A 113555-nucleotide genomic window follows, 5' to 3' on the forward strand; every position below is an offset into this window, starting at 1 on the left:
TTGCACAGGGAAATACAGCTGCAAAGTTTATTGAAAGTGGATTGAAAGTGGATTATTCTGCATGTGCGGAAGTGCCCTTTGTGTAGCAAACAAGTAGGGCTTTCCCCCTGGGGGCTGATTTTCTGTATGGAGGGAGGAGCATTCAGACTATGACAACCCTTGACTGTAGGTGGAAGTAGTTCAGAATAGATACAGGTTTATCACATCAATGAAAAACAGGCTGCAGACCCAAGATTTCAGTCACTCAGATTTCAGTCAGTTGTTTTTAAAAGAAGCAATTGGGGGGGGGAAGGGGGGAAGAAAGCTTTCGAAATAAATCTTTGGAGATCAGTTTACTGCGGAGAAAGAAGATTTACACTACCTTTAACAGTAAGAAAATGCAATACATTCCTAAGTTATATAAATATTAATGTCTATCAGTTTTTTTAAAAATAGAAGACAGGAATCTTAAACAAAGAATATGAAATAAATTAAAAACCTATCAGATAAGGAAAATAAAAATAAAAAGAAGCGAGGTAAGCAACAAAAAGAAATAAATGATAACAAATTGTTCCCAGTCCAAATCCTGTTAACTAGTTTGGGGAAACAAAGCCCTGAATGTTCATTTCCCCCAACACATCTCCTTGGGGGTATCTGGGTTTTCGGTTTGTTCCTTTTTACAGCAAAGAAACCTCATTTCTATTTGCTAAAATGTCACTCTTTGTCATCTACACAGAAGATCAAATTTGGAAAACACAATGTTTGCCATGGAGTTTGCAACATTAGATCCACATAGGGACCGAGTAGGAAAAGACAGGTTTATTATTATTATTATTTTTACAAAAGACTAACAGTAAAAAAAAAATGTGCTCACTTTTTCCACCCCCTTTTCTCCCAGTTGCACAAAATACAGTGAGCTGAATGGTACATCCTACAATCGAAATACCAACCAAATGACAACCGTCTGATAAGCAAAGACTGTTTCATGGATTTCTTTGTTCTTACACTTCTCTTTAAAAAGGGGGAACGACAAAGAATTCCGTAGCAACCCCAAAAGGGGAAAAAATTGAAGGGAATCCTTTTTGCCACTGACAATGAGACATGGAATGAATTATGGAGTGGAAGAGGGGGTGTTTCCTTTTACTTTAAAACATCTGCTTATCAGGAAAAAAAATTAAAATAAAAGCGTTATTTCAAGTTGCCGGAACCAAGTAAAGTCATAATACTCAGCCACTGATTTCTGTTCCGAAAGGCAAAAGTTTTGTTCAGGAAAGAAGCGCCTCAAATGTCCTCGTAAGAAAAACAATGGTTTGTAAAATATACCCTTGTGCAGTTGTTCTGTTTTTATTTTATTTTTTTAAAAAACCCAACTATCAAAAACGTTTTGCAAAAAAATAAATTAGGGTAATTTTTTTCACTTAAAAACGCAACAGGTAGTTCTTTTTCTCATTTTTTTCCTCCAGCATAGCTGGATCATTACGCTGTCCTCAGGGAACCGTTGGAATTGCTACTTTTCCCAAAGCCCAGCTCGTTTTTCTGCAACCACAGCTCCGCCAACTGTTGCGTGGACCCATACGTTGATGCTTTGGACCCCAAACACATTTTGTACTGTTTTGGATCAAGGTTAGGGTCACAAAAGACAGGGTGATGCACATGAACTACGCCAACTTCTTGGCTCCGGAAAGTTTTTAGGCCCGCCTGGATAACTTTGTTGAATAAGTCCACGTCCTCGAGGCCCCAACCTTGGATGGAAACGTCAAAGCCTCCCACTTGAAGGAGATCACCCTTGTAAATGCAGGCAATTCCAAAGCCATAATTCCTCCAGAATCCTGTTTTCTGGGTGAAGGCAAAATGATTATCACTTGGGACTTTCCCACTGTAAACAATCTTTGGATCATACTGGCTAAAGATGATAGGGAAATAAATCTGTTGACCCAAAACCGTGTTGGCTCTACACCTTTGGAGAAACTCGGCCGTAAACACCAAGTCAACATCGCAGAAGAACAGCAGGGAGTCATTGTTAAACTGGGAGGATCCAACTTCTAGCGCCAGAGCTCGGGAGAATTCCCCAGACACGGGCAAGATCTGCATGTCTGCCTTAGGGTACTTCATGCGGTAATCTCTCATCAATTCAATCTGCCTTGCCTTGTCAGGATTCGAGTCTGAGTTGAAAAGAAGGACAACCAACTTGACATTCTGATTTGGAATGAGGCAGGTCTTCTCAAAATTCAACATAAATCGCGTAAACATGTCGAAGCGCCCGGAAAGGGGAATCAAGATGTTGATTTTCTTGTCTTTGGGTTCCTTCTTCTCTGCTTTTGACTTACTCAACTGGAATGGAACAAACATCTTCAGAGAATTGGAGAGAAACGATAAGGATCCAGAGTCCTGGTTAATTTTGCTAGCCAACTCTTTGGCATCGATCTCTTCATCCTCCACAAAGTGGACTTTGCTGAATGTCTGTTGCAAGTACGCATGCCTTCGGACCGGAACGGTCATTTTCTTTCCCTTGTGCTTCTTGTACAACAGCAGTAAGTCGAGAACGTACTCTGCCCCGTACATTGGGTTGACTCTACGATAGCCATACTGGATCTCTTTGAAGTCAATGATCCGCCCTCTGGTCTTGGCGTTGGCGTTGATCATCTCCATCACTTGCATGACAATATCGTCCAGTGCCTCACGCTGGGAGGAATCCATCCCTCGACGAGGCGGTTGTCCATCCATGGCGGAATAAAGATACTTCCCAGTGAGGAACTCCCATTCCAAAACGTCTTCGCGCTGGTGAGGCTGGAAGCGCATGAAAGAGGGCGCCATCCCCAACTGAAGGTCGTCTTTGTGCACTTCTGTATTGCTGTACTTACTCATCAGGACAATTTCCCGGTGCAGCTGGATGGTCCGGTAACGCAGCTCTGCTATTTTGCGACTCAGCATGTAACTGTGGAGTCTGTACTGGTAGGGTGGGCTCTTGTTGGGGTGTAAGGTGATTGCCCGGTGAATCTTGCTGTTGCGGAGGTCTTTGATGTAACCTTTTTTGTTCTGCTCGTAGTTTTCATAAAAGAGTTGCTGCATCTAAGACAAAAAAAATAAAGAAGGCGGAGTGGTTATTATGGGATTGTGGCTCCCAGCCCAACAGAATACACAACACATGTCTGAATAATAAAAGTCCAACTGTGAACAAAATTTATGTGAATCGAGAGCCAGTGTGATGTAGTGGTTAAGAGAAGAAGAAGAGTTTGGATTTATACCCTCCTTTCTCTCCTGTAAGGAGACAAAGGGGCTTATAATCTCCTTTCCCTTTCCCTCCCCACAACAGACACCCTGTGAGGTGGGTGGAGCAGAGAGAGCTCCAAAGAACTGTGACTAGCCTAAGGTAACCAGCTGGTGTGTGTTGGAGTGCACAAGGTAATCTGGTTCACCAGATAAGTCTCCACAGCTCAAGTGGCAGAGTAGAGAATCAAACCCAATTTTTCAGATTAGAGTGCATCTGCTCTTAACCACTACACCGCGTTGGCTCTAATTTGGAGAACCGGGTTTGATTCCCCACTCCTCCACCTGAGTAGCAGAGGCTTATCTGGTGAACCAGATGTGTTTCCGAACTCCTGCATTCCCGCTGGGTGACCTTGGGCTAGTGACAGTTCTCCGGAACTCTCTCAGCCCCACTTACCTCACAAGGTGTCTGTTGTGGGGAGAGGAAGGGAAAGGAGTTTGTAAGCCCCTTTGAGTCTCCTTACAGGAGAAAAAGGTGGGCTATAAATCCAAATTCTTCTTCTTCTTCTTCTTTGGTAAAGTGCATACGAGTGCAGAAAAGTTGGCACACAACACAATCCTCTCAACTAAACAAAAAGAAAGTCTCTATATAGGGAAGGAACAGTAGTCTGAAGTGTGTTGTTATGAAATAATCCACTGCCCCCGCACCAGCTGAAGCACACCAATTACCCACTTCCAAAATGGTCTTCTGGAAATGGCTAGGAGGAACACTAGAGGGCCATGTGCTTTCCACGGTCTCAAATACCTAAAGGGACACAGCCGTGCTTTACACTCCATTCAAAGACCTATCAAATGCCCTCTGCCAGTATCAGGAAGCCGGAGTGGGAAGCACAGGTATTTCAAACCCATCCAATATTGATGGGAAGAGATAAAAATCAAGGCTCAAGTTAAGACCAGTAAGCATAAATATTTATGACCGAACGAATTTAAACACCTGCTAAGCCACAGCCGGCTGGGCTCGGCTAGACAGAGAGACGTGATGCAAATCGCATTCAATAAAATATCAGATGTCTGCTGGGCAAGAGAGGGCTTTGGCATGTGATTTTTAACCATGCGTGGTCAACAAGCGGAGCCAGGATACGTCTTGACTTCCTGAAGTCTGTAGGGCCCGATCGGAAACAAGAAGCTGCTATATAGCTCAGGAAATCTACCCAGATACCCCTGTGTCGTATTTCTTTTCTCTAATGAAAAAGATACTACTTTTCCAGATAATCAGCTTCATTTTCCTTCCTTCTTAGAAAGATACTGTGCCGGCAGTACTAAGTATAGTTACACCCTTCAGCTGAAGTCAGTGGGTTTAGAGGAGTGAAACTATACTTTGCATTGAACTAAAGCCCCGCCCACACATGCAGAATAACGCACTTTCAATCCACTTTCAATGCACTTTGTAGCTGTGCGGAAGAGCAACATCCATTTGCAAACAATTGTGAAAGTGGACCGGAAGTGCATTATTCTGCATGTGTGGAAGGGGCCCAAGAGCTTCTACTCCCAATGAAACCAATCATCATACTTAAAGTATTTGCTGTAGTGCCCTACAAAACCAGTTGGCCACGGGGGACAAAACAAAAAGGAGTTTGGTTTTTTTGTTTTTCTTTCATGAAGGACGCAAGGAGGGCAAACGATTCTTACAGAATAACGAACCAAGGATCCTTTTATTAAATGATGCCTTATGTTGTTTCCTGATGCTTAAAAAGGAAGCCTTCCCCATACATTCAGGAAAACCCATTCCACAATGGTGAGACCCGTCAAGAAAGCTGGACATTGAGGTATGGCCGATTTAATCAGACAGCAAGCCTGGACCGTCTAGCCTAGGCATTACTGTAGCTTGGATAGGCATGGGCAGGCGATTAATCATCATGCCAAGGTTTAAAAAGTATTTTGCAATGCAGTTTTATGGTTTTTATTAAGAGAGAGGGAGAGGGAGAATCAAATTCATCCAGCCAGCTCCCAAGCTTGGTTTCTAATAAGCAGCTGACAGAATTTGCAAACAGCCCCGACAGGAAATTAGGAAAAGACGACACACTTGTCGATTGCACAACGCCATTCTTACAATCCACTGACAGTTGGTCGGGACTAGACGTTATGAAACTTCAGGGGACGACTTTATATGCAGGGCCTTTGCAAATGAGCCCCCTGGTTTTTTTTTACCATGGCAGCTGTCAACGGCTATACGAGACCCAGACAGGAGGTCGGGGTCTGCAACCTGCAGAAGGGGACTCTCTGCTGGCAGAAGAACCCCACAAGAGAACACGGAAAGCAATTTGGACAGGGGCGAAGGAAAGAGGCAGAATGGCACCTCCGTCTCAAGTGACTGTGTGTGGGGAAAGGGATGGGAACAGAACCAACTTATTTTGGAGTAACGCAATGGTATAACATGGCGTCAATAGTCCCTCTAAGGGTATCCAACTCTGCCCCTCCAGATGTTCAAGGACTACAATTCCCATCAGCCACTGCCAGCATGGCCAATGGCTGATGGGGATTGTAGTCCATGAGCATCTGGAGGGCCAGAATTGGACATCCCTGCTCTAAAGCTTCTTTACTGCGACATGGAAGCCTGCTCTTGATGAGCGGAACTGGGCCATCAGTGAAAGCTCTCCCTGCTGGGTAGCCACCCAACCTACATGGCACCAATACAGTGCCTGTGTGGCCATGCAGCTTACAGGGAATGTTACATGGGGTAGTGGTTTAGGGAACTGGACTAGGACCTAAAAAACCAGGTTCAAATCCCCACTTTGCCACAGAAGCTTGTGTCTAGTGACTGAGAAGCATTCTCAACCCAATATAATTGCTACACGACATATGTAACTACCTCACATCAAGATACGTAGCCAGTCTGCTATATGTTATCACTGTTATCCTGGGACATTCTTTCCTTGACCTTTGCTTTATGGCTTCACATACCGTGTAGATAACTAGGCTTTCCCCTGACACTTTAGTCTCATGGGAACAGGGTTATTTCCGTTGTCCCATGGGGGTAGGATGCCAGGTGGCTTTATCTCTATTTATCACTGACCTTGGGGTGCCTTGGCTTCAAACTATCTCTTTCTCACATTCCTTGGGAAACAGGGAGGGGGAATTAGCTTCAGGGGTTTGTTGCTTCAGGGTTCGAGACCTAACAGATTGCTGGTTGAATTTGGGCCTATCACACCTCTCAGACCAACTGTAATTGTTGTTTTAACGTTGAAACGGGGGAAAGAAGAACAATGTAAACTGCTCTGAGTCTCCATTGGGGAGGAATGTGGGATATATTTGATGGTTTTACTTGAGAGCTGCCGCAAGCGGGACTGGAGAGGCAGCAGGCAGATGTCCTACATTGAGTAAAATAACTCATAAACTACATGATCTATCATGCATACATTAAAACTGATGTCACGAGCCAGTGAGCATCTAGACTTGGCTGGAAGCTATGAAGCTCTGTTCACTTCTCAGTAATAGGACAAGAGGGAACCAGGCACGGAAATAAGGCAAGAAGAGCAGAAATGTCGCCTTTCATGGTGCTAATATTCCAGTAATGGAAAGTGACAGGGAGAATCTGTCAGCTTTGAGTCCAGATGTAAGCAGGCCTGTAATAAGCACAGATGTTTTGATTCATCATGTGCAAATTCACGGTCCTCTGTTTATTTTTTTGAAAGCCCACCCAAGGATGATAGAAAAGAGGACAGAGGTGGTCAACATGCTGGGCAATAAACCAATTAGGGTCAAAATGACTATCAACATATTATAAGGTCATAAGAAAGAGCCTGCTGGATCAGACCAGAGTCCATCTAGTCCAGCACTCTGCTACTTGCAAAGCTCACCAGATGCCTTTGGGAGCTCATATGCAGGAGGTGAAAGCAATGGCCTGCTGCTGCTGCTGCTGCTCCTGAGCACCTGGTCGGCTAAATTATTTGCAATCTCAGATAAAGGAGGATCAAGATTGGTAGCCATAGATCAACTTCTCCTCCATGAATCTGTCCAAGCCCCTTTTAAAGCTATCCAGGTTAGTGGCCATCACCACCTCTTGTGGCAGCATATTCCAAACACCAATCACACGCAGTGTGTGAAGAAGTGTTTTCCTTTTATTAGTTCTAATTCTTCCCCCCAGCATTTTCAATGCATGCCCCCTGGCTTTAGTATTGTGAGAGAAAAAATTTCTCTGTCAACATTTTCTACCCCATGCATAATTTTATAGACTTCAAGTCTTTATCCCCTTCAAGGCGTCCTCCTCTCCAAACTAAAGAGTCCCAAATGCTGCAGCCTCTCCTCATAAGGAAGGTGGCCCAATCCATCAAGATTATGGTTCAATATTGCCACAAAACCAAGAATGCTGCCACGTAGGTGGCAGATTTCCTTTTTAATTATTTTTTCCAGGTGTCATTTGTTAGTAAGGCGGGAATGAGAATAAGTCACCATGTGATTAGTAAACATCAAACCCATTTTTAACACACAGCCGTCATCTTGCTTGCTCAGGTTAGACACAACAGAGAAAATGGAATGTCTGAACTTCACATGGGGAAGTAAAATGTTTCAGGCAGGCTGTGGATTTTTCTCTCACCGTCTAGTTTTTCTGGGACTTTCTGGAATCTCACACAACCAGTGGTGGGATCCAAAAATTTTAGTAACAGGTTCCCATGGTGGTGGGATTCAAACTGTGGCGTAGCACCAATGGGGCGTGGCCGGGCAATACGGGGGCAGGGCATTCCTGGGCAGGGTTGTGGCAAGGACGCAGCCACTGCACCGGTCCTTGGGCGGGAAACGAATGCACGCAGGCGCAGGCTGCCACGCACGCCGGTGCACCTCCTGCTAGACTGCTTCAAGTTTTGCGTGCTACTGCTGAGGAGCAGAGGAGGGGCGTAATTTTAATGAAGAAAGTGCCGTTGAGTCGCAACTGACTCACGGAGGGGACCCTGGCCGCCCCAGGCAAGAGACATTCAGAGGTGGTCTGCCATTGCCCACCTCTGGTCTCCCATCCAAAGACGAAGCAGGGGTGACCCTGTTTAGCTTCTGAGATCTGACAAGTTCAGCACTGTATATCAACATTTTAAATCTTTTAATATTATAAATATACACTTAATACAAATATTAACTTCTTTTTAAAAGTTAAAATAAAGGGGCAGAAATCGGACTTCTTCTGTGGGACGAAGGGAGGGCCAAATTTTTTTACGTGGATTTCCAGATTGCCGGGGCGTCACGCGCCTAACCCCAGCAACGAGGAAGGGAGAATTGTATATGTTACAAGAAAGGCAATATAGCAGCAAGTTCTCTCTCTCTCTGTCTCTCTCTCTGCAATTAGAGGAGTAACCAACTAAATAAATGCAAACTCAGTGTTTGGAAGGAGAAAGCTGCACTTGGCAAGAGAAACTGCTTTTAACTGTGTGCTGTAAAACTCTGCCGCTGGCTTTCTTCTTGGCATCCAGTCAAAATGGGTCCCAGAAAGGTCCGGCTTCCAGAGCCATCCGCACCGCTGAACCCAAAGGCCCCCGGAGAGCTTTGAGTGAAGTGCCAGCTCCCTTAAGAGAAAAGTTACAGTAAGTCAAAGCCAAGGTCACGCAATTCCCAAGGCACTTCATGTCCAGCTGTGAATCGGAGGAGCTGAACACACTCCAGCTTAATCTTGCGTTTACATTACGCATGACCTCATTATCGGACAGCCTGTTTTTGTCCAATGAACAAGGGGGGGGGGGTGACATTTGCATTTCCTCCGGGGAAAAAATTAGTCTCTAGCAATTGCAAAAAGTTTGAATTTTTTTGCATCTGTAGGTTTTGAACAAAAATAATAATACAGTTTTATCCCCCCTAGCAGATGTCAGACTCTTTCTTAAGAGCGGTATCTTCCTGGATGAGTATTCTGCCCCTGCAACACAAAATAATTAGCTCAAAGAAAATGTCTTTTGGACGCTGGATCAGAAAGCAGAAAAGCATGCCAAAGTTCCTGCCAGCTTATGCATGTTCACACGGAGACACACAACATTTGAAGCTAAAGTACAATTCTCTAATTGTCAACTTAGTTCAAGATATTGATGTGGCTGCTGTCCTTTGATATGGGGGTTGTATCCCAAGCTCCCTCCTGGGGCCATGCTTTCTCTCTGAACTGGAAGATGAGGAAGAGGACTGCTAACAAAAACAAGAACATGGTGTGGGCTGAAAGTCTGCAAAACAAAAAAGTTTGCCTTGTTCTTATGAAAACCTTAACTGGACCAAGCGAGCCTCACTGTATCCACTATCTACTGCGGGACCAACAAAGAAGCAAACTCTACCTGCTGGAATAGGCTGGTATTCTTTTAAAAAGAGATCGTTAGCTATTTGCTGATGTGGCTTGACAGAGAGTTCTGCATAACCTGGAAGCTTGCACAGTTAGCTCCAAAAGGGATTGATCTGAGCTACCCCATCTTGCCTCCACAGATGGGCTTGTTGAACCAATGAAAAGTCTGTTTTTTGTTTCTTGTTTTTTAAAGTAAATTTCTGTCCTTTCAAGTTCTCAAGTTTGCTCCCTTCCTCTTTTTTCCACCCTAATTAGGGCACAAGTTTGTTGCTCAATCGTCCACACTGAGAGGACAGACCCTTCATGTCCCTCCCAAGACCAACTTGGCTGCCTTCTGGAGTCTGCCTTGCACAGAGGTGTAGGTGCATTTTGCCAAAAGCACTCTGTGATAGCCGTAACAGAGAAACCCTGCCAACACTCTTATTATGTGGGAAGCAAAGAAATAATTTTCTCCTCCGTCCACTCCTCCACTGCATGTGGCTAGATTCTTTTAAAATCTTCAGGGCCTAGAATCTAACCGCATGATATTGCAAAACAGCGAACAGACAAAATCATTTTTTTCCTTCACTTCCACTGGACTAAAATTGCAAAAACAACAACAACCATAAAATTGCAAAAAAATAATAATAATATACCCAAACAGACTGGACTCGGGGGGGGGGGGGGGCTGAAGATAAAAGAGCACAAATTTCAGTTGCATTGTTGGAGGATTAGTGTAGGGTAGTTAAAGAAAGTAAGGGAACAGTGGCATGAACTGCATGCTGTGAAGAATATGGACGCTGAGGGAGAAAACGGTCATCTGGGGATTGAGAGAAGACGAGATGTTGAAGTTACTCTGAACCTGAGTATGAAAAAATGATGTGTTTTGACCCAGTGCCAAAATAAAGTAAAGAAGGAACCAGGAAAGCTGCCAGGAGAAGATGTTCCAGAGGTGAGATGCTGCCTCAGAAAATGCTGTACTGAGGTATAGTCAGGCACTGAGGTATACTATGTCTGAACATCGAGGTTCCATTGAATTATCCTAAAGCACTGCTTGAAGTCAAGCTGGTGTGGACTGGATCCAAAAGCTGGGATGCGAAACTGTCAAGATTCCTGTTGGGGAAAAGGGGGTGAGATATAAGATATAAAAGAAAACTCTAAAATCTCCTCCCAAGGTATGTGGAATACCCTGTGTCAGTCTCTACCCCCGACCCTTGTTTTTAATACAGCTGTTTTAGCGAGTTCCTGGACACGGCCTTGATTTTTTTGGAAGCGCCTCCTAGAAAGAATACCTCGAAAATAAACGAAGAATGTGCGATGCCTCTTGCAAAAAGCTTTTAGGGAGTTCACAAAAGTTGTGAGGCCTGAGCCTGGCAGAAGGTCAAACTGTTCCACGCTGAGCATTGTGTAATGCTTATTAATTTCTCCCCACTCAGTAACTGAACATGATACACTAGGAGCAACAATTTCTACATCTGCTTAGGGGAACTGTAAAGCGGGCCAGAGGTAAAATAAAATCCAGCTGAGCCCAAAACATATGCTCACAACCGGCTTCCCGCCCCTCGGATGTGCCACCTGAAGTCGGAGGTTATTGTTGTCCGGAAGGGTGGAAGAAGGCACGAAGTCCAAGTTGCCCAAGGGCATCTCGTCACACACAAATATGGCCGTGTGGGATCCAGATTCCAGCTAATCACGCAAGGAGGAAAAGGCGAGGGAGAATCGTCCCTTCCATCCTCATATGTTTTTGCTAACTGACGGCATTGATCCGTAATGTTATAGCCCTAAGAGAAAAGAAGCCTGCAAGAGAAAGCATGCCTGTCTTTTCTCCTTGAACGGGATTCCTGTTCTGATCAGCAAATCAAGCGGAGTGCAGAAAGAGCAAGCCCATGTCCCCTCTCCAAAGAGTCCTGAATCAAATAAGTTTGACACATATCTAATGTTGAAGGGTGGTCTCACCATGTGGGTCACACAGGCTGTGGTGGGCACCCAGGACTAGGGACCAGATTATATCATGCCAATATTTATTTTCACTTTGGCCCCTTCCACACAAGCAGAATAATGCACTTTCAAACCACTTTCACAATTGGTTGCAAGTGGATTTTGCTATTCCACACAGTAAAATCCAGCTGCAAAGTGCATTGAATGTGGATTGAAAGTGTATCATTCTGCATGTGCGGAAGGGGCCTCACACAATCCTTGTTCTTCTTGCACCTGCTTTTAGTCTAGTTGTGTTCCATTATCCTCAGCATCTTAATTTTGGCCATCCAAGTGGGAACCTCACTCCCATCTTCCCTTTTTCACCAATGAAAATGCTGACTGGATGCCAAATCTATGGCAGTCTGCAAACCTAGGGTAACGGCACGTTTCCATAAAGGATATGAAAGCAAAACCATGTTTTAAGTTTCTAAACCCCACTGACACCACCAAAAGAAAAACATGACATCTATGCAGAGGTGGGATCCAGCAGGTTCTCACAGGTTCCCGAGAGTAGGTTACTAATTATTTGTGTGTGCCCAGAGGGGGTTACTAATTGGTGATTTTGCCACGTGATTTTTGCCTTAGTTACGGCTCTCCTCTCAGCAGTAGCGCGCAAAACTTGAAGCAGTCTAGCAGGAGGTGTGCCTGCGTGCGTGGCAGCTTGCGCCTGCGTGCATTCATTTCCCACCCAAGGACCGGCGCAGCGGCTGCGTCCTTGGCCACAGCCCCGCCCAGGAATGCCTCGCCCCCAGAATGCCCAGCCACGCCCCCATCGTGCCCAGCCCAGCCCCATTGGCACTATGCCACAGTTTGAATCCCACCACCATGGGAACCTGTTACTAAAATTTTTGGATCCCACCACTGCATCTATGCATGTGCAGTCATGGGGGAGGCAGGGGAGAGCCTGACATTTGCAGGACATTTGGAGTTACCTTTCCAGCAGATTATAGTCCATTGCACATGTGGAGGAGTGGGGAATCAAACCCAGTTCTCCAGATTAGAGTCCACCGCTCTAACCACTACTCCATGCTGACTTAGCACTTTGATGGGAGACTGCTAAGGAACTCCAGGTTGCTATGCAACAGCAGCAGGCGATGGCAAACCACCTCTCTTGGTCTCTTGCCTTCAAAACCCGTGTCCCCATAAATCATCTGTGACTTCGACACAGTTTTCACCACCATTTCCTTCCAAGTCAAAAAATGCACCTATTAATTCTAGCAAGAAAAGGCAAAAAGATTGTGCCCATGTAACAATGGCTCAGTTGAATCTCTGGCCCACCAATTACTGCACTGTCTCAGATTCAAGGAAATCAGATCCAAGTATGTGAATCTTACTCCTTTACCCCATCTCCCCGATTTAATTAGATTACACTACTTGTTGGACAATCCTGATCCTTCTCTCTGTATGATAGTGGCAGACTTTCTTCTGGAAATTACTAAATGCCAGTAGATTTCCTTCGACCTAACATTTATTTCCTGTATTGTATATGCTTTTAATCCGTTTTTTATTACTGTTGTACTGTTGTCTATGCCAATAAAGGCTTGCTAACATATTAATTCTGTACAAAACCATCTGCGGTTTTTCGGCTCTATTGCTGGGCACCACCTTTCCAGCCCGACTGTTCCTTCTTTCTAAATGCTACTGTAAATCCAATGGTTCTGTTGTCTCTCCCCCCGCCCCACAATTTATCCAGAGCAGTCCAAGTGGCAATATAGAAGATTATATGCTTCGCTGGTTGGGATGGGGGTGTACTTCATTGCTATTTTTGACTTTAATTCACCCTTTTCAACTCGCAGCGGGCCTGCGGGCGAGTCCTCAAATCTAAACTAGCAGTTTGCTGTGTCTGCGAGCCTTCCGAAATTACCACTCTGTCCGCTGGTGATTCATGGACCAGAATAAGACCGAGAAAGTGAAACAGATGCCAGAATAATCTATTTGCACAAGGAAACAGCGGGCAGATTTGTAAAAATCTCCCCCCCCCAAAAAAATACTAGAAATTGATTAAGTAAAATGCAAATATATAGTGACCCAGGCTCTCTGGGCTGCGCAGTCCAAACCGGAGTCCAAACAGCCTTTTTAGCTCCTTAAGGAGAGGTCAGTTGGAATGTCAGAATTACCCCTTGGAGAGAATGCTGGCAAGAAACACATTGTACTTCTGCAGAAAGATATAGTTCTACAGAAAAGGGAGTGAAAAAAAATCCCAACATAGTTTCCTGGTGGTCTGTGACAACCAGAAATCTCTTGCTGATGACCACCAGTGTCTGGTTGTTCAACGGAGACCCTTTTGTATTGTTGAAAGCTGTCATGGACAGAATCAACTGGCAGTTGTGGGTTTTCCAGGCTGTGTGGTTGTGATCTGGTAGACTGAGTTCCTAACATTTTGCCTGTTAGGTGTAGAATAGAATAGAATAGAATAGAATCTTTATTGGCCAAGTGTGATTGGACACACAAGGAATTTGTCTCCGGTGCATATGCTCTCAGTGTACATAAAAGAAAATACATTTGTCAAGAATCATAAGGTACAGCACTTAATGATTGTCATATAGGTCTAGTAAGCAATCAGGAAACAATCAATAGTAATAAAAACATAAAATGTAAAATCATAAAATAAAATGAAATGTCCAGCACAGGCTATAGTCATACAGTCATAGTTGGGAGGAGATGGGTAATAGAAGATGATGAAAAAAGTAGTTACGGTAATTATATAATAAATATATATAATAAATGGTTTGACATTATCGAGGGAATTATTTGTTTTAACAGAGTGATGGCATTGAGGAAAAAACTGTTCTTATGTCTGGATTGTCTTGGTGTACGGTGCTCTGTGGCGGCGTTTAGAGGGTAAGAGTTTGAAACAGTTTATGTGTCAGGATCTGAGGGGTCGGTAAATATTTTCACAGCCCTTTTTTTGACCCGTGCAGTATACAGGTCACAATGGAGAGCAGGTTAGCAACAATTGTTTTTTCTGCAGTTCTGATTATTCTCTGAAGTCTATTAATACGATCTTGTTGGGTTGCAGAACCAAACCACACAGTTATAGAGGTGCAGATGACAGACTCAATGATTCCTCTGTGGGAACTGTATCAGCAGCTCCTTGGGCAGTTTGAGCTTCCTGAGTTGGTAGAAAGAACATTCTTTGTTGTGCTTTTTTTAGCCAATGACATTTTTTGATATTAGGTGTCCATTTTAGGTCATGAGATATGATGGAGCCTAGAAATTTAAAGGTCTCTACTGTTGATACTGTGTTGTCTAGTATTGTGAGAGGAGGTAGGATGGGAGGGTTTCTCCTGAAATCTACCACCATTTCTACGGTTTTTTAAGTGTGTTCAGTTCTAGATTGTTCCAGTGGCACCACGAGGCTAGTTGTTCAACCTCCCGTCTGTATGCGGTTTCATCATTGTCTCGAATGAGACCAATCACTGTTATTATCATCTACAAATTTCAGTATTTTAACAGATGGATCATTTGAGATGCAGTCATTGGTATACAGAGAGAAGAGAAGTGGTGAAAAGTACGGCAGGGGGGCCCCTGTGCTCATTTTGGGTGTCACGATGTAATTTTTCCTAGCTTCACCTGCTGTTTCCTATCTGTTAGGAAGCTTGTGATCCACTTACAAAATATGCTCAGGTACTGCTAGCTGATTTAGTTTGGTTAGAAGAATGTCCGGTCTGATAGTATTGAATGCTGAACTAAAGTCAACAAAGAGGACCCTTGCATAGGTCTTTGGCGATTCAAGATGCTGTAGGATATAGTGCAAAGCCATATTAACAGCATCATCTAATCGATCTATTTGCTCGGTATGCAAATTGCAAGGGGTCCAACAGTGGATCCGTGATGGTTTTCAAATGGTACATCACTAGCCTTTCAAAAGTTTTCATAACTACAGATGTTAGAGCAACTGGTCTGTAGTCGTTAAGTTCCTTGATGGAAGGCTTCTTCGGCACTGGGACGATAGTGGAGCGTTTGAAGCAGGAAGGAACATAGCACATCTCTAGTGATTTGTTGAAGATTTGGGTGAAGATGGGGGCCAATTGGACAGCACAGACTTTTAGGCAAGAAGGTGTTATCTTGTCTGGGCCTGGTGCTTTTCCAGGCTTCTGTCTGTCTGTGTCGAGGAGATAGTCATTAGGACGAATGAACGAAGGCCGGCTGACACTTGTAGACCTTTGTGAAACCATCATGAACAGCTTGTGTTATACTGAAGACTCTTCCAAACCTTGCTCTGAGATACCATCTAAAATTCCTGTCGAGCAGCCTCTTTCCTTGTAGCCAAGGGAAGATCTCAAACATTATATCTAATATCATCCCTTTAATAAAGGCATATGAAAAAGGTGGTTGAGTCATAGTCAAATTTTACCTGTGCATAGCCAAAAGCCATTACAAAACAAATGCAGTAAGAAGGTTGGGTCATATTAGCATCTACTTTGCAGGCACAGATGTGAATGAGTTTTTGCTGGGAGATGTTATATGTGTGTGAAGTGTCATCAAGTCACACCAGAGGCAAAGATACAAGGGGGCCAGGGGGTGCGTTTTGCGCCAGGCATGTGCCTTGGGGGGGTGGGGGGAATTTTTAGTGTTTTCCAGTTTTTGGCTTGCAGGGGCGCAGTTTTTAGGCTAGCAGCATCAAAATGACAGAGTATTTTAGGAGACTCTCCTGATGAAATCACCCAAGGTTGGTGAGGTTTGGTTCAGGGGGTCCAAAGTTATAGACTCCCAAATGGGGTGCCCCATGTTTCCAATGGGAGCTAATAGGAGATGGGGGCTACATCTTTGAGGGTCCATAACTTTGGACCCCCTGAACCAAACTTTACCAAACCTGGGTGGCACCATCAGGAGAGTCTCCTAAAGATACCCTGAATTTTTGGTGACGCTAGCCTAAAAACCGCGCCACCTGCAGGCCAAAAACTGAAACAACACTAAAAAATACAAAACATTGGGGAGGGGGAGAGGTGCAAAACTCAGATTTTGCACCAGGCTCCATTTTCCCTAGGTATGCCTCTGCACCAGATGCATGGTGACTCCAGCAAGGAGCTTTCAAGAAGCAGATGTGGTTTGCCATTGCCTTCCTCTGCAGAGTCTTCATTGGGGGTCTCTCTTCCTAATACTGACCCTGCTTAGCTAGAAGCTGTTTAGCTTATTTCTGAGTTCTGACAAGATCAGGCTAGAAAACACTGCCATCCCTCCCCTGAAGAAATATACACAATCCACAATTGTGGAGTTTGCTTTTCTTTTTTTCCTAAGAATAGTCTCATTCTTTCCTTCCACAATTTGCAAAGAGCATCTGTTGACCCTGAACTCCGGAAGGATAACCGTGTCTGTTTAAAAGACCACATCTCGACCGGATACTTTGTGTTTTTGGTTTACCCGTGCAACTGACCACTGAACGCTCTCTCTTTTTCTCTTTCTAATTCTCTCCTTTCTGCTTACCTCCTTCCTGCACTGGAATACAAAATAGAAAATTTTTCCTCTTTTATTTCATCATCTGGAAACGGGGCATTTTGGCTGCCAGCTGAGTTTTTAAAAAGTTACGCCCATGTCAAGCTTTCACTTAGGAAGGATTAAAATTAGCGACTGCTTTGTGGCGGCTGCCAACTCACAATAGGAGTGAAGGCATTCACCTCTCCCATTGAAACGTTTCCAGATCCTCGTAGCAAGAGGGAAATCCTTGTGTCTAGACTTCACTTCGCCAAGGTTTAGGGCCAGGGACAGAGGAAAATTTGCAGCCTGGTTCTCTGCCAACCAGAACAATACGTATGATCAGCAGCTAAAGCTCAATTCCTGAAGACAAGCTGGTAGCACTGACCAGAGAGAGGGTTTTTTTCAGTGATGGCCCCTTAGTGGGGAAACAACTTCTCCAAAGAAATGTGACTAGTACCTTGTCTTTTCATTGTAGATGGCTAGGAGAAATGCTGCTCTTTCCCCCAGGATTTCATTTAATATTATTATATTTAGACAGTCCAAGATGGTTTGTTGAATTTTGTAAACCAATTTGCCAGCCTTTCTTTTTAAAATTGTTTTTTTCTTACTTATTTAAAACATTTCGATCCTGCCTTATGTCCTCAGACTCAAGGCGGCGTGTAATTTAACAAACAAGTTGCAAAGGACATAAAAAGTGACAAGGCTAATGAACTATACAACCGGTCAGTTTAAAAGCATTCCGGCGTGTGTATTTCTCAGAAACAGCCATACGGCAAAAGCACACAGCAGATGCTTGGAATTATTACAGATTTGAAACAAGTAAGAAGTTCCAAGCCTACACAATTTTATTCATTTACTTCATTTATACTCCTTTTTTCCCGATTATTAAAGCTAAAACAAATCTGCCTTCGGCTTATGTAGTGAAGTATTTACTTAGTGATGCATCTTCTGAGACAACCTTTAGGGTCGCTACATATCTAGCAGAAGAAATATCCCAAAGACGGTACTAAAATGTGTCCCTCAATGTATCAAATCATCTAAATTACATTGATTTGATGTCTGAGGCTCAGGTCATTGTGGTGAACATGGGAAGTCATTCAAATCAGTTTTGATTAACATATGGATGTCGCGGTGTGTCTCCGGAGAGTTTGTGTATGATTTGTCCTAACTTGGTGTACTGGATTCCTCGTTGTATTGCTGTTTATCATACAAACATACTGTATGCAGAATTATTTATGCCTAATAAAGGTTTACTGTACTGTACTGTACTTCTTTTTCTCCCCAATGGAGCATTCCCCTCTCCTCCATTTTACCCTCACAGCAACCCTGTGAGGAAGGTCAGGCTGAGTGTGTGTGACTGGCCCAAGATTATCCAGAAGCTTCCATAGTAGAATGGAGATTCGAGTCGAAGGTCCCATGATCTTGTTGGTGAAACATGTAGGGAATTTTTAATTGAGTAATAATGAGTACCCAGCTTGCTGGGGGTAAAGGCCCCTTCCGCGCATGCAGAATAATGCATTTTCAATCCACTTTGCAGCTGGATTTTACTGTGCAGAATAGCAAAATCCACTTGCAAACGGTTGTGAAAGTGGATTGAAAGTGTAGACAACTGGGGAAGGCAATCACAAACCACCCCATAAACAAAACCTGTTTAGTAAACGCTGAGATGTGACATCTCCACCTGGCACCATTGGTTTTGTCCTTATTTTTAAAAACTGCTTGGTTTGGCTTTTGTATGTTCTCCTTAGCCCATCCCTGCTCCAGAATGGCTTTTTGCAAGCCACTAAAAATAGAATCTTCCACCAGGAAAATTCCGGATAGTGAGCTTATACCTGTGATTGAGGACTGGATGGAAAAATGGTCCTCCCACCTCCCACCTCCCACCTCCACACACATACAATTGGGTCAGCTAAAATCAAAGATCAAAGCTGGTAAAAAGATGGGGTAGGAAGGAGATGTTTGTACCAACACAGGTATTCAGCAAAAGAAGCACACACAGCCCCACGGAAATGAAAACAACACAATTTTTAAACTTCGAAAACCGCAGAGAAATGTTCATCCATTCTTGGAACATTTTTTTAAAAACCCAGCATGCATTAATATCATGAGCAAGTAGACTTATGAGAATTTCATTTAATCCCTTTGGCAGACAATGTCTGAAGGAAGCAAATTAAATCCACTGTGCGCAAAGCCCTCTAATTTTAAGAGGAGAAACCAGTCCACCCGCCAAGCAAGCTCCTTTACCTTCCAGTTCCAGGCAGATTGAAAGCCTTGCAAATAAGTTCTCAAAAGGTAGGAGGCCGCACAATTGTCGTGGCCCATGTGTCAAGGCATCTGTGGCATCTCAACAGTACGGGAGGGATTTTCATTTTATTCATTTACATCCCATCTTTCCCGCCAACAGAAGCCCCAAGTGACTTATATCATTTTGTAAGAATAAAATAGAGAAAAGGAACATGATGTAAATCACTGCCCTGTGAGGTAGGCTAGGCTGACAGAGTGGAGATTTGAATCTGGGTCCCAAGGACCTCAGACTGACACTCTAATGACTAAACTTTGTCAGTGGGACTGGGAAAGAAGACTCACCTATTCATTTCCAGTTACTAACTCTTTCCTATCTGCTCACTTTTCAAAGATTTTTGTTTACCATAGGTTAGTAGCTGTAGGCAAACCTGTGCGGTTAAGAACGTATCTGATATTGTATGCATGGATGTAACAGGCTTAGAGCCATTCGGGAAGTTTTAGTGTCTACTTAACCCACGTATACAACTTTCCACACAATTGCCTTCATCTCACACATCCCGAAATAGCATCAAGTTCTCTCCCTGGTGTTCTGGAGGGGGGGTGGGGTTGATTTATGTTCTTTTAAGAGAACCGCTCATGGGTTTCTTGCAAAACTGTCCAAGGAGTCAGTACGTGCTTTTTCTCAAGCTGCCTGCTGTGACTCAGATAAGACCACGGAAAGAACAACAGAGGTCTTTGTAACAGTAGCATGCAAACAGTATCTCTGAAGAGCTCTGGAGTCCTTCAGAACCTTATCAGAGATTGCTGAAGATCATTGGCAAAAGGGGGCAATCTTCCTAAAGGGCTGAATCACTTAAGATGTCCTTCTAGCGTCGCACAAAAGAGCTCAGAGATTACAGCAGCGGTGGATGGATGGATGCTTGGAGAGCCAACATGGTGAAGTGGTCAAGAGCGGCAGATTCTAATCTGGAGAATCTGGTTTGATTCCCCGCTCCTTCACATGAAGCCTGCTGGGTGACTCTGGGCCAGTCACAGTTCTCTCAGAACTCTCTTAGCTCACGCAAAGGCAGGCAATGGCAAACCACCTCTGAACATCTCTTGCCTTGAAAACCCTACAGGATCGCCATATGTCAGCTGTGACTTGATGGCACTTTACACACACACACAGACACACAACGAACGGGGCTAAATGTGATTTAGATAGACGCCTCTCTCCATCACATTCCGATGGAATCCAGTTCTTATCTTGCCACCCAATGATATATCAGGAGTTTGACCTATGCCCTTTGCAATGCTACACAGGATTTACCCACATGCAACGTGCCATTTGCACACCCCAGTTTCGAGCCTTGAGTTTCAGCAAACTTTATCCTCACAACCGTCACATGAGAGAATCCCGGCTTCGTGTGGAGGAGGTGGGGGGAAAGATTGGCAGATTTGAGTCCACCGTCCTTAATCACTACACCACAAGATTTTATTTAATCGAGAATCAACTTAAATTTTGCATTAATTTGTCAGAAAACTTGAGACAATTCTCCGTGTTTGGCTGTTTTGGTTGCAACTGTAAGAATTGCAATAAATAAATAACATACCTGGGGTTCCTCCACAGAAGTATTCTTTTATGCAGTGGCGTATCTGCCACAGGAACATGGGGAGGGGGTCAACTGACCACGGGCATCACCCATTAGATCACTTGGGGGCACAAAATCACCCTCCCACCTCCCGCGGAGAAGTGCCCTTGCCCGGGCTGGGACTCTGCCGTGGGCCTGCTGGGCGCCCATTGGCCTGGCCCTGCCAGGCTGCCCAGGGCCGCTTCTGCACTCTTCCGCTGAGGAAGCAGCCTGACAGGGCAGAGCTGAGGGGAGCCTGGCGGATCGAGGCAGAGTCCCGACCTGCCAGCCCCAGCCCCACCAGGCTGACCAGGACCGCCACCACCCTCCTCTGCCGGATGACGTAAGTGGGGCACAGGGGCAGGCACTTGAACAGGTGTCGCCCCAGGCTCCATTTCCCCCAGGTACGCCTCTGCTTCTATACACCACCACCCACTGATATTATTGTTTTTGGAGACACATTACAGGATTTCCTCTTTCCATAAATTATAGAATACATGCACTTTCGTCATCGCAATGAGAAAAAGAGCCCAGAGGTAACCCTTTTGCAAATAGTGCTTTCATGTGGGCTCAAGAGGAACCTCGGCAGAATTTTGTAATGGCAGACAGAGATGTCTGCATTCGACGCCAATACCTTTTCCTCCAGCGCTATTCGCGGGCAAATTGTGAGATGGAAAAATGGCTCGTCTCGCTGACTCAAATGGAGAATGCGTCATAATCTGTCTCAGAATTATCTGGCTTTTTGGACTGTTCAGCGGCTTCGTTAACGCCAACCAACAGTGGAAACCTTCATGCATTGCCTCGTGAGCACAGAATCGTCCTAGTTTTGGATTTCACCACATGTGATGAGAATGCTTAAATTTTCAATATATTCTATAGCATTACTGTGTATTTTGGTGGGTTCCCTTCCCCTTTTTTCAACCAACCAAGACTATGGGTCTGAGAGTCAATGAGGTGTAGTGGTTAAGAGTGTTGGATTCTAATCTGGAGAAGCCAGTTTGATTCCCCATTCCTCCACATGAGCGGCGGACTCTTATCTGGTGAACTGGATTTGTTTCACCACTCCTACATTCCAGCTGGGTGTCCTTGGACTAGTCACAGTTCTCTCAGAACTCCCTCAGCCCCCCCCCCCCCACTAGCTCACAAAGTGTCTGTTGTGTGGAGAGGAAGGGAATGGAGTCTGAAAGCCGCTTTGAGCCTCCTTGCAGGAGAAAAAATGAAGTATAAATCCAAATTCCTCCTCTTCATCTTCTCTTTTGACTGGTAGGACCTTCCCAATCCTGCCACATATACAAGACTCTTTTAAAATATACCTGGGATTCAACCACAGTCATTCTGGAGGCAAAGACATGCGTTCCAGCACTGAGTTATGCCTCTCCCCTTTGCAGCTGGGTGCTGCTCAGATTGGCAGAAAGCAAACAGACTGTGAGTAGCCAGCTGCAGGGCACAGCTGTGCAGATAAGAAATAAAACAGCCCTCTGGATTTTGGTAGTCCAGATAGCTTAAAATCCCACTCCACCAAGTTTCATCAAAGGACACATATTTTACATGACATCTGTGTTGTTTAACAGAAGCTCCACAACAGAGCAGTCAGAGTCATTTTCAGATTTGTGTAGGGCCAGCCTAATGCCCACATATCTCGGACAGTCAAGAATAATGTGAGCAAGAGTCTCCACTTGATTTTTACAGTGTGGACAAACCCGATCCTGGAGAGGGATGGATAAGTAACGACCCTTTGTAATGGCCGATGGGAAGGTATTGGATCTGGCCCTTGTGATAATCCATCTCTGTTGGGGTTCAGTTAATAATTCAAGATATTTGGCTATGTGCCCCTGTTCTGGTATTATTCCGACAGAGAGGGGTGAGCATATGGTACAGAGTGTGGTAATCCGAGTATTTTATAGAGGAAACCAGATTGTATTCTTTCAACGGACTTGTTCCATGCAGTTATCCATAAGGGAACTCCATATAGAAGTTGCTGAACTACCTTGGAGTTGAAAACCTTTAGAGCTGCTGGGACATATCCCCTTCCCCTGGTGTGAAAAACCTTTACCACTGCTGAAGAAGTGTGATAACTTCCTTTTACAGCAATATCTCTATGTCTGGCCCATGTGGCTTTATGATGGAAGGTTAGGCCTAGATATTTAAAGGACTTGGAGTGTTTGACCTTAACCCCATTAATAAGCCATCTAGAAGGCTTAAATACATTAGAAAAGATGACAATTTTTGATTTTTCTGGGTTTAAGGACAGGAAGTTAGATGTGCAGTATTCCACAGTTTTTCTAAGGAGCCTTTTAAGGGACACTTGAGATCTAGAGATCAGTATCACGTCATCAGCATAAAGTAGGAGTGGTACGGGTTTGTTTGAAAGAACTGGGCTGTGTGCATTAACATCTGACAACACTTGTACCAAATCATTAATGAATAAGTTAAACAAGACTGGGGCCAATACACAGCCTTGCTTAACACCTGTCACGACGGGAATCTTAGGAGGCTGAAAAGTTGATTTGTTCACCTTCACTGAAAGTTGGAGCAGCTTAGAGCCAAAGGAAACGGGCCATACCCTTCTCTTATATAATTCCAACCTACTCCGCATCCCATTTGGACAGCTTCCAGTTTGCCAGCAGAAGATGAACAAGCTCTCAGTGGCAAAAACTTTTCTTATAATCTCTGGATTTCTAGTACTCTGGGTAAGCAATGTCTGTATCACACAAGGCAGCGGCAACTAAACTCAAGCAAAAATTTGTCCATAATTGGATCGCCAGAGCAACAGACAGTATAACTGGAATGTGATTATGTTGTTAAACCAATGGCATGTTTAATTCTTATGGTCTAAGAGTCTACTGATGCGAAGACCAATTTAATATATTGTTAGCTGTCATTATGCAACCGTTAGCTGGATGGATTTTATATAGCCTGCATCAATCAGTATTTTGCAAGATGTATTTCTCACTGACGCACTTTGAACAAAAATCCGTGCTGCCTCACCATGATGCAACCCAAGCAATACAATTTTTCAATCGCTGCTTGTCAATGGGAAAGGGAGAACGTTTTGACCTGGCACAGAGCCGAGGCGGAAAGCAAAGGAAAAGAAGCAATGCAAATTAAAAACAGCTTGCAAGGAAACTTTCCTAGCAATCCTTTCCTCCCAAGAAAAGTTGAGTGAGAATATTAATGTTGTGCACAGTCCACAGAGTGGTGCGTCTCCACAAACCGCACATAAATTGCCACATTAAACCGCACAAAAGGACCGCCTGCCAGCCCGTGCCCGTCAGATGCACACCGGAGGGGAGGGGTGCCATAGGTTCTGGGCATGGCTGAGTCAGGATGCAATTATTATTATTATTATCCCACCCACAATCTGCAATGTATGAAGTTGTAATGCTGGCCGCTGGTGCTAGAGTCCACTGCTGGCTCTCCAAGCTATCAAGCAGGATTGTATTGTCCTCCCCAAGAGGATCATGCCTTGAGATGCCGTGAAGTCTCCTTTGCATTGAGCATACATTCCCTTTGGGTTTGATTCTCAGTTATGCACGTGTTTCCCCCTCTTCAGAACTCACCGTGTTCTCAGATCAGAGAATCCCCACGGTTTCCAAAACCTGTTAAGGTGCGAATTTTAATCTCCCCTTGCAGGGAAAGCGAAGGAGATCACTGTGCATTAAATTTCCTTTGGGTTTTCTTGCTCCTTCCTTCCTTCCTGCCTGCCCCACCCCCACCCCCCGCCGCACAACAGCTTTTTTTTCAGGGCCACTATTTCAGAGTTTCTTTCTGAGCCTTCTGATCATGGCAGCTATAGACTCTGTGAAACTGACATGAAATTGACAAGGTCTAGCAAGAAAAAGAACTGCACTCAAACACATGCCAGCTGGGTGACCTTGGGCTAGTTACAGTTCTTCAGAGCTCTCTCAGCCCAACCCACCTCACAGTGTGTTTGTTGTGGGGGGTTGCGGAAGGGCAAGGAGATTGTAAGCCCCTTTGAGTCTCCTTACAGGAGGGAAAGGGGGGATATAAATCCAAACTACTCCTCCTCCTCCTCTTTTTCTAAATATACGAGATGACTGCCTTGAGGCTGTCTTAAATTTGTAAAAAAAAACACCCCATGGTTGTTTTGTATTGTTTTTAGAATTATGTTTCTTTATCTGGTGTTGTTAATGTGCCTTAGGTCCCAATTAGAAAGGGTTATTTAGTTTTAAATTAGAGGACAGGTTGGAGAATACAGTCGGGAAAGCGAGACATTGGTTGAGAAGGACGACATCAGAAGCATGCAATCATCAAAGGAAGAAAAAAGCAACTCCACTTCTACTGCATAAGAATAACTGTGCCAGGAAAAGCTTAGTGCAAAGATGCAGAAATAGAAGAACTACAGAAAAAACAACAACTTAAATAACCAAAATTTGAGACTAATTTTACCTCCTGCAAGAGATTTTCTGAGCTGATGTTATTCACAAAGAGTCATTCTAACCTATTGCTCATTTTGTGGTCTTCTTCTTTCTCAAGGACTTCAGCCGCAAGGCGGTATTTACCCCTTCATTCATCCATACTGTTCCCATTCCAGTGCCATAATGTTCCCTGAATAGCGTCTATGGCATGATTGTCTGGTAGAGTAGAAAACCGATACAGCGCGATGCAGAATGCAAAATCTGGCTTTTTATTTATACTTTTCAGAAAAGGGCATTTACTGATTTCAAGCGTTTGGATCCTGCCTCCCTGCATTGATAGGGGCTCTTCACAATAAATCCACAAACATGTCAAAGCCCAGGTTTTTCTAAGAGCTACGCTAGTTCCTACTTGCGGCGTCAACTGCTTTTGCCGTATATTGCAAGAAGACGGGGACCAACTTCCCTGGGACACTTAACAAATCAAAACAAAATCCCCCCCAAAACTAGTTCACTCGCCCAGAAGGACTTTGGGACTTTTTATCTAAGCTCCAGCTCCATGACAAAGTCCAATCCACTTCGCTAAGGTGTGTCAGGACTGCAACTCCCAACATGCACTGGTTCCCATCTTTTCCCAAAAAGCGCGGGAAAACAAACTGAGAAGCTACATTCCACCAGAGCTTCAGAGCCAATGGTAGACCAGGAGCTGGGAGGAGAGGAAGAGTTGATTGGTTGCTGCCTGTCTTTGTAAATAGTTTAAATACTGGAACTGAGGACAAGAATCCTCAGTTCCAGCACCCTGTAGTTAGGGCGACATAAATCACTAAAGTTCCTTTTCTACAGTTAGCTTTGTCTGAGTGTGTTCAGCCTTATAAGGTGGCAGGATGCGGCACTATTGTGATACTGGGCTGCCACCTCCCAAGCACTTCTCTGCAAGGTGGGAAGAAACCCAAAATAATAATCCAAGAAGAGGAAGAAGCTAACATAATTGGACTACATAAACTGATGAGTTAAGGGTTGGAAAAATATAAAGATTGAGAAATATATGGAGTTAGAAAGAAAAGTGATATTAAAATGGTATAGAACACCAAAACAACTAGCATATATGATAAAAGGACTTAGTTCCAAATGCTGGCACTGTGGAGACCAAGAGGCATATTATAGCCATATGTGGATAGAATGTGCAGAAGTGAAATTTTTTTGGACAATTGTATTGTTATATATCGAGAAACTGGTGAAGATAAATATTGATTTAAATAATGACTTAATGTTCTTGGAAGTAATGGAAGACAGAAAGGTGGACAAACAATATAGTTACATGTATAAAATAATGATCAAAGCAGCCCATGCAACAATAATAGCCTTTGGGCTGGAAAGAAAAGAAAAAATGGACACTTTCAGAGATGGTTAGAATATATCTGGGGAACAAGTGACACTTTCGATATTTTCGATATACTGACCAAAAATAAGACGTGGCAAGATAAACAGAATGAAATTTTGAAGATATGGATAATATACGTGGACTGGATGAAAGAAGCTCGAGTCAACGAAGAAATATGGGAGAAGAGGCTACAGAGAATGAACTTACTGCTGTTTGTGTGACAAAACTATGAAGAAGAAGTAATGGGGGGAGGGAGAAAAGGGGCGGAAAGTATTGTTTGAAAATGTATAAAGAAGAAAATTACTATAAACTGTAAAATTCAAATGATACAATTAAAAAATTATTTAAAAAAGAGAGTTAAGGGTGAACACCCCCCAACCTCTACATTCTTAATGGTTTCTTGTATGTTTGTATATTTAATTGTATGTTATGAGTAGGAGTTGTATGTTTGGTGATGAGTATTTGTTATGTGTCAGAATTCGGCACAAGTAAATAGTGGTAGCCTGTTAGGTATAGTGATAAGTGGATGTTTAGAAATCATACCAGCACAATAAATGCATGGTGTACTTTACATTGAGGCTTGTGCATTAGCGGGATAAATCGTTGTGTTTTGGAACTTATCCGCCATACACTATTGGATACTGGTTGATATGGCAACTTGGGAGCCCAAAACATGAGCAGAGAATACCAGCTGGCTACAATCCCTCATAGGGGATAATGGACATGCGCCACAAAAAAGTGGCTGGCTCTGTCCGTGTGCAGGGGCTGGAGGGGCAGGGCAAGCTGACTATGGTTGGCTCCCCCAGAGCAAGTCCTGGAACACCCCTAGCCACCCTGTGTAGCTTTCTGCTGGAGAACAGCAGTAGCTTCTGGGTCAGATGGTGCAGAGCTTCACAGCATATCTCACCCCTCTGCCAGCGCAATTGTCCCTTGTAGCAGCAGGGTGGGCACCCGTGTTCACACAGGGCTGCGCTGCCTCCTATGGCAAGTCTGTACCCCCACATCTGGATTGGGCTGCCCTCCATTTTTGATGGGAGTTTCCACAGCAAGTTGATGTTCAGGAACAAAGTTCTCTTGGCCAGCGTGGCACAGTGGTGAAGAGCAGGTGGATTCTAATCTGGAGAACCACGTTTGATTCCCCACTCCTCCACCTGAGTTGCAGAGGCTTATCTGGTGAACTAGATGTGTTCTTGCACTCCTACATTCCTGCTGGGTGGTCTTGGACTAGTCACAGTTCTCTCAGCGCCCCCCCCCCCCCACCTCACAAGGTGTCTGTTGTAGGGAGAGGAAGGGAAAGGAGCTTTTAAGCCACCTTGAGTCTCCTTACAGGAGAGAAAGGTGGGGTATAAATCCAAACTCTTCTTCTTCTTCTTGGCGCATATAGGAGTCCTCAGGTGCCTTTGAATTTACTCACTGGTGAAGACGCTAATTTTTGCTTTTAAACAAACCCAGATGCTAGGCATTACATGTGATAGATTCCATGTGCTGTTATCCAAACCACATCTGCGCAGCCATCCGAAGCAGAGTTATACCCTTCTAAGCCCATTTGATCCCAGTGGACTTAGAAGGGTACCAGTCTGTTGAGGATTGCGCCGTAAATTACGTAATGCTAATCATGAATGCTTTCAAAGGGATCGCTAGATGAAAAACCAGACGCTGCCTTGTGCAAAGGTTCCAGGGCCGCGGGCCAGGCAAAACAGCCCAACGGCCGCCTCGCTGAAAAGGCAATTCAGGTTCTGAAAGTGGCAGGTCAGCAAGGAGACCTTCAGAAGAGCTGGACATCAGCCCTGGATTTTGTTGTGCAATTTATCTAATCAAATTTACTAATACAGCCACTGACCAGAGAACTCCTGTGGAGATGCAATAATTAAAAAAAGATTACAGAAAAAGTTTGCACAACAAATAGATAAGTGAAACATTTTGCAGAACATGTAACATGTAGGGCCAACTAGCAGTTAAAACCTTTCTCCAGGAGCAGTCTATCTGAGCAGTGTGGATTGTCGCAGCACTACTGTTAAAAGATGCTTTAGGACGGTCATACGTGGACAACATCTACAAGTTCCTGCATCAGGCTACTGGGTTCTTTTAAAGAAAAAAGAGGAATCTTTCACATCTCATCAAACTTGGCATTGACTCAAGAGCTGGTTTCTAGGTCCACATGGATAGAATTGCCAGGGTACACTGAAGTTCAGAGCCAGAGGAGGGATCGAACCATCGGCCAGCTGGGATTTTTATGTCATTTATTTCCTGCCATTGGTCCCTTCCCCGCCCCCATTCCACAAACAGAAGTGAAGGGAAGAACAGACTGCCCCAATTCTGGATCTGTAACAAGAGATCAAAGACAGAATTAATCCCAGAGGACTGGAAATCAGCAAATATAATGCCAGTAACACTTTGGCCTCCCCGCTTGGAATAATTTTTATCGGATACCCGAAGCGGAAATCAGAACTCTGTCTTTTCCTCTTTGCCCTGCAAGCGCGTCTTTTAAGAACGTTTTTTGTTTTTGTTTTTAAAGGCAATGACTTTATCAGCAGAGCACGAAAGGCCAAAAGGATACCCGGGGACAACCTGTGATTTTGCAAAGGCAGAGTGGCAAGAACACGCAACCAAGCTCAGAGATTAACCGAGGCACGGCAAACCTCACCGCTCCCCCGAAAAACATCCCACATAAATAGAGGAGGGTTTTTTTTTCAAACCTCAGGGCAGCAATCTTAAGAACAACCCTGCACAGCAGCGCAGTCTGAGCCCAGCTTTATGTTCTCAAAGCCACTTAAGGAATTATGTCATATTTTAGCAAGCAGAAACAGCAGGCAGGCCTCCCCACAAAAACCATTAATTGCTTCACGGCGTTTCTAAAACAAAGGCAGTTAAACCTCTGCCGGTTGCCAGACCCTTCGGGGATGTTTGCAGCATGTAGCAAGAGCGTTTTACTCCAGTTGGCAGTTTGTTTTTTAATTAGCTCCAGGGTACTTTCCAAGGGGACATGTGAGCTCCCAAAGGCACCTGGTGGGCCACTGCGAGTAGCAGAGAGCTGGACTAGATGGACTTTGGTCTGATCCAGCTGGCTTGTTCTTATGTTCTTATGTTCTTATGTTCTTATCTTGCCATGATCCAAAGACGAGCACTGAAGATCCACAGAAAAGTCTGAAAAGTACAGCGGCTAAGAGGGTAGGTCTGCGGAGCCAGAAGCTTTTCCTTAGCTTCTGACTTTTGTGCTGAAGAGCAAGATTCAAATCCAGAAGCACCTTAAAAGCCAACGAGATCTGGAGTCAAAGCAAGCAGGCTGAAGGGAGCTTTGACTCTCAAAAAGCTTTTGCCCTGGGAATTTCACGGGTCCTTAAAAGAGCTACCAGACTCAAATCTTGCTCTTCTGCAATGTGTGGAAGGGGCCTTTGTTTCACATAGGTAACCTATGTGAAACAAAGGCCCCTTCCACACATGCAGAATAATGCACTTTCAATCCACTTTCACAATTGTTTGCAAGTGGATTTTGCTATTCTGCACAGTAAAATCCAGCTGCAAAGTGGATTGAAAGTGGATTGAAAGGGCTTTATTCTGCATGTGCGAAAGGAGCCTGACTTTTGAACATCTTCATGAGCTTTTGGGAACAGCCAGAAAAGCCTCTGCAAGCACAAAGCCGCTCCCCTTCTCACCCAGAAAAAAAGGTTGGTGACTTAAAATGAGAAAAACACAAAATAAAGATGGGATTTGGCTCAAAGGAAACAAAAAAGGTAATTCCCCCTGGGGCCCCAGGCGGCAGTTTAATAATCCAGAAGCAGCACAATGGAGCCATAAATGAAAGGAAGGGATGTTAATATTGTTTTAAAAGGTAAGGTCCCCTATACAAGCACCAGATCATTACTGACCCAAGGGGGGAGGTTGCATTCCGTTTACTAGGCAGACTTTGTTTACGGCAGCGGTTCTCAACCTGAGGGTCGTGACCCCTTTGGGGGTCGAACGATCCTTTCACAGGGGTCGCCTAAGATGGTCTTAGGAACCAAGACACAAATAATTTTATGGTTGGGGGTCACCACAACATGAGGAACTGTATTAAAGGGTCGCAGAATTAGGAAGGTTGAGAACCACTGGTTTACGGGGTGGTTTGACATTGCTTTCCCACCAGCGAGCTGGGTACTCGTTTCATGACCGTGGAAGGACGGAAGGCTAAATCAGCCTCAACTGACCCTACTAACATCTTTATGTGGAGCAGAGTATAGCTTGATAGTCAGGTGGGGTTTCTTTCCCTCTTTTTTGTATGTTTTGATACCCGACTTAGACCCACTGAATTCGAAGCTCCTGGAAGCCAATGGGCGTAGCAGGGAGTTACTCTAAATCACAGGTCCCTGAAAATATTTATTTATTTATTTATTTATTTATACTTTGAGCTTTTATACCGCCCCATCCCCAGAGGGCTCCGGGCAGTGTACAGCATATAATAAATACAATAATAAAACCATCATAATTTAGCTAAAACTTATATTGCAGAATATACTTGACTAATTATACTTAGATGTCTGTGAATCATCAACCAATGCAGCTCGTATGCTGTACGTTTGAGGAGGGGCTATGGCTCAACTGAAGAGTCTCTAACTTTACATGCAGAAGGTCCCAGGTTCAATCCCCGACATCTCCAGTTAACGGATCAGACAGTGGGTGATATTAAAATCCTCTAATACCCTGGTGTCAAATAATCAAACAATGTAAACATAGTGAGGCACTTATCATACAAAGAAGAGCAAAGGAAACACAAACCACTATACTATGGCTAATAAAGAAACATGTACTACTGATGAATACTCATATATTAAGAAATCTGCAATCTTTATTACATATGAGTGCAAAAACAATACAAGACAAAATATGAACAACTAAATGCAGTAAGACAAGTAATAGGTTTATAAGAAGCAGTAGAACTTCTGGACTTATTGACTGCTTCTTGTAAACCTATGACTTGTCTTATAGCATTTAGTTGTCCATATATTGTCCTGTATTGTTCCTGTACTTTTATGTGATAGAGATTGCACATTACTTAATATGTGACTATCTAACACCACTGTCAGATGGAGCAGACAATACTGAGGGACGGTTTCATGGACAGTTTCATGTTCATGAACACAGAATTTCTAGTAGCCTACTTTTGGAGAAATAATCTATTTAAAAATAACCCTTTCTTGGGGAGGGGGGAGTGCAATTTGTAAGACCAGAATCCCCCAAGAGACAGCAGGCAGCGGCTAAGAGTGGGACAACCCACACGAGCACCACATAGGATGAGGCCACAATGAGCAAAGCTGGAGTCGGGCTCTGTTAATGTGCTAAAATGTCATTCACAAGCTAGCTAGGAAGTCTTCTTGGCAAACGTACCAAGTACGCATAACAAGTTGCTGCAGATAACTTTCAATATGGTTTCAGACATTCTTGGGCAGGAAACTGTGCTTCTCTGTTAAACTGCGTGGGAAAGACTGTAAACTTTAAACAAAATAACAAAGAAAAACCATGCGGGGAAAGGCACTGTCAGAGTTTACAAACCGTAAGTGGCTCAGGGGGGAGAGCAAAGGGAGGGGTGAAGCAAGCAGTGCAGACCATGACTTGGACGTTAACCTTCCGCATCTGACTTAAATATGGAGGAGGTTTCAGCAGGGAGCCCAGCCTTCACTTCTCTGCCCCCCTCTTCCCTCCTGCATGAGATCAGCCGGCTGGCTAAGCTGCAAACACAGCAGCGTGTAGGGAAATGCCTGCCCAGGAGCCACAGGGCGTGTTCAAAAGGAAAACACAAATGCCTCCAGTGATTCTTTGGGGTTTGCTTTGCCTGATAACCTCATTTGGGGGTGGGGGATTTTTGTAACGCCTAAACCAGTGATGGTAAAACTGAAAATGCCTAATTTGACTCTGCTGCCGTATCACACGCACCCGAACAAAGGAGAAACCATTCTTTACACATTCGTTTAGTTTTTAAAAGGACAGTCCAATGTGTGGTGCTATGTATCATATAAAGAAATGTCATATAATCACAAAAATGACTCAGACTCAAACAGAGAAAATAGCTGTGGTTGGGCTCGGTAAATGGTGGCGTGTCACCAAAAATATCATGGAGTGTCACCATGAGAGCCAGCGTGGTGTGGTGGTTAAGAGCAGGTGGATTCCACTCTGGAGAACCGGGTTTGATTCCCCACTCCTCTTGAAACCGTCAAGCCAGGTAAAGCCAGGTAAAGTCAGCCCTTCCATGTTCTGTCCGGGCCTGCCCCCCCCCCCCCCTTTTACCAGCAGAATGGAAAAGCTCTCAAAAGGTCTAAGCGGCCCCAGGGCAGAAGAGAACCCATAAAGCATAAGAAGCCAAACTCCGACTGACTGGAGATAATCAGCTCAGCTAATTCATTTTCTATGCTGTAATCATTTACAAGCACAAACACGTCCACCACGGGACAAAAATTGGTGGGGGCTTGCTAGAAACGTTTGTATTTAAGCATATCTGAAGGTCGTTTCAGAGCTTAGCCATCTTGGGCTGAAGTTCAACCCTTAAGATTTGAGTTTTGCTCGTCACTATGGAGTTACAGGGCTCAAACCCAGCATATTTGAAATTGCTGTTATTACAACTAAGGCCCCTTCTGCACACGCAGAACAATGCACTTTCAATCCATTTTGAATGCACTTTGCAGCTGGATTTTACTGTGCGGGTGGCAGACCTCGGATCTGGAAACAACGGAAACTGTAGATTTGTTCTAAAGCCTTTAATTCAGAGCATAGGTAACATCTTGGAAAGAGGAATCTGGTGATTCCTGCACAAACCCACTACCTATATTCCATTACCCCCTCCCACAGATTCAGACTACCCCTACTCCCCTCTACAAACTACAAAGCATTTACTACAAAGCATTGGAGCCTGGGAACAGTTCACACCTTCCTTGATAAGATCTGTGTCCGGGATACAACACTGGGCTTAACCTGCCATTTGGCACTGACAGGCTCAGTCCTGACAGCGGGATAGCAAAATCCACTTGCAAACAATTGTGAAAGTGGATTGAAAGTGCATTATTCTGCATGTGCGGAAGGGGCCTAAGTCTGAATTTGCAGTTGAATATAAACCTTTATAATAGCTCTTTTTTGGTTTTGGGGGGTGAACACCAGGCAATTTCCTTGTAAAGTTTCCTTTTGTGAACCCATGTTGGGTAGAACTTTTACTTCTCTTCTTCTGCAAGTTATGTACATGCTACATTAAAAAAACAATTAAAATATTGTTGTTATTTTTTTAAAAGACAGAATTCATCCGTCTGATCAAAAGGAGGACAGGATCAAAAACTCTTTAAGGGAAGCAAAATGGAAATGAACCCAAATAGCAGGAGGGTTGAAACAAGGCAGCAACTCTAAGAAACAGCTTTGTGGGGTGAGATGCAAACAAAAACAGGCAAATTTTAAAACACACAAACACACCTGTGTGGGGTAGACACAATTTCTGAAGATATATCCAGGTATTTGAAACATACCAGATCATAGCCCAGGAATATTGAACGCGCAGGTCTGAACTTATTAGAATACTACAACAACAACAACAACAACAACAACAACAACAACTACTACTACTACTACTACTACTACTACTACTACTACTACTACTACAACATAAATTAGCATAAAACTGCCCACTAGGGATAGCAGATAGGGGAAGTAGAAAATATGCAAACTAGTTTTAATTGATTGTCCATATGATTAGACAAGGAGTGACTTGGAGATTTCAGATCTTCATTGCCCTTATTAGGAATGTGGCTACACCTGTAGTAATCTGAGGGTTTTTGTCATGGAGTAAGTATTTGAGTTTTCCTTTGTCAGAGGTCAGTAGAGCTTCATTCAGGTGGGGTTTGATGAACATGTCTCTTGGGGATGTATAGAAATTACAGGATAGGAATACATGCACGGTGGTCTCTATGTGCCCATGGGCAAAACCGCTCGCTATACGGGATATTTGCAAATCTTCCCTTATAGGTAGCCAGTGGAGGAATGTTAAGTCCAGCTTGCACAAAACCATGCCAAAAGCATGGAGAGGTGAGATTTGAAAAATATACTGGAAGGAGCCCAGGTTCTGAGGGAAGATTGTATATCAATGGGGAACAAGGTCTCATTGCGTGAGCAAGTATTACTTATTTCTCCATGTCAACAAGTCTTTGCTTTATTGTTGTAAGTAAATATTGTTCATCTGAGTTGCCTAAAAAGTCCAAAGAGATTTCAAGTGTTCTTATCTTTGTTGTTATTTGCTTATACCAGTGGTTCTCAACCTTCCTAATGCCGTGACCCTTTAATACAGTTCCTCATGTTGTGGTGACCCACAGGTTGAGAACCACTGGCTTACACCATGATGACTGGAAAGAATCTAACAGCATGTAATGTATGAGGCTCTTGGGTTTAGTCCTGCAGTGGAGACGTAACCAGAATCTAAAGGCAAGCAACCATACTTTTGTCTTGATCAGCGTTAGACCAAGTTCGTAACAGAGAACAAAGTAAGCAACACATTTTGGGATGCCGAGAAGGCGACAAACAAAATGGGATTGAATAATTTCAATTTTAGCTCTAAAACCACAAATCCAAAGAACTCTGCATTTGCAAGACTAATTCTGAAATAGCAAGATTGCACAAAGTACAGATAGCTCGGCTTCGGGATTTCAGAGTCTGCAAATTGACACCTTGCAATGATTTCTGCAGGAGATGGAGACCTTCACTCCTTGGGGGGGGGGGAGTGTTTCCCTTTCTGAAGCTTCCTGGCTCTCAATACAGGGTGTGATTCTTTCCAAGTGGCGGCAAGCTGGAGGGCTGCCCGGAACCACAAATGTCCCCCGTTCCCAAGGGTCAGGGCTGGCGACAAGCAATTCGACCGCTGCCTTTTCTACTGGGACCATATTTTTGACTCCACAAAGGAAGAGTCTGAAGCCTGGAGCTGAAACCGGCTGGTCTTATGGCAAAGAACGGAGGCGCCTGCGTGCCGATTTCAGTCTTCCTTGCAGAGACAGGGAGAGAGGCTGGCAAGGGGCATGAGCAGAACAGCCGGCCCATGTGGCAGTGCCAAGGGGCTTCCTCCCACCTTGGCTGGAGTTGCAAATCAGTTGCAGTTTTTTCCACTGACTCTTTCCAGGTATGCTGGTGCGCAAACCTCCACCCCAAATAGGACAGCAAAAGCAGACACAAAGTGAGGCGTTATCTACTCCACACTGTTCCTCTCTAGACTCTCTCTGTGCCAAACAACACCACCACCCTCACGAAAACACACCCTCTTTGATACAGACGCACAGAGTTGGGAGGGGTCACACAAACCATCTTGCCCGACCCCCTGTTCAATGCAGCAGCATCTTACAATAAATCTTAAGCAATGTGATTGTTGTATAGAGAGACCTGTTTACACTATGCCCAATGGCTTAAAACAGAAACATGTATACAGAGAAGAAGGGTGCAAGTTATTGTTAATGTGCAATAAAGTGCCTAAAACATACAAATATCTTAATTCCTATATAGAGAACTAGCAGGGCACCCGTGCTTCACTACGCATACTTCATCACAGGCTCTCTATGAATTTCGGGGTGACATTCAACATACTTCTTTACAGCCTGTTTGTGAACTTTGGGGTGACATGCAGCATATTTCCTCACAGCCTGTCTATGGACTAATGGGGTTTTTTTCGCATATTTTGCAGCAGCTTCCTTTAATTATCTTTTTCTAATGCAATGTGTTATTGCTCTCTTTCACCTGATGGGCTCCAAAAGACATCATGTGGAAGCAGCCGTTGTATTTTCGGGATGCAGAAAGGAAATGTTCTGTCATTGGACGCTGATGAGTGAGAAGGCTGTGAAGAGGTTCAGGGTAGGGTTGAAGGGCAGGGAGCTGGACTGTACTGCCACTGCAGCACATTCCTGGGGACTCATTCCGCCACTTCAGAGCACAACACCAAGCACAGGGTGATCGGAGGCTGAGAGCAGTAAACTTGTCTGCACAGTAATAAATCTGATGTCCATATGCAAAACCCCACAAATGTTTAGTAGTCCAAGGTGATAGTGTGGTTTGTAATGTATGTTGTTAGTATTTCGCTGTAGCTGTGTTGTTAACATGAGGGTGGGTAGAGGGGTACTTTTTCACAGCCTGTCTGTTAACGTTGGGGTGACATTCAGCATACTTCTTTGCAGTCTGTTTGTGAACTTTGGGGTGACATGTAGCATATTTCCTCACAGCCTGTCTGTGGACTGATGGGTTTGTTTTTGCATATTTTGCAGCAGCTTCCTGTAGTTGTCTTTTTATAATGCAGTGTGTAAAGCGCTTTCTGCATTTAATTCCTCTTCTCCCTGTAGCGGTTTCAGCTGAAGGAATAGGTTTGCATGCGTTGTGGAGGGCGTTTGTGAACTTTGGGGTGACATGCAGCATATTTCCTCACAGCATGTCTGTGGACTGCTGGGTTTGTTTTCGCATATTTTGCAGCAGCTTCCTGTAGTTGTCTTTTTATAATGCAGCGTGTAAATCACTTTCTGTGTTTAATTCCTCTTCTCCCTGTAGCGGTTTCAGCTGAAGGGATAGGTTCACATGTGTTGTGGAGGGCAGTGTTAGAGTGCATTTGGCGCACCTTGGTGAAAGACATGAAGCTGGTAGTGTTTAACTGTCACCCTTAAAATGTTCGTGCAGCATGTCTGTGGACTGAGCGGTTGGTTTGCTCTTAGAATGTTGGTGCAGATGGCCAGAGATGAGCAGTGAAAACAGTAAATGTGTAATAACTCGAGTAAAACTGAATATTTTGAAAAATCCTTTCTTAGTGAGCACCTGGAGTAAGTAAGGAACAGGTGTGTCAAATTTAATGTGTGGTTTTTGAGTTCTTTTGATGAGTGAGTGAGTGAGTGAGTGAGTGAGTGAGTGAGTGAGTGAGTGAGTGAGTGGTATTTCATGTAAGATAGATAGATAGATAGATAGATAGATAGATAGATAGATAGATAGATAGATAGATAGATAGATAGATAGATAGATAGAGAGAGAGAGAGAGAGAGAGAGAGAGAGAGAGAGAGATATTCCTTCCTTCTTCAGTACCACGGAAGAACTGAAAACCCTGCACAACTGTTACGAACTTGGTCTAACGCTGATCAAGACACAACCTTCGGGGAGGGCGGTATACAAATATAATAAATAAATAAATAAATAAATAAATAAATAATGTTCTAGTCTGGAACATGTTAATTTGGGTCTGAAACATGTAGAGAAGTTACGGACATTCAAGATATATGGTCAAAACCCATATTCTTTTTAGGGACTTTGGTGATTTAAAAGGACTTAAATGTTCTTTAAAAAGACTCTTTTTTTGGAAATGAAATGTGTACCTGTATTGGGAAATAAGTATGGCACTATAGGAATTAGCATATATGTACTTGTACAGAGCCAGTGTGGTGTAGTGGTTAAGAGCAGGTGCACTGTAATCTGAAGAACCGGGTTTGATTCCCCGCTCTGCCGCTTGAGCTGTGGAACTAGATCTGGGGAACTAGATTAGCTTGTGCCCTCTAACACATGCCAGCTGGGTGACCTTGGGCTAATCACAGTTCTTCTGAGCTCTCTCAGCCCCATCTACCTCACAAAGTGTTTGTTGTGGGGGCGGGGAAAGGAAAGGAGTTTGTAAGCCCCTTTGAGACTCCTAACAGGAGAGAAGGGGGGATATAAATCCAACTATTCTTCTACCTGTATTAGGAAATAAGTAGGTCAGTATATGAATTGCTATATTATGTATATGTTTGTATGTTTTAGACACTTCATTGTACATTAACAGAGAACTTGCATCTTTCTTCTCTATGAATATGTTTCTGTTTTAAGCCGTTGGGCATAATGTAAACAGTAGGTCTCTCTATACAACACAGGAGCATTCCAGAGCATCTCTGACCTGTTTTTGTCCAGCTGATCTCAGGATGCAAGGTTGGCAGGATATTCCTGCCTACCCCTCCACTATTAGAACCCCTTCTCCCCGCATTGCCCCACCAGGTCCCTCCACTCATTGGATGGGAAACCTACTGCAGATCCCTGGCCCAAAGGAGGTCTGGCTGGCATTCACAAGGGGCAGGGACTTTTCAGCCCTGGCCCCTACCTGATGGAACAAACTCCCTAATGAGATCCAGGACCTGAATGAGTTCCGCAGGGCCTGTAAGATGGAGCTTTTCCACCAGGCCTTTCCATATAGTCAGATGGCCTGACCATTATCATGACCAGCCTCCCATGGGTGTGGTTGTGGGGTGGGTTCTTCAGTGCTGTCTATCAGTAATTTCAATTGTTTTAATGTTTGTTGGTGTTTTATAGCTGTTTTAATCAGTAATTTTATCGTTGTTTGCCATCCTGAGCCCAGCTGGGAAGGGCGGGGTATAAATGTGAATGTAAAACAAAAATAAAATAAAGCAAGCAAGCAAGCAAGGGAAAAGAACAATCGTTGAACGGCTCAGTTAGCGGCTGGCCTCGGATTTTAAGGGGAAAGCCCTTTCGGATCCTCCCATGGACTGTACTCGAGATAGCCTTTTGTGCTTTGCACATATAAAGGGAGCTTTCTACACAAGAAAGGGATGCGTAACCAATACGAGCCGATCTGCTTATAAAAAGAGGCTCTCTGTGTGAGGTTGTTTGGACAGAAGCCTGCCTATTTTGTGACGAAGAGCAGGATAAATGGAGCGACTGGCTTGAAAGAGAGTCCATTACGCGACGTGAAAAGAAGAGCTGAAAATATTTCAGCTGCGACTTCAGAAGGGAAGCGCCGTGATTAATGGGTTTGAGACAAGGCATTAAGCCAGGAAAAGTTCTGAAAGAGACCTCCACCCGTGGAATATTTTCTTTCCGGACAACGGAATGAGCTGCTTTCACAAGATGGTTGGGTTAACAGGGCCGTTCAGTGGCTAAGGTGCTAGATTGAGGAAACCCGTCTTCAAACTCTAGCTCAGCCATGAAGAAGACAAGTGCAGCGCAGTAGTTACAGATCTTGGGGACCCAGGTTCGAATCTTTACTCTATTTTGGAAGCTGGCAGGAGTGAATTTGTACCCGTCACTCTCTTCAAGCTTAAACTACCTCCCTGGATTGTTGTGAGGATGAAATGGCAGGAGAACCATGTACACCTCTGTGAACTCCTTGAAGGAAGAACAGGAAACAAATGTAGTGACTAAAGACATAATGACTATGGGACAGAAACAATGCAATCCTAAGGACACTTCCGCACATCCAGAATAATGCACTTTCAATCCACTCCCAATGCACTTTACAGCTGGATTTTACGGTGCGGAATAGCAAAATCCACTTGCAAACAATTGTGAAGGTGGATTGAACGTGAATTATTCTGCATGTGCGGAAGGGCCCAAAGTAATTTCTTCTTCTTTACAAAGTGTAGTGGTTTTTTCTCAAGAGTACGGTGGGGGCCGGGCAGGTAAGGATCTTGCTAAACTACAATCTTTTTTTTAGTGGTGTGTCATCACTAGGCAACTAATCTAAAAGAAGCATCAGGGTAGAAAAAAAGTTGCAATCAGCAACACTGGCCCATGAACGAAAACTAAAATCCCTAAGACAGAGGCCCCTTCCGTACATGCAGAATAACGCAGTTTCAATCCACCTTCAATGCACTTTGCAGCTGTGCGGAATAGCAAAATCTACTTGCAAACAATTGTGAAAGTGGATTGAAAGTGCATTATTCTGCATGTGCAGAAGGGGCCCTTGTGTTAGGGCCAGGCAAAAAGACAACTGGTTGGGTATGTTTATAGTTTGGTGAAGAGAAGGTCAAGAGGTGACATGATAGCCATGTTTAGATATCTGAAGAGATGTCTTGTTGGTGAGGAAGCAAGCTTGTTTTCTGCTGCTCCAGAGACTAGGACCAGGAGTCATGGGTTCAAGGTGAAGGAAAAGAGATTCCACCAAAACATCAGGAAAAACTTCCTGGCTGTTCGACAGTGGAATGCACTACCTCAGGGTGTGGTGGAGGCTCCTTTGGAGGTTTTCAAAGAGAGGCTGGATGGCCATCTGTCAGGAGCGCTTTGCTTGTATTGAAAGGGTTCGAATTGATGGCCCTTGGGGTCTCTTCCAGCTCTATGATTCTACAAAAAGGGGTTGCAAGTCAGTAGTGGAATGAACACTGCAGGTTCATTACAAGATGACTTAGAAGCGATTGAGTAAATAAATGCTTTGCGTGCAAAAGCCTCTTGTCGCTGTTTCCCCTTCCACCCAAGACCACTCTCCTGGCATCTTCCATCTTGTGGGGTACCAGGAACTGGGAAAAGCCTTTGTCTCCACGTTACAGCAGAGGATCCTGGGCCAGGCTGACTCAAGGTCTGACTTGGCTTACAACGTCTCCAAGGACATGCCCGGAGCCAAGGGAAGCGGATGCCCTCTCCATTTACGCAGGCTCTTAAAACCCACACCCGTTACTGCATGAAGCCCCTATAAAAGTCACAAACGCTAGGCAATAAAGTCACCACTTTTTTTTAATGGGCCGGATGGCTGTCCTAGGCTTTGGGGATTTCTAACAAAGATTTATGGCTTCCTCCGCAGACCGAGCCATTAGAATTTCACTGCCTCAACTGGCATTCCCCAAGTGTGAAGCTGGCCTACTGACAGGCCCATGCACAGTTCCTGGGGGGGGGGGGGAGTCTGTTCCCTGCCCCCTCCCTAGGTGCCGCAGACTGTTTCCAAGATACAGGGCAAAACAGAAACCCAATGGTACCTTGCATATGCATGTGTGCCATCAAGTCACAGCTGACTTATGGCAGCCTTGTACGGTTTTCAAGGCAAGGCAAGGCTGAAAGAGTTCAGAGAAAACTGTGACTGGCCCAAGGTCACCCAGCAGCTTGGGGGGAAGAGAGTGGAAACAAATTTAGTTCACCAGATAAGAGTCTGCTGCTCTTGTGGAGGAGTGGGGAATCAAACCTGGTTCTCCAGAGTAGAGTCTGCCACGTGGTGTAGTGGATAAGAGTTTGATTCCCCACTCCTCCACATGAGTGGCAGACTCTGATCTGGAGAACTGGAAATATCCTGCGGATTATTTTTGACCAAATGCATGAAGTTTAAGCTTCAAATGTACACAGGCAGCAGAGTAAAGTGATAAAATGAACTGTGCTATGTATTGTCGAAGGCTTTCATGGCCGGAATCACTGGGGTGCCGTGTGGTTTCCGGGCTGTAAGGCCGTGTTCTAATAGCATTTTCTTCTGACATTTCGCCTGCATCCGTGGCTGGCATCAGATCCTCTGCAGATGCCAGCCACAGATGCAGGCGAAATGTCAGGAGAAAATGCTACTAAAACATGGCCATTAACTGTGCTACTTTGGGGAGGAGGGGATTTTGGTATGCACCTCAGTTCAAACCACCAAATCTCCTCGAGGAAGCTGAAAATAAGCATGGTATATTGGAAAAAGGAGAGTGAAGAAGAGGGTTTGGTTTTTTTTAGTTGCTCAAATCTGCAGAAAGGAACAGAGAGACAGGGGTTCAACAAAACCCTCCTAAGCACTAGAAATGACCAGCCCTCTCTGTTGGCTTCCACTTGATGGTAACGTTTGAATATTAAATGTATTAATGTATTCAATAATTTTGACATTTTAATATTTATTTATTTACTTCATATATACCACCAGTCTTTTCCTCAATTGGAGACGCAAAATAGCTAACAGCATTCTCTCCTTTTTATCCTCCCAGTAACCCTGCAAGGTAAACTAGGCCGAGAGGGTATAACTGGCCCAAGGACTCCAGTCAGCTTCCGTGGCAGCATGGGGGATCCTTGTCCAGCTCCCTAGCTGCAACATCACACTGGCTCTCCCATACAGTATAATCCATTTAATCTAGACTGGTGGCTGTTAGTTTATCTGCCTGCCTTCCACCATTCGCTGAGTTGCTGTGATGTCACAGAAAGCACGAGCCTTTAGTCCCTCCCCTCCATCAAGTTGTTATAATAAACTTAGATCTCTTAGGCCAGTGGTTCTCAACCCTGGGGGTCGGGACCCCTTTGGGGGTCGAACGACCCTTTCACAGGGGTCACCTAAGACTCTCTCTAGGAAGGTTGAGAACCACTGTCTTAGGCCAACACTATTAGTAGCACTGAATAAAGCAAACAATTTATTTGAGACTTGTCCCTTAACAACAATGAAACAGCAGAGCAGCTATGATGGAAGAGACTAGAAAAAAAGTAAGTGAAGTCATAGATGTGAAGAAAGAAAAGGGACCAGAGTGACCATCAGCAGAAGGAAATGACAGACCTAAGAAAAAATGGCCAGACAAAACGGTGTGATTACAGAGAGCTTTCCTCTCCAGTAGAGAACACAGCATATGTCGGGAGTGGTTTGATTGTGTGTTCCTGCATTGCAGGGGGTTGGACTTGATGACCCTTCTGGTCTCTTCCAACTCTATGATTCTATGATTCTACAATAAACATAGAACAGCAATTCTCAGAAGTCTGAAAAATCTGTCGAACTCTGCAGGAAGCTAAATTCAGCGACTGCTGAGCACATCTTGCCTACAGAAAATGTTAAATGGGATTAATTAAATATTTATATTTAAAAATATAAAATAATAATAATAAATATTTTAAAAATAAAAATGGGCTTAACTAAATTAAATATTGCCCAAAAATGTATTTTCAAAGTAAAAAAGAGTTGCTTTTTTAAATTGCTCAGATCGGCAGAAAGGAACAAAGAGATTGAAATTTAACAAAATGCTCTAGAGCACCGGAAATGACCGGCCTTCTCGAAACGGGGGGAAAGAAAGAAAGCAGATAGGAATATGTAACACAGGCTACCCTCTGTGGCTTCAAATAAAAAAGAAACTAAACATGTGAGGAAATTTAAGAAGGCTTTCAGGACAAAGAGATCTACATTTAACTTCATCCTTCATCTGCCACATAGAGATAATGACTGAGTATGAGATTGAGGTTTGTTTGTTTTGGTTTTCTCAGGAAGTTTTATGTACATGTATAGAGTTTTACAGTCTCCAAAAAAAGTCTAAAGCTACTAACAAATAAAACGCATAAATTATTATTTATAAATGTATATAATTCTCCAAGTATATATACATTATATAAATGTATATAATTCTCCTTGTGGATACATAAAACCGGAGAATGGGGGCATGGAGACGAAACAGAACCTTCACGGCAGGCAGAATATTGTTGAAGGCCATAGACACAAACACATCTTACTGTGACACACCTCTGAAAATGCCATCATAAATGCAGATGAAACTTTAGGAGAGGAAATTGGCTCCACAATCTGGAAACCCCACAGCAGCCAGCAGCTTCATGTGTTCATGAGAATGAGCTGGCCATTCCACGAGAAATATACTGCTCCTGCATATGTAGGTTCTGGCAAACAAAAGCTGCATTCCTAGATTTTTGTTTTAGAAAGCAGTGTCTATTTTCCACCTCTGCAATAAGGGCCCCACAACACTGACCAGTCACCAATTAATAAATTAAATTTGCAGTTGGTTAACTTACTCCTAAAAATTCCACTTTGTCCAAAGCTCAGGGACTATAATACAGTTTTTCATCTCTTGAAACAGGATTTATCAGAACTGGCCTTGCGCGCACACAAATGTAATTGTTTACGCCCAAGTCTTTAGATGTGGAGCTATTCGGAGCACAATCTTTCAACAGAAAGAGAAGAGACAATATTGGCATTAAGGTTCTTTTACGGACAAATTTGATTCTTCAAGATTGCACACCAACCCGATCTGCATTCTGTCAACATCAGGTAGGATGAGAAGAATCTAAAATCCATGCCCTACGAGAAGAGACTTAGGGAGCTGGGTATGTTTAGTTTGGTGAAGAAAAGGTTTAGAGGTGAGATGGTAGCCAAGTTTAGATATCTGAAGGGATGTCGTGTTGGTGAAGGAGCAAGCTTGTTTTCTGCAGCTCCAGAGACTAGGACCAGGAGTCATGGGCTCAAGGTGAAGGAAAAGAGATTCCACCTAAACATCAGGAAAAACTTCCTGACAGTAAGGGCTGTTCAACAGTGGAGTACGCTGCCTCAGAGGGTGGTGGGGTCTCCGTCTTTGGAGGTTTTTAAAGAGAGGCTGGATGGCCATCTGTCAGGTGGCTTCAATGGTGTGTTCTTGCATTGCAGCGGGCTGGACTTGATGGCCCTTGGGGTCTCTTCCAACTCTATGATTCTAAAAGGGAGACACCAAACACTTACCCCTGCCCCATCAAGTGTTTTCCCCTGTTAGAAGAGAACAGTTGTGGAGTAGAGCGATCATTCATTAGGATTTCAGCCAGAGAGTTTGCTCCAGCTTAATGGGGCAATGGCCAGGAATTCTGCACAGTAACCGATCTGTTACACTTACGCATCTCTCTCATCGTCTCGACTGGCTGGCATGACTTTGCCTTGGCCAGAGAGGGGACTTTGCAGCCATTGCAAACAAAGACGCTTTTGTGTCGGGTTTCCTAGAAATCAGTTAGCTAGGAATCGCCGAGTGAGCAGTATCCGCTTACGGCTACGAGGCTCAAGTTCTCTGCATTAGATCCGTGACATTCATCTCTCATTGCTTCTCTGTTCTCTCTATTAAGTCTCTGCTGCTTCTTCACTGGGCGGGGTGTGTATAAGCCAATCCACTTTTGATTAAAAAACAACCCTTGCTTTTCTTCACATTACTTTTCCCCCAAAGTTTTTATAAACTTTAAAAGCTTACAAACAAAAAGGAACACACAAAAATACATTTATCAAAAGGGCTCTTGGTTTTGTTTGTACTGAGTATCCTACTTGCTCTTTAATAACTTTTTAAAATTCTTAATTATCATTGCTAGTAAACTTCACACTTTCCTCTTTTCTCCCTAATCTTCTAGCCATCAAATTCACAAGTCATCCACCCATTTTTTTTCTGTTTTAAGCAGAATAACCACATTTAATCTCCAGCATAGGACAACCATACAAAGTTCGTAACTTGAGTAAAAGGTGTGGGGAAAGACAGGTTTCCTGGATATCTTGTTCCTGTTTTAATGGGGCGGGGGGGATTCCCCTGCCTCAGTAGGATGTATACATGCTGCCTTGCCTGAAAACACTTCAAAGTTCACTTCTTTGGAATCACAAAACATCTCGATAATTCTGGGTCCATCAGCAGCTTAATGCATTTATTGATGGTTGTTGTATGATGTTATGTTTATTGATGTTGTTATTATGTTGTTGTGCACTGCCCTGAGCCTTTCAGGGGAGGGCGATATATAAATTAAATATACCATACCACACCTAATGAGCACACCCTAGGGAATCTACCTAGTAGTTTTTGTGGTGGAGAGGATTTCGTAAGCCTCTTGGTGATCCCCACTAAAGAGAAAAGTGGGGTGTACAAGAAGTCAAGAAATAGGAAAGAAATAGGAAGCCCAAAGACAAAAATGCTTGGAGGAAGAGACAAGAAAACGAGGTGCAGAGACCGGGGAGAGAGACAGCAGGGTCTGAAGGCTCTCCACAACACTTAAAACCAAGAGGTGTTATGTGAGGAATGGAAGAACTAAAGTTGATCAAGAGGGTGGAAGGAATCACCCAAAATAGGACTATGAGTGGCAGAGGCAGGGAACTAGAGAAAGGAGAAACCCAGAAGGACTGTAGCATAATTGGAAAGTGACCTTGAGCTGTACATTATTGGTACAAAGAAAAGGGGGAAGTGAGAGATCCTTGGAAGGTCTGAAGGGTTTGATGAAGGAGAGCTTGGAGCTATACCCCCAACTTTCTCTCCTGTAAGGAGACTCAAGGTTGCTTACAAGCTCCTTTCCCTTCCTCTCCCCACAACAGATACCTTGTGAGGTAGGTGGGGATGAGAGAGTTCAGAGAGAACTGTGACTAGCCCAAGGTCCCCCAGCAGGAATGTAGGAGTGTGGAAACACATCTGGTTCACCAGATACGCCTCTGCCACTCAGGTGGAGGAGTGGGGATCAAACCCGGTACTCCAGATTAGAATCCACCTGCTCTTAACCACTACTCCAAATTCTGGTAAAGGAATTCTGCCGGTGATGGCTGGTACCATCATTGTGGACCACGTCCCAACAACCCAAAGGCAACAGGGCCCAAATTCCCACACTCATTTGCATTTACTATTCAATTCATACACTGTAAGTATCTAACTCCGGGACCTGTAACCTTTTTGAGCCTGTGGGTACCTTTGGGATTCTGACAGAGAGCGGCAAGTGCAATTACAAAATGCCACTGTGCTAACCACAAAGTAGTTGTGGCAGAAGGGGAAGCCACACACACACACACCCCATCTGGCCTCACCTTCTTTCGAACGAACACTTTGCGGGTACAGGAAAGATGTCGGCAGCAACCAGGATGCCCGGGGAGCCTGATCTAACTGGTTCCTGAAACCACAGTAGAATCTACTTTCCTCCTGTCAGCTTTCTTCATTGTCCATCTGGTCAGGTTCAAAAGACTTCCCTGTGAAAAATTGGCCAAGGGGGTTGCCCTGTTCCAGACTTAGAATCATAGAATCATAGAGTCAGAAGAGACCCCAAGGGCCATCAAGTCCAACCCCCTGCAATGCAGGAACACACAATCAAAGCCCTCCTGACAGATGGCCATCCAGCCTCTCTTTAGAAACCTCCAAAGGAGACTCCACCAGCCACTGAACAGCCCTTTCTGTCAGGAAGTTTTTTCTGATGTTTAGGTGGAATCTCTTTTCCTTTACATTGAACCCATTACTCCTGGTCCTAGTCTCTGGAGCTGCAGAAAACAAGCTTACTCCCTCACCAACCTGTCATTCCTTGGAATATCTAAACATGGCTATCATGTCACCTCTTTACCTTCTCTTCACCAAACGAAACATCCCCAGCTCCCTAAGTCTCTCCTCATAGGGCATGGATTCCAGACCTTTGACCATTTTGGTTGCCCTCTTCATGACCCATTCCAGCTTGTCAATATCCTTCTTAAATGGTGGTGCCCAGAACTGTGTACAAGGCGAGGTCTAACCAATACAGAATACAGAGATACAATTACATCCCTTGATCCACTATGCTCCTATGCTCCTATGGATACTTCAAGCTGAAGGAAACACCGAGGCCACGTCCCAGATTATCGAGGTCCTCATTTGTGAACGTGGGTTTAATTTTGCTTCACAGTTCTTTTGATGCAAAGTTTTCTGGAGTTTGTTTTCGGTGTGTGTGTTTTTTTTAAAGGAGGTTGATAAGAACAGTTTCTAGCCCACTCCAAATTCTTCATTTCTCGCCACCCTATCTCTTTTGGCTGCTTTGGCTCTCCCATGGTGGAAAGCTTTTAAGGATGACCTTAAAGTGGGCCTTAATAAACAATCTGAGGAACAGATGTGCGTCTGACTTTTCACCCCAGCAGCCTAGTGAGTTGGTAAGAGTCACATGCGTGTGTGAGAAGAGAGGCTCCCAGGCTGGGGGGCTCTGGCATTTTCTTTGCTATAAAAAGTTGAGAGCTTGAGCAAAAGACGTTAATTATGCCGCCTGCCTGCCTGCCTGAAGTCCTAAATTAAAACCTCCTTATTAAGCAGTTGACTTCTGCCCTTCTTCCACCATTCAAGGGCCACATGACACCGAATTATAAACTATTTGTCCTTTGCTTGGCAGGTTCAACCCGGACCCACACAAACAACAACATTGTACCACATTCCGAACGTTCAGAAATTTCCACCCTGGAAAAGTAGAATTCTCCACAACCACGGGACCAAACATAAGTGTGCCAACACAAATGTACCGGCAAAAAGTTCTGTGAGTCTCTAAAGCTTATGCCCCAGAAATCTACTTGGTCTTTAAAGTGCTACTGGGTTCGAATCTTACTCTGCTACTGACAAACTTGGCTACCCATCTGAACCACAAGTTCCGTGAATTCTCATTTGCCTTTGTGGTTTTGTTTGCTTGTTGCCTCTCTTGATTTTTGCAAACAGAGGCGGAGAGTCTCAAAATATAGCGGCAAGGCATCACATCTAAGTGACTAAGGGTGAAACAACATGCTACAAGAAACACGGACTGCTGCAAAGTAATAGGAATGCATGAAATGCTTGATTTATACCTGTCAAGTGGATTGTATCTAAATGATTGAGATGCATGCATTCCTAGCTCAATGTAATTGCTACAAGATATATGTAACCAGCCTGATATATGTACTGGGGCATTCTTTCCTTGATCTATGCTTTCCTTGATCTTTGATCTTCACATGTCGAGTAGATAACTAGGCTTACCCCTAACATTTCTGGTCTCATGGGAATCAGAATGATTCCATTGTCTCATGGGGGCAGGATGCCAGGTTGCTTTTTCTCTATCTGTTGCCAACCTTGGGTGCCTCGGCTCCGACATAACTCTTTCTCACATTTTTGGGAAAACAGGAGGGAGGACCCCTTCCGAACAAAGGAGATAGCAAAAAGTTCGGCAGAAGTGACTTTGACAAGTTGGGTGCTTTGTTGCCAATCAATAAACACTGCTGATCATCAACACAGAGTCTCTTTATTATTTCAAGATCCAAGACCTAACAATACCCTCCCCCCCTTCTCTCCAAGGGAGATACAAAGCCGCTTACAACATTCACCTCTCTTCCATACTGTCTTCCCAAGCAACCCTGCAAAGTAGGCTAGCGGCTGGGAGTGTGTGAGTGTCCTAAAGTCGCCCAGCAAGCTTCCACGGCAGAGTGGGAATTTGGGGTGTCCAAGATCTTAGTCCAACACACTAACCACTGAACCACACAGTCTCTGCAAGAACCAGTAAGGCAGAGGCAGTCTACGATATGGGATTTAATGTGTTGAAGTGTGAATTGGCCCCTAAAGGAAAAAATATATATCCACTTGGGAATAATATCCTAGACTTTATTTTCAGAAAGTTCCGTGTGGCTGTGGATTTGGGAAGGAGGGGTTAAATGATGGACAAAAATTTTTCTCATTGGAAAAGCCAGTTCTCCTAGCAGGGTAAGAAACCAAAACAGCTGTGCAATGAAGCGGCTACAAAAGAACCTTTGTACTGACCCCACAGGGAAAAAGGCTGTTTTTCTGAAAGGTATGCCCTTTGGCTCTCTTTGAGAAAGGCCCTCGACAGCCAAACAGAGTTGGCCGTGGCACAGTTTTGTTTATTTTTAACAGCACCTCTGGAATTTCTCCCTTTCCTCCACTCTGCTGTTTCAGCTCCGCTAGGTGTTATTTTGAACACTGACTCTTCACATTCTGGGCATGTCTCAGATGTGACAAAATATGGGTCACGGACATATGTCCTTGCCTTCACTTCTGCAAGGGATGTGCCGCTCTTGCTAGGGGCCTGATGGAGCAAACGAAGGTGCCGTTGATGGGAAACATAGCTCATTCTGTTGGATAGTTCCCGGCTGAGTTGTGAACTCAGTAAGTAGCCTTACATCAATCACTATTAGTTAAGCTGTAAAACCCCATCTACAACACAGATAATATCTGCCTACCTGACAAGATCGTTGTACCAACTGCAGATAGTGGGTGTTTCAGAGCACAACGTAAATCCCATGTACGATTAAACATGGCCTTTGAATGTCCCTAAAGTGCTATATACGTGCAAAGGATTAACAACTCGTGCAAAAGCCAGTTACCAAAATTCCCATCACACCCTTGAAAGGGGGGGGCGGGGGGAGAACAGCAGAAGAAATCCAGCAAATGTGTAAATTCCAGACGGGCAGCCATGTCAGTCAGTAGATGCAAAGGTGAAGTGGAGTTCAGGGGCACCTGGTGAAATTTATCCCACCAGAAGCACTTTTGGGTCAGAGCTCAGTTCATTAGACACAAGAAAGCTACTGCTGGAATAAATTCCAGACTCCCCTTTCATTTGGCTGCTGCACACTAACTACCACATGCATCCATTTAGCTGCTTTCCGCTGAGTCAGACTCTTGGTCTATCAAGATCAGAGGACGATTCGCTCTTCCAGTACTAACCTCTTGGTACTCCCTGGCCCCAAAGATGCCCGGCTAGCCTCAACCAGAGCCAGGGCATTTTCATAGTCCCTGGCCCCAAAGATGCCCGGCGAACCTCAACCAGAGCCAGGGCATTTTGTAGTCCCTGGCCCCAAAGATGTGTGGCTAGCCCAGTGGTGGCGAACCTATGGCACGGGTGCCAGAGGTGGCACTCAGAGCTCTTTCTGTGGGCACGTGTGCACAGAGTTTGTCATGTGGGGGGGCAGAAAATCACCCCCACACACATACACACATCTAGGCTGGGCTGGGCATGATCCTTTACCTGGGAGTAAGCTCGGTTGCTGGCAATGGGGCTTGCTTCTGAGTAAACCCTCCTAGGGTCGTGATTCACCCATTCAAAGTGTTGAACGGTTGCTTCGCCAAGCTTACTCCAGAGTAATGCACGCCTCGGAGCCAACCGTTTTTTCTAAACTAAAACCTCAGTATTCAGGTTAAATTGCTGGGTTGGCACTTTGCAATAAATAAGTGGGTTTTGGGTTGCAATTTGGGCGCTCGGTCTCGAAAAGGTTCGCCATCACTGGGCTAGCATCAACCAGAGCCAGGGCATTTTTGTAGTCCCTGGCCCCAAAGATGTCTGGCTAGCCTCAACCAGAGCCAGGGCCCTGCAGGATCTTAGTCAGATCGGCAAAACACTTTTTATAATGTCCTCAAGACATTACAATTGTGCTGTGCGGAAAAGATCCCTGCGCCGCAGGATCTAAGGGGTACCATTTAAACACTCCACCATGACTTAAAAAGCCAACTTAATCCATAACTTTCATAAAAGCCCACCTTGGTGGGCAGCATTTCATACATAAGTCAGGGATGCAAATATTTCGGTTTAGTTCTAATAAAGTGTATTCCCCTCCCCGCTTCAAAAAGACAAACAAATCAAGGACCCGTTGGCTACGTGTCAAGGATGCGCCTAGTTGAATGAGATGCATTCCTAGCTCAATGTATTGTTGCAAAATATACTGGCGGTGATTGTATCTAGTTGACTGAGATGCATTCCTAGCAATGTAATTGCTTCAAGGTATATGTAACCAGCCTGCTATATGTTACCACTGCTGTAATGGGACATTCTTTCCTTGATCTTAATGTTATGGCTTCACATGCTCAGTAGAAAGCTAGGCTTACCACTAACACTTTGGTCCCATGGGAAACAGGCTGTTTTCATTGTCCTGTGGGGGCAGGAGGCCAGGTGGCTCTATCTCTCTCTATCGCTGGCCTTGGGGTGCCTAGGCTCTGGAATGATTCTTTCTCATATTCTTTTGGAAAACAGAAGAGAGGATTTATTTCTGAAAAAAGGGGATGGCAAAAGCCAGGTTCGGTAGCCGGGCTGGGTGCTTTGTTGCCTACCAATAAATGCTGCTGATCAACACTACAGAGTCTCTTTATTGCTTCAAGGGTTGAGACATAACACTAAGTGATTTTCACAACCCAAACACTGCATAACTTCATGACTTCATTATTTGCACGGCCCTGCTATTTCGCTTATTCGTTTTAAGTTCACACACACAAACGTTGTGGCAGGAAAACTTTCGCTGTTATTCATGAGGAAACTTTGAGCTTCCTTTCAGGAAGGCATACTGACACAGAGGCCTTAGATGAACGGCCCACTATTCTTCAAAGCGCGCGCGTGTGTGTGTTGTTTTTTAATGGGACTGAAATAACCGTTTCCTGAATTCACATTCAGGGATTTTGCACCTGTTAAAATCAAAAACAGCAGGAATTGCCAAGTTTAAGATTATGCAGTGGTGGAAAGTGGAAGATGTGTATGCGGTTCATATTTGCAATCTGCACCCTTAAACAGTTATAATTACACTTGCAAACTGCTTCTTATGGGACTCGGGTGGAATGGGCTGGTTTGGCATGGGAAAGTAAAAATAAATAACTAGGACGGCTCAAGTCCCATGAGCTAGCCTGGTCCTCAGCAGCTTTCTTCAGATACAGGATTAAAAACAGTGCACACTAAAGCTTTCTTTAGCAACCCACTCAGTTGAGCTCTTGATACTCTGAAGTAAGTGGCAATTGCTTCAGGGGAAAAGCAGATACTGTAGATACTCGAGTAGAAGTCGACCCAAATTTAAGTCGAGGCGCCTAATTTTACCACAAAAAACTGGGAAACTTATTGACTTGAGTATAAGTCTAGGGTGGGAAATGCAGCAGCTACTGGTAAATTTCAAAAATAAAATAGATACCATTAAAATTCATGAAGGTATCTCACTGGTTGTAAGAAAAGTTGACTAAAAGTTGGCTCACTAGAATTTTAAAAATGTCATTAAGCAAGGCAGTTTTTAAAGGAAGCAGATACTGTTTGCTAGCACCACCTTGTGAACAATGTACGCTTTTATAGTTGCATGTTCAAAGACATATTTTATTCAAAGATAAGGTTTAGTCATTAGGAAGATCTACAGTGTCTCTTTGTCTCCTACCACACTTGCTAAATAGCACAGAGGGTATTTCTGTCCTTAGAACTGTAAGACCCTCTCTTTTCAGCTTTAATTTGTACTGCTTTACAGAGAGGAATTTGTACAAAAACTCAGCTTGACCTGATTTACTAGTAACAAATCTTGACTTGCATTTTGCAGTCTTAAATGCTACAAGTGCAATGGAATCTCTCTCTAAGAGGATGCCATGCCTGTCAGAACACAAATTTCAAGGACACAGAGTAATACCTAACATGGCATTCAGAGCCAATGAAGCAACTCTAATTGCAAAGACTGTGGCTTTATCAAAGCTGGAGGATTTACAAGCCCAGCTTTACATAAAAACACAAAAGGGAATAGTGAATTTAATACTCAAAGTTGGATGCAGGCAAAATGCTTCTGCCACAACTGGTGTGATCTCCGTTCTTGGTGTGCCACAGTTCTGGCGGCCATCTTGGAATTATCGTATATACTCAAGTATAAGCCGAGGGGGGAGCTTTTTCAGCATTAAAAATGTGCTGAAAAAGTCGACTTATACTCGAGTATATATGGTAAATACCAGCAGGTCAGCTCGATTCAACACTGCTCCAAAACCATAGTTTATTCCAACCACAGCATATGTATAACAGGTTGCAGTAGTTATAAAAGAACACGTCTTCCTTTTTCCATTCAAATGCGTGCCTTTCACTCATTCAGGCAGCAATTGGAGCCCATGGAAACAATTCAGGTTGCTTTCACACCTTCACATGGAAATGCTTCTTTAAAAAAAAATATCCAGCAATGCATGCGTAGCTGCGGAGGCATGCAGAAAGGAACTCCTGCAGTCACTCTGATTGTCCCACAATTTGATCAGCTCTTGGTGCAGTGGTTAAGAGCAGGTGCACTCTAATCTGGAGAACCAGGTTGGATTCCCCACTCTGCCACGAGCTGTGGAGGCTTATCTGGTGAATCAGACTAGCTTGTGCACTCCAACATATGCCAGCAGAGTGATCTAGTCACAGTTCTTCGGAGCTCTCTCAGCCCCACCCACCTCACAGGGTGTTTGTTGGGGGCGGGGGGAAACAGAAAGGAACTTGTAAGCCCCTTGGAGTTTCTTTACAGGAGAGAAAGGTGGGGTATAAATCCAAACAAGAACAACAATAACTCCTCCTCCTCCTCCTCCTCCTCCTCTTCTTACATTCAGCAGACTCAAGTGGCATCTCATTGTACCACGTGAGATTGTAGGTGGAGACAGATGCACACCTGAATAGTCTCTATCAAAGGGACTCCTTGTATTTCAGGGAGAAAGCAAAACTGTGCTCCTTGCCAAGTTGCTTGTGTGGGTGCAAGGTATATTTTTTAGATTGAGGCAGGGGATTTGAAGATGCAAGCCCCACGCCCTCAGCCTTAAGTGGTTTAATCCAGGGGTGGAGGGAATCCTCAAATGACTTTGCTGAATGTATAAACTTCAGCTCTAGCCAAGCACCTCTGACCTATTTTGGAAGCAATTTAAGAAACTACGCCCCGACCTACTAAAATATTTAAATGGCTTAAAAATAGCAATTGTCAAGGACCTTGGGAAGAAAAAGGACTCTCCCTTCCAACTCTCTTCACTACCAAATGAGAGAAGATCTAACAGAAAGCAAAATCCCCCCAGAGGCTCCTTCCGGACATGCAGAATAATGCACTTTCAATCCACTTTCACAATAGTTTGAAAGTGGATTTTGCTATCCCGCACAGTAAAATCCAGCTGCAAAGTGCATGGAAAGTGGATTGAAAGGGCATTATTCTGCATGTGTGGAAGGGGACTCAGTCACCAAGGAAAAAGGGATGCCTTGTTTATCGTTTTAAAACCATACGTTAAATGTTTGACAATAAATTTGATTCAAAAAGATCAAAACTGGTTGACAAGATATTGGGAGCCGGAGCAGAATTTCACCACTTAACACCAAAACAAGCCCATGTTAAACCTTTTCCGAAACTCTAGCAATATTAGCAGTGTTTTAAACTGGTGTGCAGCATAGCCTCGGAGGCAAGAACTCAAAGGTTACCCCATCTTAAGAAGGAAAAGAAGGTAACCTTTTAGAGTGACCAATCAGGATTCCCAGCCAGAGTTTAAGAGGCCTCCAGCTGATGGCCAAAAAAGTTCATGCCATCAGGGGGTTCAGAAAAAGCTGTTACCCAGAAGAAATTACTACTAACATGCCAGAGATCCTTCAAGGCCCAATGAAGGGTAAAAAGGCATCACAAAAATTAGCAGCACTCCAAGATTTTTTTTCTAAAGTCACAAAAGTTCAAACGAGTAGTGCACAAATCCAACCCAACCGTTGCCACTACTTAAAAGCTAAAAAAAACCATCGAGTTTGATGGGGCCCTGGAGGAGATGAGGGTTTTAGGGCTTTGTCTAAATCTTATCTCTCCGTCCATTATGCTCCACTCCTTTTTCTCATGAAACCCCAAATGCGTCACTTCGCTTCTCCCCAGAGAAATAAATGTCAGCCATCCGGTTACAATAGGAAAGACACATAGGCTGATTCTGTACAGGCAACACGGGTTCATGGCGCCAGTTTCAGCTGCCTGTGCCACTGTCTGCATGGTGGGTACAGGGGCCAGCCGGAATCGCTGGGATCCTGGCATCAGGAAATGGCACACTTTGCATGGGAAACACTGGCCCCTTCTGCACACGCAAAATAATGCATTTTCAAACCACTTTCACAACTGTTTACAAGTGGATTTTGCTATTCTGCACAGCTTCAAAGAGCACTGAAAGCAGTTTGAAAGTGCATTATTCTGCATGTGCGGAATGAGCCACTGTGTTTCCATGCAAACCATGCAGCTGAGAATTCCCTACCCGAGAATCCACCCGCACCCAAGAATCCCACACACCTACTGCACAACATGGTGGCCGCCTATTAGAGAATCCACTTTAATGGCAGCCTCCCGGGGAATCCATCATAATGGTGAACAGAAGGGGGTAGGAATTGAGTGCTTCCTGCTTGCCATAGTTCACACAGGTAGGCAGGAAGCATTTGAAACCCAGGCTAAAGGGGGGGAAAGTGGTTAATTGAGTGATTTTCATTTAACCTGAGTGCTGGCAAATAGAACAGGTTAGAAGCATTTGGGGGGCGAGTTCTGTGGGAACTTCCCCTCTCACCAAACACCTTTCCAAAGAGCCTCCACCCATTCCATTTGGCCCGTGCAGAATCAGCCATAAACTACCCGGGGGAGGCGCTACCTCAATCCCTCATTATCTTTTTCTCTGGAGCAAATTCATCCCACAGAACTCAAAAGGGAGCCACCAATGCCCACAATTCCTTGAGTCATGTTTCCTGGTCACGGGGACCTGTGATGGGATGCTGCGACCTTGCCAGTTACCCCCCCACACACACACACACACGTAGATAAATTCTTCAACATGAAACCATCACTTGACCACACACAAACTCTAACCAATAAAATACATTTTCTACAAAATATTTGGGGAGAATAAAAGAGAATAAGAGATATAACAACAAAGGCTTCTAACAATGGTAGGATAGATTTCTCCCTTCCTTATTGACCCAAACAGGTAATCACAGTTGTCCCCAAACATCTGGAACAAAAAAGTATAGTCTCCACCTTCCAAGCCCTGAACGCATTTTTGAGCTCAGGTGGAACTCAGAAGAAAGAAGAAGAAGAGAAGGAGGAGGAGGAGGAGGTTTGGATTTAAATCCCCCCTTTCTCTCCTGTAAAGAGACTCAAAGGGCCTTACAATCTCCTTGCCCTCCCTCCCCACCCCCAACAAACACCCTGTGAGGTGGGTGGGGCTGAGAGAGCTCCAAAGAACTGTGACTAGCCCAAGGTTACCCAGCTGGCATATGTTGGAGTGAACAAGCTAATCTGGTTCACCAGATAAGCCTCCACAATTCAAGCAGAAGAGGAGGGAATCAAACCTGGTTCTCCAGATTAGAGTGCACCTGCTCTTAACCACTACACCAAGAAGGCAATGGGGAACTCCTGCTCCCGTTGAACACCCTATGCAAACATGCACATATTGTGTTTTGCATTCAGTTTGAATGCCTTCTCTTCCACGGAAGCTTGCTGGGTCACCTTGGGGCAATCGCACACTCTGTCTAACCTACCTCATAGGATTGTTGTGAGGACAAAATGTTCACCAGCTCGGTTAAGTCAGTTGCAAGCTGAGCTGAGGGGTGTTTCCTGAGGCTTTACAGTGCTCAGGGCAACCACAGGACTAAAGTAACCGTGTTGCTCAGAGTCAGGCATAAACTGGGCCTATGAAGAAGGATTCCAGAAGGAGATGATGGGATGGATGACCGGAATGGAGATAGGGCCTACATTTGCCAGGTTTCACACCGTTTGCCAGAAGACAGTCTGAGCAAGAGTTTCCAATCTAGTCATATGACTCTATCTCTGTTTCAGTGGGGGATACAGAAAGAACTTTTCTACAAACCCTCCTATAGAATGGGAGACATGCGTTGCTAACAGCAGTTCTTATACAGTCTGAACAAAAGTTTATTTTGAGCACCTTCTTGGCAAACCTGTGGTTTCCGTTCTTCTTGGAGACAATTTTTGGACCTTTCTGGTTTGTTTGCAAGCACGCGCTGCTAAGACTTTAGTGCTGCACTGAAAGGAACAGCAAACAACATTCAGTATTTAAGGACTCAAAACTGGGAAAATGAACTTGCTCATACCAAAAGAAAAGCAAGCCACAACTCCCCTTGCTTTTAAGGGAAAATACTAGCAAGAAAATAGAGAACTCCACGTTGTTATACTCGGAAACAGTTATCAGGGGAAATTCCACCATACTGTATGTGTACAGCCCGGCTTGTTTTTACTTGTACCAAGACAGTACAGAGAAGTGGGAGCAGCATGAAATTATGGGCAACTGGAGAAAAAAAAATCCTATATTTGATATCAGAATTCAGTAACAGGTTAAGTTTTTGTGTGTCAGAAAAGGAGAAACAGAGTGAGAGAGCGAAAAGTATTCCCTACCCAAGTAATGCACTCTTTCCTATTCCACAACCCTCTAGCTATTCGGTGGATTTTTGAACCTAAAATCTGTGAGATTCTGAAACAAAAAATGGCAGCGCAGCCTAGTGGGAATTTGAAACAAGCCTGAAATATTCCTTGTTGCTACTGGCCGGGGGGAGGGGGGGGGAGCTCATCCCATATTCCAGTCAGGTCAAGTTCAAGGAAGAGAAGAGGACAGATGTTAAAATGTTAATTATGTTGATAAAAGTGGTGGGTCTAAAACCACAAGACAACAGGAACAAATCCATCAACTAGAACAGACGATCCACTACACAGAGCAAACAGAATCCCCCAACATGAAATGCTTCACATTTTCGTCAAAAGTCTTGAAAGCAACAGGATCCCATCGGATCATTTCAGATCTTGAGATACAGCAACATTTGTTCATGTTAAATCTCTCCAATGTTGTAATCGGCATGAGCGAGATGTAATATACATGAGAGCCCCTGTGTGGCTGCTCTGTTTACAGACCATTTCGCTCTGGTTTTGTGTGTAAGAGTGTAAAGTGCTGTCAAGACACAATCGACTTACGGTCCCCCACAGGTTTTTCAAGGCAAGAGACGTTCAGAAGTAGCTTGCCATTCCCTGCCTCTGGCCCGTTCCGCACATGCAGAATAATGCACTTTCAATCCACTTTCACAATTGTTTGCAAGTGGATTTTGCATTCCACACAGTAAAATCCAGCTGCAAAATGGATTGTTCTGCATGTGTGGAAGGGGCCTCTGTGTAGCAACCCTGGTATTCCTTGCTGGAAAACCAACCCTACTTAACTTCTGAGATCTGCTGAGATCAGGCAAGTCTGGGCCATCCAGTTCAGGGGTTAGCTCTCGTTACCACAATGCATGTCAACAGGATCCTGGGATCTGTGGAGGCCACCTCCTTGCGTTCCAGATCCTTGCTCATTCTGGCTCTTGAAATCATTGAAATAAACATGTCCCCAATGAGGCTCAAATGGAGTCGCTTTGAATCCCCACTGGGGAGAAACAAAGAGTGATCAATGAAGTCAAATTAAATTGATAAAATAAATGTTGATGTGGTTCCTTCCATGAGTCAGGGCTGGGAAAACAGCGCTCCCTCCTTCATTTTAAAGGGGTATCTGTAGACAGAAAACCCCCATTTTACAACTCCTTGAAGTTCAAGGATGACAAACAGGCTATGGTGTCGTCCTTAGTCCAGCTAAGTCAGAACTGATGTATGAAAACCCTGTAAGGTTTTCTAGGCAAGAGATTAACAGAGGTAGTTTGCCATTGCCTACCTCTGCATAGCAACCCTGAACTGCCGTGGCAGTTTCCTGTCCAAGTAACAACCAGGGTTGACCCTGCCTAGCTTCTGAGACTTGGCAAGATCTTGCTATCCGGGGCCACCCAGAGCAATGACCCGCTACTTTTACACGTAGGCTATTTAACCACCATTTTCCACTTTACATGAGTGCCCTCTTGGTTCAACAGCCAACATCTTAGTTCCTTAGTCACCTCACAAGGTGGAAGCAGCATAACACTGTAACTTCTGAGGAAAACTAGGCCATGATCCAGCAACTCCTTCTACACTCCTAGTCACAGGCACTACACACAAATCAAGCCCAATGCTCTCCTCCAGCGCAGCGTAGTGGTTAAGATTAGGTGGATTTAAAGCTGGAGAACTGGGTTTGTTTCCCCACTGCTCCACTGGAATGGCAGAGGCTTATCTGGTGAACCAGATGTGTTTCCGCACTCCTACATTCCTGCTGGGTGACCTTGAGCTAGTCCCAGTTCTCTCAGAACTCTCTCAGCCCCACCTATCTCACCAGGGGAGTGGGGAGGAAGGGAAAGGAGCTTGTCAGCCACCTTGAGTCTCCTTACAGGAGAGAAAGGTGGGATATAAATCCAATCTCTTCTTCTTCTCTACACCATCATCCCACAAACTACCCTTCAAGAACAAGGTCATTTGTGAAATATCAAGACTCCGCAGCAATGCAGGCAAGCAAATACAAAAGACTCTTTATTTAATTTATCGCTAGCGAAAAGGGAGAACTGTTTTCCCAGGGAGAAGTCTCCCAAAGAAGATGGGATGCCGGCCGGTAATATTATGGGCTTGCACAAAGATTACATTTCTGCAGCCTTGGAGAGTTGCCATCTGTCTGCATCACCCCAGAGGTAGGCAGGAAGGAAATGGTGTTTAACAGATTCCAGATCGTCTGTCCGCAATGCTTCCAAAAGGCAGTTCCCGACTTCAGCATCATGTCCGCCCAAATAAAAAACAATATTTCTTCAGGCGCGTTGCAAGAGGTTTCAGCTGATAGCTAACATGACTCTCAAAACCTTTCCACATAAACTGACTACCTTGAAGCAGAAACAGGTACAGATTTTTCTGCAGTGAAGGGGACGCCGCTTCTCTTTCCCTTTGTTCCTATATTTATTTATTTGAAAAACACAGATTCTCTCTTTCTACCCAATCAGAGCCACCCAGGCGGCTAACAATTAAATGCTGAACGTTATAAAAACTACCATACAACCTGTTTAAAATAAAAACACACAGAGTCTGGCCTGCAACCAAGTAAATTATTGTGAGGAATTTTAATGCATGCAGGAGGTGGGTGACAGAGAAATCTCTTCACCAGCATATGCCAGGATCCTTCTATAGGAGTTTAGACCTATTTTGGAACTATTTTGATAATAGGGAGAGTTTTTACTGAGTCTCAGAAAAATAATAAAAATTACTACCGTCTTAGAGGGATTCATTCATACAGAGTCTAAGAAAATAAAGGATTGAATGGGGTTTGGAAAAGATAAAGGGCAGAGTTACACATTAGAAGAATTTGGATTTATATCCCCCCTTTCTCTCCGGTAGGAGACTCAAAGGAGCTTACAATCTCCTTGCACTTCCCCCTCACAACAAACACCATGTGAGGTAGGTGGGGCTGGCTTCAGAAAGAACTTTGTATTGACTAATAAAGGTCACCAAGCTGCTGATAATATGATGGGGAGTGCACAGGCTAATCTGAATTCCCCAGATAAGCCTCCACAGCTCAAGCGGCAGAGCGGGGTATCAAACCCGGTTCCTCCAGATTAGAATGCACCTGCTCTTAACCACTACGCCACTGCTGCTCCAATCTTTATCTTTATCTTTATTAACCTTTAATAGGCATAAATAGATCCAAGATTTTACACGAACCACATTCTTCAGTCTCAAGTATGGTTTCAGCAGCAGAAAGCAGATCATAACCTGGCGGTTGACCCCAAAGGGAATCAAATCACTTCAGATTCCTTTTTTTAAAAGGAAACAGCTGAGCAAGCAACGACAAAATGCCCTACACATCAAATGCAAGGCCACAATCAATATAAAATTGCAATAAAATAGATCTGTTTAGCAAAGTTAAAAGCAAAATGATACAGCAATAGGTATCCTACCGTAATACTTGGATTAGACAGATTGAGCGATACCTATCTTTTATAGGAAGTTCACGTTTGTTTTATGTATCATAGTACATATTTAAAAATTTGATTCTGTGCAAATAATAAAAAAACCAATTTGGTTTAGTGTACTGGTATAATATATATATATATATTTAAAAATACAGTTAAAAGTAATAAAATGGGAATAAATTAGCACTTTAAAATGGTTGTCGGGTATAGAGCTACCATCGTGTTGTATGAGAGCATTGTAATCTCCAGAAAGAAAGCGTGTGGCAACAGTAGGGTTAGAAATTTTCCTAGCCACTAGTAAAGTTGAATTAATCTGAGGCAGCATCTGCATTTGTTGACACTCTAGGAGGACATATGGGTGAAGAGTCAATGAATTACAAGCGACCGAACTGTCTTTGTTGTTTGGGTGGTGATACCTTCCGTTGGTAGAGGCTGAAGGAAGACTGTTGAATCCCTGGCTAACATAAATGCGGTGGGCAACGATTAAGTAACAGGTAATTGAACAAGCTCCATGCTTGGAAGGATGCCCAAAGCTCGAGGAGGAAACTGACTGGAATTTTGGATGAATAGAAGAGCACGAAGATTTCTTGGTCTTTCAGTCTGTCTTTGATTTGGCAGAAGATAAGAAGTTCTCATTGCTGTTTTTTGAGAAGGACAGTTAGATCTATTCCAGTAATACCTAATTTTGTTGGTAATTGCCTTGGACCATTTGGAGGCGTAATTAATATCTTTAAGTAGGTGTCACGGTAATAATAGATCATCCTTGGATCTAAAGTGGTCTTGAGCCAAATTTTATTGTGAAAATCCAAGCTAGGGTTTGAGGCTGTTGGACTAGTCCACATTCCAAGAGACACAGAGTAATTGAAGGTGATTACTATTGGGGACTCCCATTGCTTTCTTCTCTCAGAAATGATGCTTGGATTAGATCAATTTCTGAGTTGAAAACATTGATCCATATGGGGATCCCGTAAAGAGTCTTTGGGATCACAGCACCTTCAGAAAATCTTCAGAAGGGCAGCTTAATGATGGATTGAAAACCCTTCCCGTGAAAATAGAATTGGGAGGCGATACCTGATAGCAGCCTTTTCGGAAGTTATGGGCAACCCAAGATAACTTTGTAGTGACCACTGGAAATTATGATATTGTTAAATTTAGGCCTAAATATTTAAAAGGAATTTGACCCTGATTAAGATGGATGTTATTGATTTTCCATGTCATCTGTTTCCAGCGAGTTGAGAAAACTACTATTTTTGGATTTTCGTGGATTAACCTTCCAGTTAGATTTATATCACAGTAGTTGAAGAATGCTTTTAAATATCTCATAAAGGCCAACTCTGGTTTCGCGATAGAATAGCAGTATCATTAGACATACAGTAGCAATGGGAATAGGATGGCCTCCTGCTTTAGGTGGATGATACTTCTACCGTGTTGAGATGGTCTTGCAAAGGTCCTAAATTTTATATATATAGGTTAAATAGGTGCGGGGCCAGCACACCCTATTTGACTCCTCCTGAGGTGAAAAGGTATTTTTGTTGGAGAGTGAGCCTGAATGGTTCAATTTTACCTGGCAGGAGGTTGCACTGTACAATTTCCGAATTAGCATGAATAAACGAGGATCCATGTCCATTTGGTCTAGTTTGGACCAGAGAAGGGTCCTAGAGACCCAATCAGGTCAAAAGAGCTATGCATGACCGGCGCCCATCCAATTGAAGGGGAGAGGAGAATCTGGGGTGAGAGCTGGCATAGTGTCTACTGCTATACAGGTTGCTAACTTCCTACTTGCCAATTAAAGCACAGGGCAGGAAGGAGGGCTCATTGAGGGAATGTCTGATGGGACAAACCTGTCTTCATTCACTGGTGGAAGCCCATAATGGAGGGGGGATACAAATCCCTCTACGGTGGAAGTTCCCTCTCTGAGGTTGGTGACCTTTGTGTAGTGGTTGAGTAAGTTCATATAGAAGTAGGCAGTCCTTAAGCTTTGTCATTCTCAAGTCACATAGGACTTTAAAGGTTAACATCAGCAATAGCACGATGGAGATATCTACAGATCTTTACATCTCACCCTCACTGAGGCCTCTTCCGCACATGCAGAATAATGAACTCTCAATCCACTTTCAATGCACTTTGCAGCTGGATTTTACTGTGCAGAATAGCAAAATTAAATTGCAAACAATTGTGAAAGTGGGCTGAAAGTGCATTATTCTGCATGTGCAGAAGGGGCCCTAGTGTTGCCAACCTCCAGGTAGTGGCTGGAGATTTGGCATTGCAACTAATTTCTAGAGCACAGAGAGAAGATCACCTGGAGAAAAATGGCCATGTCGAAAAGCAGATTGTAGCATTATCCCTCACGGAGGCCTATCGCCTCTCCATCCTGAAAATCTGAAATTCATCCAAAAAATCTCCAGGAATTTCCTAATCCAAATGCTTCTCCCCATATTGATATTGCCTGCGGTAGGCCCCTCCCGGGCTCCTCGGGAGGAGGACCTGCACCTAAGTGATCCCTATTAAAATGAGTCAGGCTGGCAGCCTACGTGAGGGGCAGGGCCTTTTCAGCCCTGGCCCCTACCTGGTGGAACAGGTTCCCTAGGGAGATCAGGGCCCTGCAGGGACTTACACAGAAGTTTCCGCAGGGCCTGCAAGACGGACCTGTTCTGCTAGGCGTTTGGCCAGCCTGGTTAAAAATACATCTACCGTGTCATCTGGCCTCCCGTGGGCACAAGGGGGGGGGAGGGGATAGCCAGATGCCATCCACATTTCTAAATGGGTTCTGTTTTTATGTAATTAATATTTAAACTATGTTTTAATGTATGTTTTAACCTTGTTGTGAACCGCCCTGAGCCCTCAGGGGGAGGGCGGTATATAAATTAATAATGATAAAAAACAAAACAAAAATACAGCAACATACCCAGAAGAGCATCCTCCCCTCCAAAACCCCACCCTCCCGAGACCTCACCCCCAAAATCTCCAGGTATTTCCCACCCAGAGCTGGCAATCTTGCCCACGACTCCTGCTTGAAGCCGGCTGTCTGTCCTGGTGACTTTTAGATTCCCACTTCTTTCTGCTGAGTGAATGGCTTGGTTGCCACCATTAGAAGGCTTGAAGTGCTCAATTCTTAGGGTTTCCCCGCATTCTCCTTTTTACCTTTAATTACCACTATGAAAAGGGGTGGGCCACACATGGTTTGTGAACCAGTGCTTGCAAATTCCTCCTGAAAGAAGGCTGTTTAGCACTGTATAAATATGGTGACTGCTCTAAATCAGAAAATTGTTTTTTCTTTGAGTCCAATTTAAAGGAGGGGCGTGCGTGTGCATGTGTTTGGAAAAAATGCAGCGTGTGCAGTTGTGCAGTGGGCTCAGCTGATGAAATTATGTTCCCTTGTAGGAACTGTAATTATCAGGCAGCTACGAACCACATTCAACTTCAGTCAGAAACCACGGGGAGCACAAGAAGCAGAAAGCATTTGCGCTACTTCCGTCAGCACCAACTAATAATCAAAACCAGCAAGATAGCTTTGGTGTTTCACCGAACTCTTCCAGCAGCGCGAAAGGGGGCCGATGCCAAAGACAGAAGAGGCATTGTTGAAAAAGAGTTTCTTGAAGCCCAGCTTCAAGCCCTGGAGGCTTTCAGAGAAATAATTAGGGTCATTTGTGCCCAAGGGCAAAAATATCTGAGGATATGCAATACAAAAAATAATGAAAGCTAAGTTTGTATCAGATCCAAACACTGCTAGAATACAGAAAATCGATACTAAATACAGAGCCTGGGCTGCTTGGTATAACAATAGGTAAACCGAGTCTTTCCCATGAGACATGACACAAGTGTGGACTGATGATTGAACAGTTTATCAGAACTGGCACATTTGAATGAGGAGACTCCAATGTTATTCTGGTTTTCAAAAACAGTAGCTTTCAATCCTATTTACTCACAAAAATAGATATACCAAACAAACCTATGCAACCAGAATATTATGCCACTGTCAACTTATTCACTGCAAATCAATCGAGAAAATAAGGGGATTAAACATTAAACATTCTTCCCCCTGCTGACATACCTCATAAGACCAGACACACTGCACTCCCGCGAATCTTCGTACACATCTCCCGATTTCGACATCCTCGTGGGTGGTGTACATCTCCCGAAGGCACTCTCCGATGTGAGGGACCATCCGCCGCAGGACTTCACGGCTCATAATCACCCCGGGGCCCCCCATGCAGAAATTCTCTCCGGGCTCCAGCGCCAGTTTCCCCATCTCTTCGGTGGTGCCCAGCCCCGTCTGCCCGAGGAAAAGCGGCTCGCTGCTATTCAAACTCCGAAGGAAGCTCTCCAGTTTGTCTCCTTTGACGTAAACGTCGTCATCGGCTCTCATGAACCACTCATACTTGTCCAAGTAATAGTCGTGCATGTACTTGAGCATCATGAATGATTTCTTCTGGGGAGGGTAAGAGTCATCTACACCAGGCAACGACACAATGGGGATTGGAAGGGAAGTGTCCGAGCCCTCGCTGGAGAAGAAGACCACCTTCCCTGGAACTGTGCCAGACCATGTTCTGTGGGACAGAAGAGGAAACCCAGTTAGGTGGGGGGAATGCTACTTGCTTAGGTACACAGAATATAAACGGCTTGGGGAAAGTTGGGAGAGAAGACCCAGCTGTCCCGTAGCCTCCAATAATTCCCTTGTTCAAGAAAATTACTGCAAAATTGAGCCTGAATGTTTTTGAAACATTATAAGACATCAGTTGCCTTGACCTGGATGGTCCATGCCCACCCAATCTTGTCAGATCTCAAAAGCTAAGTAGGACTGGCCCTGTTTAGTACTTGGTTGGAGACCACTAAGAAAATCACTATAGGGAGACAGGCAATGATAAACCACCTTGGTCTGTCTCTTGCCCGGACCTGGATGGCCCAGCCTAGCCCAGTTGGATGGCCAACCTAACCCAGTCTCATCAAGTCTTGGCAGCATCATGATATGAAATAACTCCACCATTTGATAGTCCCACTATAAATCCTAAATGAGAAAGGAAATATTTCAAAAATCTGAGAAATTTTACCTCAGAAGTTTTACCTCAGACATCTCAGTCAGAAATAACAGTCAGCCCCACACAAAGATGCACAAGCAAATAGTCAAAGAGAGGAAGTCTCCTGTGAGGAAAATCCCCATCAGGAGTTAGAGCTGGTGAAAATGGTTGGCCCTGATTAGTACTGTGATGAGAGACCACCGTGGAAGTCGGGCAGGCAATGGCAAACCACCTCTGTTTCTTGTCTTGAAAAGTCTACTAAATCGGCTGCAACTTGATGGGAGCTCAATAGAACATGCATATTAGTCCCATCCTTTGGTCACCATCAGTTCGTGGGCTCAATTTAAGGTATTAGCTATCACTTCATGGCTTTGGACCTTTATATCTGGGAAGCCACGGGTCCCTCTATGTTCGCCATGACAACTTTGCATATTGGAGGAGGGTCTTCTGCAGATGCCAACCTGAAAATGGGCAAATTCGCCAATGGCCCACACATGTGCCTTCTCTTTTGTGGCTCCCATCATATGGAACGGCAAGCCTGAGAAGATCCGGAAGGCTCCCACACTCCTGGTTTCCTTCCACAAACTGTGCAAAATTGAGTTATTCAAGAGGGCTTTTCTACAAAGGCAGTAGAGTTGCACTGTACGAAACGATTCACAAAGTTACTTGAAAAAATTGGTAGGGACAGTGGTCTATCCTACTATGGACAGCTTGCTGAACCGAGGATTCTCATGTGGAATTTTGTATCACTTTAATGTGTCTCGTTAACATGTCACCTCATTTAATGAGTCATGCAACGTATCGTTTAACGGGTCACTTCTGCTTTGCTTCAGTTCTGGTTTTAGACTTCTGGTTAGTTCTAATCCTATTGCATTATTTACTCAACGCCCCATCTGTCGATTGATTCTTTCCAAGTAAACCACCGTGAATTTGAATGAGAAAGGTAGACTGTAAACATACACACATATGTAAATGCATATATAAATAAAACTTTCCACTAGCAAGATGCAAAATGAGTCCAACCTTTATTGGTTGGGTAAAGCCAATACTAAGAAGCAGCACTGGGTTCCAGACATTACATAAATCAAGTCATTCATCACAGTACGCATCATTAACTCAAAAAATTCAGGTAAGGCTAGTTAAGACAGGAAATTACTAGGATTCACAGCTACAGAACATTTACACACTCGGAAAGGCATTTCCTTATCAAAAAGTTCTAGCCTCAATGAGTTCCCTTCTGGAGCCTTTATTGAGGTCAAGACTGAAGCTATTACCTGATTTGATGGCCAGATTTCAGAAGATAAGCTAAGGGTTGGCTCTAGTTCACTTGGGTGGGAGACCACCGAGAAAGTCAAGGGTTGTTACGCAGAGGCAGCCAATGACCAACCACCTCCGCTTGTCTCTTGCCCTGAAAACCCTACAGGGTCACCATAATTCAACTGCAGTCAGACGGCCCCTTCCACTGACATTTGTAAAACAAAATTTATATTACAATTTCAGTGGAAATGGTTGTAATGGAAATGAAACATGACTCATTGTAGAGTGAACTCATACATAACGCCAAGCCACAGCAGGATGTGACATGAAACAGCTCTGTGTTCCTGTGCCCACCGGTTCCACGGCTCAGAGAACAAGCACCTCATAATAAAGCCAAAACGACACAATCTGCCGTTGCGTTTGAAGCAATGCTTTCTCCAGCAGAGCAGGATTGCAAGCTGGTTTCAAGCCGTGGTTGGCAAGCTTAGTTTGCAGATGACACGCAAACCGCAGGTTGGATTATGGAAAAAGACAGCCAATTTGAAGTCACAAGCAGCACAATCCTTTGCAAGTTCATAGCACAGAGAGCGCTATGAAGAAGAGACAGAGTCAGGACACTTCATTCAAGAGGCAGTCATGGCGGCAATGGGATCTGATAAAATGTTGTTTACGCAACTGGTAGTAGAACATGTTGTCAAGTCCCAGCTGAAGCCCCTTCCGCACATTCAGAATAATGCACTTTCAATCCACTTCCACAATTGTTTGCAAATGGATCTTGCTATTCCGCACAGCTGCAAAGTGGATTGAAAGTGGATTGAAAGTGCATTATTCTGCATGTGTGGAAAGAGCCTGACTTATGTTGACCCCATAGGGTTTCCAAGGCAAAAAATGCTCAGAGGTGGTTTGACATTGTCCACCTTTGTTTGGGCTGAGAGAGTTTTGAGAGAACCGTGACTGGCCCCACATCATCCAAAGGTTTTATATGGAGGAGCGGGGAATTGAACCTGGATCTCCAGATTAGGGTCTGCCACTCTTAACCACCACACCACACTGGCTCTCTTCATGCAATACTCCTGGTTAATGTCCCAGATGCAACTAAAGAATCCTAGTGCACACAGATTCATTTTTATTCTCTTGAATCTCCTTTGCTTCCCAGTAGGGCTGTCATTACAGGCACATGGGGTAGCACTATGAAACAAACCCTTGAGGTTTGCACGTTCAGACATCACACAACCCACAATTAATTGTGATTAAGAAAATAACAACAACAAACGAGCTAAAGGACCACAGTTTGAAATCCTAGTTTTGCGCCAACTGACAAAGCTAAATAATCTGTGTTCTGACATCACAACTAACCAAATCTGGATGAAAGAATTTGGTAGGATGCATCACCTGGCTTTGCATTATGTTTGGACTAGTTCAACCAGCACAAGATTATTTTTAAAAGAAGAAAAAATAAATATGCTACCTCAGAACAAAGAGCCTTCAGTTTTCCCACCAAATTATTCTGTTTGTATGTTCCCTTCTCACAATCAAGATGACTAACAAATCAAGGTGACTATCAAGGACACAAAAAGCAACAGACCATCAACAAAATAAATGCTACACATAGGTTTAAAAGAAGAAGAGTTTGGATTTACACCCTGCCTTTCCCTACCTCAAGAAGTCTCAAAGTGACTTATCCACTTCAGACACCTTGTGAGGAAGGTGGGGCTGAGTTTGGAGACAGGTATGACTGTCCCAAGGTCACCCAGCGGGCTTCATGTGGAGGTGCAGGGAACCAAACCCAGTTCTCTGGATTTGAGTCCACCTATTCTTAACCACTACATTACACTGGTATAGGCACCAATTTCTGATTTGTCTAAATTCCACCTGAACAGATGCAATTCTGGAGTAGACAATCCCAAATTTCAGGGATAGAGGAAGCAGCACATCTGCCTGAACAAGTCTCAGTGCATTATCAGAAAAATCATGCTTAAAATGGACGCAGTCTCTACAATGCCCGGGTTCCCAAGTAGATCCCCAAGTTATCTCCCTCAAAACCCGAACCTTCCAAAGAACAATTGTCACTGAGATATACATTCAAACCTCAGTTTTGGGATTTCAAAGGCCACACAGCCTAAAACTGTTCTCTATTATTTTTTCAACTTTCAGTCTACAAATAAAAGGTGTGCTTTTGCCAAAGCAAAATGTGAAAAGAAGACTCTACTTTGGAAACCAGATAGTTTTATGCTTTCTCCCCTCCCCTCCATTCTGGGCACTCAAGTCAAACTTTTTTAGTTCTGCTAGGAAAGAGTGCAATATAATCTGCACTCAGAATCAGACTTGGAAACACTCTAGGGGTGCGCAAATTAAGCATTCCTTCAATGTATCCCTGCTATTTTATACCAGGAGCCCACAGATGTTTTCAGACAAGAAAAGGATCAGTTCACATGTTCAGAAAAAGAACAGTGGAGATTTTATGTCACCTCAGGTTCCAAAATGTTCACATTGGTTTTTAAAAAATCACAGACATGAAACCTACTGATTCGTTCCACAGCATTTTAAAAATGTTCCCACGGGAATGATCAGAGTCAAATGATCAGAATTATTTTTTTAAAAAACTCAAACAGGATTCGGATTTTGAAGACTGACCTATTTTTCATATACAAAATTATTACCAGGCAATAAAGTCATATTCCACTACCCACTTGGTCGGGATAACAATTATTAAACCACTAACCTGACGGGAACACCTATTAAAATATACCTTGTGGAGACGCAACTGAAATGTTAAACTGTTTTTACTGTCTAGACATATTCAAAATATCTGGAATCCCTATTAGAAACAGAGGAGGAATCAAAGAAAAGTATTGGAATCAAAGAAAAGTATCCTCTGAAAAGCAAATTCCCATTAGGGATGTATCTGCCCTCAGGTTTAAAGCAGTGAGCATTGGGAGATCCAACACACGATCATATCAGAAACAACAGCCCCTTCCTCACATACAGAATAATGCACTTTCAATCCACTTTCACAATTGTTTGCAAGTGGATTTTGCTATTCCACACAGTAAAATCCAGCTGCAGAGGGCATTGAAAGTGGACTAAAAGTGCATTATTCTGCATGTGTGGAAGGGGCCTCAAAGCTGCGGAAACTCCTGCTCTGTGGCATTGTGCAGAAAGATCTAATAATCCTTCCCACTCTGTCCTGTATTTTGTTTTAATGATATGCCTAATAAAGGTAAGTTGAAGAAGTAATAATCTTAGAAATTGACGAAAGTTACAGGATATTCAGACATTGACCACAGATCCGTTTCTTGTCTAAAGTTGACGACACTATTGAGAGAGAATCGTTTGAACAATTTTTAAAGAAACCTTTCACGGGAAATAGTTTGATTTCAAATCGAGAAGTAGTGGCAGAGTTTGAAATCTGAAGAAAACAGTAGATTGTAACCACTAGAATACACTTAAGAAAGAACTACCGAATTAATTATATATGCAGGAGCCTAGTTTTAATCAAAGATGAGATAACTGGAAGTCAATATATGATGTGCGGCGGGTTGTGTTTTTTTACATTTGTATGTTTTATGTCTGAAAAAATAAAAATGACATTTAAAAATTCGCCGTTAACCACATGCCAAGTGAGTTACAGTTTCGTCAGTGCCTCAAACTATGAATGGTGTCTATAACTTTTTTCAATTAACACTTTTTTGGGGGGGGGGATGCTGCAAAGCCTCTTAAAGTTAGCTTAGGTCCTTTTGCCTTCATTTGGGTCTGTCACTGGCCACTAATAAAGAGACAGCTTTTCTGTCAGGGCTGCCTGAAGCCATTAATTTGATTTTTATTCTGTCCTTCGCTCAAGGACCTCCTGGGGACAGCCGTGCCCCCCCCCCCCTTCTAATCCTCATAGGCAGATTAGGCTGAGAGAAAGTGTCACTGATCCAGGGAAGTTCAGATGCTGAGATCCTCTTTCCTTTTAAGAGGACACTGCTCATTTTTTGAGGACTTTCCTGAGAATTCTGCTTCTGCCCATTAAGATCAATTGGGGGATGTTGAACCAAAGATGTCTTCTGTAAACAATTGAATGACAGGGTGCCTGTCACTGAAAGAGCTGCATTCTGCCTGATTTTGTATTTACTTCATTTGTTTCGCCCCAAAAGGGCTTACCCTGCTCTTCATTTTATCCTCACAACGACCCTATAAGAGTGGGCGTCTACCCCAAAATCACCCAACAAACTGCTGTGGCAGAGTCAGGATTCGAACCCCAGTCTCCTAGGTTCTAGACTGAAACACTAACCACTACTCCACACGAACATTTGTGGGGTGGCTGTCTGATGATGATGGCACATTGAATTCCTAGGAATGTAAATTAGCATATGCAAGAGTTTCTCTTCCGCTTGTCCCCTTTTTGTCTGCTCGTCTTCTTTGTGGTCATCTGTAGATGGCTACCCTACACAGGGCACAAAGATGATTGTGGACTCAGGTCTCCCTGTGTCTATTATTATTATTACTATTATGTTTGATATCACAGCTGCCAGTTCTTTAGCCGGTTGCTGGCCTTTCATTACAATTCGAGCCCTACCCAGAGGCCTAGGAAGTTGTATAGTATTTGAGCAGATCCCAGCAGGGCTGCCTTCTGAATCGGACCGATGTTGATTTTGTCGATTTGAAGATGTTCAAGAGCTGCCCTAGCGTTTTCAGAAAGGCCCCCAGGGTGCCGATTACCACTGGGACAACCTCAGATGGTTTGTGCCATAGACGCTGAAGCTCGATTTTTAAATGTAGTGATCTTCTCATGTTCTTTTCCAACAACCATGTGGTCACTAGGTACTGCTATGTTAATGGCCACTTTCTTGTCCTCAATCCCTGTGATGTCCAGTTTATTATGTGCCAATACTTTGTCCATTTGGATTCGAAAGTCCCACAGGATCTTGACCTTCTCATTTTCCGTGACTTTCTCTGGACACTGTTCCTACCAGTTTTTAAACTATTCAAATGTTGTAATTCTTGCATAAATTCCAGTGGATCATCTTGGCCACTGAGCTGTTCCTCTGTTTACACTCAGTCTGGGTGATCTTTTTGCAGCAGCTGTGTACGTGATCTGTAGTTTCGTTTAATATTATTATTACTATTATTATTCATTTGGCTTATATATTACAGGGTCAAAGCAGTGAACAACCATAAATACACAATTAAAACAATTAAGATATGCAGTTAAAACCAGCACTGTCTCCACTATGCCACAGCTTCTAAACTGTGAGAGGCCCCTTCCACACAGGCAGAATAATGCACTTTCAGCCCACTTTCACAATTGTTTGCAAGTGGATTTTACTACTCCGCACAGTCGAAAAGTGCATTGAAAGTGGATTAAAAGTGCACTATTCTGCCTGTGCGGAAGGGGCCAGAGTTTGGGATGGTTAATTAGGGACAGAAAGGAGTCCATTTAGGAAAGGCCAGTTTTGATATCGGCCTACCCCACCCCTCAAATTACATTTTTCAGAAAGGGAAGAATGACGGTGATTCTCCATTCCTCCCCTTCCTTCTGCCGGTGACTTTTAAATGCAGCCGGACACACCTCTGAGTTACAGTAAGCTCCTACCAAGGAGAATGCTTCATTCATTCTTCGGAGGTCACATCCAGGAAAACGGTTTTCTCACTTCACGACTGCCTCAAGGAAATGAAACAAGACACAATCCTCCCCACCCCCACCCCCTGCACACACAAAAACCCCAGGAGCCAGGAAGAGTTGACCAAACACATTTCTGATCAATTTTTTTTTCTCCCAGCATTGACCAAGGCGTTTTAAAAACATTCCCATAAAAAAACCGCAGCAGAGGCTGCAGACAACGGCCAGTCCCTTGAGCCCAAAAGAATTTGGTGTGGGTTTTTTTTTCAGCTGTTCCTTCCAGCTGCCTTCGTTCTCCTACCTACCCCCCCCCCCCCCCCTAACACACATACACACACACACACCACTCCAAGCAGATTCATCTGATAAAGTGCCCGGATTAGGTTCTCTGGGCTACTCTTCTTTAATGACTTCCCTTTACCCAAGCCAATTAATTTCCTTTACTTGTTTCCTGCATCATGAAAGATTAACTGTCCGCATTGAGGGTGAGAAACTACAGACAGGGGGGAAACGCTGGGTTTCCTTGCACAGAGATAAACGTTCGCTTATGGCTTTCTAATGCTTCTACTTTCAGAGGGCTGCTTCTCCTTTGGATTCTTTTTTACTGCAGGACACCCCTGAATATCTACAGTTGGACTTTTGCATGCCACAACGTAGTCTTGGGCGACTCTTCTTCTGTTCTCAAAACTGTTAGCAAAATGGAATCCCCATGTTCAGAGACAATGTACCTGCAAATACTGATAGCAGGAAGGCTATTTCCCTCATACCCTGCTAGCTTCCTTCATAACCAAATGCTTCTGGTAAGCTGCTATAAGAAGTGTGCAGGGCTGTTTATTTATTTACTTCATGCATTGTCTGTTTTATTTAACTTGTATGCCGCCTTTGCAATTAATTATTAGACCCCCGTCTCTCTCTAAAGGGACCCTTCCCATATTTCCACAGTGCACTGGCCAACCATAGTGGCCTCACAGCTGTCCCACATGAGCACAGAACATATGGAACATACTCAGCGTTCCCTGTTGTGGCTCAGTTGCGCGGGTATGATGCCCGTTGCGTGAACGTCACTACCCCAAACTTTGCAAACATGTAAGCACCTTTAGAATTCTGACAGTGAGTAGAAGGCGCAACCACAAAATGGCGGCTGCAGGAAGTGAAGTCATACGCACAGAGGAAGCCCAAGTGCAGAGGAGAGGGTGGGCAATTTTAAAAAATACACCAGGAAGGAGAAGTGCAAGATTGAAGCCAGAACTTTGGCGGTAGCTGCCATTGAAACTTTATTTAATTTGGCCAATCAGGTCTCCAATGGCCTCTTAGAAGGCTTGCCGGACAAAATGCCCACCCGCTTTCTAAAAATGTTTGGTGGGCCCAAACATGTTGGCAGGTGCCACGAGGCCCACAAGCATCACGTTGGGGACCCCGGTTAACCTTCTTTTTAAGGCATCCATAATACAGTTCTGAGGAACCCTGTGGCTTTCGAACAAACTGAGGTCTAAGGTACAGACTCTGGCCACATAATGCACATTCAATCCACTTTCACAATTGTTTGCAAGTGGACTTTGCTATTCCACACAGTAAAATCCAGCTGCAAAGTGTATTGAAAGTGCATTATTCTTCATTATTCTTCATGTGCGGAAAGGGCCTCTGCAAGAGTCCCAGGAAGAAAATTTAAGTATCCCTAACCGTGGCTTATTTATTTGTCTTCCAAGCCTCCCTTCCCCAGCTGTATTCAGGGCAGTTAACAACAAAGAACTGACACGTCATAAAACAACATCACACAACAAAATCCATAACATTACCATAAAATTCCAAATACATCCTTGGCACCATGAGTTCGAGGATAAAAACAATCCAAATCAATACCCCTATATTGACATTTATACCACCAATATCGGGAGGGGCATCTCCCCTCACCACCCCAAAGAACACATGTAAGAATCCTAATAGCATTTATTATCTTTTGAAGAGTTCACATATGGCTATCCCAGGAACTTACAATATACCGAAGGGATACTTAAGGACTACTTAAGGGCTAACAGATTTATAAGGCTCTGGCCTACCCAAACGGCCTGGGCCCTGGAGTGATCAATCTGGCAGCCTTCAGAGAAGCCACAAGACTCCCATTTTAGTTTCAAGCAGCAAACAGGCAGGCCCTGATCTGAAATTTTACAAGGACCAGGCATGAGTGGTCAGCTTTATGGTCCTGTGCTGGCAGAAATGAGGCGGAGAGAGGAAAAAATAAATAAAACAGCTCAGCCTCAGGCTGTGAGCTCACACCCAAGGTCGAATTTGAACTGAGGTCCTTCTGGCTGACCCAGTCAACTGGCATGGCGGAGAAGCTGGTGGCCAGGATAGATCTGCATCTGAGCCTCTTCCAGCCTGAAAGCCAGGGCTTAGTGTTTGTGCGTCTCCTTGGAACACAGAAGGTCCCAGGTTCAATCCCCAGCACCTCTAGTTAAAGGATCTAGCTGTATGTCATGCAAAAGACCCCTGTGAGACCCTGGAAATTCTGCCAGTCTGAGCAGATGGTATTGAGTCTGATGGACCAAGGGGTCCAATTCAGTATCAAGCAGATTCGTGCATTCCAATTTTTTAAAAGCCCCCAAAATTTTCTATAGTGGATTCCGCACAGGCGCAATATAATGGGTGTAGGATGGTATAAAACCACATTTGGGGGGGGGGAGGGGCCTTCACACAGGTCCTGTTCACAAAACAAGTTTAGTCCATTTTATTCCCATCAATGCAGGATTTTTGAGAATCGTTAAACCAGCAATCCTTTTGCAAGGGAGTCTCTTTTTCCATTTCTTTTGTGAATTGCACATGCAGGTGATGCCCATATTGTGGGATGATCGGCACGGCTGCGGGTGTTCTTTTCCGTATACCTGCACAGCTACACAAGCGTTGTAGGAAATTTTTAAAAAGAAGTGTCTTTCCGAAGGCACAAAAGTAACCCAGATTGTTTCCATGGGCTCCAATCGCTGCCTGAACGGGTGAAGGCAGTGGCGTACCTAGGCAAACTGGAGCCCTGGGCAAAACCTGAGTTTGATGCCCCCCCATGGGCAGCCACCCTCCCCCACCGTGACCAAACAAAGATTTTTTTCAACCAGGTCATTTCAAAGTCACCATCACATTATAGAACATCCCCCAACTCACAAATCTGAACACATCTGGGGTCCCTAGTTTAACCAAGTGATGCTGGAATCCACCCCCAAACAGCATTATTTTCAATGGTATTTAAACTAGGGAGCCCAGATTCTCCTTTTAAATCCACCTTAAAGGGAGAATCTGGGGTCCCCAGTTTAAACATTGAAAGTGATACTGTTTTGGGGTGGATTATCTTCCACACTGAAACAGTATCACTTTCAATGTTTAAACTGGGGACCTCAGATTCTCCTTTTCAATCCATGCCGAAGGGGGTGGATTTAATAATAATAATAATAATAACCTTTATTAGGCACTGAGAGAATAAAAGAAAGAAAGAAAACAAGCATTGGCAGGAAGGGGGTGGATTGAAAAGGAAAATCTGGGGAAATGCCTGCTGTCAGGGGGTGCCTGCTGTCAGGGGTGCAATTATTAAGATAGCACCACCAAAATTTCAGAGTACCTTTGTGAGACCCTACTGATGATACCACCCAGGTTTGGTGAAGTTTGGTTCAGGGGGTCCAAAGTTATGGACCCTCAAAGGTGTAGCCCCCATCTCCTATTAGCTCCCATTGGAAACAATGGGGATGGAGGCACTCCCTTTGGGAGTCCATAACTTTGGACCCCCTGAACCAAACCTCACCAAACCTGGCTAATATCATCAGGACAGTCTCCTGAAAAATCCCTGAAATTTTGGTGCTGCTAGCCTAAAAACTGCACCCTCTGCAGGCCAAAACGGAAAAACACAGAAAATATAAAAAATCCCACAAATGAACCTGCAGTTTTTGTGCCCCCCACAAGGCGGCGCCCAGGGCAACTGCCCACTTTGCCCAATGGGAGGAACGCCTCTGGGTGAAGGGTACACATGTGAACAGGGAAAAAGGAAAATGGGTTCCTTTATAAAGACTGCAACCCGTTATACATATGCTGTGGAAAAATTGCCTTTTAGGCTCTGGTTACAGGGGCATTTTTAACTCACATTTCTTCCTATCCATTTGCAAAGCTGAATTCAAGTTTCCAGAGCTTACGGGTGCCATCCAAGTTAATTACAGAACCACAGAAATGGCTACCAGTCACCTCAATCCTTGCTGCATATGACACAAAGAGAATGTTTTGCTAGTGGCTTTTTATACCTGTTCTTTGACCTGATTCTTGGGTTTTCCTTTCCAATTGCCATGGAACATTCTCTTGGAATTTTTTTATGACCAGCACATTTGGCAAAGCAGCGCAGACTGACTCTTCCCTCACCTGCCAACGCCTTCTTGATAACACTAGAAGTCTGGCTGGGCCATCCATCTGCCCACATCTGAGTTTGCCAAATTGTAGATTAAAAGAAAAACAATAGACTATAGTTTTGAAAGCCGCCAGCATCTGAGAAGAGGAAGAAAAGTCTCTCTCGGTCTCAAAAAAAAAAAAAAATCCAATTGGAAGTCACACGCTGAATCTGAATTGAAAGGAACTTCAGGAGTAAGAAATAGTGGCTTTATTCTGCACAGTTCTTCATGACTGTATGTTTTCGCGGCATTTTTCGCCAAACCCACTATCCTAGACACCATTAAAAAAAACTGGCAGAGGGGAGGAGAATGTATTCAGTTTTCAAGGAGCCCACGCCACATCGCAAGCCAATGAACCTTGGTATATTACAGAGGGTTATAGTAAGCTCTGCTGGATCATGGACTCTCTTGTTTCATGGATACCCGGGGTTGGTTCCCGGTTCCTCCACATGAGTGACAGGCTCTAATCTGGAGAACCTGGTTCGTTTTCCTACTCCTCCACATGAAGCCTGCTAGGTGTCCTTGGACTAGGCATATTTCTTCAGAACTCTCTCAGCCCCACCTACTTTACAAGGTGTCTGTTGTGGGGAGAGGAAGGGAAAGGTGTTTGTAAGCTGCCTTGAGTCTCCTTATGGGACAGAAAGGCGGGGTATAAATCCAAACCATTCTTCTTCTTTGGAGGCTTTTACACAGAGGCGTGGCCATCTGTCAGGAGTGCCGTGATTACATCTTCCTGCATGTTAGGAGATTGGTCAGGATGGCCCTTGTGGCCTCTTCCAACTCAACGATTCTTTGATTTATGTTCACAACAGCCATGCGGGATGGGTAACAGTCAGTGGTGGGATCCAAAAATTTTAGTAACAGGTTCCCATGGTGGTGGGATTCAAACTGTGGCGTAGCGCCAATGGGGCTGGGCGGGGCACTAAGGGGCGTGGCCGGGCATTCCGGGAGCGGGGCATTCCTGGGCTGGGGCCACTGCGCCGGTCCTTGGGCGGGAAACGAATGCACGCAGGCTGCCACGCATGCTGGTGCACCTCCTGCTAGACTGCTTCAAGTTCTGCACACTACTGCTGAGAGGAGGGGCGTAACTAAGACAAAAATCACGTGGCAAAATCACCAATTAGTAACCCCCTCTCGGCACACACAAATAATTAGTAACCTACTCTCGGGAACCTGTGAGAACCTGCTGGATCCCACCTCTGGCAACAGTGTATGACTGGCCCCAGGTTACTCAGCAAGTCTCTAATGGTGGAGTGTGGACTCAAATCTGGGCCTCTTCCATTCCAGTCTGACACTGGTTCTCCTTATCTCGCAAGGGCCAGTGCTGGGATAAAATGGAGGGCACCAGGCTACTGTGAGTCTCTTGAGACGAAGGGCAAAATAAATATCAGAGCAAGACAAACAGCACGGGAAGAGGGCTAATCTCAGAGAAGCTCCGCCAGTCATCTGCTTTCATTCACATGAACAGGAGCTAGAGCCTGGGCTGGATTCGGAAGAGTGTTTCCTGTTCAAGAGTGTCCCCCTTTGCCCTTACAGTATTGGCAACCCTCACTTTTAACCACCTTTAAAAAATATGTATATATACATTCACAGATGCAGAAACGGGCGAGAGGAAGACCTGTAAAGCAGACGTCTCTTGGAAAGGAAACAAAGAAGCTTTGCACCGAGAGCTGATCACACAAACAAGATTAAAGGGGGTTGTTGCTACAGCATGCAACTGTGTCCCAAGAGTCACAAGCACTTCTGTGACACAGAAGTCCGAATTATGATGAAGACGGTCTGGAAGCACTCGGCTGGGGTGGCTCAGTCCTACTTGCAGACACACCACAAAAGCAGAGAGCAGGGCTATACCGTTTCAAACAGCAGATGGAGGGAGGGGGGCTACCATTTTCAGACTCCTTTTAAACGTCCCTGAAATAAGAAAGCTAGCAAGTCATTGACATTCTGAAATAAGAAAACTAGCAAGTCCCTGGGTGCAAAGATTCTAGGCCAACTGACCATGGACAGAGGAAACTATAGGTTGTTAACTGGGCCTTTTTTATTGAAACACAGGATAACTATTTTTTTTTTAAAAGGAATTCTGGGGTTACCAAGAAAGAGCTATACAGGTAGGGGTAATTTTGAAAATCTAGGGCCCCTTCTGCACATACAGAATAACACACTTTCAATCCACTCTTAATGCACTTTGAAGCTGGATTTTACTGTGCGGAATAGCAAAATCCACTTGCAAACAATTGTGAAAGTGGATTGAAAGCGCATTATTCTGCACGTGTGGTGAACCTTTGGCACTCCAGATGTTATGGACTACAATTCCCATCAGCCCCTGCCAGCATGGTCAATTGGCCATGCTGGCAGGGGCTGATGGGAATTGTAGTCCACAACATCTGGAGTGCCAAAGGTTCGCCACCACGGGCCTAGGATCACGTAGCAGATTCAGTCTGTACGCTCCTCCACTCCTGAGCACAATTTCACATTACCCCATAGTTAACGAACAGGTTGTCAATTCATTCCTCCCAGGAAAAGAAATGCCATGCCCTTTTGGAAGGGGTCACTGACAGGCACCCCTTGGGGTGAGACCTGTAGGCCTTTCCTGGGTAAAGGAAAGCAATTGTGGAAATTCACGCTCACCAAACACAAATTGATTTACAAGGGAAATGGAACCTCCATGTGTACAGGCAGTCAGCCACTGAATAGCAGTCCCAGGAGGTGACATTGGGGAAGGCCTCGGGCATCTATGCCATTTTTGGTCCTCTGGAGTAACTGGTTGGCCACTAGGTAAGACAGGATGCTCGGCTAGATGGAGCACTGGTCTGATCCAGCAGGGCTCTTGGTTTTGAATTGACTAATAAACTCACTGGTCTGATCCAGCATGACTCTTCTTAGGTTCTGAATTGATTAATACATTTATTAATAAACTTATTAATAAAAATGCAGCAGACAGTCCAGGTAGCTCTTCTGCTTTGGAAATACATGGCGTCAAGGTCACAGGAGTGGTATGTGGAGCCAAAGAAAACTTCCCTCCTGCCTCCTCAAATCTCCAGGTAAGATAAAAAGCCTCCAGGTAAGATAAAAACCAGGCAAATTGCAGATAAGCTTAAGGACCTGGGAGCCTGCAAACAAAGGAGGATGACAAATTTTGCTTTTTACATAGCTAGGCAGCTTCAACCTGAAATGTGGGTCCCCCAAGCGCCTCATTTACTATTTGCAGAACAGCCATTATGTTAAGAATTCCTTCCCCCCAGGTCATGGTAGGTCTAGCTGGTTTCTCACCTAAGCTTCCACCTAAAAGCAAAGACTGAAGAAACCCTATTCAAAAAGCAGGAAACCGTGAGTTCCCGCAGAGGCCTGCGAAAAGCACAGCCTGAAGGTTTGGGACGAAATTGCTTGCCAGCTAAGCTAGATCTGAATCTGCAGGTCAAAGAAAACCCAGCTGCAAATCCCCAGAAGGGTTCTCTTTCGAGCAGCCTTCTTAACCGCCCGCAGGGCGAGTCTTCTTTCTGGATTTCAATCCAATTGCCGTAAAGCAGGATAAAGAGGAGGCTGGGGCCTGCTCAGAAAAGCAGGTATGCAGCAAGATTCCCCTGGAACTACAAAGCGGGTCTGAGATGGTGATGGTGGCAGAGGAGAAATCTGACCACCTTCCCTTCTTCTCCCATGCAAACCTCAAACTTCTTAGCATAGGGGAAAAGCTCACCATGCCTGTTGAGGAAGAAGGGTTAGATTTGGGGCCAGATTTTCAAGGGATCTCTCTCCCCCTACAGAAAGACCCCACAATGAGACAGTTTATGTTACACTATTGACACGTGCAGGATTGGCGTTCCTGGAAAGCTAGGAGTAGGGATTCGGGCACGGTTTGAAGCAGTGCAAGCGGGGAAGGGAAGCTGGGCGATGTGACTGCCACATATCCAGAGAGGGATAAAGGCCAGAAGCAGAACAGCTGCATTTGGTAGCTGGAATGAGGCAGGGGTCTTCCAAAGCTCCCTAAAGAATGCAGGCCGGGGGGGGGGGTGTCACAGAGTTATATGGATAGAAAAGAAGTGGGTGGGAAGAATATTTACTGGCTTCACTGATACTTCCACCTTTCTAGTCCATTAAGCCCCAAAGCTGCTTCACGTTCTGCCTTGTATGCTCACAACAGCCCTGCAAGGTTGAGCATGTGAGATGCAGGTCAGTGCAAAGGGCAGGGCAGACACAGGCGTGCACACACACACACACACACACACACCAGATCTCCCTGCCCACCCCAGGGGGGGATGTCAGAGGCCGGTGCTCACCTGTAGACAGCCACAGCTCTGCTCTGCAGGTACTTCTGAGCGGTCATGACCCCCACGAAGAGAAAGTTCTTGGCCGGCGGGTTGTGGCCGTGGAGGCTGGCGGGCTCGTGGGGCCACAGCAAGCCCCCCGGGGGGTCCCTGTGGAGGAGGCCCCCCGCCAGCTTGGCCCGGCACCCTTCCAGGCTGGCCTGGCGCCGGTGGCCGCCCGTCTTCAGCTCCGAGGCCCGCGGGAGGATGAGGCGGGAGGCCAGGAGGAAGCCCAGCACCAGACCGAGCAGCACGCTGAGCCAGGAGCGGCGGCTTCTGCCAGCCATTCCCCACCCGCTGCCTGCCTGCCTGGGCACCCCCCCGAGACTGAGGCAGGCCCCTGGCTGGCACAGCCCTGCAGGGCGAAAGGGCTGCAGTCACGATCCGGAGTCAAACCGGAGCCCCCCCTGCCCACCGCTCGGCGAGAGGGCTGGGGGGGGGGGGTTGCAATCACAATCCGGAGTCAAACCGGAGCAAGGATCCCTCCCGCTCCAAAGCTCCCTCAGGCCCAACGATCTCCTCTAGCCTGACCACTCCCCCCTCGCCGCCAAGGCCACTTACAGCCCCCTCCCCCGCCCGGCGCCCATCCTCTCCCCCTCCCCCCCGCCGAGACCCTCCGGCTTTGTGCTTCGGGGACCGCACGGCAGCGCCCCCTCCCCGCTCGCCTCCTCCTCCTCCTCCCCGCGCCCCCCCGGCCGCTACCCGGCGCGGCGGGGCTGTCCCGGCGGGGCAGGGCGTGTGGGCTTCCCCGGGGCCATGGGGGGACCCCCTCGGTGCTCCCGCTGCTGCAGCCCGGCCGGGGAGGGACTGGCCGCGCATCCCCCGAGCGCCTCACTTCGCCATGGCGCGCCGGGGGAGAAGGAAGAGGGCGGAGCGGCCCGGGAGGCGGAGGAAGCCCGGCCCGGCGCCTCCCCCCAGCCTCAGCCCCGGCCGCCCTCGGCCTCCCTCCCCGCCCCCGGATCCCCCCGCCGCCGCCGCCGCCGGCCGCACCTCGCCGCGCCTCCCGGACGCGCAAAGGGGCGCGCAAGAGGGGCGCGCAAAGGCGCACAGCAGGGAGGAAGAGGAGGAGGCCGCCTGGCCAAGCCCGGCCCCTCCCCCTGCTTTTTGCAAGGGCAGGGGGTGTTCTGCTGTAGCCCCACCCCTGGTCGACCGCCGGGTGCCAACCTCCAGGGAGGGAATGGAGATCTCCCGCGACCCCAACTGCCTCCAGGAGGTAGATCGGGAGAGGGAAAACAAACAGGGATGCTTTGGAAGATGGGCTCTCCTAGACCTCGGTCTCCTCCCCCTTCCCCCGAATCTCCAGTGATTTCCCCACCCGGAGCTGGCAACTCTACTTTAACCCCCACCTGAGCACCCTGATAAGGAACAAGAAATGCCGCCCCCCCGCCCCCCCGCGGCAATGCCCGGGGCCTTATTATCTGCCAGGTCGCAGACAGGCAGTTTCAGCTCACCCGCAGGCTCGACCTCCCAAATTTCCAGGTGTTGCCCAACCTGCAGCTGGCAACCCTACTTTGACCCCACCTCAGCATCCTGATAAGGAATCTGAAACGATCCCCTTCCCTCCCCAATTCCCTGCCTGGTCACCAGCAGTCAATTTCTGCTCGCCCTGGAGATCAGGGAAATGATGGCGGGTAAGCCAGGGTTCCTTCCATAAGCACACCCATGTGTCCTCGATCAAGTTGCCAAGCTCCAGGTGGTGGCTAGAGATGCCCAGTGGATACACCTGTGTGGGCACACAAGTGTGGTGTGGGCACACAACTGTGACAGAACACAAGTGTAGTGGTTTGCTATTGCCTTCCCCTGCATTACAATACTTGGACTTCCTCGGTGGTCTCCCATCCAGGTACTAACCAGGGCCGACCTTGCCTGGTTTCTGAGATTGGGCTTGCCTGGGCCATATAAGGTCCCGGTAGTGTGGCAGGTTACGAATCTATCATCCATGCACTTGGTCAGTGGCCTACCTACAAAAAACAGTGCCCGGGGCAAGTACTGGAATCGTGCCCACCCCTCACAGTGGGGTCCCACCAGTTAGAGCCACTGCCACCTCCCTTGCATTGCTAGCCTGAGGTGGGACTGCTGGTCCCCAAGCCACTTCCAACCAGTCGCCCACTCCCCTCTGCGGGGCACTGGGAGAAAGGAGAAGGAGGGCAAGCAGTGGGCCAAGGTGAGGGCGCCCAAGGGGAGGGCCACAGAGCTGGCCACAAGGGGCGCTCACCTTGAGCCCCAAGCCAGTGGAGGAAGGAGACTCTGCTGGCTGGATTGCTGTGTGTTTCTAATGTCGGGGCCGGGATGCAGGTGACCCAAGCAGCAGCTGGTAGCAGAGGGCCAGGCTAGTGGGTGGGGCACAAGAGAAGGAGGTGGCACGACGGGATGGAGCAGTTCCCCCCCATGTGACAGAGGCAAATGATGCCTGGAACAATGGCCACCTCTATCTACCATTGCATTTGCATTTGGTCACGTTCTCATTTTGGAATGCCACAGGAGCTCAGAGGGGAATTAACATCTAATTAGGGCTGCAAACTCGGAGATACTACCCAGCCGGAAGTCCTGCTGAACTATGCTGAACTGGTTCCCAAGTAAATGCAATGAAGACTGGGCTCATAACCCATGTGGGCCGTGTATGAAGGAACCCTGCCAAACATCCATTCAGTGTCCACAAACAGGAATCCGGATCTGACTCGTCATAACAAGCCATAAAACCGACCTGTGAGACAGATTACATCAATCGACAGACCAGCCAAAGCCCAAAACGGTTGGAACCGTGCTGAGAATTTCTCTCCATGTGTTTGTGTCAAAACTGCAAATGAAATTTACAGCTTGTTATAACTTAAAGAAAATTACTATAAGATGATGTACAGATGGTATTGAACACCAACTTTTTTTGTATAAAATGTATAGAATATCAGACAATGTAGATATTAATGATAAGCACGGAGTTAGAATTATACTTGGATCCTTAGTGAGCTAGCTGGAAGACACCATATATATATGTAGGTGTTTATGTGTGTGTGTGTGTTTCATTAAGTATTATTATTATTATTATAGGGGGAGGGGGGGACTACATTGGGATCTTTATCTTTCTACACATGTGCTATTTAGATGTGTAAAATAAATTTTAAAAAATTTAAAATCTGCAAATGAGATGCAGAATTTTTTTTGGCACATGAGCCACAAAGCCACTTCTGGTACATGCAGATCGTTTATTTGAGTATAAAACTCAAATATACGTAAGCAGAGGAGTACATGGGGCCCAGTCACACACAATCTCTCAGTCCCATTCTTTTAACTTGGGCTTCTGAAACCAGCCTAAATCCATGTCTTTGATATGCAGTCTGGAGACCAAGGACTATTTATTTTGACCAGCAAGTTATCTTCAAGTATCCTTAAGAGTATAACATTTGGAAACAGTCCTGTTTGATGTTCCTAGTCAGCAACCTACAGCCTGGGGTCAAATTAAACTTTTTGACTGCAACTATCAGGACTTCTGATAGCCCCTTTTTCTCTCTGTTGTATGCCTGGTTGGAGATACGCTTGGGACTTGTACACAATGTGGCAGAGAAAGAACAAGAGGGATTGTGTGCTTCACAATGGCTAATAAGTAACATTTCCCAGGGCACAAGCCTTCAAGAGTCCCAACTCGCTCCATCAGAAAGAAATAGAAGATCTTTTGACCTTTGGATCTAGATCTGGTGGTGGGAAGGGGTGTGGAGAAGGGTCAGTTCAATGTATTGTTGAAGCCTTTCACGGCCGGATTCAACTGGTGGGTTTTCCGGGCTGGGTGGCCATAGTCTGGTAGATCTTTTTCCTAATGTTTTGCCTGCATCTGTGGCTGGCATCTTCAGAAGTGTATCACAGAGACAAGTCTGTTTCACACTGTGTCAGTTTGTTTGAGGCTGGATACCGTGGCACAATGCTAACACAACGCAACAGAGCTCATTAGGAATCCTTGGTCTAATTACTCAGTCTTGCCTACCTTGCAAGGTAGGATGAGAAGAAGAAGGGAAGACCAAGCATATGCTACCCAGGCCTGTTTGGAGGAAGCAGGGGTAGGGAGAAAAATGTCTAATAAGAATACATTCCCTGCTGTGATTTTATTTGCAGGACAGCCCCAGTTAACTGCAAGATGGAAGCACCCATTTTATTTTGCCTGAAGCTTCTAGAAATCCCCACAGTGCCAGAGCTCACTTCCTCTGAGCCTGTGGATCAGCTGGCACTGGTGGGAGCTTTGTTATGTTTTTCTAGACCGGAGCTGAAGTTCTAGCCAAGAGCCATACCGATCCCTGCAGGTAGCTATAAATGCAGCCTTGGCTCAGAGCTTTTCACTTGTAAAAGGAAACGCGGGAATAGAATCCATTATTGCTAGTGCCAGAGGCCTGCTTTGCCTTGCCAACAAAGGGGTAGAAGCTTGGAGGGACGGTTGACAGGTAGAGATGGAAAATTACGTCAGTGCCGCATGCTGGGTTTTTGTTTTGTTTGCTGCAAAATCAGAGCCAGCCGTGTACAGTGGTTAGCGCCAGACCGGGCTTCGGGAGACCCAGGTTCAAATCAAGAGCTAAACAGAATCTCAGTGAACATTTATGCATGCGCTACTTGCCACACAACGCGGTTTGCTTCGTAGTGGGTTTTTGCACCCCCTCTTGCAAAGTATCCCAAGCCCAGCTGAGCAGATCTGCCATTTTACCTGCCTGCTGCGGCCTCGTTGTTTCTGTTTGGAAAGTTCGCCTGTGGCCTTTTCCCCCCTGCCAACTTTGGTTCAGTGTTAGTTTCCTAGGCCTTGTCAATTTCACTGGGTCTGTTGCTCCAGCAATACACCTTCAGCAAGAAATTGGAAAGAAAAAAGAAAGCCCTTGTTTGCACAGGGAATCTCCTCTTGCCAAGTGTCACTAGCCTAGCTGAGCAGATCTGCTATTTTGCCTGCTTCCTCATTCCTGTTTGGAAAGTTTGCCTGCTGCCTCCTCCCCCCCCCCCCCGCCAACTTTGATTTCCCACCAGTTTGCTAGGCCATGTCAATTTCTTGCCAATTTCACCGGGTTTATTGATTTGACCGGGATCTTGAATGAACGTCACTTCTCTGCCATTATGGAAGAAAAGCAATTGGGAAAGACTGCAGCCATTATTTGTGGCATGAATAGCGCTTGGAGTGCCGATGTTGGAACCAATTCATGGGGGACCACAACTTGGAGAACTCAAACAAATAATTGGCAAGTTCTTGGTGGCATCACTGAAAGAGTGTCATTCAGGCAACTGTCACACAAAAACTTTAATGACAAGCACAAAAAGGAGGAAATCAAAGGACCCAAACCACCTTCACAATCAAACAGCAAATGGAAGAGGTGGTATAAATGGGGGGGGGGGTGTGCCATCAAGTAACATCTGACTAATGGCAACCCCAGGTGGGGGTGTTTCAAGGCAGATGTTCAGAGGTGGTTTGCCATTGCATGCCTCCATACGGGCTGAGAGAATTCCGAGAGAACTGTGATTAGCCCAAGGTCATCCAGCAGGCTTCTCACGAAGGAGTGAAGAATCAACCCTGATGCTCCAGATCAGAGTCCTCCACTTTTAACCACTCTCCCAAGCTGGGATTTGCCATTGCCTGCTTGTGCATTGGCTAAGTCCCGAAAGGACTGCGACACAGGCATCATGTGGAGGAGTGGAGAGTCAAACCCAGGTCTCCAGATTAGAGTCCGCCGCTTTGCAACCACTAAACCACACTGAGGTTCGTCATCGCCTGTTTCTGCATGGCTGAGAGTTTGGAGAGAATCAAAATCACACAGCAAGTTCATGTGAAGCAGTGGGGAAACTGAAACCGGTTCTCTGGACTAGAACCTGCTGCTCTTAACCACTACCCCTTGCCGGCCCTCAAAGAGGAAGGTGTATTGGCATGAAAAGCAGAACAAAAATCACCCTGCTTCAAGGGAGTAGCAACTCGTCTTGAAATCACAAGGTTCTTCTGATGGGAAAAGCTGGGAGCCAGTGTGGTTTGGAAGCAATCCAGGAGCCAGCTGAGCATTGTGGATCTGCCCATTGGAAACTGCCCAAAGGTAAATGAAAACCCAGCTAACGGAATGCCTGCAGGCTTCTTTGTTAAACTACAAATAGGGAGTTTAATATATTCAGCATTAAGTCCATGTCTTGACGCACGGAGTGTCTCCGGTTCAATGTTTGGCATTTCTGGTTAACGGACTGCAGGGGGTGAAGGTCATTTTGTTCTACTGGCTTTCATTTATACCCGAATCTTTTCCCCCAACGCAGCTTACATCAGTCGCCTCTTCCCAATTTTATCCTCACAACAAACTTGCGAGGTATGCCAGGCTGAGAGTGTGTGATGGGGTCATGTTGCACGCTTCTGTGGCAGAGTAGGGATTTGAACTTGGGAGTCTCCTAGAACCTAGTTTGACACTCTGACCCCTTGCTTGGGAAAAAACCTTTCTTTGCCTGAGGTTTTAAAGAGATGCACCCAGGCAAAGTTAGAACAGTTTGAATTTATACCCTGCCTTTCTCTCCGGTAAGGAGTCTCAAAGCGGCTTACAAACTCTTTCCCCTTCCTCTCCCCACAACACACACCTTGTGAGTGACAGTGGAAAAGATCCATCAGGGCAAGCAAGCGCTGTCGTCTGTCACAATTATTTCCAGCCACCCTCCCCATTTTTCCCCCAGGATGACACAGATGGCTTGCAACTTCCTCCAGATTTCCGGCACCCAAAGCACTCCGCTTGGCCCTTGCCTGGGCCAGCTGTTTCAGACAGCCTCAAAAGCTTCGTGCCACCTTGGCAGCCACAGGGCAGCCTTCAACCGGGCTGCTTGCATGCTTGGCGTTGTGACGGATTGAGGCGGCCTTGGAAATCTGGATCAATGCTGCCCTCCTGAGGGCTTAACAGATGTGAAACGCAAAAGGACTGGCACGTGCCAATCTGCAAATCGCCCTTCATCTCTCTTAATGCGAGCCAGTTGTTTAATGAGATTCGGGCCACACATTTTTCTTGTTGCACTGCAGTTGGATGCACGCTCAAAAGGAGTTTATGCACGCAAAGCTGGGAACAACCCCCACTCCAATACCGACGCACTCCACCTTTCAGCTCATTCACCCCTCTGTCCTGATGGCTTGCAAGGAAGCTGATTTACAACCACGTTTGCAGCGTGTTTTCCCCAACTCTGCTACAGGACTGGTTTGGCAATTCTCCTATATCGGATAGAGTGTGTCCATATTATCCAAGTCTTATCAGAACACATGAACTGAGCTGCCCCAAATACTAGTGACCACCTTCCCGAGCTTTCAGAGGCAGATCTGATCTCTATCTCTTTTAACTGGCTCTCAGATCGGTGGGCCTTCTGACCTAACCTTGTGATACCTGCCCACTTTTGGGGGTGGTGGTGGTGTGTGTCAGCTGACCCTTGCTAACCCAGTTAAGAGCAGCAAGGTTATATTGGGGGAACAGCAGTGGCGTAGTGCTTAAGAGCAGATGTACTCTAATCTGGAGGAACCAGGTTTGATTCCCCACTCTGCCACTTGAGCTGTGGAGGCTTATCTGGGGAATTCAGATTAGCCTGTGCACTCCCACACGCCCCAGCTGGGTAATCTTGGGCTAGTCACAGTTCTTGGGAGCTCTCTCAGCCCCATCCACCTCACAGGGTGTTTGTTGTGGGGGGGGGGGAGTGAAAAGAGTTTGTAAGCCCCTATGAGTCTCCTTACAGGAGAGGGAGGGGGTTCTTTTCTTCTTCTTCCTCTTCTTCTTCTTCTTCAATATTATTGCTAGAGAAGCAAATTAATGCAGTTGCAAAACAAACCTTTTTTTCTAACTCACAATATGTGCAATACAAAGGAGATACGTAAGTCACCAAGCAACCAATTATACGCACACAGTAAAGTCAGCAGTTATAGACTGCATAACTTGTGAATTTACCAAATCTACAATATATATACTTGAAGGGTTGTATCGCAATAGTTCCCCAATGCACCTTCAAGTATTTCTCCCATACAGTAATAAGTACATTCGTAAGTACTAGTAACACTTCTACAATCGCTTCCCCAATCTCCACATAGATATTGATTTAGTGCTGAAAACCCAACACGAGCGGCCAGCTTCCAGATACGTTCTGGCTTCAACAAATCTTTGGAGGTTCCTGAGTACGTTTTCAACGTTGGCCCATAAATCACATGTACGATTGTTCTCACAAAAATCAAGTCAAGCATCCTTTGCAGAGCTCTCTCTTGCTCCAAACATGTCCACACACAGTCCCACGAGTGTATATAAAGCAGGCTTGGTAAATTCACCAGTCTATTACTGGTAGCCTTATTGTGTTCAAATAGTCGCTTGTTTGGCTTCTTCTAGTTGAGCTCGAAAAATGGCCCCTTACCTTGATGCGGCAGATCTGGGCCCCTGGACCTGTGCTGCAGAGACGAAGAAGAGTTTGGATTTATATCCCACCTTTCTCTCCTGTAAGGAGACTCAAGGTGGCTGACAAGCTCCTTTCTTTTCCTCTCCCCACAACAGGCACCTTGTGAGGTAGGTGTGCCTGAGAGAGTTTGGAAAGAACTGTGACAAGCCCCAGGTCACCCAGCAGGAATGTAGGATTGTGGAAACACATCTAGCCTCTGCCACTCAGGTGGAGGAGTGAGGAATCAAACCCGGTTTTCCAGATTAGAATCCACCTGCTCTTAACCACTACACCCCGCTGGCTCTCATCGAGATTAGACTACTGTAACGCACTGTACATTGGTCTTCACTCAAAATCCAGTTGGAAGCTCCAGATGGCACAGGACGCTGCAACTCAGCTATTATCAAACGTTAGAAGGAGTATGAATATTTCTCCCACACCCTCTCCACTGGCAGCTAATCAATTACCTGGCATAATTTAAAATATTCACCATCACATACAAAGCCCTTCATGGCCTTGGACCCTCATATCTGTGAGGCCGTCTCTCCCGCTTGCTCCATCACAACAGAATCGCCAATCCGAGCAAGGGCTTCCGCAGGTGCCCACCCAAAAATGGGCATAACGACTGCAAATAAATGAGACTTCTCCGTTGTGGCCTCCACAACACAGAATGGCCTGCCAGAGAAGTTCAGGAAAGTTCCCCTTCTCCTGGCTTTCCGCCAAATCTGAAAAACTGAATTATCCAAGAGGACTTCTCCATGCAGGCAATAGGGCAGCACCGGTACAGAAGAATTCACAAAGTTCTTGGGATAAATTATTGGGGGCTGTGTTCTGAACTACAGTGTGTAGTTTGCTGCGGGTTGGATTTTGTTGCATAATGTGTCATGTTAGCACTTTGGCTTTGCTTCCGTTCTGCTTTTTTAGACTTCTGGATGGACTTTAAACCCAAAATCCTATTTAATTGTTTTCTGAATGTCCTACCTAGCTGATGGTATCGACTTATTTGCTGCAATCCGCCTTGAATCCCAGGGAAAGAGAAGGACTACAAACAACATAAATGAACAAAATAAAAATAAACCGATAAACTATCAATGCATTTAAGATTACTATTGCAATGAGACCAGAAAACACATCTTCCCCAGGGTGAGACTTACACCTCACATCAGGCACAATCATCAAGCTCAAATATGTATTTCTCCACGGGGAAAAAAACGCCATAGAAATAGCTATACTGCAAATGTTATAATGTTGTTGTTTTTCTTACAAAGCAGATAACATAAAAAGTATGTGGCAAGAACTGCCCTCCCCTCCGCCCTGCTGACTTGGCATCAGTGGTCCCCCGTGGCATGCTGACCATTTGTGAGGACGACGTCATTCTGTGTGCTCGCTACAGGGAGTCAACAACTTGCTTTCACCCATTACAGCCGCACCCAAGAACCATGTAATGTACCCTCAAAGTGCATGAGTGCGGGCAGAGCTATGTGTACACAAATGCAGGCAGGCATAGCAGCCTTTTGAGGATTTCAAACCTCTGGGGATTCTGAAGATTTCAGACCCTTGTGAGTCTGTGGGTCTGAAAATCAAGTCCCGAAAACTGAATTTAGAAGCACTCAAGTCAATTAAAAAAAATTCAAATGAAAATTAATTTTAAAAGGGTTTTTTTCCCACCAGCAGAAAACTTTAAGGAAACCATGCAAGGCCCTGAAGGTCTTTGGAGTGCCTGACAAGCGGCATTCATGGGGAGCGCCATTTTACACGTGTCTAAGCTAACTGTGATGGCTCGACATTCGGCTACTGCACTTCCTCAGAGTAAAATCCTGAAATGCTTCTTATTAACAACAAGCCATTTCCTTCATGCACTTTGAGTTATGGTCAGCGGCATTAAAATCTTTCCTTCCATACAGATTTGAGGCCTCCACTGTGCTGTGACAGGCCTCCTTCCCAGATTCCCTGCACCGAGCAACCTGCAGACAGCAGTAATCGAAAGGGTACACATTTCACGCCAGCCGGTGTCGATGGCAAACACCAGCCAGGTTAGCGTCATCCACCTGACGAAGGACCTCGGCGTCCCGGTCGCCACGCACAGGTCCCGCCACCTTCTCCAGAGAGGGGGTTGTAACCTGGGGCAAGAGGGGAGAAAGACTGTCACATGACCTGTCCCTCGAAATAGGGAAGTTGCAGTCAAATACAGGATTGAAGAAAGGGAAGAAAATGAGGACAGTTCTGAAATTGGATGAGGGGTCGAGCATTGTATATGAAGTGTATCATCTCACTACCTTTCACCAGCTCGGCTATGCCCTGTATATGACATTGAGCACGACACGCCCATTGAATGCAGTGCAACAATGAAAAACAATGGTTGATTTTTGCACAATGCAGGATACATCTGTACATAAATACTGTCACACTGCAACTGATTTCTGGAGACCCCTAGCAAAGGGCTTTTAAGGCAAATGAGAGGCAGAAGCAGGGGTGCAGTGAGGGGGAACTGCGCCCGGGGCACGTGTGTGTCCTGTGTCCCTGCCCACCCTGCACCAGCGCGCGCCATGGGCAAGATGCCCCACCCCACCTCCTGGAAGCTACGCCTCTGTAGAGGTAGTTTGCCATTGCCTAACTCTGCTGAGTCTTCCTTGGTGGCCTGGTGGTCATTCAAGTACTGACCTGTTTAGCTTCTAGCAATGGGGACCAGAGTGGGACTTCCTGTGTTCAGGGGAAGTGTCTGGGAGATTTGGGTTTGCATCCCCATTTCGCCATGGAAGCTTGCCAGGTGAGCAAGGGCTACTCACACACCCTAACCAACCTCACAGTGTTGTTGTGAAGGGGAAATGGAGAGGGGGAGATTGATGGAAGTTGCCCACTAGAAGAAAGGCAGGGTATAAATGAAGTAAATAAAATAAGTGTTTAAAAATAAAAAGATGGTTGTTGTGGGCTTTCTGGGTTGTGTGGCCGTGGTCTGGTAGATCTTGTTCCTAATGTTTCGCCTGCATCTGTGGCTGGCATCTTCAGAGGTGTATCACAGAGAGAAGTCTGTTACATACTGTGTCCAGTGAGACTAAACATTTCCTTCTCATTGGACACACTGTGTCCAGACTTCCCTCTGTGATACACCTTTGAAGATGCCAGCCACAGATGCAGATGAGACATCAGGAACAAGATCAACCAGACCATGGCCGAACAGCCCAGAAAACCCAAAACAATCTGTTGAATCCGGCCGTGAAAGCCTTCGACAATACATTAAAAAACAGACTTGACAACTGATGTCAACCAGAAGCAGCTGCCCCTGATTTGCAGCTTACCCCCACTTCGTAAAGATTTTTTGTCCGATTTTGGTTTGGGAGCAGCTGCTGATGTCGAGGGTCCGGGTTCCGGTTCCTCCTATTCAGAGAAGATGTTAGTCAGTTCCAAAGTTGCAAAGCCTCTGATTTTACATATCTTGACCCAGCACACCCCAAAGTCAAGACTTACTGCCGGGTTCTGTCCAAGTGGCATCTTAGAACTTTTCCCTTCTTTCATGTTTTCCCACTTGGTTATCTTTTGCCTCCTCTTCTCCTCTTCACGCTAGGACACAAAGGTGGATCCAGGTGAGAAAGGTTAGGACTGACCTGCCTGAGCATCCATCACACTGAAAGTCTCCCCTACCCAAGTCTCCTTCAGCCAGCATAGTGTGTATTGGAGGGAGGGAGAGGAAAAAAGAAAACAGGCAGAAAACCACTAGCGGGGTGCAAAGAGGAAAAGTTTGGATGTATATTCCATTTTTCTCACCCATAAGAGTCTCAAAGCGGATTACAAACTCTTTTCCTTCCTCTCCCCACAACAGACACCTTGTGAGGTAGGTGGGGCTGAGAGAGTTCTGAAAGAACAGTCTCTGGCCCGAAGTCACCCAGCAGGCTTCATGCGTAGGAGCAGGGAAACAAATCCAGTTCATCAGATATGACTCCGCTGCTCATGCGGAGAAGTGGGGAATCAAATCCAGTTGTCCAGATCAAATTCCATCTGTTTTTAACCACTACACCATGCTGGCTCTCCCCTTCCGTATAGGCAGAAACCAAAAGTGTGAACTAATTCACCCCCATTTTATACCACTGATATTATTTTCTCGGCTCCCTGACCCAAACCTCCCTTTCTTCAGAAGGTCAGTTTGCTTGGTGGACAACATGTTCATGTGCCAGATCAATACATTTACCATAATGAACAAAGATGACTTGGTAGACCCTTGGTCTAGCAAGGTAAGGCTGGCCTATTTTGACAGGAAGTAGCTGCCTAGGGCTCAGATAGAGGTCTTTCACATTGCTAGCTACTAGACTAGATCCTTTTAACTGAAGACTCCCAGGACTGAACCTTGCACATGCACAGTAAATTCTCTACCACTCAGTCACAGTACCTGTGACTTGTACCGAGCGAGACTCTTGGTATATTAAGGTCTGTACACTGACTGGCAGCAGTTCTCCAGAGATACAGGCAGAGGTATTTCGCATCACCTACCACCTGATCCTTCATTTTTAGAACCTGGAGATGTTGCATGGAGACATCTGAAATCAGAAAACGCCTTGCCCCTGAGGACCTTCTTACACAGAGACAAAGGGGCCGAATCTTAGACCAGGCTTAGACCAGAGCCAGCATGTTATAGTGGTTAAAAGCAGGGTTTGATTTCCCACTTCTCCACCTGAGTAGCAGAGGCTTATCTGGTGAACCAGATGTGTTTCCGCACTCCTACATTCCTGCTGGGTGACCTTGGGCCAGTCACAGTTCTCTCAAAACTCTTTCAGCCCCACCTACCTCACAAGGTGTCTGTTGTGGGGAGAGGAAGGGAAAGGAGCTAGTAAGCCACCTTGAGTCTCCTTATAGGAGAGAAAGGCGGGGTATAAATCCAAACTCTTCTTCTCCCTGAAACCTAACCAGCAAACAAGGTCTATCTCAGGCATCCTGATATTTGTTTGACACAATGGAAAACAGCTACGAGACAAAACAAACACAAGCAGATTACAAAATACCACATTAAAAACAAGCAAGACAAAGAAATGTGTTTTCACCAAACATTTGCTTCAGCAGCGGCCCGACTGGGACTATTACCTCTCTCTGTTTTTCCCGGAAAATTGCCGCTTGTGCATCAATTTCATCCTGCATCTTCTGACGGGCTGCCATCATTGCTTCTTCTCGCCTAGCGACAGCGTCAGCTTCTAACCCAAACAAGCAAAACAACAATGAAAAACTTCCACCTCTGTGAAGTATCTTTGTGCTAGAACGAGCACAGCAAACTGTCCCAGAAGTACCCAGCATCCCCTTCCTTCTACTAATATGCAAAATTTGCTGTTAACTTGCTTAGCTTTCAGCCTTATTAGTCTGCTTAAGTTCCACATTCAGAGGCAATCAGCCTCCAAAGACCAGTTGACCCCGTGTGAGACAGGATGCTGGAATAGGCAAATTATTGTGTACAGTTCTGGGCACCGCAATTTGGAATGGGTCCAGAGGAGGGCAACCAAAATGGTAAAAGGTCTGGAATCCGTGCCCTACAAGGAGAGACTTAGGGAGCTGGGTATGTTTAGTTTGGTGAAGAGAAGGTTAAGAGGTTTAGATATTTAAAGGGATATCATGTTGGTGAGGGAGCAAGCTTGTTTTCTGTGGCTCCAGAGACTAGGACCAGGAGTAATGGGTTCAAGGTGAAGGAATAGAGATTCCACCTAAACCTCAGAAAAAACTTCCTGACGGCTGTTTGACAGTGGAATGCACTACCTCGGAGTGTGGTGGAGTCTCCTTCTTTGGAGGTTTTCAAAGAGAGGCTGGATGGCCATTTGTCAGGAGTGCTGTGATTGGGGGGCCTTGGGGTCTCTTCCAACTCTATGATTCTATTTACATGGCAAAAGGATGCTTTCAGAAATAAAGGGCAACAGGTCTCAGTCCTCAGAATTTTACTGCAAAACCTCTAAAGTCCATACAAACCAAAAGCAGGTGGATCCGAGCGGTGTTCGCGGAACTTTCTGGGGACTTTTTGAACCAGCATATATATTGCGATGAGGCCGAAGAGGATGAACCAGCCATAGTCTGCAAACACTGACCACACTGGGAGGAGAAAGAAAACAGTAATGAGCAGGCTTCAGTATTTATTTACTTCATTTATCTCCTGCCTTTCTCCCAAACGGGGACCAAAGTAGCTGACATCATTCTCTTCTCCGTTTTATCATCACAACCCTGCAAGCACAGGGCACAAAATTAGGGGATGGGTGTTGCATGCGTGCAAAGGTGGATATAAATGACAGTTTCTTCTGGGGAAGGTGGATGTGTGTCAGTTTCTGTACACTAGTAAGAAAGGCGTTTAAAAAAGGGCTGATTATAATACCCTGTGAAGTCATCTTCTTACTTTCGCATTTCTAAATAACTATATCAGGTATGGACTAAATTTTCCAGCAGAAGAATGGAAATGTCCTACCTTCTCTATCCCATTGTTCTCTAAAACTACTATTCCAGAATGCTGAAGAACAACATGAAGAGCAGAAACTGGGAAACCATGGAAACTGCCTCTCTGTGGAAAATTTAATTTGGATCCACTCCCACATAGTTGTGGGTAGATGAAGCGGTAGTTGTGTGTATGTGTGTGTTTTAAAGACTGTATACCCAAGATACAGGGCCTGAATATAAATACCAACAGAGGAATACTATTTGCTAAACTGGTCATCCATTACATGGAGACAGCCAGTCACACAATACAACAACCTTTATTAGGCATATTAAAATAGGCTCCAGAGCATTACAGACATTTCTGAAGTACAAATCAAAAGTACATTCAAAACACAGACAGATAAACTGTATCTAACATTGGATGCTACTTAGAAAATTCTGTCACTTGTAAAAGAAATTTTGCTACTTTTTCCAAGAGCATGGCCTCTGTGTTATTTAACAAAAGCTCCACAACAGAGTTGTCAGAGTCTCTTTCAGATTTGTCTAAGACCCGCCCAGGAGAGAAATTCCTAATAACCACATATCTCGGTCAGTCAAGTATAATGTGAGCAAGAGTCTCCACTTGGCTTTTACAGTGTGGACAAGGAACTGATCCTGGAGAGAAGAATGGAATGGAATTGTTAAAAGCGACCCTTTGTAATGGCCGATGGAAAAGTATTACATCTGGCCCTTGTAATAATCCATTTCTGTTGGGGTTCAGTTAATAGTTCAAGATATTTGGCTATGTGCCCCTGTTCTGGTACTATTCCAACAGAAAGGGGTGAGCATGATTTATTTGCTTGGCCCAACAAGATATGGTATTCCTGTTCTAGAAGTCTGCTTTTTAAGGTTTGCAGAATCTCTCTGGGTGACAGCATGAAGAGATCTTCAAGTATTAAACCTAGAGAGTAGATTTTTTATTTAAGAAGTTGATACCATTCGGAGGCAAATAGGTCTGGGCGCACAATATATGTTAAACTGTACTCATCAGAGTTAAAACATAGTTTGATCCAATACTTGAATGTATTCAGCCATGAGACAGCCAGTCTAGTGGTTAAGAGCAGAGGATTCAAATCTGGAGAACCAGCTTTGATTCTCCACTCCTCCACATGAAGCTTGAAGTAGTCACAGTCCTCTCAAAACTCAGAATGGTTTTAAATATTACCTACATTACTGGACAGGGTCAGATTTCAAAATGACCTGGACAGATTAGAGAGCTGGGCCAAAACTAAAAAAATGAATTTCAGCAGAGATAAATGTAACATACTACACTTAGGCAAACAACAACAACAACCCCAAATGCCAGAGATAGGATGAGGCATACCTGGCTTGACAACAGTAATGTGAAAGGAATATGGGAGTCTTAGCAGATCACAAACTGACCATGAGTCAGCAGTGTGATGCAGCAGCCAAGAAAGCCAATGCAATTCTGGGCTGCATCAATAAGAATAGAGAGTCTAGATCAGTGGTTCTCAACCTGGCGGTCGGGACCCCTTTGGGGGTCGAACAACCCTTTCACAGGGGTCGCCTAAGACTCTCTGCATCAGTGTTCTTCATCTGTAAAATGGATAAATGTTAGGGTTGGGGGTCACCACAACATGAGGAACTGTATTAAAGGGTCACGGCATTAGGAAGGTTGAGAACCACTGGTCTAGATCGAGGGATGCAATAGCACCACTCTACTCTGTATTAGTCAGACCTCACCTGGAATCCTGTGTCCAGTTCTGGACACCACAATTCAAGAAGGATACTGACAAGCTACAGCAGCTCCAGGGGAGGGTGACCAAAATGCTAAAAGGTCTGGGATCCATGACCTATTAGGAGTGGCTTAGGAAGCTAGGTATGTTTAGTCTGGATAAGAGAAGGTTAAGGTCTGACATGATAGCCTTGTTTAAATAGTTGAAGAGATGTCATGTCGAAGATGGAGCAAGCCTGTTTTCTGCCACACCAGAAACAAAGAGTAATGGATTCAAACTACAAGAAAAGAGATTCCACCTAAACATTAAGAAAGAACTTCCTGATGTAAGGGCTGTTCAGCAGTGGAATACACTGCCCTGGGGCGTGTGTGCTTGGAGTTTCCTTCGGAGATTTTTAAACAGAAGCTGGATGGCCATCTGTCAAGAGTGATTAGACTTGTGTTCCTGCCTGGCAGGCGGATGGACTGGATGGTCCTTGGGGTCTCTACCAACTCCATGATTCTACTGGTTTTTCAAAACATTAGCAAATAGGTCATTGCATCTTTTAGCTGCTTACATAACCATAGTATCCTTAGTTTCCTTGACGTGCACTTCTATTTTATCAGTATAGCTATTTAGCACATTTTTAATCCTGAAAATGATTATGAGGTAACTTCCTATCATGGAGGCTCCATTTTTGCTCCCTCCACTATTCACATCCTCTAGCAGTGTGAGGAAGACTGCTGCCGCACATGCAGGGTCCTTTTTTATTCTCCAACCCACACCCTCTAGCAGTATGAGGCAGACTGCTCCTGCAAGTAGAGTTTCTCCCCCACCCCACATCTTCTACCAGTGTGAGCAAGACTGCTGGCGCACATGGAGGTTCCTTTTGTGGTTCACTGCAATCCATATCCTCTATGAGACAGACTGCTTCTGCACGTGGGGGCTCCATTTTTGCCCCCGACCCACATCGTCTAGTAGGGAATGGTAGACTGCTCCCAAATACGGAGGCTCCATTTCCGGCTTCCCAACCCTCGAGCTTGCCACAGCCTCGGCGCTCCCGCTCCTCACCTGCGGCGACAGCGACATTCTCCACGGTCGGCTTATGGAGGGGAGGCTCGGCCATCTCTCGGCCGCTGACCCCGTCGTGACAGAGCGAACCGGAACTGCGCGACAGCTGCATCCGGGACAACTCCCCCGCGCCCCGTGACATCGCCAGCCAATGCGAAAGCCCCACTGCATTGTTCTCCGACAGCCAATAGGGGCGCTGAAGGGGCTCGGCCAATAGGACGGAGGGAGAGAGATGGGCGTGGCTCAATGCGGGTGGAACCGGGAGGCAGCCAATAAGGAGAAAGGGGTGGGGCCAGGAAGGATGCAGGCGCCAGGTTGGACCAGGAAGATGCTCCGGGAAGGGGAAAAAATGGCTTTTAGCCGCTCCCTTCTTGCTTTCCCCCCAAAGGTGATTCTCAACCAGCTCGAGGAGCAGAGCTGGAAGGGGCCTTAAACGTCATCTGGTCCAACCCCCTGCACAATGACTCCGGTGGGTTTTCTGACCCGTATTTGGGGTCCGAACATTTGGCTTGCATCTATGGCTGGAATCTTCAGAGGAATGTGTTTCTCTCTCGTCACATTGTGCCACGGAGAGGAACCCTTCTCACTGTGACATGTCCCTCAGGATGCCAGCAGGCAAAATGTTAGGAGCCAAAAACTACCAAACCACGGCCACCTAAACCAGGAAAGCCACATGTAGTATCCCCTGGGCTATAGCACTGACTCGGGTGCATTCAAAAAGGTCCGAAAGGCCGCTTTTAACTTGCAGCTTTATCTAGCATGCAAGAATTGGGAACCGAAACCGAGAGCTCCACCTAAGGGGCCAAACCACATCACCGAGATTCCATTGCAAACATATATGCACCGTCAACATACCACAGATTCTGTCCATTAAAGCCTTCAACCCCTGCACAAGCCTAGAAATGCGTACCTATCCCCTACTCACGCAGTGACCCCCATTTTATGCCCTAGGGTTGCTGGCTCTGGCCTAGTACATATCTGGAGATTTGGGGAGTGGGGGAGGGGGAGTGGAGCTTGAGGAGGGTAAGGTTTGGAGAGGGGAGGTACTTCAAAGGGACATAATACCACAGAGTCCACCTTCTGCAGGTAAAGTGATCTCTGTCACCTGGAAATCACCTGTAGTAGCAGGAGATACCCAGCCATCACCTGGAGGCTGGCCACCCCATCTATGCCCAGAGATGACAATTAAAAATTCAGTGTCTGTTCCTGGGTGGGTCCTACAACAGGTATACTCATATACTACAGGATCTTTGCCTGTATGTATCTGGCTAGCCTACAAGATGCATCAATGACTGAGCTCCTGTATTGTGCACAAATGATCCAGTTACAAGGAACTCCTCCAGCCACTGGTGTTGGGAGACAGGTTTCCCAGTCTGGGAACCTGAAAAGCTGCTGCCAGACAGAGTAGACAATACTGTGACAGACAAGCAAGTCGTCTGGCTCAGCATAAGTCAATTTTACATGTACACGGCGGGTGAGGGGGAAAAGAACGGGACCAAACATTAGCAATTATGACAACACCACACTTGCACAAAAACAAAGGCGTTTTATTTATACTTCAGAATGTATAAAATTTACAAGCTGTGATTCAATTCACATAAACCAGTAGAACCTTGGAAGAAAGTAAAAAAGAAAAAAACCCTCTACCAGCATTCTGACTCTTAAACACCCAAATGTGACGACCCAAAGTCATACAATTGATTTCTGCAGACCCTCCAGAGGCAAAAACTGTTTTATGATCCATTGGCCATTGTGTCTTCCTCCATTTCTTCTTCAACTTCATCTGACAGGCCTACAAGACAGAGAGTTAACCTGTTAGTACTCTGATTCTGGTGACAGATGGTTGTGGTTTTTTGCTCTGGGAAATGCAGATGCTCTAGCAATAATAAGTCACAGCCGATCCCAATATGATGTTCAATGTTTAACGGAGAATCTTTTGTGGCTGTAGAGGCTTATCTGGTGAACTAGATTAGTTTGTGCACTCCAACACATGCCCGCTGGGTGACCTTGGGCTAGTCACAGCTCTTCGGAGCTCTCTCAGCTCCACCCACCTCACAGGGTGTTTGTTGTGAGTGGGGAAGGGAAAGGATATTGTAAGCCCCTTTGAGTCTCCTTACAGGAGAGAAAGGGGGATTTAAATCCAATTCTTCTCCTTACAGTGGAGAAATGCAGGGTATAGAAACTAACTCCGCGTCTTCTATCCTGAACGCAAATAAAGTTACGTTATTAAAAACAGAGCCATCAAGAGCATAAGCTGCCCAGCCTCAAGTTGTGAACCACAATAAGAGACGGTCAGCCTCCTACTGAAGGGCACGGTGACAGCACGTACCTGCTTTTCGGTCTCTGCCAGGTATCTGTCCAGACTGCAGCAATCCTTTGAGCCGCTCTACTTCAGCCAGAGTTGTGGCATTAGCGATGGCATTCTGGCAACGAAGAAAAATAGATTTCGCTCAGTGTTTGCAATAGACAGCTTAACGCTCAAGAATGCATTACGTGTATTTCACAAAGAACATCTGCCGCAATCAAATAAATTTGCGACAGGGCTTGCCTGCATTCTGAACTGAAGCTCAAGGTTCCATAATGACGATATCAGAATTGGTACAGTTTTAGCATCTCTAATTTTTAAAATATTTATCCACTGATAACCCCACCGGGGTTCAGGAATAGACTTGCAACACTCTAAAAGCATCCCCACTTCGCCTTTTGCCAAGTAAAAAAAAAAGATGCAATCAGCAAGTTAATGCTTTTAACTTGGTGGAAAGTGCTGTTAAGTCATAGCCAACATATAGCAGCCTGATAGCATTATCAAGACAAGAGACGTTCTGAGGTGGTTTGCCATAGCTTCCTTCTGCATAGCAACTGTGAATTTTCGTGGCAGTCTCCCATCCAAGTATTAACCAGGGCCAATCTTGGTTAGCCTTCTGATATCTAATGAGATTAGGCTAGCTTGGGCCATCTGTGTCAGGGGAAGAGATGTTCAGAGGTGGTTTAACATTAGCTGCCTTGGCATAGCGAATGTGGACTTCCTTCAAAGAACCCAGGGCTGACCCTGATTAGCTCACGAGTTCTGACACGATCAGGCTAGCCTGGGCCATTCAAGGAAGGGCAGAGCATCTTTTAATTCAACAGCAATTAAACACCAAACGTTTTCACATCCAATCCAGGGGGCAATCGCTTCACAATTCCATGTCTTTATCTGAAAAGTTGGGTTTCCTGGTAAACCTCTGAATGACGTTACCTTGATAGCTTCCACATCTCCTGGAGAAGGCCCGGCTTTCTTTTTGTCTGCTGGCAAACCGGCACCTGGATTGAAACTTCAGAGGGAAAAGGACATTGTTAGGACTCGAAGGATCCTCATCTGCTTCTCCAAGCTTCCATCCAGAAGCCTGCTGGAAGCACTGGTTTCAATCAAGTGTAGTATCTTATCTTTGTTAACAAACTGATACAGGGAAGGAAGTCTTCTTCAGAAACACCCGCAAGACAGCCTTCTTAACTCCCCACTCCCATACTTTTTTGTGAAGTCAAAGGCAAATTGTGGATGGGATTTAATGCCAATGAACAGGCTGCATTTTGTGATGGACCAGGGAACCACAAACTATTTCTACAAAACAATTCCTTGTTTGCTGTTCAAATTTAGGAAGATTGCTACTCGCTGGGAACAGATGACCTCTGGACCACCCAAGAGACTTGATCAGCTTGCTTCCCAAGCGCGACGGTGGACAGAGGAGGTGTTTCTGAAGATGGCCGCCCCTTTTCAAAGTGGTTATCCATGTCTTACGTTTTGGTTCTCCGGGCAATATCCTTTGCAAGCTGTGCACCCCGTTTGCCCTTGAACATTTTCTCTGCCTCCTGACGCTCCTACAGCGATACCACACACACACACACAAAGTTAATGCAACATCAATAGGAACACGTGCTCTGCGCAGAGCTCTCCCTCCCCCGCATGGAAATAGCACAACAAAGTGGAAACTACAGGCAGAGCATTTAAAAGGGTGCCAATGTCAAGATTAAGCCTCTCAGCTTGGGTGAGCTGAACCTAGAATCCTTCCCAACAGACATCTGACTTCTGGTTTCCTGCAGGTGGGAAGAATCCACAAAGAGTTCCCCCCAGGACTTTGCATTACTCAACTGATTAGGGTGCTGCTGGACTTGAATCTCAAAGTCCAACAAGATGTCCATAGTATCAGAAGAAGGGTTTGGATTTATACCCCACTTGTCTCAACTATAAAGAGTCTTGAAGTGGCTGACACATTCCTCTCCCCACAACAGACACCTTGTGAGGCAGATGAGGCTGAAAGAGTTCTGAGAGAATTGTGACTAACCCAAGGTCACCCAAGCCAGCCTCATGTGGAGGAATGGGGAATCAAACCTGGTCAAGAGTTCACAGCTCTTAACCACTGAACCGTACTGGTTTTCAAGAGGCAATGCTCTCTTCATCAGATGGACAAAGGGAACTTTGACTCTGAAAAGTGTATACCCTGGAAATCGTGTTGGTCTTTAAACCACACGCATCTCCATCTAGGATACTTTAGGGGCCAAACACAGTCAGTATGCCTTGAATACCTGGTATAAGAAGCTAACAATCCCATCTCCCGGTGATAGGGAGGGGGCACTCAGTCCACCTGCGCGATTGGCGCGTGGCCACTCCAGTGGATTTGCCTTCCACGCGCAATCTTCCCCTTCTATCACTTTTCATTTCATTTCATTTGACCCTTCTATCACACTACAATTAGGAACTGACAGAAAGGCCTAAATCAAACAAACATTCCATGTTAAGCTTCTCAGGCAAATAGCCTGTACATGCCAACATACTTACTTTTAATTTCACTTTCTGGAAGTCCAGAACTCTGACTTGTGGGGCCTTGAAGATGACATACAGCCTGTAATGCTTTTTATTCGTTACGGGGTTTCTCAGAATACTAACAGAAGTTGGGTGGGGGGACGAAAGGAGAGAAAGGTATTTACACAATTTAAAACTGTGTACTGCTGAAGAAAAGCCTTTCTGGTAAAGGGTTAAATCATACAACTATTCTCAAATGTAAGTTCAGTTTATAACATGGCAACATCCACTATTATAATCAATAAAGGTCTTTGATGCTCTTGAAATTTAAAGGTTATGCAAAGCTTATGCTTATTTTACAATATTTACATGCCTGTCCTTATAAAGGCCACCAAAACAACTTACAAATCATCATACATACATAAAACCATACCTTAAAGCCATTAAAAACAACAAAAGGAGGAGTTTGGATTTATACCCTGCCTTTCTCTCCTGTAAAGAGACTCAAGGTGGCTTACAAACTCCTTTACCTTCCTCTCTCCATAACAGACACCTTGTGAGGTAGGTGGAACTGAGAGAGTTCGGAAGAACTGTGACTAGCCCAAGGTCACCAAGCAGGAATGTAGGAGTGGGGAATCAAACCCGGTTCTCCAGATTAGAGTCCACCTGCTCATAACCACTACAGCACACTGGCATCATGCAAAAAATACATACACAATCATAAAAAACTGCAATTAAAATATTGGCCAGGAAAGAAAAATCACTGAATGCCAAAAATTAGGGGCAAGAGGAAGACAAAGATAAAAAGAACTTATTTTAGATATAGGTTAGAAGCACTTTTGGATGCTATGAACACAAGTAATTCAAAATAAATCCTACTGAAATGGCCAGCCTGAGGTGCGACATTACGCCCAATGCAAGTGTCAATGGCTTATAGCCACTGGGGTTGGATCCAACAGAAATTATTCCAGAAGAAATCAGCATGTTGTGCTGGTAAGAAACCATGTTGTGCTGGTAAGTGGGTGGGTGGGGATTCTCAGGGTGTGTTTGTGTGTGGATTCTCAGGTGGGGGGATTCTCAGCTGCGTGGTTCACATGGTATCACAGTGTTTCCTGTGCGAACCATGCCACCTCCTGCTGCAGGGATCTCAGAGATCCCAGCTGGCCCCTGCACCTGCTGTGCAAACAGCGGCATAGGTAACTGAAAATCGTTACATGAAACCACGGTGCCTGGGCAGAATCAGCCAATGTTGACAACCTCCAGTAACAAGGCAGATTAAATTTGCTCGCAAAATGAAGGTGTGCCATACCTCAGGTAAGTTAGTGATTTAATTGTTGCCAAGGGATCAAGATCGCCCTGAAGAGGAACGGAAAAGAGGTGAATTTCAAAACATGCATGTTACAGTATAGTTCACAGGCAGTTCAGAAAGCGGCTGTTAAACAAAACTGACTCCATCAAGATCAGTCGATTACACAATCAAACAAGAATCACCAAGTTCATTTTTTAAAAAGTTGTAAAATGTTAGTTAAGTTTTCTTCAAATGCAAACAAATCACTAACAGTTCTTTGTGGGCTTTCACCTGGAAACACTGGGCCCATTGAAAGTTAGAAAAAAAACAGTAAACAAACAATAAAACATAACCACAACAACTATTTTTTAAGAAAATGGACTCTGCAGCCAGTTGAATATTTGTGAAGCAAGTTCCAATCATCATCAAAATTAGAACCTAGTGTTTCACATACAACTCAGCAACAAGTGCGAGAAGCTCTTTTAAGCTGCTAGGTTTCCCCAACAGCTGGAGGGAAGCAAACAGACCTCACTTTCCCTGCCTTTGCAAAGCAGTTCCATCTTACAGCAACATCCAAAAGGGAAGCTGCCACAGCTACCACAGTGTTCTTGGTTCAAGGAACATCTGACTTAGCTAACAAATTCAAGCAAGACAACTAAATGACATGTCGACTCTGTCCACAGGCAGGATGTTCCTCTACAGATATTAACATTACAAAACACTGTATAAGCCAGCCCTGAAACCCTAGACGAATCTGTGTTTCGCATACAGAGGAGTTAATAGTATCAAGCTAAGATGACTGGAATCTTGGAAACGTAAACAAACACAAGATTTCCCAGCTGCAACTGAAGGCACACGGCCAGTTGACCTTTACAAATACAAAATGCGAACACAAACCGAGGGGGAAAAGAAGTTCCCGCACACAGCCTTGTTTCTTTCTTGGAGAGTATAAACAGAATTCCAGGGGCTGCTGAAACGACAGTTCTCTACAACAAACAAAAATACAATTAAAAGCCTCAAATGTGCCAGTAACGAGGCAAGAAGAACCCTCACTGTCATAATGACAGGAAGTTTGGCAGAAGACTTTGACTCCCCAGGACCCAAATGACTGTTTTGCAGCAGGCACAAAATGTGACCATAAATGTCAACAGTTATTTATTTTGTACAAATCGAACAGGGGACTTTATCAAGGGGAATTTATTTTCCTCCCAAAATCATTTGGACCTGTAATCTTTTAGAATGATACATTCCAGAAACTTCTCACAACACGTACACCACTCACAGAATGTAGGGAAGGTTAAACTAGTAAATATGCTGTCCAGTGGAGGAACCTCTATGGGACATGTAAAACCTAGAACCTAGCGTACATTGGTATATTCTTCTAATCATAAATCTCCCTATGTCATAACTGAAGTAACACCTAAAATATTATCTCTATGACAATGTTTATGCTATGCTACCAAACTGTAAACAACTGTAATTCTGTAAACAATTCTGTAAACTAACTAGAATTTTTCGACACTACAACTAGATATTGATGGCAACCATAATCCTCCCTAAATCTTGTATTTTTTACCTGTGCCATCTGTATTTTACTGTTATGTCAATAAAGGTTTTGTATTGTATTGTACGTACATGACTCCATTATTTGACTGTTTAATGATGTGGCATGCTGTTGGGTAAATTCTTATTACAGAATGTTGCTGGTGGGTGGGGAGGAGGCAGGGGAGATCTATATTATCAGAGGTTTAGTAAAATTTACATAAATCTTGATGCTTGTAATGTTATGCTACATTAAGACTTTGGGGGTGTTAAGTGTGCTGCACTTAAAATAAGCCCAGGATAGTCCTTCTTTTCCCCCCAACTCCATTTCCTTGCTCAGATGTGCAACGGAGCCAGTAGCATCTGCAGACATGCGATCTGTAAGTTTCCAGATGTGTGCTACCGGGGACCTTAGACTGCGAAAAGCAGTGGTTGCATTGCAAAAATGTTTACGGGCAGAAGAAAAAGACTTGTTTACCCAAGAGGGAAAATAGGGATAGCAGAGGCTGTGAAACTGCTAATGATGATGTCAGCCATATGAATATTTTGGCACTTGGTGCTTAGTAAATTCTGGCCACCCCTGGAGAATCTTCTTGTTTATATTTCTACACATGCAAATCCTAGTTAGCAGATTAAACTATGTTAGAAACAAAGGACATTTCCAATTTGCGGGGAATCAAACCTGGTTCTCCAGATGAGTCCATCGCTCTTTAACAACTACACCATGCTGGCTCACTGGCACTCAAGGCTGTGTTAAAAGTGTCTTCCTAAAGATTTAGGCAACAGTCTCAGCATTGTTTCAAAGTGCTTTATCGTCACCTCAACTTACCAGCTCCATAATGTTATTGTTGGTAAGAATGAGTTCCTTCAGATTTGGCAAAGACTGTTCAAGTCCCTCGCCTATTCGGCTGCAATAACACAGAGAAAATGAAAACAAAAGCATAGGATTAATGGAAGTCAAAACACACTCTCTCGTGCCAAACTTGGCAGCTTCTCTTCAGCTGACAATCATGTGAAGTGGTTTGATGGACACCCAATAGGACAGTGGTTCTCAACCTTCCTAATGCCGCAACCCTTTAATACAGTTCCTCATGTTGTGGTGACCCCCAACCCTAACATTTATCCATTTTACAGATGGAGAACACTGATGCAGAGAGTCTTAGGCGACCCCTGTGAAAGGGTCATTTGACCCCCAAAGGGGTCGCGACCCACAGATTGAGAACCGCTGCTATAGGATAACAGAGCCAAAACAGGCTACAAGGGTCTCACAAGGGCTGTTGAAACACTCACCTTAACCTGTTATTATTCATCAGCAATGTCTTCAGTCTCCTCAGCAGGGGGAACCCATCCAGCTTCCGGATCTCATTGTCAGAGAAGTCAATAGCATCAAACTGGTCCAGAGTGGCGCCCAAGTTCTCAATCACAGGAATCTTGTATCCTGAGAGAGAGCAATGTGGAAGAACATGGGGAAAAAGGTTAGCTGAAGTCAACAAAGGGAAAGACAGCATGGTGTGGTGATTAATGTTAAAAATACATGTGCTATGGTAGTATAGGGTGCAGAGGTCTGTCCATCTTTCTACAGTTCTGACTGTGCTTGCAGTCTTTCATATTTTTAAATTCCATAAACATACCAAATACTACAGATTTTACATATGCATTTTACAGAATGATTAGGCTTCATCAAAAAGTTTCATCCATGCTAGCTAAATTACACACTGAGCATTTTAAAAAGTGTTTAGGCTTCACATAAAATTTCATATATGCTAGCAAAATTATATATTGTACATTTTAAACATGTCTAGGCTTCACATAAAATTTCATATTTACTAGCTAAGTTATACACTGTGTGTTTTAAAAGATGTTCAGGCTTTAAAGAAAATACTATATATGCTAGCTAAGTTACACACTGAGCACTTTAAAAGGCATATAGACTTCATAGAAAATTTCATATATACCAAGTTATATGGTAAGCATTTTAAAAGATGTTCAGGCTTCACAAAAAATTTCATATATGCTAAATTATTGATTGAGCACTTTAAACTGTTCAGACTTCACATAAAATGTTACATGTCCTAGCTATGTTATGTAGATTGAGCATTTAAAAAAACATTTAAGTTTCATAAAAAATTTCATATATACCAAGTGATATGGTAAGCATTTTAAAAGATGTTCAGGCTTAAAAATATTATATCTGCTAGCTCAGACTGAGCACTTTAAAAGACATTTAAATTTCAGAGAAAATTTCATATATATCAAGTTATATGGTAAACATTTTAAAGAATGTTCTGGCTTCACAAAAAAATTAATATATGCTAATTAAATTATAATTTCAGTGTTTTAAACTATATTTAGGCTTCACATAAAATGTTACATATGCTAGCTATGCTATATAGATTAGGCATTAAAACATTTAAGCTTCATAGAAAATATTATATTTACGAGGTAAGGGATACATTGAGCATTTTAACTGATGTTCAGACTTCAAACAAAATGTTATATACACATTTATATACACGTATATGCATTTTAATCGATGTTCGGGCTTCAAACAAAATGTTATATATACAAAATTATACAGTGTGCATTTCAAAAGGCGTCCAGGCTTCACAGAATAATTAATATATGCTACTTAAATTATACAGTAATCACTTTACATGGTGCCTAAGCTTCACTGGAAAAAGTTCCATATGGTCTGTACTGCCAGGAGCCTCTACAGACCAAGAAAGGTCCCTCAGGACCAGCTACATGAGCCACCCCTTCCTCTGAGGCTCTTTTGGAAATTCTGTTGTGTCTGCCGGAGCAGAGCTGGCAAGTTGCTATTTTCAAGGCTGTGGTAAAGGGTCCACAAATACCCTACCAGCCCTATGAGGCTACAGAATGGGAAAGTCACCATCTATGCTTTTTATGTCTATCTCTGCTGCTATGATTATTGTTGCCTTATAACTTATGATGTTATGATTATTTATGTTCTTGTTGTTTATCATTCTATGTTTATGATGTTGTGTTTATTGATCCTATGCGTATTGATGTTTTGTTGCTTTGATGTTATGGTTACTGATGTTTACTGCTGTTGTTCACCGCCCTCAGCCCTTCCCGGGGAGGGCGGTATACAAATTGAATAATACAATACAATATGCTAGCTAAGTGCACGCTTTGCCCAGCATGACCCTCGCGAGTAACCGTCGCCAGGTCACCGCGGCTACCGTCCGCCGCCTGCGGCCTACCAAGGCTCGGCACAAACCACCGCCTCCTCACCGCGCAAGTCGAGCTCCCGGTCCCGCACGGCGTTGGTGTACTGCGCCGCCAGCTCGATCAGCTCCGCCGTTAGCTTCACCATCTTTCCACGCGCGACGGTACCGCCCTTGCCTCAGGAATCGCGCATGCGCACCGTCGCTGCGCAGTTCAAGGAGCCGAGTGCCGAGACACTGATCGAGCCCAAAGTAGGCGCGCGCCAGATGTATCGAGTGGGAGGAGCCTTTGAAAGCGGGACCGGGAAGACAGCGGGAACTACGTGGAACTGTTGAGCGTGGCACAATTTTAGTGGAACTAGCAATGCTGTGCTGTGCAGACTTGCTGCAGTCTAAGCCTACTGCAATTAATGAACTTCGAATGGAGTGGTTCTCCTTAGGATAACAATGCAGTCCTGTGCAGTTACTCCACTGTAAGCCCAAAGAAATGAATGGACTTCAAACGGAGTGACTCTCCTTAGGATAACAGTGCAATCATGTGCAGAGTTACTCCACTCTAAGCCCATTGAAATTAATGGGCTTCAAATGGACTCTCCGTAAGACAACAGTGCAATCCTGTGTGAAGTTACACCAGACTAAGCCCACTGAAATGAATGGGCTTCGAATGGAGTGACTCTCCTTAGGATAACAGTGCAATCCTGTGCAGAGATTCCTCCACTCTAAGCCCATTTGAAATGAATGAGCCTCAAATGGAATGACTATATCTAAGGATAGTGCAATCCTGTGCAGAGTTACTCCACTGTAAGCCCACTGAAATGTATGGGCTTAGTGGATCAGGGGTGCATCAGTTGAAAAGGCTGCACTACAGGGTAAGCACTATAAAGCAGCCCACCCCCACTCCATAAGCTCTGCCATCAGCTTCGTCATCTTTTCACATATACCTGCATATTGTGTATTTGGTCAATGGCCATAATAATAGATTGAATTTGTCCCAATGCTGTGTTTTTTTGTGCTTAATGCTAACCATGAGTCAGTTGCTGAGCATCTGCCTTGCGTGCAGAAGGTCCTAGTTTCAATCCCCAACTAGTTAAAAGGATCTGGTTTTGGGTAATATATGTTATTTTTTAAAAAACAACATCCGCCCAAAATCTGGAAGAGTAGATGGCAGTCAAAGTAGCCAGTTTTGATCAATGATCTGACTTGATAGAAGACAACTCCGTTCAGAGAGAAGCTACAGCTCAGTGGTAGAGTATTTGCCTTACATGCAGAAAGACTCCATAGCATGTCCAGTTAACAGGATCAACCTCTTACCTTAACCTACCTCACATGAGAGAAGAAGAGGAGGAGTTTGGATTTATATCCCCCCTTTCTCTCCTGCAGGAGACTCAAAGGGGCTTACAATCTCCTTGCCCTTCCCCCCTCACAACAAACACCTTGTGAGGTGGGTGGGGCTGAGAGAGCTCCAAGAAGCTGTGACTAGCCCAAGGTCATCCAACTGGCGTGTGCTAGAGTGCACAGGCTAATCTGAATTCCCCAGATAAGCCTCCACAGCTCAAGCGGCAGAGCTGGGAATCAAACCCGGTTCCTCCAGATTAGATACACGAGCTCTTAACCTCCTACGCCACTGCCCTGTTCATAAACTATAGTGAGTGCCCATATACAATCTGCATACAGTGTACACTTTTATTGAGCATGTTCAGTCATTCTCATGTTACATTCAATGCATGTACAGTAGAATGTGTGGTACAAAGCCTAAATTTATCCAGGCACTGGTCCCAAATTTCATTCATACAGTGAATTCCAATGGGCTCTTTCTTACACACTCAAACACTCATGCACACAATGGTTATGTGATAAAATGGAGTAGGATGTTGTAAGTAGCAATGGATCCCCAATGAGGAGAAAACCAGAGGGGGCAGTGAGCAGTAGTTGCGTAGTGGTTAAGAGCAGGTGCATTCTAATCTGGAGGAACCGGGTTTGATTCCCCGCTCTGCCACCTGAGCTATGGAGGCTTATCTGGGGAATTCAGATTAGCTTGTGCACTCCCACACACGCCAGCTGGGTGACCTTGGGCTAGTCACAGCTTTTCGGAGCTCTCTCAGCCCCACCTACCTCACAGGGTGTTTGTTGTGAGGGGGAAGGGCAAGGAGATTGTAAGCCCCTTTGAGTCTCCTACAGGAGAGAAAGGGGGGGATATAAATCCAAACTCCTCTTCTTCTTTAGGTTCTTGAAAAGCAGCTGCCAGTCACAATATACTTCGATAGGAGAATGTCAGCCTGTCCACTTTGCAGGGAACACAGATGCATCTGGCAAGTATGTGTGTGTCAAAAATACCCAGTGTGCATGCACTTTATAAAGGAAACCAAGGACCAGTAATGAACATGGGTTTTAAATCACATTCAGACATACATGTGTTCACCATCAGGTGAGAATTCCCCAATGAATGCATGTATAAAGAACACGCACACATTTTGCATTCACAGTCATTGTGAACAGTCCCTGCACCTCTCCTTACCCCCACCCCAGAGCTCTGAAAACATAAAAGAGGGAGTCCATAGTCTTCAGCAAATGATTTCAGTGGCACAGAATCCTGCAATGAAGAATTCCCTTTTCAATGATTTTTCTTTTATTGAGGACCACACGGTGGCATACCAGACTCAAACATTTTCCTGTGGATTCTCCATTCGATTAGAAGCTGCTGATTCAAACCAGAAAAGCTTTTTGTAAAAACTGACAACAGTTCACACAGATATCTGCAGAGGGGTGGAATGCAACAGAAAGGGACGAGCAAGTGACAGGTACCAGGTATGGCAAAATAGCTGGTGAAAAACACACTTTGCAACCAGCCACAGAGCTTGACCTAACAACAAATAAATTATTATACATTGCTGTACAAACTGTCTGTTTCTTGATCCCATCCAAGATCCACAGCAGCATACTGCTGGACGATGCCAAGGTCACCTGTTCTGCTGTCCAACTAATTTGGCTTCTTGATGCAAGTTTCTTTTTCCTTTGTCACCAGCAAATCAGTAAGACGGGAACAATCACATCCCGAAAATGAGACTGTAACGCATGCAACATGCCAGATGTGCTGTGCAGACAATAAGGAACAGAACGTGCTGGGGCACTGGCGCTTTGCCTTTTTGATCAGCAATGTTGGCGCAAACCAGAGCTACCACAGTTTGGGTATTTGGACATTTACTGGTGGCATCTAAACTGTTCTGTCTCCGTCTTCACGTTCTGCCTGGAATTTTCACTTCAAACTGTCTTGTTTAAAAAATGTATACATTAGCAACAGCAATAAAGCTAATTGTGGACATTAAAATGGCGCAGGGTTGCTGGCTGTGGGTTGGGAAATTCCTGGAGATTTTATGGGAGGAGCCTGAGAAGGGTGAAGTTTGGGGAGGAGCCTCAGGGCTGTATAAAGGCATAGAGCCCACTTTCCAAAGCT

General features: G+C 44.9%; 3 protein-coding genes across 3 annotated transcripts; all 3 read right to left on the minus strand.

Moving 5' to 3' along the window:
- Positions 1-317: 317 nt before the first annotated feature.
- CHSY1 (chondroitin sulfate synthase 1) lies at positions 318-82292 on the minus strand. The gene is made up of 3 exons (XM_048481904.1): positions 81725-82292; positions 65213-65708; positions 318-3048 (listed from the first exon to the last, which is right to left on the minus strand). Exons 1-3 carry the CDS (start codon positions 82036-82038, stop codon positions 1456-1458), a joined length of 2403 nt encoding a protein of 800 aa, XP_048337861.1. The 5' UTR covers positions 82039-82292; the 3' UTR covers positions 318-1455.
- A 9062-nt stretch (positions 82293-91354) lies between these two features.
- SELENOS (selenoprotein S) lies at positions 91355-99428 on the minus strand. The gene is made up of 6 exons (XM_048482159.1): positions 99307-99428; positions 96065-96184; positions 95198-95304; positions 93593-93685; positions 93424-93502; positions 91355-92247 (listed from the first exon to the last, which is right to left on the minus strand). Exons 1-6 carry the CDS (start codon positions 99416-99418, stop codon positions 92168-92170), a joined length of 591 nt encoding a protein of 196 aa, XP_048338116.1. The 5' UTR covers positions 99419-99428; the 3' UTR covers positions 91355-92167.
- A 1404-nt stretch (positions 99429-100832) lies between these two features.
- SNRPA1 (small nuclear ribonucleoprotein polypeptide A') lies at positions 100833-110317 on the minus strand. The gene is made up of 9 exons (XM_048482111.1): positions 110172-110317; positions 108207-108354; positions 107746-107824; positions 105396-105442; positions 104123-104225; positions 103085-103164; positions 102545-102620; positions 101636-101729; positions 100833-101098 (listed from the first exon to the last, which is right to left on the minus strand). The coding sequence occupies exons 1-9, from the start codon at positions 110251-110253 to the stop codon at positions 101040-101042; spliced, it is 768 nt and encodes a 255-aa protein (XP_048338068.1). The 5' UTR covers positions 110254-110317; the 3' UTR covers positions 100833-101039.
- Positions 110318-113555: the final 3238 nt, after the last annotated feature.

Source organism: Sphaerodactylus townsendi, linkage group LG17, assembly GCF_021028975.2.
Source record: "Sphaerodactylus townsendi isolate TG3544 linkage group LG17, MPM_Stown_v2.3, whole genome shotgun sequence".
In the NCBI taxonomy this organism is placed as follows: Eukaryota; Metazoa; Chordata; class Lepidosauria; order Squamata; family Sphaerodactylidae; genus Sphaerodactylus; species Sphaerodactylus townsendi.

Bases quoted from the DNA above. Each gene is read 5' to 3' on its own strand.
- CHSY1 (XM_048481904.1), bottom strand. From the start codon at position 82,038: ATGGCTGGCAGAAGCCGCCGCTCCTGGCTCAGCGTGCTGCTCGGTCTG. The intron at 65,709-81,724 runs GTGAGCACCGGC...TCTGTCCCACAG, and splicing joins AGAGCTGTGGCTGTCTACAG to AACATGGTCTGGCACAGTTC. The intron at 3,049-65,212 runs GTATGTCAGCAG...TTTTTGTCTTAG, and splicing joins AGTGTGTCTGGTCTTATGAG to ATGCAGCAACTCTTTTATGA.
- SELENOS (XM_048482159.1), bottom strand. From the start codon at position 99,418: ATGCAGCTGTCGCGCAGTTCCGGTTCGCTCTGTCACGACGGGGTCAGC. The intron at 93,686-95,197 runs GTAATAGTCCCA...TTTGTGTCCTAG, and splicing joins TCCGGGAAAAACAGAGAGAG to CGTGAAGAGGAGAAGAGGAG. The intron at 93,503-93,592 runs GTAAGTCTTGAC...TTCTCTGAATAG, and splicing joins CACTTGGACAGAACCCGGCA to GAGGAACCGGAACCCGGACC.
- SNRPA1 (XM_048482111.1), bottom strand. From the start codon at position 110,253: ATGGTGAAGCTAACGGCGGAGCTGATCGAGCTGGCGGCGCAGTACACC. The intron at 107,825-108,206 runs GTGAGTGTTTCA...GTGTTATTGCAG, and splicing joins ATGAATAATAACAGGTTAAG to CCGAATAGGCGAGGGACTTG. The intron at 103,165-104,122 runs GTAAGTATGTTG...GTATCGCTGTAG, and splicing joins TCCAGAAAGTGAAATTAAAA to GAGCGTCAGGAGGCAGAGAA.